At 45.7% G+C, this 144,179-nt stretch overlaps 1 long non-coding RNA gene and 2 other non-coding genes across 3 annotated transcripts; 2 read left to right on the top strand and 1 right to left on the bottom strand.

The window, feature by feature from the left end:
• Positions 1-2,401: 2,401 nt before the first annotated feature.
• Positions 2,402-2,505, top strand: LOC112132933 (small nucleolar RNA U13). Its single transcript, XR_002914633.1, has one exon. It is a non-coding gene; the product is annotated as a small nucleolar RNA U13 (small nucleolar RNA).
• A 3,640-nt stretch (positions 2,506-6,145) lies between these two features.
• LOC112132957 (U1 spliceosomal RNA) lies at positions 6,146-6,307 on the top strand. Its single transcript, XR_002914654.2, has one exon. It is a non-coding gene; the product is annotated as a U1 spliceosomal RNA (small nuclear RNA).
• Positions 6,308-24,174: 17,867 nt separating this feature from the next.
• LOC134761002 (uncharacterized) lies at positions 24,175-122,638 on the bottom strand. The gene is made up of 7 exons (XR_010139182.1): positions 122,332-122,638; positions 121,483-121,655; positions 115,120-115,232; positions 114,160-114,235; positions 67,908-68,046; positions 31,043-31,225; positions 24,175-24,542 (listed from the first exon to the last, which is right to left on the bottom strand). It is a non-coding gene; the product is annotated as an uncharacterized LOC134761002 (long non-coding RNA).
• Positions 122,639-144,179: the final 21,541 nt, after the last annotated feature.

The raw sequence follows: 144,179 nt of genomic DNA, 5'->3' as shown, positions 1-144,179 counted from the left end.
CAGCCTGGGCGATATAGTGAGACCCCCATCTCCTCACAAAATAAAATTTTAAAAAATTAGCCAGGTGTGATGGCACATGCTTGTGGTCCCAGTTACTTGGAAGGCCAATATGGGAGGATTGCTTGAGCCTGGGAAGTTGAGGCTGCAGTGAGCCATAATTGTGCCACTGCATTCCAGCCTGGATAACAGAGCAAGATGCTGTCTCAAAAAAAAAAAAAAAAAAAAAAAAAGAATATCCCTGTGTCTACCACCCAGGCCAAAAAATAAGAGTCAATACCCAAAAGTGCCTAACAGCGTGTGCGTCTCTCCTGCTTCCTGGGTGTCTGGGGTGGAAGGAGAGGGTCCACTGGAAACACCCCAGCTGGCCCCTTACTGGCTCTGTGCCCTTGGGCACATTAGTTAACTCTGGGAGCTGATACAGGAGTATTTTCTCTTTGAAATGGAAGATTGACCCACAGATTAAATGCGATGCTTCTTTTGGTAAACCCTGAGCCCAGAGCTTGGCACCAAGGAAGTGCCCAAAGCACAGCAGCTAATTGTTTTTACTATGGAGGGGAGTTTCTGGACAGGGAATTCAAGAACATGGTTGTTGCCTGGCACTGCCAGCCCCTTAGCTCTGTGAGCCTAGGCAGGGCAAGCCCTGGGCCTCAGTTTTCTCAGGTGGGAAATAAAGGGGCTGGACTCACTAGGAAAGCTCTAACTTCCTTTCCAGCTGTGACCTGTTGAACTTCTACTAATCATTAAGCCAAGGAAAATGGGTTACGATGAAGCAAGAACTTAATAGAGGGTCACTGTTTACAGTGCCTTTAGCTGGCTCCTAGAAACAGACAGTGTGACTGGCCCAAGAGCACATGGTCAGAAGGTAATAATCGGGTTAATAATGATAATACTTCCAACACTTTTTCTGGGGGATGCTGTACTAAGAGGTGCATATATGTCCTTTTATTTAACTCTGCAGTTAAACAAACCTATCTGATAGATTGCATTTTTATGCCTATTTTATGGAAGTGGAAACTGGGGCTCAGAGAGGCTCTACAGCTTCTCCAAGGTCATGGAGCCCTGGCCTTTTCCATCTGTAAGCCTGTGCTTAAACCAGCACTGCTCAGACCTTAACGAGCGCCTGCGTCACACGGGGATCTTGTGGAAATGCAGATTCCGATGCCACAAGTCTGGGGTGGGGCCCAAGATCCTACATTTCTAACAAATTCCTGTATGGTGCTGATGCTGGTGGTCTTCTCATCACCCTTTGAGTACTAAGACTTGGCCACTATTGCACTCTCCGGGAGCCAAGCTGAGCAGGGACTCAGGGTCTCAGACTCTTTGGTTTCAGTCAACATCAATTTCCTGGCTATTTTTATCACATCCCAGGAAGAGAAACTGTGGGCATCACATACCAAACAAGACTGCTTCTGGGTCAGACATACCAGAAAGGAAACGTTTCCTGTTGACAATAAGGTTCTAGTTTCTGCCTCTGGCAATGTTTATTTTTCCAGGCATTTGTTGAAACCTCTGCTTCATATCTTGTCCTATTGAGGATGGTGATTCAAGACACAAACTCACAGTTGATTTCAGCCACACACCTTCACGCTAGCATTAGGCATTCAACCTATCCCAGGTGCCCCGTCAGATCCCAAACACGGCATAACATTTATTTTGGCTACCACTAAGGGTCTGTGCTTTATCCTGTTAGTCGTGCCCATCAAGTCTGGAAGGGAATTTATATATAAGCTACTCCCAGAAAGGAAGCCTTTTACTTGCAGAGTCCAGAGGGAGACACAAAACATTTCTTTTTCCCCACAAGTCATCATTTAGTCCATAAAAATGGGCATTTGGGAACCCCTCCTGGCTCTGGTGTCCCTGGATCCCCTTCTCCCATCTCTCCTCTGTCCCCAGTTCTGCTGAGGTCCCGGCATCATTTTTCCGTCTCTCTGCTCTCCCCCTCCCAGGGTCGTGGCTCCATGCTGAAATAGCCTGTCCTCCAGGGTCTTCAGAGGGGAACATCCAGACAGGACAAACAGGTGTTTCTCTTCCAGAACTGTGATGCGTTATTCTGCTGACAGTGCCTCAGTTTCCTCTTTGGGGAACTGCATCCGTGTTAAAAAGGACCAAGGCGAGGGGATGGGCAATCTCAACTTCTGATTCTGCTGATACCGCTTCTGCAATGTTCCATGCGGTGTGAGGCTGAAGGGGGCCATCATGGGATGGGAACGGGGTGCAGCTTGCCCTGAGTAACAGGGAAGGGGAGTGGCCTCACGTCAAACCAGCCCAAACAGAAGAGGGCGGTTACAGCATGCGCAAGAACGCCTGCTGATGCCAGTAGAAATGCCTCCCAGACCTGACATTGTGCTGGAAGGTGACAGTGAATATGTGATAACTGCAGATGCATTTGTAAGAACTGCAGATCCTTTCGTAGTTCTTGAGTGTGAGGATCGGGTACTCACACTCAGGTGTGAGATGTGCCACCCTCGAACCTCATTTTGAAGTCAGCACGTTACCTGTCTGACATGAAAACAAACCAAAAAACTGTAGACACTGTTCTCTTGAGGAAATAATGAGTTATAATTGTTGCTGACCAGTTTGGCATGGGGCTAAGTCTTTCCACCTTAATTTCTTCCCGTGTGCCGCAAGACCTTCAAGCCTTTGGTCAATATTCGCTACTTCAAAGTCCAGAAAGGCCTTCTGTGAATCCAGGCTGCACGCAAATACCCACAGAGCCAGCGTCACAGACTTGTGACCTGTGAAGTCACATGCGGCCCCACTCTCAGAAGGGCCCTGTGCTTGTCACAGTGCTCTGCCCACACCCTCTGGAAATTCACAATACATTTTGAACAAAGGACCTACATTTTCATTTTGTACTGAGCCTGGCAAATTATGTAGCCAGTCCTGAATTCCAAGGATAGCCACTGGGTTCTCAGACCTGACTTCCTTTTCCTTCCAATTAAAACAAAATTTCAAGTCTGTTGCTGGTCATGGCAGAACCATCCGAAATCAGGAATTGGACTCAGAGCTGCAAGCTTGGTCTACCTGTAGGAGGATTTCCTCTCCCTAGGCCAGGACTCTCTGGAAAAAGACTCTGGAGAAGAGGGTGGGGAGCTGTGGTGGGGCCCAGCTCTGCACCTTCAGATATTTTAACTAGGAGTCAGGGAACCCTGCCATGCCCCATAGTCTGGTGGCAATATTTGTCCTTCTGCCAGAAGCACAACTTAAATGTCTCTATCTTCCGGTCCTAGAGAAACTATTTCATTCTGATCAATTTGGCCTGCATATAATGGATAGTCCTGTGTTCAGAAAGGTGTTGTATGAGCCCCAGTGACAGAAGGGGCTAGCGGTAGAGTGTGAAGACACAGTGTCCCACAGCTCTCAGGGACTTTATTGGGACAACTGGGGCAATTTGAGTTTAGACTGTATATTTGACACTATTATTGCATCAATGTCAGTTTTCTTGGGTGTGATGATAGTCTTTCTGATTATGTAGGAGGATGCTCCTTGTTTTGGTAGACACATTCTAAAGAATTTACAGGTGAAATTCCATGAAGTCTGCAACTTACTTTCAAATGTTCTGGGAGAAAATGATATGTGTAATATATATATTTACATGAGAGTTTTCCTCTGAAATCTCTAGATTCTAAAGTCTAAAGATTCTCTAATAATGGATTTATTGTGAATTGTGCAACATTGGAGCTTTGAGGTTGGAGTAATCTCTATTTCATCCTGGCTTTAGCCCATGTTGGCTGTGGAAGTTTGCAGTCATTTCTTTATTAATGAAAACTGACAGGTGGACACTATTACCACCTTGTATTGATCAGACTTTACCAGAGGAAATCCAGGATTCTTCGCATGGACAACTGTGTCAATAAAAACAAATTCCCTCTGAGAAAATAAAAATAAGTAATAAAGACTCAGGCTGGGCATGGTGGTTCACACTTGTAATCCAGCAGTTTGGGACACTGAAAAAGGAGAATCACTTGAGCCCAGAAGTTCAAGACTAGCCTAGGCTACCAAGCAAGACTCCATCTCTATAAAAAATAAAAATAAAGACTCTCTCTCTCTTTCTCACACAGCTTTATCTATGTATCTTATCTATCTATCATCTATCTACCTATCATCTGTCTATCTATAAACAGAGAGAAGAGGGAGACAGATAAATAAAGCAAATATGGAGAAATGTTATTGGTTGGTGAGACTGGTTGAAAGTGTATATATTTTTTCAATTTTTCTTTGGCTTGAAGTCCTTCTAAATAAAATGTTGAGAGGGGAAATACACTATTTCTCCTGATGAGGTTGTCATCACTGGGAGATAAGATGTCTATTATCTTACTTTGGGTTACCCCAGAAGCAAATCCTGAGATAAAGGTTCAAGTGCAACTTGTTTATTCCGTAAGTGATCCAGAAAACAGCAGTGGAGAAGTGAGGTGGGAGAAGGCAACCAATAAGGAGAATATCATCAAGTCTCTGCCATCTCTGAAAGTCAAGGGGACTTCACACCTGGGAAACTCTGGAGTCACATAGAATGTCTCGGGTGAGAGCCGGGGTATTTATACCCAGTGCAGTCACAGGTTGGGGGCTGCCCCCATGAGTGTGGCAGCCAGAGAAGGCCCCGAGCAGTAGGTATTCGGGCCGAGCACTAGTAAGGCCTGGCATCTGCTCCGCAATCTTCCATCCATTCATTCGACCAACTTCCACCTAGTGGACTCAGGGCCAGGCCCTCGCTAGGTGCTGGGGAAATAGTCCTCATGAAACAGATACAACCTCTGCTCCCACAGGAGAATGAGAACAAGTGGGGAAAACAAACAAAAAACAGGTAAACAAAAATTGACAACAAAGGGGAAATTACAATTCACCTGGTCATCTAATCATTGAACTTTTAGTAAGCACCTATTGTGTGTTGGTCATAATTGCAGACATAGGGAATATATAGATGAAACAAGAATTGTAGGTCCTTAAGCAATTCATGAACTTTTTTTTCTTGAAGGAAAACAATCTAGTCAAAGTCCTCACAGCTCCAGAGGGGTGAGACACTGAAATCCAGCTGCAAGGATATTTAAAGAACAGGCCCATTGCGTACATTTAGCTAGAAAAGCCCCTCTCTCCACCCCAACCACCACCCTCCCAGGGTGCTAACTCTAGCCTGAGAACTGACCCTGAGGACTGTCCTTCAATTAACTGAATTTGCTCCCAAAACAATGGCAGCAGAAGGGTACACTCTGGGCTAAGCGCGGTGGCTCATGCCTGTAATCCCAGCACTTTGGGAGGCCGAGGCAGGCAGATCACTTGAGGCCAAGAGTTTGAGACTAGCCTGGCCAAAATGATGAAACCCCATCTCTACTAAAACTACAAAAATTAGCTGAGCTTGGTGGTACACGCCTGTAGTCCCAGCTACTTGGGAGGCTGAGGCAGGAGAATCACTTGAACCTGGGAGGAGGAGGTTTCAGTGAGCTGAGATTGTGCCACTGCTCTCCAGCCTGGGAGACACAGAGAGACTCTGTGTGTTAAAAAAAAAAAAAAAAAAGAAAAAGAAAGGGCACACTCTGGCTCTGTTCTCAAGCCCCAGGCTCTTCTGGATTTTGTGGTGACTGTAAGTACCTTGAGATATTCCCCAGAGGAAAGAGGGGACATGGGGTCCACCTGTGAAAATCACACTACCTCCCTTTCTGCCTGGCTACCTTGGAAACTCTCAAACGTTGCTCCCTTGTCATCTAAAATTAGAGACATCCACAAAATCTGGTTCAACTCCCTCCTGAACACCAAATGAATAATTTGTACTAGATTCATCATTTAATTGATGATGGCAATATGTTGTGTGATTTCAGCATCAAACACATTGCATTTCCATCATCGTATCCATCGGGCAACAAAGACAGAGATGAGGTTACCTCTCATCTCATGCCTGTCAGAGATGAGGCATGTGTTACAAACATCAAACGCTGAGCTTCCAGTAGTTGCTGCTCTTTTTTATTTGTTTTTCTGTTTGTTTTGTTTTTAATGTCAGGCACAGTGGTTCAAGCCTATAGTCCCTGGAGGCTGGAGGCTGAGGCAGGAGGATCTTTGAAATCATTGAGCCCAGGAATTCGAGGCTGCAGTGAGCTATGATCATACGACTGCACTCAAGCCTGAGCAATATAGCGAGACTCTGTCTCTAAAAAATTTAACTACCTGACAGGGGAGATACTATGATCATGAAAGTGGTTTTCCCAGGGCAAGCCTTATCCATTGCACTCCAGATGTGCTGACTCATGCAATTTCCCCAAATATGGGAAACTCGACTACATAATTTGTGGTAGTAGGGGACTGTGTTCACGCTCTCCGATACTAAAAAATAAAACTTAAAACATAAATAAATAAAAATTCCACTAAACCAAAAACAAAAAAATCCAAAAGGCAAGAATTAGAGCTTTGAGAATTGCAGACCTATTGTTCCGAGCTTGTTTCTCCAACATGGTGTGGAGTGAATCCTTTTCTTTCAGTCAAGTCTCTATTGCTTTCCTATAACTTCGATGAAGGAGAACTCACACTTTTTAAAAGGAAGGCCTAGGAAAGCTATCCATCTGGGCTGTGTGTTGGTTCCTGAATGGTGCCAGGCTGGCAGTAGAGGAAGCTCTGGCCTGAAGGTTGGCTCAACCCCATTCTTCACTGGGCCAGCTTTGGGCAACCCACACCAACACCCACATGCTACATTGCTCTGTGTTCAAGAGCTTTCTTGAAGCCTCTCTTCTCTCTCTCCCTCTTTTTTTTTTTTTTTTTTTGAGACAGTCTCTCTCTGTCATCCAGGCTGGAGTGAAGTCACACAATCTCGGCTCACTGCAGCCTCTGCCTTCCAGGTTCAAGCAATTCTCATGTCTCAGCCTCCAGAGTAGCTGACTACAGGCACCTGCCACCACACCTGGCTAATTTTTCTATTTTTTGTAAAGATGGGCTTTTGCCATGTTGGCCAGGCTGGTCTTGAACTCCTGTCCTCAAGTGATCCACCTGCCTCGATCTCCCAAAGTGCTGAGATTACAGGCATGAGCCACTGTGCCCAGTCTCTTTTCTTTCTCTTTTGCAAATAATCTATCTCAGGGCCCCATGGGCTCTGCATCTGTCTAGGCTGTGCTCCTCATAGCTGGCCTCCAGCCTCTCCACACAGCAGTCACAGGAAGCCTTCTAAATGCACATGTACTGATGGGGGCTTCTCTGCCAAGGCCATCAGCTGCTCCCTGTGCTCCCCGGGAGGAAGCCCTTACTCCTTGACACAATATCAAAGCTCCCAGCAGGGCCCCAGCTCTCCAGCCCCTGCCCCGTCTCTCCTTTTCTCCAATTCTGCATCCCGGCAAAAAGAATTACCTGCTGCGCCTCTAACAGTCCAAGACATCTGCAAATACAGTTGCCTCTACCTGGAAGGGACTTCTTCCTTTTGCCCCCTCACCTTTCCAAACCCCTATTTTCACGTAACCCATTTTCCCTCCTTTCTCTAGACTTTGCTTAGATGCCACCTCCTCTAGCTGGCCTTGCCTGACCCCTGACACTTGGGTGAGATGCTACCCGTGGGCTCCCCAATCACAGCAGCCAGGGATGGGTTTGCAGTTTTACCTGTGTCTCACAGAGCTCCCAGTGTGGAACACAGGCTCGATAAATGTGTGAATGGTATGTGGATGAGTATGCGGATGGACGTTTGCTAGGCACTCGGTTGGTCACTGAAATGGGGTTGTTCTAGATAGGTGCTGTGTAAGTGGGGGCCACCAACTGGTACTGCTTATCCACTGGCTATTACCGATTTGCAACAGATTAAATACAGACATTGAGTGTGTTTCAAAACTTGCAAAGCACTTTAACTGAGTGATTTTATGTCTGCTGAATCTAATAATAAAAAACACTGAGCTCGTATTTTGTATGCCTTGGTTTTATTTTTTTCCATTAAATTATGTCAATTGTATTTTACTGTATCGGTCTGCAATGGATTAGAAATCTCAAACACTGGCTGGGTGCAGTAGCTCATGCCTGTAATCCCATCACTTTGGGAGGCAGAGGTGGGCGGATCACTTAAGGTCAGGAGTTCGAGACCAGCCTGGCCAACATGGCAAAAGCCCCTCTCTACTAAAAATACAAAAATTAGCTGGGAGTGGTGGCGGGTGCCTGTAACCCCAGCTACTCAAGAGGCTGAGGCATGAGAATCGCTTGAATCCAGGAGCTGGAGGTTGCAGTGAGCCAAGACTGTGCCACGGCACTCCAGCCTGAGCAACAGAGCAAGACTCTGTCTCAAACAACAAAAAAAGAAATCTCAAAAACTGACCTTTTATCCCCAGATAATTTGAGAAGCACTGTTCTACACTCTTCCTAGGGCAACAAGACATGTGTGTGGGGTCTCAGTGTGTGTGTATGTGTGTGTGTGGTGTTTGTGGAGTGGGTGACAACAGGAAAGGGAAGAATTTAGAAGGTAAACTTGGTTGAATCTGCATTTGCAGGGAAGCTTTTCCATATGAAAACGTCAAAAGACTTTCTCAGAATCAAATACGCCAGAATAAACAGCTTATAGAATGGTCTTCTGAACCCGATGTCCCCAAAGAGAGAATAAATTGCAGCTATTAAGATCATCCTGTTCATCTAACTGACCGAGACAGCCCCATGCACGTGGCGGTCCATGCCATAAAAATGTGTCCCTCTCAAAAAACAAACAAACAAAACACCAATATTTTAATAAATGGTTATTTATCTTGAATGCAAAGTAAATAAATAAAGCATCTTTCTCACTCACTTTGGAGACATGATTTTTAAATTTGTTTCCTAACTTTCCCCAATCTGGCTTCCATTAGAGAACTATTTCCCAAATTAACCTCTGTGCCCTCTCAAGTAAAGAATGCAAGAGATTTCTACCAGCTATTTTCTCCCATTTTGAACATGCCACGTGTGTTTAACAGCAGGCAGAGATTTCCAGGCTAGAAGCGGTAGTAAAGGGATCTTTTAGCAACTGTTCTTTGAAAATCGGCACAGTTTTTTTTTTTAATGACAGGCACCCCTTTCGCCCCAAAAGGTCTCTCACATTGCTATCCTGAGCCAAATGTTTAATTGATGCTAAGGAATTTTACATTCAGTCACCTTCCAAGTGCTGAGCAAATGGAGTGCCAATAGGCTATGTGATGGGGGGACCAGGGTAAAGATTGAACTTTATCTGTGCTCGTGAGGAGAGATCAGATAAGTCACCAGTGGCTTCAGCAACAATCAGTTATCATTCTCCACACTTGTGAAGGAAAAGGTCAGAGCACACGGTGGTGAACATGCATTTGAGGCCCCAGAAACGGTTTTCTTAGCCATGGCCTCCGGAATCACACACACTGGGTTATTTCTTTGAAGGCAGAGCTAAACACATGTAGCGGAAAAGTTCAGGGTTCAAAGTGTAATTTCAAAAACAAAGAACCAAGTTTCCCACTTAAACATCTAGGTAAATGGACACAGGCCACGAGCTTAGAAGCAAAGGCACGCCTTTTCTGCACAGACTGCCAAAATGCCGCTGAATCTTCCTCCCAAGAGCCATACCCTAGGTCCACACCCTTCTATACTCACTCTGGGCTTACTGTGAGGTTTGATTCCATTGATGGGAAAGCAGCAAATGTGGCCCAGGTAGAGATTTTTTTTTTTTTTTTTTGAGACAGGGTCTCACTGTGTTGCCCAGGCTGGAGTACAGAGGCACATTCTCAGCTCACTAAAGTCTCAACCTCCCAGGCTCAAGTGATCCTCCCACCTCAGCCTCCCAATTAGCTGGGACTACAGGCATGGGCCACCATGACCAGCTAATTTTTCCATTTTTTGTAGAGATGGAGTTTCACCATGTTGCCCAGCCTGGTCTCCAACTCCTGGGCTCAAGCGATCTGCCCACATCAGCCTCCCAAAGTGCTGGGATTACAGGCATGAATAACTGTGCCCAGTCCCGCAAGCAGAGCTTTGAATAGTACTGTACCTTGGCACTTGCCCTTGTTTGCTGCTCGTTGGAACCCTGAGTCCACCATATGCAGAAGCCTGAGTTAGCCACCTGGAGGATGAGAGGCTACCTGGAGCAGAGATGAGCCCTCCCAACTGAAGCCCTTCAGGACCAATTAGCCTGCTTAATGCCAGATAGGTGAGTGAGGCCATGCTAGATCATACAGCCCCAGCTGAGCCACCAGCTGCCCACAGAGATCAGTCACATACCCCACACAAGAGGAACCACCCAATTGACCCATAGGATCATAAAAAATAATAACTGTTTGTCATTTTAAGCCTATGATAAGGTAGTTTGCTACACAGGAAAAGCCAACTGATATGCATTCATTCATTTATTCATTCATCCACTTATTTATTTAACAAATATGTATTGAGAGCCTTCTGTTGGCTCATTGTGCTAGGCAGAAAGGCAACTGAAAGAGGCCATGAGCTGCTTGAAGCCAAGGATATAGCTTATTTGTCTCTGTTTTCCAGGCCTGGCACACTCCAGCATATATGTAGGAGGTGCTCAAAAACTTTATCTAATAAACACATGAATTGGAATTAATCCCAAGGGGACAATTATAGATCTCAAGCTTTAAAAGTACAGATTGCTTGACTCAGCAATTCCACTTCTGAGAATTCAATGTAAGGAAATATTTTCAGGATGTGTGCAAAAAATTTAATTACAAGAATGTCCTATCATAGCCTCGTTTACAGTGGCTTCATTGGATTTGGTTGAAAACACAATGGTGGCAACAGCAGTGTAGTCTCTGTGACAATTTGGTTGAAAAGAATATTGCAATCATGGCTGCAGGTAATTTCTATCCCCTGTGGAGTAGCTTTATGACCTTTTCATTCCTTTAGACAAAAAAAAAAAAAAAAAAAAAAAGTAAGTATCTTTCAGAATTTGGGGGATTTCATTCTCCTCTACTTTTAAAATTTCTAATTCCCTTTCAGACAATTAAATATGCTCTGGGCTGCTAATAATAAGAAGAAAAAAATTGTTTTATGTCTATCAATAGGGAGTTGGTTAAAGGACAGCGCAAGCATACGATGGGTGTGCCTAATTTTAAGGGATATGGTAGAGACAGGATAGAGATGTATGCCTCTGTTTACATCAAAAGGTGGTCATTATGTCCATCAGGGTTCTTCAGGGAAACGGAATTCAGAAAGAGAGAGAGAGATTTTAAGGAATTGGCTTACATGATTGGTGGAGACTGCCAAGTCTGAAATTTGTAGGGTAGGCTGGCAGGCTAGAAACTCAGACAAGAGTTGATGTTATATCCCAGTCTGAAATCTGCAGGCTGTCAGGCAGGAAACTGAGGAAGATTTCCATGATCCTTCCTCTCCAGGAAACCTCAGTTTTGGCTCTAAGACCTTCACATGATTGGATGAAGCCCACCCACATTATCAAAGGTAATCTCCTTTATTTAAAGTCAGCTGATTGTAGATGCACATTACTTCTGTGAAATACCTTCATAGCAGCATCTAGATTGGTGTTTGACCAAACAACTGTGCACCATAACCTAGCCAAGGTAATGCATAAAATTTAACCATCGCTGTCATAAGTTGGAAAAAAAAACCAACTACAAAATAGAATAATTTGGTTCTATTTTTAAAGAGGAAAATTATAACATATATCTATAGAAAAGAAATTAGGAAAGGTCTGCACCAATATGTTAACAATGATTGTCTCTGGGAGGGTCTGATTGCTGGTCTCTCTCCTCTCTGCTGGTCTGGTTTTCCTGTTTTGCCTGAAAAGATAAAGCCTTGCTATTGAAAGAAAACAAATAAAAGGAACAAAGAATTAAAGAACCTCGTCAATGCCCTTCAGCCAAAGACCACCCAGGAACACACTGTTGTTGAACAAGTTGGTTTTGTTACTGGTAGAAACTAGAGAGCATGAATACCATGGGGAACTGTGGAAGTCTCCGTAGAGGGTGTTAGAAAGAATCTAGTACAGGATTTGGGCTTTGGTTGAGTGATCTGGCAGAAGGCTTAAGGAAACAGGCTCACTCTAGATTCAGTGCTGTCAGAAAGCAGCCACAATTCTAGAATTCAGTATCACAATAAGTCTTATGTATATGGAAGGTAAACTAAATCAAGGATAAAGCTATAATTGACAAAGAAGCAACAGTCACTCGTGTTTGGTGAGAAAAAGAGATGTTTGGTATCTTACAGGTTACACAATGACCTTCTTTTCAGTTTACTTTATCCTGGTTGCAAAGTGACCTTGTCTCTGTTCTGTGAGATTGTGTCTGTCCAACAGCAGAACACCATGGCCCTGCTGTTGTGAGTATCACACTGGTTCCCAGGTGCCAGAGGTTACCTTTTTTTTTTTTCCTCTACCTGGATAGGGATAATACTAGGAAATTTACTTGCACTGGAAAAAAAAAAAAAAAAAAGTCTGGAGAGGCTTTATTTTCTGTAACTGATTCTTCCTCTGTTTTCTTAGCCATGTTTTCCTGAAAGTATTAATTTAGCAAATTGAACCAGGATTAGTTTTTCAATCACTAGTGCACATATCATAAATTTTGAGCATTCTATCCAAGACATGAAATGGTGAACACTAGGGTCGTTTCCATCTTTTAGGCGACAGTTGCTTCGGTTGCTTCCTTGCTAGTCTGATCCCAAACCAGAGCGTTTCTTTTTGTTTTTTTAGACAGAGTCTCACTCTGTTGCCCAGGCTAGAATGCAGTGGCACAATGTTGGCTTACACAACCTCTGCTTCCCAGGTTCAAGTGATTCTCCTGCCTCAGCCTCCAAAGTAGTTGGGATTACAGGCGCTGACACCATGCCTGGCTAATTTTTGTATTTTTAGTAGAGATGAGGTTTTGCCATGTTGGCCAGGCTGAGTTTGCTGTTGCCCTCATCCAAGCTTAAGTCTTCACACTTTTAGTAAGACTTTACCTACACAACAATACATAATGACCCACCAAACATACACCTACCACATAGTTAAACCCAGCCCTTGGCCATTAACAGGAGCTCTCTCAGCCCTCCTAATAACATCCGGCCTAGCTATATGATTTCACTTTAAATCCACTACCCTACTAACGCTGGGCCTACTAGCCAGCACACTGACTATAGACCAGGCTGGTCTCGAACTCCTAGCCTCAAGTGATCCGACCACCTCAGCTTCCCAAAGTGCTGGGATTACAGGCATGAGCCAGTGCACCCAGCCACCAGGGCATAATTGATTGGAAATAGGGAGGTGTTGAAAAGAAGAAAACAAAACTTTAGATTTTTTTAAAAATTATTATTTTGCTGAAAGATGCTTAAAGAGTTGGAAAATCATTCCAGGCAAAATTTCCCCTTGGCAAACAAAAAATTTCCTCTTTGTATAAACATAGTGACTGAGAATTTTCATTATCAACAAATTCAGCATTCCAACCATACTGACAGCTTAATCAATTTGCTTCCAGCCAAATTGCTCTTGACCAAATTGTCTGCTATGATATATAACAGTAAAACATTGGAAATAACCTAAACATCCAACAAGAAGGTTACTGAAGAAAGCCAAATAAATCATGGTTCATCAATACAATAAATGTCATGCATTCACTTAAAGCAACATACATATACATTTCTTTTGAAAGGAGTAAATGAATGCTTCTAAACATTTAGGGAAAGAGTCACATTTACAAATAAGCCCAATTTAGGTTTGGTTGTTGTTTTGTTTTTTGTTTTTTTGAGACGGGATCTTATTCTGTGACCCAGGCTGGAGTGATCACAGATCACTGCAGCCTTGAACTCCCAGGCTTAAGCGATCCTCCCACCTCAGCCTCCCGAGTAGCTGGGACCACAGGTGCACACCACCAAGCTCAGCTAATTTTTAAATTTTTTGTAAAGACAAGGTCACACCAGGTTTCCCATACTGCTCTCAAACTCCTGGGCTCAAGCAGTCCGCCTCCCTTGGCCTCCCAAAGCGTGGGATTACAGATGTGAGCCGCCACACTGGCCCCAATTTAATTGTGACCATACGGCAAATTCTAGGAATTTGACCAATAGAGACAGATCCTCTTTTCTCTTAAATATGACCCACCTTTCACTGTTTGTTCAGTTCACCAAACCTAATATTTCCTAACTATTCTTTGCTTGGTTTTTTGGAATACAGGAATCAGTGGAAAGGAAATCTACTCAGTTCTCAACTGGCAGGGGTGGCTGGGTGTGGTGGCTCATGCCTGTAATCCCAGCATTTTGGGAGACCAAAGTGGGAGGATTGCTTGAGCCCGAGAGTTTGAGATCAGTCTGGGCAACACAGTGAGATCCCGTCTTCATTTTTAAAATAAAAAAATAAAATCGCAGAGGTGATTCCAACAATATAGCACCTGGTCCAATGTCCAGGAAGTAGAGGCTGAAATGTCAGCTCACGTCAACCCAGGAACAGAGCACTTTCTCTGTGAGAAAGATTTTACTCTTTAACTAAGCCATGGTGCCTTCCTTCTCCTGGACTTTGCTTAAAAAAATTTTTTTTGAATACCTCTATTGAGGTATAATTAACATATAGTAAACTGCACATATTTAAGGCATGCAATTTATTCATACATCGGTGTGATTATAACCACAATCAAGGTAATGAACATAGCCATTCCCCCCAAAAGTTTCCTTGTGCGTCTTCTAATCCTTCTGACATGGTTTGGCTGTGCCGCCACCCAAATCTCATCTTGAACTGTAGCTTCCACAATTCCCACGTGTTGTGGGAGGGACGGCGTGGGAGATAACTGAATCATGGGGGCGGCTTCCCCCATATTGTTGTCGTGGTAGTGAATGAGTCTCATGAGATCTGATGGTTTTATAAGGGGAAACCCCTTTTGCTTTGTTTTCATTATTTCTTTTGCCTGCTGCCATGTAACATGTGCCTTTCACCTTCCACCATGATTGTCAGGCCTCCCCAGCCATGTGGAACTGTGAGTCCATTAAATCTCTTTTTTCTTATAAATTACCCAGTCTTGAATATGTCTCTATCAGCAGTGTGAGAACAGACTAATATACCTTCCTTTCCACCTCTTCCCAATCTCCCCTTTGAGCAACCATTGCTTTCTGTCACTATAGATTAGGTTCCATTTTCTATAGTTTTGTACTGTTGTCAGCATCGGTAACTTATTCCTTTTGACTGCTGAGTAGCAGGACACTGTATGGATGCACAACGTTTTGTTTATGCATTCAGTGATTGAAGGGCACTCAGATTGTTTTCAGTTTGGGGCAATCACACATAAAGCTGCTACAGACATTCGAACATTCTTTTGCAGGTCTTTGCATGGACGTCAACTTTCCTTCCTCTTGGGTGAATATCTAAGAGTAGAATGGCTGGATCAAATGGTAAGTTTAGCTTTTTAAGAAACTGCCAAATTGCCTTCCAAAGTGCTTGCACCATTTAATGTTCCCATCAGCAGTGAGTGAGCATCTGGACTTTGTTTTCAACCCAGAGAGAAGCCTGGGTTCTGAGGACCCCAGAACCTGGGTTCTTCTGAGGAGGGCCACACTTTACATAGGCATCTTTAGGAGAGGACCCTGGAAGAGGTGGGGGACACAGCACTTGGGTGGGAATCAGCCACAGTCCACCAGGAAATTGGGGAGGCCAGTTTCGTCTGAGAGCTGGTGGGCTCTGAATCTACGCTTTCTTTGTCCCAGCCTGGGGAGTGGGGGTGGAAGTAGAGGAGGAAAAGAATTTCAATGAGCTGCTTTTGACTTGATGTAATTTTGTTGGTTTCAATAACTATTTGTTGAAATAATCTGTGCCAAAGGAGGCCAAAAGGGAAGAGGCATAGGACTGGGGTTCAAAGAGGAGACCCTAAAGAGTCCTTGGAGGAGGAGGGAGAGTGGGAGAGGCTTAGCAGGGTGGACAGTGATTCTCATTTTACAAAATGCCCAGTATCAAGATTGCTGCAGTGTTTTCAGTGCTGGGGAAATGACATCCCTAAGGCTTCCATTCTAGATCCTGCAAAAACAAATTGCCCTTTTAAAGTCTCACAGTTAAAGAGATATTTGGTGTCTCTTGAACATGTGGTTGGAGGGTTTTCTGATGGGAATCCTTGGTTGTTTTTAACAAAATAAGCCAGATCCAGAGGCTACGTGACAGGACCCGGGCACCTCTCAGGCTGTCTTCTCACAGCTCGTCTTCTTTCCTAGCCTAATTTCTAGACTCTCTGCACCTGCGGTCTTTGTTTCACTCCAGCATCACCTTTTCAGCCTCTGCCATTAATTGGACTCATTGAATGCACTGGGCTCATGCCGGCTTCCTAGTTGCTGAATCCAGTGGCCTTTTCTCAGATCTTGTTCTCCTGCTCTCATGGCACCATTTTGATATGGAAGATGGGCAGGGAGGTGCTGGGAAGGGAAGGGCGTGGTGACTGGCTAGGGCTCCACCCCCGAGCCTGTGCCTACGGACCTAGGTGAAGACAGGCACTCCCGCCTTCATGTACAAATGTTGCATTTCCCAAGACCACCCTGGTTGGCCACACCCTGATCCTGTGCTGTAAATAAACCCCGAGACCTTAGTGGGTATGCACACAAGAAGCAGCTGAGCATTGAGAAGAACACACCAGCCAAAGAACACACAAGCAGCTGGACGTCAGGAGCACACTGACAGGCACTGGCAGGCTGGCAGGCCATCGACCAGCACAACAACACGGAGTTTGGCTGGGGCAGTTGGAGAGAAGCCCCGCTGCTGAGCAGCCTGACTCTAGGGGAAAACCACCTTTCCATTCCATCTCCCTTCAGCTCCCCCATCTGCTGAGAGCTACTTCCACTCAATAAAACCTTGCACTCATTCTCCAAGCCCACATGCGATCCGATTCTTCCAGTACACCAAAGCAAGAAACCCTGGAATACAGAAAGCCCTCTGTCCTTGTGATAAGGCAGGGGGTCTAATAGAGCTGACTAACACAAGCCACCTACAAATGGCAAAACTAAAAGAGCACCCCGTAACACACGCCCACTGGGGCTTCAGGAGCTATAAGCATTCACCCCTAGATGCTGCCTTGGGATGGGAGCCCCACATCTGCCTGCTCTCCCTAGAGGTTTGAGCAGTGGGGTACTGAAGAAGCGAGGCACACACGCCCTGTGAGGGAGACAAGGGAACTTTTCCCATTTCAATATGGTCTTCCCACTCACCTCCTCCTTCTAGACAGCTCTCCTGCCTAGGTCTCCATGGCGCTGTTCTACCTAGCTCTCCTGCCGTGGTTGACTTCCCTGGGAAGCTGTCTCTGAGATGGAGATGATCAAAGAGTGCTCTCAGCATCACTCCGTGGAGGGAGCAGAGGGAAGCAGGACTGGGAGGGAGAAGCTGAGATGTGAAACAGTCTCAGCAAAGGCCGCAGCCAGCTCCACAGGGACAGGCATTCGGGTTACTGAGTTGCAGCAAAAGAATCAGGTCTTTACACACCCGGTTGATCAGTCGCTGGGGGTGGGCTCCCTGGAAGTAGGCAAGGCTTTGGGCAAGGTGGTGTTATTTAGCCACAGGCCATTCATTCCAACAGCATTGCCAGCAGCTGGGGGAATCAGTCCCTCCCCAAAAGGGGATCTGGGTAGCACGCTATAGTATCCACCACATCTTCCTTCTCTCCAGCCGCTCCTTCCCTGGCGTAGGTGACCACTTTCCTCTGGCCTCAGGCTATGGCCTTCTGCTCTTCTCTATTTACAATCTCTTTTGTAAAACACTAATAAAGTATTTTATTTACACTTCGTACAAGAACAGTAACTAGCATTTATTGGGTGCGTCCTGTGAGTAGATGCCAGGTACTGTGCTAGGCACTGCCGATATATTATCTCATTTAAATTCCCAGAAACCCACTGGCATTAGGGGATATGAAAACTCTTTATCACACCCAAGGAAAGTGCCAGAAGAGTCTTCTTAAAAAAACAAAGCAAAATCCTGTTTCTGCCGTGTCACCTCCCTCCTAGCTCAAGGACCTTTGATGGCTCCCAATTACTGTTGGAATAAAAGCCCAGACTCCTAACTCAGCACCCAAGGCCCTCCGCAACTTGCCTTGAGCCTCCCTTTTTACAATTCTTCCTTTTTCCACTCTGGCCAAACCGAGCCCTTCACTAGGACCTTCACCTGGCCTGCTCCAACCTTCTCCGAGACTAGCTCGGCTTAGCTCCTAACTATGCCAGTCCCTTCCTTCGACAGTCATTCGTTCACGTATCCATTTGCTCATTTATTGTAGACCTAACATATACTAGGCTGTGTGTTGGGCGTTGGGGATACAATGCTGAACAGACACAGCCTGCCCTCCGCTTCAGAATCTTAAAATTCTGCAAGAAAGATGAATGTTATTCAAACTTGCCAAATTTTCAGAGTTATTTATTTATTAATTATTATCATTATTTTTTGAGATGGAGTCTCGCTCTGTCACTCAGGCTGGAGTGCAGTGGAGCAATCTCAGCTCACTGCAACCTCTGCCTCCCGCGTTCAAGTGATCCCCTGCCTCAGCCTCCCAAGTAGCTGAGATTACAGGTGCCCACCACCATGCCCAGCTAATTTTTGTATTTTTAGTAGATATGGGGTTTCACCATGTTGGCCAGGCTGGTGTCTAACTCCTGACCTCAGGTGATCCACCTGTCTCGGCCTCCCAAAGAGCTGGGATTACAGGTGTGAGCCACCATGTCCAGCCTCAAATAGTTATTGAATTCCAGCTTTGACTCAGTGCTAAGAGGGGAGCATCAAGGGGTGTTGAAAGCTTAAAAGGGAGTGCTGAGGACCCTTGGCGAGCCAGGTGCTCTTCCAGTGCCCGTGGATGCAGCTGTGTAACTCAGTCGCTTCCCTGCTTTCTTCATGGGGCCTAACGTGTTTCTCCTTTTCAGCTCTCCCCTTCCTCCTCTTAATGTCTACATTGCCTGTTGCCTACGCTGCTCAATCCTGTGCAGCTTTGCTTTCTTAATGTGAAGCGCTGTCGTCTCTCAGGTACATTTTGCGTCTTATGAATGATAGTTATCACTGATTTGAGGACGTATCCTGTGCCAAGGAGTCTCTATGCTCTCGCACTATTCAGCGATTGCAATATCCCCACAACCATCCTCCTTCTTCTCGTGATCCCATCGTCTTAGTCACAGAGGAAGCAACCCTGAGACAGGGACTCAGAGCACCTGGTTCACTTGGCAGTTTAAAGAAACATGGGCAGGTCAATGGGGAGGTCAGGGAAGGGAAGGTGTATTATCAGTCAAGTTCACCCTGGGGGAAAATCAGAGCCAAATCCCGCTGGGGAAATTCTGGGAAGTGGCATAGAACGCGTCTCAGAATCACCGTACCCAGGGGGTGAAGGAGTTGGGGTACTTACTCACCAATTCCCACCAGACGCTGGTTGAGGGCTGTGTGTAGGTGGGAATGGCACTAATTCCTGGGCACTGCTGGCACCTGCAAGGGCAGGCAATGTGGGCATCGGCAGCCTGAGAAAGCCCCCAGGGGAAGAAATGGAGGTGCCAGAGTACATTGAAGTGGTGAGGACAGAGGGCCTACTACGCCCATATTACAGATAAGTAAACTGAGGCTTCGAGGAGTCAGTCCAAGGTCACATGGCTAGGAACTATCAGAGCCAGGATGAACTGAAGTCTTTCTGGCTCTAAAACAACACAAAATGCCCCTTGAGAGGCATTATCTTATCTTATCCTTCAGTAACCCTTACAGCTCTTTGCACAGGGCTAAGAACCCAGTAAAGAATCCAAAACTGCTTGCTGATTGATGAGCCTGAAAGATGAGGAGCTTCTTAGACCCACAGAATAACAAGGCCTTTTTTCTTTGTTTGTGTTTTTGAGACTGAGTCTCACTCTATTGCCCAGGCTGGAGTGCAGTGGCGTGATCTCGGCTCACTGCAACTTCGGCCTCCTGGGTACAAGCGATTCTCTTGCCTCAGCCTCCTGAGTAGCTGGGACTACAGGCGCACACCACCACGCCTGGCTAATTTTTGTATTTTTAGTAGAGACGGGGTTTCACCATGTTGGCCAGACTTGTCTCAAACTCCTGACCTCAGATGATCCGCCCGCCTCGGCTTCCCAAAGTGCTGGGATTACAGGCATGAGCCACCATGCCAAGCCAAAAAGAAGCTTTTAAATGTGCCTCCCTTCTTCATGATAGCAGGTGCGATCACCTAGTTTCTGAATACATTCATGAGTGTCTCAATCCCTTTTTACCTTATCACCTCTTGGACTTGTTTGAAAAGGGGAAAACTGAGGCCCACAATCAATGACAGCTTCCTGTCATGAAGCTGAGGCCAGAACTGGAGTTGCTACTCTTGGTCTTCAGCAAAAATTCAAATGCCCATGCAATCCTTTTTTTTTCCCCTCCGTGAAATTCCCCTAACTCGATTAAAGAAAAAAAGTCAATCAATTTACATGGTAACAGAAAAGGACAGGGCCCGGTATAAAATATTCCCCCATCTGCACCGGAGGGCACGGCCTACATGCTTCAAGAGCACAGCGGAGGCCCCCGGGATTTGTTTTTCTTTCCCTGACCCGGGGACTCTGATCTCTCACTTAACCTCTGACCTCTTCAATTCAGATAACAGGGAACTGGCAGCTGGGCTGGGGGCAGCTCTGAATGCCACCCGACTCTGCCTGGGTTCATTCTGGCCATGGAGACAGAACAAAGGGAGGTGGCCCTTCCCCGTGAAGCACCCCAGGGCGGCAGCCAGTCCTGTGGGGGCCCCTGCTCAGGCGCCCACCCCGGGGAGCATAGAGGGTTACCTCATTACAGCTAATGCCATTTAGAGCCTACTTTGTGCAGACAGGAAAAAAAAAATTAAAGCAACATCAATACCTTGCTTTGACTCCATTTAAAAACTTCAGACTGAAATAGGCCTCAGCAAAGATCCATGCCCCTCCCTGCAGAGAGGCCTTTTCCCCCCTACCTTAGGCCTCATTTAAAACAGGGCTACAGTCTGCATTTTAACAGCAGCTATTTAGAGGTGGGTATGAGCCACTTGTTTGAAATTGAATCAGCCATTTTTATTAAGCCATATATTTTCATTCTTGCCAGTGACGCTGGGAGACGATTTTCCAGCCTCTCTGTTTTACTTTCCAGTGTATTTTCATTGGGAGGAGAGCTGCAAATCCAGGCCCTGAAACCTCCAATTACCCTGCTCCAACCCCACACTGCTGGGTTGGACCCAACTCTTCACAGCAACCTCAAAAACAATGAATTTTAACCCCCCCACCCGCAACACCAAAACAAATTCCTTCCTAAATAAGGAGCTCCTTGGCTCCTTCCTACCTGAATTCCCAGCCCCCATCTCCCAACTCCAGTTTCCAGTTTTGTGGCTGCTTGCTGGTGACTTGGCAGCTCAACAGTGACCACCCACGGTCGTGCCCCAGGGCTGGATGACTACTTAATCTCTGCTAGGAGTTTGGCAAGAGGCTATTCACTGCCTTTAGACAATTAGACATCTCGAGGGACAGACATTTTTTTGGAGCCTCTAGTTCCCAGCTGCATGTGGGTGGGCCTTTTATTCATTCATTCATTCATTCACTCACACATTCATTCACTCACTTATTCTTTCATTTATTCATTGATTGCTTTGGAACAGCACCTGACACAGAAGGATGACAGCATGTCAGTAGCTGTCATTCATATCCACAGCCAACATTTATCAGGGACCTCCTACTATGTACCAGGAACTGAAGATGAAATAAATAAAACCCAGCCTCTGCCTTCGTGAGATCATACTATCAGAATGTGGTTTTGCACATTGGGATCGCTCGGGGAGCTTTTAAGAAAAGCCTATACTAGGCCCCACCCGCAGAGATTCTGATGTGATTAGTCCACGGTGGGGCCAAGGTATCTGCATTTTGTAAAGGCTTCCAGATGTTTCTAACGTGCAACCAGGGCTGAAAGCCACAGCTCTAGAAGGAAGGGCAGATAAGGAGACAGCTCTGCCCCAGGATGAGGGGGGCAAGAGTAAAGTTCTGTGGATGCAAGGAAAGATGGACTCTAACCCTGCCTGAGGTCAGGAAGGCTTTCTAGAGGAAGGAGACCTGAAGACAGAAGTCAGCATGGGATGGGCCAAGGTACTGGGAAAGGAAAAAGGGGGAGAAGATTCTAGGAGATGGGAACAGCACAGCAATGGCCTGGGTTGAAGGCAAGCATTGCATGCAGGACAATTTCCGATGATTGCATGTGGCTGGAGTTGTGAGTGAGAGAAGGGGGCGGGGGATGGAGGAGACAGCTGGCCGAGCAACCCTGCAAAGGGACCAGCAGGGTGTTTTGTCATCCATATAAGGGGTTCAAACACTGCCTAAAAGCAATAGGGAGCAGAGGAGAGAAATGATTAATTTTGCATTTTATTTTATTATTTTTAAATTAATTTACTTGTGTATTTTTGAGACGGAGCCTCGCTCTGTCGCCCAGGCTGGAGTGCAGTGGTATGATCTCGGCTCACTGCAACTTCCGCCTCCCAGGTTCAAGCGATTCTCGTGCCTCAGCCTCCCGAGTAGTTGGGACTACAGGTGCATGCCACCACACCCAGCTAATTTTTTTTATATTTTTAGTAGAGACGGGGTCTCCCTATGTTGCCCAGGTTGGTCTCAAACTCCTGGCTCAAGTGATGCACCCGCCTCGGCGTCCCAAAGTGCTGGAATTACAGGCATGAGCCACCGCGCCCAGCCAATTTTGCATTTTAGAAAACTCCTGGCCAGGCGCAATGGCTCACGCCTGTAATCCCAGCACTCTGGGAGGCCGAGGCAGGCGGATCACGAGGTCAGGAGATCAAGACCATCCTGGCTAACGTGGTGAAACCCCGTCTCTACTAAAAAAAATACAAAGAAATTAGCCAGGCGTGGTGGTGGGCGCCTGTAGTCCCAGCTACTCAGGAGGCTGAGGCAGGAGAATGGCATGAACCTGGGAGGCGGAGCTTGCAGTGAGCCGAGATGGTGCCATTGCACTCCAGCCTGGGCAACAAAGCGAGACTCTGTCTCAAAAAAAAAAAAAAAAAAAAAAAAGAAAAGAAAAGAAAAAAGAAAACTCCTTCAGCTATAGAATGGACTAGAGGGCAGCCGGACAGGAAGCCAGGTGAGAAATGACAATGACTGGACACAGGGATGTATCAGTTTAACTTAGGCTGGGCTCCCCGACCCCTTGAGATAATCTAGAACAGGAGTCAGAATTGTCCCACCTAAAGAATGAAGAAACTGGTGTATTTGCCCACAGACCCCTGTCTGGTGTTGGTCCACGGCCTCTCCTGGGGGCGTCAATGCCCCAGCATTCTGGCCTGCCTACCCCACTCCCCCAAGCATGCTCCTGGCCAAAGCGAGCTCCCTGGCAGAGAATGACAGGCACCTACAAGGACACCATCCCTGGCTGTGGGAACAGTGGTGCCCAGGGCACATGTGCAAGGCTGCAGCAGAGGCTGTGACTAGGTCTTTACCCAGTGATGGAGAGCATGAGAGACTGAAGAGGCTGGTGAGCGTGGTGAGACTGACAGGTGCAGATGGAAATGAGGAGGCGAGGGGTGCCATGAAAAGAAGGATGGCAACCCTCCAGCAAGCTGACTGAGGGCACGAGCAAATGAAACCTTTAATCCCCAGGGTCAGATCAGCACAAATACAGCCATGTGCCAGTCAACAACCTTCTGAGCATCCATGTAGGGCAGGATCATGGGATTCTGGTTGTTTGAGCTGCATGGACTTTTGGTTTCCAGGAGAGAAGAATTTGCAGTATTTGTAGCAGGCTTGGCTTTAGGCACATAAAAAGGCCTTAACAGACTTTAATTCTGGGTCACCCCCACCCACAACCTTGTGTTCCTCCCTCTCCTCTCCCCATGATATAATCTCTGATGTAATCCTTGGTATATTTCTGTTCCCTGTCTCTCCTATCCAATCAGCTGCTGTGTTGGTTGTGAATTATTTGAAGGCAAGAAATCCACTCAAACTAATTCAAGTCCAGGAGGCCAGTTTTGGGGAAGATATGAGAGCTGGGGGAAGAACCGAGGGCAGGAAATGTAGCCAGGCTCCCTGCAGGTTCAGAAGCAGAGACCGCTAAGACCCCAGGGGTAGAGAAAAGGCTTTTCCTATTTTTTCTGAAGCCACATGGTCTCTCATCTCCCCCTCTATCTTTTCATCTGTTCCATCTCCGTCTCACTTTTGTTCCTCTCTGCGACCTCTCTCTGTGTCTCTGTTATTTGTGCTCAGGTGAGCACATGGCCACTCCAACCTGGCATTCTGTAGCCTCTTAGTTTAAGCCAATATAAATAGGCTTCAGTCTTTATGTCTCAATTCCTAATTCACAAGGGAGAGTACTGGATTGGTAAGTATTAGAAGACCCAACTCAAACTGGTTCCAGGAAAAAAAGCAAATTTATTGCCTCAAGTAACTTAAAAGTCGAGGGTAGGCATCAGGCATTGCTGGATCCAGGGGCTTAAGTTCTTTTGTCGGGAATTCTGATGCTCAGCCCTTTTTCGGTCTGTGTTGGTTTCATTTTCAGGCAAGTTCCCTCCAGCTTTAGATCCTCCAGTTTAGCAGTCTCAGTAGAAAGGTGGCTTCTTTCTGCCAGAAGTTCCAATCACATTCCTAGGGTTGACTCTCACTGAGCCAACCCAGATCACAGCCCCCTTGCTGAACCAGTTGCTCTGTCCAGCGGATGGAAATGCTGATGGGTCAGACCTGAGTGACACTGCACCCTGGAATCAGATGGACTAAAAACAGGAGAATGGCCAAGCACGGTGGCTCATGCCTGCTATCCCAGCACTTTGGGAGGCCAAGGTGGGGGGATAGATTGAGTGGCCAGGAGTTCGAGACCAGCCTGGGCAACATAGCAAAACCTTGTCTCTACAAAAAACAGAAAAATTAGCTGGGCCCGGTGGTGCATGCCTATAGCCCCAGCTACTCAGGAGGCTGAAGTGGAAGGATCACCTGAGCCTGGGAAGGTCGAGGCTGCAGTGAAGAGCAAAAAAAAAAAAAAAAAAAAAAGCAGGAGGAGAATTTTTCTCCAAAGAGGACTGAGGTGCTGGTACCAAAAAAACGAAAAGGAGGGGCATGGATTTGAGCAGGCAGAAGTAAACAACCAACATGGTCAAGGGGTGACATCACCCCCTTCCACCCACCCTAGAGAGCTCTGAACAAAGCAGGTTTCTTATAACAATATGGGAACCAAAGCAGTCACCACACTCTCCTGTCAATGTTATCTGAACAATCTCACAGACATCTGCTTCTTCCTTTCCATGACCGGGGCACCAGCCAGGGCTGACCATCAGCGTGTGTGCACTGATATGGCCACCGTCATTGTTAAAGTACTTCACTATTTCCGTTACCTGTTGGTAAATATCCACCGGCCTGGGTCCCTGGCTTCCCCCACCTAGGCCACTCAGGCCCTCTTTTGAATCCCACAGATTGCAACAGGCTAGCCACTGAAGGGTTAATGCTGAGTGCAGCAGGGGCCTCCAAGACCCTGACCCAGCCCCTTCTGATTGGTTGATGTTCATGACCTACCAGTTGTCTCATTGATCTGGTGCCAGTAGTTAAATATTTTGAGTACCACCCTGGCTGGCAACAGTTTCCTATCTACTCTCCTTCATTCCCCTCCGTCCCTCGACCCCCACAGTCCTCCTTCACACAGCCTTCTTAAACTCTGATCTGCACCACTCACTGGCCTCCTCATCATTCTCCCCTGCACCAGGTCCTGATTCCTTCGTAGGTCTCCAGCTTCCCCTGTGAGCTGGTCCCAAATGCCTTTTCAGCCTCACCTTCCCACCCACCTCCCACCCAAATGGCTTGCTTTTCCAAATACGCACGCATGCTTCTTCATGCTTCTCTGCCTTTGCCCAAGCTGTTCCCTTTTTCTGATATTCTTTACCCACATATTTATGGAGGGCCTACTATGTATGTGTCAGGTGCTGGCTTGGAGGAATAGACTGAGCAGGGAAGGTGGAGACAAAAAAGACAGATAGATGTTGTGAAATGTCTCCAATGGAGAAGCTCAGCCTAGAAGCAGAAAGGGGCACTTAACCCCAGGTCCCAGGAGCTCCCTGAAGGATTCCTGGAGGATGAGTAGGACGCCAGGAGGTCTGGGGCACAGCAATGAAGTCAAGGAAGCCAGCCTGCCATGCTGTGATTCCAGGGCTCCAGCAATCAGCTTCAATGCGCCCGATGTCTGAGCACACCTCCCGTTTGCTGAGCGCTTTCCGTGTGCCAGGCACTTGCTGACCTTTCCATGCTTGATCTCACTCAGTTCTCACCACCACCCTGTGAGGTGAGGCTGTGCAGAAAATACAGCTCAGAGAGAAGACTCACACAGCTTGTGAGCAGCAGACCTGCCATCTAAGCCCAGGCTCCCTAGCCACTCTGTTCACCCCCCACCCCATTCCCATGCCCCCTGTTTTAGGGCAGAGCACCTGCTCCACCACCCATCATTAGCAAGCTGGGCCTAAGAAGAATAATCTGGCTTCCCCACAGTGCTCGGTCCACAAAGACAATCCTAGATGTGGAAAACCAGGGAGTGGGTGGCAAGCCCTGCTCTTGGCCACTAACAAGCTGATATTTGATGTGGTTCAGCAGGTGACCTGCCTCCTTGGCTCAGTTGCGCAAAAAAATGGGGATAAAAATATCTTGGGGCACTAAACAGGATAATACATAGAAAGCCATTAAATGTGAGCCACTATGTCACCTACTCTTTCAGGACCAGATAAGAAAATGGGATAAGAAGGAAAACAAGGACTCATGCTTAGGTACCCTGGGCACAATTCCTTCCTTCCCAGACAGGGAGGGAGTCTGACCACATACCTCCTCTCTCTCTCTGCAATCAAACACATCTGGGTTGGCCTATCTGCTGTGTGATTTTGGGTAAGTCACTTAACTTCTCTGAACTTTCCTACCTTCACAATAGAGATTATTATGGGGCTCTGCCTTCATTTACTCGGCAAGCCACATGCAGCAACTACTATTTGCCAGACATGGTAGTAGGAGCTGATGATGTAAATAAGACAAGCCCCTGTACTCATGGAGTTTATATTCTAAGGGGAAATATAGACCAACACACACGTACCCACACACAGTCAGGCTTTCAAATAGTGATAAGCATTCAGAAGAAAATAAAACAGGACAATGGTGCAGGAAGGAGGAGGCTGCCCGTGACAGTGCTCAGCGGGGGCTGTCTGTGGAGGTAACCTGGGATCTGATACCCCGTTGGAGGGGAGAAGCCTGGCAGACAAAGATCTGGGGAAGAGCTGTTCAGCCAACAGGAGCAGCAAGTACAGAAGCCCTGGGGCATGAAGGAACTTGGTCTATTTTAGGTACAGAGAAAGCCCAGTGGGGCTGGAGTGTGCCGATCAGAGTGAGGGAAAGTGGCAGGAATGTGGAGACAATTCACGATGAGGCCCTGAAAGGATTTACATGGACCTCTGACCCGTGCCAAGGGCTCCATCAGTGTCAGCTGCTTTGCCTGTGCTGTCCTCCCACGGGGCAGCAGGTTGGCTCACGCCAGGGAGTCACTGGCCACCAGAAGGCTGCTGCTTATACACAGGCAAATACGGTAATTCTTTTCCTCCACCTCCCAGCAGTAGCAGCAGCAGCAGGGATATGAATTGATTGTCAGAAGCTGTTTAAGGGCCTGTGATTGAGGAGATGATCTGAGGTAAGCTGCTCCAGTGAAATAAAGGCCAACAGCTGCCTGGTTCCACATCAGCGCTGCGCTTTTCTAAAAGGCAGCTTTGCCTTCCAGCACCCACCCCCACTCCACCCCCAGGAGGCAGGGAGCTCTCCCTTCATACTCTGGGGGAGGGAGATCCTATTTGGTGACAGATGAGATGTTGGGGACTAAACCCGAGGGCGTTGAGAAGTGTAATGGCTGTGGCTGAATATGTCAGTTTCCTGTTCTTTGTGGGTGGGGTCTCAATTATGAATAAGAATTTCATGGAAATTTTGGGATTGAAAGGAGGGAGGGATTCGGGGAGAATCAGTCCCATCTCAAATTAAAATCTGTGCATTCCTGGGCCTTCAAGTGGAGCACTTTACACAGAATCAATTTTTTCATCTGAAATACGCATTTATCCATCTATTCATTTATCCGTTTACTTATTCACTCCTTTAACAAATATAAAATGCATCAGAGCTTGGGCTTTAATCATTGGATTTTTAAATATTTTAAAATTATTTTTCTAGAGACAGAGTCTTGCTATGTTGCCCAGACAGGACTCAAACTCCTGAGTTCAAGGGATCCTCCCGCCTCAGCCTCCCAAGTAGCTGGGACTACAGGTGTGTGCCACCGTGCTCGGCTTGACAGATGGATTTAATGGGTTTGGCTACTTACTAGCTATGTGGCCTCAGGCAATTCACCTCACCTCTCTGAGCCCTGGGATACTCATACCTACCTCACAAGACTATTTGAGGATTATCCAGATAATGCTCACTAGGGACTGAGCCCAGTGCCTGGCACCGGCAAGTGACCATTTGCTACAATGTACCAGAGAAAAAAAGAGGTGCCACAAGGTTACAAAATGAAATCAGACAAAGCCCGTTTAGGAGCTCACAGTCCAGGACATAAATAACCATGCCATGAGGAGCATATTTTAAATGTTCTAAGAGGCACAGAAAAAGTGACATGGCAAAAGATTTCTTCCTGTTAAAAAAAAAAATGAGGAAGACTCGAGGGAATTGGAAGTGACATTCGAGCTGAGCCTTAAAGGGTGGGTAAGGAGAACAGGGGGCGATGCAAACAAAGGCACATTCCTAGAACCTTGCAAAGTGTGGTTCATGGATGAGCAGCACCTGCTTCACCTGGGAGCTTGCTCAAAATACAGATTCTCAGGCCCACCCAGCTCCACTGGATCAGAATCTGCATTCAAACAACTGGGAAGTTTGGGTGCAGATCAAAGTCCGAGGAGCTCAGGACAGATGATTTCTGATGTCTCTGAGAAATGCCTTTGTGGCAGAGGAAGGAAGGAAGAAGAGATAACCTCCCCACGTGTTTGGGCCAATGACAAGGTCATATAGATGTGCCCACCCTGGGACCTTGCCCAGGGTGCCCCAGAACCAGAGGCCTCCAGGTGTGCAGGGAGCAGATACCCAGAGACTAATCTGCAGGGAGGGTCAGGCACCTGGGTGGCAGATGTTGCAGGGCATAATGTTCTCTGAAGCCTCAGTTGAGCCTGTTGGCTCAGGGAACGGGACTGCAGTCCTGGCCACTTACCCATTCAATTCACTCATTCTACAAATACATACCGGGCACCTTTTTGAGCCAGGTACCAGCCAAGTTCTGTGTCTAGCAATGTCATGAGCCCTCAGGCAAGCCCCTCTTCCTCAGTTCTCAGTTTCTCCATTTGTCAAGTCTGGGTTGGTGTGCTTTCTATAATGCCTGAAGTCACCTCCACCCCATTTTCTGATTCCCCCTGTCCCTTTCTTTCCCAGTGTTTCCTTCTTTTCTCTATTCTCCTCTCCGCACTATTCCTCACACTGGTTTCCATCTACACAATATGGAAAATCCCAGCACCTCTCTTTCTTAGACTGAGTTCCCAGAAGCAGAGTGGGAAATGAGGGTTCGTGTGAAAGTGACTTATTAGGAAGTGGGGTGATAGAACTGGGGAACAAGGAGACAAATAGAGGGTACCTTTGTCTCCATCCTGCAGGGGAGTGCTGGGGACAGTGTGGCTTGAGCCTCAGAGCTGTCCCCACTGGGAAGATCAGGGTGAGGGAGCTGGGTAGACCACAAATTCTCAGCCACATCCACTCTCCACTGGCTGCAGCAGCCTGAGGACAGACCCCTCGACAGAGACTCAGGTGCAGGCTAGCAGCAGTGAGAGCTGGCCTTTCTGAAAACGGCAAAGGGACCCAAGGGTGGAGCGTGGGTGATATGCTGACAGCATCCACTACATTGTCTAAATAATTATAGGCCAGGCAGAATTGAGGTTCCAAAGACATAATAATAATAATAATAATAATAATGTTAGACCCAAACCTATCTTTTATCGAGCACTTACTTTGAGCCAACCACTGCCCTACACATGGACCCTGCAGTATCTCATTTAATCTGTGGGACAAATTTCTGAGGCTTTTTCAAATCTTCTAACTCCCACTCCACCCCCAGCCCATGCAACACCACTCTTTCTTTGATCTTTCCAATTCCAAACAAAACAATTATTCACATGTATGACGATTATAGAAGCTATGAAACCGGCATGGAGAAAAGCCTTCAGGCAAGAAGAACACCTGAGGAGTCCTCACTCCACCACCAGCCACTGCCAGGGGATGGTAATTATCTGGAAGACTGAATGATTTGACTTCCCAGACACTTGCACAGAGACTTCTCATTGGGTCCTTTAGTGGGCCTGGAAATTTCTCTAAGAGCTGTAGATAACATAAAATCTCACAGACCAAATTTAAGGGTGATTTAAAGCATTTTTCAAGGGTACTTTGGACTTCCAGCTGACTTTACAACAGAACCCCATGTGAAAACGTTAAGTCTGCAGCACCGTCAGTGTTTCAACTCACAGAGAAGAGGACAGAGGCACAGAGAGGGAACAGAACCTGCTCAGGGTCACACAGCTAATAGGAGAAGGTGGTAGGGTTGTTGCTGAGGCATTTAGGTATCAAATCTGTGTTCCTGATTGCAAGGCCACACTGTGCCTGAGGGAGAAGGAGGAACACTCAGTGTTTTCTGGAAACAATGAGGGGCCTGGTCACTCCAAGGACTGTGCGGTAGCAGCCCTCGGCTCTGTCCTTCTTGGCTCCACAGAGAGGAGATAATCCCTCATCCATCTTTCACCCAGCCTCGCATGGTCCCTGTTGGCAGCAGCTGCCTGACACTGCCTCTGAAAGATGCCTAAGACTCTGCCAACCCAGTGTTTAATGCATGCAAAGCCTTTTCCAAAGAAGTCACTTAAACAGATTACACAGGACAGAATCACCCCTCCTGCCTCCAGCTTAGGGAGTCTTTGCAGCTGGCCTGGAGCTAAGCTAAGGAAGCAGAGTCTTTAGCAGCCTGAAAATAAAGTGAGCCTTCATTTGAGAAATCACTCAGAACACCAGCTGCAAGAGCTCTGCTCACTGATTCATTCAGCAACTCTTTGCTCTATATCTGAGTGCAGGCACCACACCAGGCTTTAGGGATGGACTGGGGACATGGTCCCTGCCCTCCTGGAGCTTACATTCTAGGAGAAAGGCCCCACTCCCAAAGGAATGCCCATCTTACCACGTGATTCTCCCCAAAATAGGGGATCCTTTTCCTTGCTCGTCTCTGAAGGACAGCTCAGATGCTTCTTCACTCTCTCTGCAAGGCTCGGGATGGAGGTCCTGGGGAGAAGGCCATTCTGGTTTCAGTTACTTTTCTGTTTAGCTTCCTCTCTCTCCTCTTTCTGAATACCCTCCTTGCTATCTGGATGGAAGAAGGGGCAAAAGGAGGAAGGAATAAAATGTTCATGAATGAAGAGAAGAAGAAAGGAAGAAAAAAGTTGAGGATGACAGGAAGAGAAGAGAACAAAGTAAGGCTGGGGATGACGACACCTGTGGCCAAACCAGTGATGGAGGGTGGGATGAATGTGAAGCCACCGAGGACCTGGATGTCCTCTCCCTTTTATCAAAGCCCTTCAGGCACTGAGGGGACTGGGAAAAGGGGAGAGGACTGACAGATATGAAGAGACTGAGAAGAAACATCACCCAACCTTGTAGCAGCATCCCCCAAGTTCAGCAGCCTGCTCAGATTTTTTTTTTTTTTTTTCAGTATGAAACACTTAACAATCCTTCTTACACTTGCCAGTAGCTTATGGCAGAGGTCAGCAAACTACAGCCTGTGGGATAATCCCACCTGCTGCCTGATTTTGTAAATAAAGTTTTATTGGAACACAGCCACTCTCAGTTCTGTATTGTCAAGGGCTGCTTTCACACTACAACACAGAGCTGATTAGTTGCAACAGAGACTGTGTGGTCTGCAAAGCCTAAAATATTTACTAGCTGGCTGCTTATAGAAAAAGTTTGCCAACCCTTGGGTGTTATTTCTAGGCTCTTGAGCCTTCAGAGTTCTAAAATTGCTTATCAATTCTTCAGCACTTCCTTTAAATCCACTCATCAAATATTTATAGAAGCCTACTGTATTAGAATATTCTCTTTTTGTTGCAAGTGATGAAAAACTCAGCTCACGTGGGCTCCAGCTAAAAAAAAGGGGAAGAGGGTTCTTGTTTCCTGTAACTGAAAAGTCCAGGGATTGAGGGACTTCAAGCATGGCTGAGCCCAGGAGCTCAAACAAGAGCAGCATGATATGGCGGTTAGAAACAACTTGCTTCTAACCAACAGAACACAGCAAAGGTGATGAGTTGTCACTTTCATGATTAGGTTACAAGAGATTATAACCTCCGTCTTGCTAGCAGACTCTCTCTCTTGCCTTCTCGGCTTGTGCACTCAGGTGAAGATAGCTGCCATGTTGGAAGGGCCCGCATGGCCAGAAATGGAGGCAGCTTCCAGTCAACAACCAGTGAGGACTGAGACTCTCAATCAAACAGCCCTCCCAGGAACCAAATTCCACCAACAACCATGTGAGCTTGGGTGCAGATCCTTTCTCAATCAAACCTCCCGCTGAGACGCCAGCTATGGCTGACATCTTGCTTGCAAACTGATGAAAGACCCAGAAGCAGGGGACCTTGCTGAACTGCACCCAGATTCCTGACCCATGGAAACTGTGAGATAATGAGAGAGAGAGAGAGTGTGTGTGTGTGTGTGTGTGTGTGTCTGTGTGTGTGTGTTTAAATATATATATTTTTTGTAGAGACGGAGTCTTGCTTTGTTGCCCAGGTTGATCTTAAACTTCTGGCCTCAAACGATCCTCCCTAAGTGCTGGGATTACAGGCGTGAGCCACCATGTCTGGCCATGTATGTTTTTTGGTTTTTGTGTTTTTTTTTTTTGAAACAGGGTTTTGCTCTGTCTTCCAGACTGGAGTACAGCAGTGCAATCTCAGGTCACTGCAACCTCCGCCACCCTGGTTCAAGCAATTCTCCTGCCTCAGCCTCCGGAGTAGCTGGGATTACAGGCATGCACCACCACACCTGCCTAATTTTGTATTTTTAGTAGAGATAGGGTTTTGCTATGTTGGCCAGGCTGGTCTCGAACTCCTGACCTCAAGTGATCTGCCTGCTTTGGCCTCCCAAAGTGCTGGGATTACAGGTGTGAGCCACTGCTCCCAGTCCCACGTACGTTGTTTTAAGCAGCCAGGTTTGTGGCAATTTTCTATGCAGCAATGAATAATGAATACATACCCTCATCTCTGAGAGAGGCTGGGAAGGTAATTTTTAGCTTGGTACATTGCCATCACCAACAAAATTGGGGTTCTGTACGAAAAAGGAGGAGAATGGATATTGCTGGGAAAGGCACAGGTATCTCACAGAAGCCACTGAGACATACCCGGGAGGAGAAGCCAGTGTCTTGGATCAGGGCAGTGGCAGCAGGAATGGAGGGTAGTGATTGGATTCCTGGTTCCTGAAGTAGCAGCAATCTTGTTTCTTTTAGAACAGCCTTCCTTTCACTTATTACCAGTTGGCAAGGTCCCCTTAGCTCCTCTCATACATGACCTGGTTCCTACACAGAGTTCCAGAAATGCAGCTCAAATCAGAAATCCAAAGCATTGCAGGAAAAACAGACTGGGCACAAAAGCCACTGGCTAGTTCCAAGTCACACCTTTCCTCTCATTCCCCGCTATTCAGTGGGTTTCTGGTAGTATGATTCAGTAGGATCTGGTAGTATGGCAAAAACCTCTTTCCTGGAGAGTTGAGAAAGTCTGTGATTCCAGATGCAGAAATAAAACTTATCCTTTAAAGTGTCTGCAGAAATGAAAAGAAACCCAGGTCCCTTTACAAATGTTTTAAAAATATACAGTACAGATTTGGGGGTCCAGACATGAATTTTATGGTTTAAAATCCAGCTAACCTAACCCTTCTGAGTCTCCACTTGGGGAGTTTGGAAAATGCATAATTTTAAGGGAGGCTGAATTTATGAGCGTTGTAGTTATAGCAACAGACACTTTAGATTCTGGGAGGCAGGTCCATGAGACTGTTACATAACAGTCAACTTTGTGGTAAAAAAAAAAAAAAAAAAATGCAGGGAACACCAAGGCTGCTAAAAAATATATATAATAGAACCAAAAAAAGAGGGAGATGGCGGGCAAGCGGGAGAAAAATGAAGGCTGCAAAGGCTTTTTCAAAGAACATGATGAATCTTCTTGTGAAGGGGCAGGAGCTTCATCTCGCAGGCTCGCTGCTGCCAGCTCAGGCATGTAGGGAGAAACTCATCAGACAAAAGAGCAGACAAAAATATGGATGCAGCACTCAGGGGCCTGCCAAGCTGAGGATTAGGAAACAACAAAAATCACATGGGTTGTGGAGGGGAGAGCTGCCTTCAGAGGGAACCTTGATCTAGGGAAGCCCAAAAGGAAGGCATGGGTCAGGGCTGGGGTGCTGTTTTCTCCTCTCATTTTCCTAATTCCGAGGCAGTCCCTACTATCCCGGGGAACTGTTCTTGGGAAGGTAGAGAAGTCAAAGATGCATCTCCCCAAGACTTCAGAAATCATGCTCTCTACCATGAAGCACTGGTACAAGATTGGAATCTCATGGTGCCCATGGTGTTGTGATCGTAGAACAAGATTGGAGTCTCGTGGTGTTGTGATCGTGGACAGAACAGCCTTTTGAACCAGGCAACAAGGGTCTTGCCTTGGCCTCCCACTTCAAAGGGTCCCCTCTGGCCTTGTGCCTCCTCAAAGGGGCAGATGTTTAAGGAGTCCATGGGACCAAAGAGATGTGCCCATCTGAGCCCCATGCCCTCCCGCTTCTAGGCCCTAGTCTGGGTTCCTGGAATCCTTACTTCTCTGCCCAAGGAGCTCTAATCCTGTTTCCAGAATGTGCATCGGCCTCTTCCCTTTTTCTTTGTTGGAAGTCCAAACCTGCCCACCAGCATGTGCACCCAAGTCTGAGAGTTGACTTAGGGGCAGCTGTTTGAAGGACAGTGGGGATGGACATGGAGTTTGAAGGACATGGATATGCAGGCTGGAGTGTCCACAAACGAGAGAGAGAGAGAGAGAGACAGAGAGGGAGAGAGAGAGAGCGAGCATGCATGAATGAGGGACATTCTTCACAGTGCAAAATGGAACCGGGGTGGAACAGAAGGGGAGTGGGTGGAGTCAGGGCTGCTCTCCCTGCAAGATCACTTTTGGGTGTGGAAGACCAAGGAGCCCAAGAAATCTAAAGTCCATCCTGGTGTTGCAGGGCATTAGGAAGATACATTTGTCCAAGTTGGAGGATAGAACTTATTTTACATAGCATTTTGTAGTGGGATGGATAATGTTTGAATACTTAGATATCGCTTTCACAAGCCCCCACTTGCACTCTTGCCACAGGGGCCAGCCTGAACACAGAGCTTGTGGTTCTGCTCTGCTTAGCTCCCATCATCCTGGCAGAAGGAGGAAAGGCAGCTGGAGGTGTCAAACCCTTTCCTACTGTGAAGTCAGACACTAAAAGATAATTCGGCGAACTATAAAAAAAACAAAAAGCCCACTGGAACCTTGGCTGGAGTGCAACAGGGCCATCACGGTCATCCTCCATTGCACATGACACATGATGGCTGCAGAGTCATTATTCTGCTCCTGACATGCGCCCTCTCTTCCAGTGACTTCAGCCAGGGGCCCAGGCTCCTGCAAAGGAGCCCCTCACCCCTCACCTGCCCCCTAACCCCCTGCCTTCCCCTGAGCTGAAGCAAAAAGCCATCTCCTATCTCAGCTTCAGACCCTAGCAAGAAAAATCAATAGCAATTTGGCCCCTGGCCAGTCCTGTGTCACTCTGGAGAAGCCAGTCTTATTTGCCATCCCCTAGATGAAGCCAGGGCACTGGAGCCTTCAGACAGAAAGAAGCCCAAATCCTCTTCCTAGGATGATCTTGGCATGCCCTGATTTACAACCTCAGGGATCTGCTCCGGCCTCAGGTGCCCCAGCCAGGCAGTCTCCAGCCTGAGGGATAACTGAGCTTCCTGTTCCGCTGTTCCTAGGCATAGCAGTGACCTCAGCTAGAGCCCCAGGCCCATCCAGGTGTGCCTGGTAAATGGATGGGATGGGCCTCTGAAATGTCTTTGCACATGGGCTCAGAGTGCCTCTGAGAGAGGACTCGCCCTATGGGGAAACAGAGCCGGGAGCCTTAAGCTTGGCCTAGTAACAAAGCCTTGATTGTTAAGGAGGGCACATATACCATGAGGTCTGCTCTTAGGTTTTCTATTCCAGCCTGGCTTCCTGTAGACTGGGGTAGGAGGGAGGAGGGCCATAAAGACTGCGGGGAGAAAAAAGCTACAAGTTTTTTATTAAAACTCCATCAGGCCTGTCTGAGGGGGAATCATGTTTAAGCCTCCTTTCCCATACCCACTTCCCTCAGGAAGACACAAATTAATAACGACAACATTGAGTTAGTGCTTATGTTTGCCAGGCACCGAGCTAAGAACTTAGATCCATTTTCTCATTTAACTTTTACTACTATAGCCTGATGAAATAGTACGTTTTTCATCAAGTACATTTTATGGATAAAAAAGCCAAGACACAAGGAGTGTCACCCAGATAGTAAAAAGGTCAAACCAGGGTTTTTTTGTTGTCTTTTGTTTTGTTTTTTGAGACGGAGTTTCGCTCTTGTTGCCCAGGCTGGAGTGCAATGGTATGATCTTGGCTCATGGCAACCTCTGCCTCCTGGGTTCCAGAGATTCTCCTGCCTCAGCCTCCCAACTAGCTGGGATTACAGGCACCTGCCACCATACCTGGCTAGTTTTTGTATTTTTAGTAGAGATGGGGTTTCACCATGTTGGCCAGGCTGGTCTTGAACTCCTGACCTCAGGTGATCCGCTTGCCTCGGCTTCCCAAAGTGCTGGGATTACAGGTGTGAGCCACTGTGCCTGGCCTAAACCAGGGTTTGAATCTTGGCCGTTCCACTACAGCCTCTTCTCTTTACCACTGAACCATACCAATCTGGTCAATTCTGGTAACTGAGTGGATCAGGTTTGAAGGAGAGTGGAGTTATATAATGCATTAAAAGATCAGGCCATGATTGCAATTCATAGCTTCCATTTCTTCCATGTAGCCAGCATGCAAGAAAACATTAGACTTGTATCAGCAAGTGGTGGGAGGAATTAAAGGGATCAGAGCTCACCAGAGTCTCTGGTTTGAAACTGAATCAACTGTAGTAGTTTGAATAGCATCCCCCCAGAATTTGTGTTCACCAGGAACCTCAGAATGTGACCTTATTTGAAAATAGCCTCTTCACAGAAGTAATTAGTTAACAAAAGGTTATACTGGTTTAAGGTGAGACCTAAATACAATGACTGGCGTCCTTGTAAGAAGAGGAGATGAACACACAGAAGATAAGGCCATGTGAAGACAGAGGCAGGGATCAAAGCAAGGCAGCTACAAGCCAGGGAGCCCCAAGGACTTCCGACAACCCCAAATGCTAGGAGTCAAGGAAGTATCCTTCCTCCAGCCTTCAGTGGGAGCACGCTCCTGTCAATACCTGGCTTCATGCTTCTGCCTCTAGAACTGTGAGAGAACACACTGCTGTTGTTTTAAGCCACGCACTTCATGGTAATTGGTTACAGCAGTCCTAGAAAATTAATACAAAAGTTTAGAAAAGCAAGGATGTTCCATGTGGTCCAATTGAGCTACCAGAGTCGTCTGTGTTGCAGCTTGGGGTCCAAGCCCCAGCTACCAAAAAAACGTGACTTGGCATCGTATTGGTCATTACTCCTTGTATGCGTATCTCTCTTAGATTGGTAGACAGTCATCTTTTTTCTTTGGCTGCCCAGTACTCATTTTACATTCTTATTTTTCCAGAAATCTTCATCTTTCATTCTAGATTACTTTTGGGGGAATTATCTCATTTTTGGTTAATGAGATTTGCAGGGAAAGTACTGCATCATGGTATGGGATCATCTCCCACTACAGAACTCAAAGGCACAGTCCCTGCCTCTCTCTAGCTTAATATGTTGGAGAACAGGCCCACCATGTAAGCTCAGGCAACTGGATTTTCTTTCCTGGGCTACTGTATAATGAAAGATCAAGAGTGAGGCCATTCCATGCAGGGTGACATGCTCGCAGAAAGGTTCCTGCTTGGAGACTGCTGCTGTGATTCATGCCATAGCCTCCAACATTGCCAAGGTTCCTGCTTGGAGATTGCTGCTGTGATTCATGCCATAGCCTCCAACATTGCCTTGGTTTCTGTTCCTATCCAAGTCTTATCCATTAGTCCAGAATCCATTTCCCATTCTAACAACATCCAGATTTCCTTTCGGAAAATTACCTTCTGTCATTGTATGAGCATCTCCTATATGTTAGCTAGAGTTGATTTCTGTTGCTTGCAACCACAAACTCTAATTGATACACTGAAGAGACTGATGGAGAGGGGGCAGTTTGGCCTGAGCAGGACTTAAGTTTTGAAGGGCTTCTGGACAGAGAAAAAAATGAACCATAATACTATAACAACTTTATCCAAATACCTGTATCACTGATGGGAGTGTAAATTGGTCTAATCACTTTGAAAGTCTGTTTGGCAGAGCAGACACATGAAAAACTGCTCATCATCACTGACCATCAGAGAAATGCAAATTAAAACTGCAATGAGATACCATCTCACACCAGTTAGAATGGCAATCATTAAAAAGTCAGGAAACAACAGGTGCTGGAGAGGGTGTGGAGAAATAGGAACACTTTGACACTATTGTGGGACTGTAAACTAGTTCAACCATTGTGGAAGACAGTGTGGCGATTCCTCAGGGATCTAAAACTAGAAATACCATTTGACCCAGCAATCCCATTACTGGGTATATATACCCAAAGGATTATAAATCATGCTGCTATAAAGACACATGCACATGTATGTGTATTGCGGCACTATTCACAATAGCAAAGACTTGGAACCAACCCAAATGTCCATCAATGATAGACTGGATTAAGAAAATGTGGCACATATATACCATGGAATACTATGCAGCCATAAAAAAGGATAAGTTCATGTCCTTTGTAGGGACATGGATGAAGCTGGAAACCATCATTCTCAGCAAACTATCGCAAGGACAGAAAACCAAACACCACATGTTCTCATTCATAGGTGGGAATTGAACAATGAGAACACTTGGACACAGGGTGGGGAACATCACACACTGGAGCCTGTCGTGGGGTCGGGGGAGGGGGGAGGGATAGCATTAGGAGATATACCTAATGTAAATGACGAGTTAATGGGTGCAGCACACCAACATGGCACATGTATACATATGTAACAAACCTGCACATTGTGCACATGTACCCTAGAACTTAAAGTATAATAATAATAAAAAAAACAAATAAAATTAAAAAAAGAAAGTCTGTTTGGCAGTATTGACTAAAGCTAAATATATGCATAGCCTATGACCTAGCAACAATTTATACATACACACATGCACACACACATACGCACACACACATGCATACACACACACGTACATGCACACACATATGTATATATCCCCAACAGAAATGCTTGCATATGTTCACCAAAAGACATGAACAAAGATGTTCACAACAGCACTATTCGTAAGAGTCCCAAACTGGAAACTACCCAAATGCCCATCTACACTACAATGGATAACTAAACATTGTATGTGCTATATCCATGCAATGGCATACTACACAGAAATGAAACTTATAAGCTACAGCTGTATTCACTAATGTAACTATATCTTACGAACATAACATTGAGCAAAATAAACTAGATTTTAAAAAGTCTATATGATTCCTATTTATATGAAGTTTTAAAAGAGGCAACCAGAATTTATAGTGTTAGAAGTTAGGATAGCAGGGCCAGGAGTGGTGGCTCACGCCTGTAATCCCAGCACTTTGGGAGGCCAAGGCTGGCAGATCATCTGAGGTCAGGAGTTCGAGACCAGCCCTGGCCAACATGGCGAAACCCCATCTGTATACAGAAAAAGACATAAATTGTAAGTTACACAAAAAAAAGTACAAAATACAAAAAAGTCCAAAAATACAAAAAAATTAGCCAGGTGTGGTGGTGCACACCTGTAGTCCCAGCTACTTGGGAGGCTGAGGCAGAAGAATCACTTGAACCTGGGAGGCGGACGTTGCAGTGATTGGAGATCTCACCACTGCAGTCCAGCCTGGGCAACAGAGTAAGACTCCATTTCAAAAAAACAGAATTAGGATAGCGGTTACCCTGGGGAAGCGGGGGATACCCTTGCTAATGGAAGGGGGCACAAAGGAGATTCTCTAGTGCTGGGAATCTGCTGTTTCTTGATCTTAGTGCTGGTTACATGCGTGGGTTCATTTTATGAAAAATCCATGGAGCTGAATACTTATGATTTATGTCTCTTTCTATATACATACTACACTTTAATAAAGCTTACCCAAAATCTCTTATTCAGATTCCTCATGCTCTCCGACAGATTATTATACTATAGTGGGGGATGACACTTGAGGACTCCTGCCCATTGAGGACTCCTGAAAACACGGCAGCTTCAGGTCCTCGGGGGAACCAGCAAAGCAGAAATGAGAAGTCACGGTGCCCTGCATCAGGCACAATTGTACCCAATTGTACAGGGAAAGCAGCAGTGGTACCTCATATACCAAGGGTGCCCAGAATAAGGAGGCCAGAGCAGGAGAAAGGAAATAGAGTGATTTACGCCAGGACGTACTGACTGTTCATATTTATGAGCACATATGTGGCACCCTAATGACTTCTATAAATACTTACTAGGGGAAGATTCCGTAAAAAGCCTGGATCCTGCCTTATAAGTGGGAGCAAGAGCCGACAAAAGCCTGGTACATGTCACTGGGTCTGGTCTGGCAACTCAAGGGAAATAGAAGCATCAGGGATCTTTGGCAATGCCACTCCACAAAAGTTAAAGGCAGCAATAAACAAAGAGTTTGGTCAAAACAAAACCTACCCCTTCCAATGGCTCATTCACTGCAGGTTGCGAAGTGTCTGATATCTTTACATATTTTAGTGTGTTTGATTCACCCAGTATCCCAATGAGATAGGTATGCTAGGGGGAGAAAAGCTTGTGTCATTAAGTGGTAGGATATAGCACATTAATTTTAAGAACACACATACTGAAATTAGACCTGATTTCAAATTCTGACTCTGATAGGCTGGATGCAGTGGCTCATGCCTGTAATCCCACCACTTTAAGAGGCCATGGTTGGTGGATCACTCGAGCCCAGGAGTTCCACACCAGCCTGGGCAACACTGTGAAACCTCGTCTCTACAAAACATGCAAAAATTAGCCAGGCATGGTAGTGTGTGCCTGTAGTCCCAGCTACTCGGGTGGCTGTGGTGGGAGGATCACTTGAGTACAGGAGGTGGAGTTTGCAGTGAGCTGAGATTGTGCCACTGCACCACTATACTCCAGCCTGGGCGACAGAGTGAGACCCTATCTAAAAGGAAAAGAGAAAAGAAAAAAAAACTAGCCAGGCATGGTGGTGCGTGCTTATAGTCCCAGCTACTGGAGAGGCTGAGGTGAGAGGTTTGCTCGAGCCCAAGAGTTTGAGGCTGCAGTAAGCTATGACTGCACCACTGCACTCCAACCTGGGTGGCAGAGTGAGACCCCATCTGTAGAAAAAAAAAAAATTATCATTCCTTTTTTTTTTTTTTTTGAGATGGAGTCTCACTGTGTTGCCCAGGCTGGAGTGCAATGGCATGATCCCGGCTCCCTGCAACCTCCGCCCCCTGGGTTCAAGCAATTCTCCTGCCTCAGCCTCCTGAGTAGCTAGGACTACAGTCATGCACCACTATGCCCAACTAATGTTTGTATTTTTAGTAGAAACAAGGTTTCATCATGTTGGCCAGGCTGGTCTCAAACTCCTGACCTCAAGTGATCCGCCCGCCTCAGTCTCCCAAAGTGCTGGGATTACAGGTGTGAGCCACCATGCCTGGCCCTGATTCTTTTATTTATTAGTTATATAGTCTTGAATTTGTTCCTTAATTTCACTGAGCCTCAATTTTCTTTTTTTTTGTTTTGAGATGGAGTCTGTCTCTGTCCCCCAGGCTGGAGTGCAGTGGTGCCATCTCGGTTCACTGCAACCTCCACTTCCCAGGTTCAAGCGATTCTCCTGCCTCAGCCTCGCAAGTAGCTGGGATTACAGGAGCCTACCACCACTCCCGGCTAATTTTTTGTGTTTTTACTAGAGACAGGGTTTCACCATGTTGGTTAGGCTGGTCTCGAACTCCTGGCCTCAAGTGATCTTCCTGCCTCGGCCTCCCAAAGTGCTAGGATTATAGGCGTGATCCACTGTGCCCAGCCGAGCCTCAGTTTTCTCATCTGTAAAATGTGAACAATAATATTACCTACCCCATTATATGGCTATAAAGATTAAACAAGATAATGCATATGAAGTACTTAGCAGAGTGCCTGACCTACAGAAAGAACTCAATGTTACTGTTTTTCTTATCATTTTTTATAATCTTTTCATTTATTTTAAAGAGAAACTATAGAATATTAAGCAAGAACAGCATTTATGATTTATCTTTTGTAAACTTTAAAATGGAGTCTGTTAGCTACAATACTCTGTGATAAATATTTTTGAACATGCTTTTATTGTCATGTAACTCCTCAGAATCAATAAAGATATTATCAATTCACACATGCCCAGGACATAATATCTTAAATGCTGGCGGTCACCTAGCCCCACTGGCTCACAACTGCTGAACCCAAATTGTTTCTTTTTGTTAGGATCTTATCTGGACATTAATCCCCACAGCAGGTGGGAGGGAAGGGCATGGCCTTTTTTTTTTTTCCCAGAGGTGCTGTCAATGATAAGAGGAGAATGAAGACTCCTAATCGATTCCTATTGAGGAGGCTACAGGGGTACTTGAGGAGAGGCAATGGAAAGGTCATTAAGGACACTTTGGGGTAATTTATGGGGTCTCATTATCTTTTCTCCTAAAAATACATAAAATCTGGCAAACTCTTCATCTGTTTTGGAATAAAAATATCTAAGAGAATAGAATATATCAAGAAGGGCCAAGTGGATGTTTCCATCAACCACGTGGCCCCATCTCCCCTGGAGATTTTGGCCAGCTGTGGTGGTTCACGTCTGTAATCCCAGCACTTTGAGAGGCTGAGGCAGGAGGATCACTTGAGGCCAGGAGTTCGAGACCAGGGTGGACAACAAAGTGAGACCACCCCCTACCCCGCCAAAAATAAAAAAAAAAATTGGCTAGGCGTGATGGTGCATGCCTGTAGTACCACCTACTCAGGAAACTGAGATGGGAGGATTGCTTGAGCCTAGGAGGTTGAGGCTGCAGTGAGCCAAGATCACACCACTGTACTCCAGGCTGGGTGACAAAGCAAGACTCAGTCTCAAATAAATAAATAAATAAATAAATAAATAAATAAATAAATAGGAGATTTTCTCTTTGCTAACATTCCTAACTCGAATGGCCTATTTGTAAAGAATAAGCAGAAGGTGTAATTACAGAGATATTATGCACGTCTTGGATTTCTAAGGTCCAGCATCTCTCAATATGTGCTCTGCACAAGTAACTCAGCAAATAGGGTTCTAGGAGGAAACAAGTGTGGGGACATTTAACACCATTATCAAGGACATTTTGTTGCTGTCTCCCCAGCATAGTTCCCCCACCTTCCATTTTTCTTTGGGGACTCACCCTCCCCTACACTCTGACTCTAGAATCTGGCTAGAGTGTCATCCCTCCCTCTAGGAGTGGAGCATGTGGTCTGGGCCTCAGCCAATCAACAGGTCATATTTCCCTAGTCACAGTGATTGGTTCAGAAGTGAGTATGTGACTCATTCAGAACCAATGAGACAAAATGAGGTTTTCACAATGGGTGCTGGGAAAAAGGCAAATTTTTTTCCCATTGGTTTACCCAGTGAGATGGGATACTGGATCTGTGGCAGCCATCTCGTGGTCACTAGGTGAGAGCCTACCTGAGCCAGCACACAAACAAAATGAAAAAACAAAACAAAACAAAACAACAACAACAAAATGGATGGAAAGCATGTGGCAGCTACAAAAATGCCCCTCTCAAATCTCCTGTCATGGGGAGGGTAGTTGACTAATGGCACCAGCTGCTGCTCTCCAAATCCGAATCCATCACCACACTGTGACCAAGACCATTTTTCCCATGGCTGCTCCCAGACAGTGAAAGAGCCCAGCAGGGACTCCAGGGCAGATCCGTTTCCACAGGAGACAGGCCCATAGCCACACCAAACTGCAAGGGAGGCTGGAGAATATAGCCTTTATCTTAGGCAGTCATGCGCCCAGCTAAAAACTATGAGCTTTTATAAGAAGGTGCAAAAGGATATTGTGGACAACCAGAAATCTCTGCCACTAAGATTTTAATTTTCTGGACATAATTACAGATGGTTCCTCCCTCTGGTTCCCTTTCTGCCTTCTAATTACTCCCGTGCAGTCTTTCTTTACAATGCAATGTGCTTACCTCCCATCCCCCACACCACCATCAAAGTTCACACTTGGTTATCTTTCTCCTACTGTTGTAAAAATAACCTCTTGCTTCTTCCCTCTCTGTGGCAAATTCATCCTGGCTAAGCCAACCACATGAGGCTTCTTAAATGCTGCTTTGTACACACTTCCTCTTGCTCCTTACCATTGAAGCCGCTTGTCTATGGAGGGAAAGAACAACCTCTTTGGTCTTTTTCTCTGGACTCTCCCTAATCTGGCCTCTTCCTGACTACTTGAAGCTCATTCTCACCATGACCTGGCAAACTGGGGCTGCTTCTCTTCACCAATATACAGCTCCTCACCAGTTTTTTGTTTTTGTTTTTGTTTTTCATGTTTATTGCCTGTTGTTTACCCCAGGTCCTCTCTCTTTCTTGACCTTCTCCTGGACCATTGGTCTTTTGCAGATAACAGATTTTCAGACTACCTCAAGCCATTACTCCAGTGAATTGCAAGGACACATATAACATATTGATAACAGGGATCTCAAGAGAAACCAAGAAAGGTGAACTGCTGAGCTTCCTGGAGTCTGGAATAGACTTTAGAATTTGACAAAGCAAGTTGGTTTGTTGGTTAAATTGTGGACTTTGGAGTCCAACAGGCTGGGTTTTTGAGGCTCGGTTCTTCCAGTTACTAGCTATGCGATCTTGAGCAAATGAATTAAGCTTCCTTTCCACATTTGATAAGTAGGATAAAGATAAAACCACCTCTATAGGGTTGTTGGGAGGTTAAATGAGATGATATATATAAGCCACTTAGCCCAGGGCCTAGAAAATAGAAGGCACTTGGTAAATGCAGGTGGGTCTTGTGTTTGGAGTCCACACAGGAACTAGATCAGCTAGCCCAAGCTGCAGAGAGAGTTGAGGGATCCTCACTCCATTCCACACTTCTCACAACCCAATTACTCTGTCTCCATTTCTCTGTGTCTTCTGTAGCTTCTTTACTGTTTACTGATTCTTTCTTCATATTTCAGCTTCATTCCTTCTGGATTGGCACTGCTGATTGTGGCACCTCTTGGGCACAGCATTTCCTGCACGGCTCTGTGCCCCTGAGCAGCTCCTATTGGCTGTCCTGGTCAGGGTTGCATGCTGGTCCAATCATCCCTGGTGCAAAGGAGAGGAAGTCCTTGTGGGGAGGCCGTGGACGTGAAAGGAATGAGCCACTGGGTGCATGTGGTGTCACATATGGCCTGCTCTGCACTTCTACTTCCTAAAGCACAGATGGGAAGAAATGGATCTTGTCTACGATCTACCCTGTACCCGACTGGGCATTTACACAGAAGCCTCACTCATTCAGGACTGCATTAGAATTCTCATGGCTAGGTTGGCCGTCACTTCATTAAAAAAAATTAAAATTATATTTTATGACTGCATTGGCATAAAGAATATCATCTAGGCTGGATTCATTGTTACATATTGATTTTTTTATACTTATTTTTTCTCCTGTTTGTAAAGGAAAATAACAACACTATCATGTATCCCTAACAATATCTGGGCCTCAGGCACTGTGTCTACTAGGCCTAATGGAGAAGTAGATCCTGCATTCACCCATTCAATAAATACGTATTGAACATCTACTATGGGCCAGGCACTGCGCTAAGTATAGACAGTACAGAGGTGAGGAAAATAGAGATCCTGTCCTCATTGGTTTAATTTTCTAGTGTAAGCTCCAGATCATTCCTCAAAACCTCAAAACACGGTATGGAGTTTTCTGAGGCTATTTCTCACTAGTAATTATGGGGAACTGGGATTAAAAGAGCCCTTCTTCTGTTGCTTTAACACTTGGACTTAGTAGGAAAAGATAAAATCACCAGCATGCTAATTGAACAGGCTATGCCTAAACAAAGACAATGTACAGTTCATCTAAGTTCTGAGAACAATGGGAGCTGGTGTGCTCTTTCATCCTGTGCTCCTCCTTTCTAGGGAAGACTCCTTTGGGAGGCAGTGCAGGGCAGTGGTTAAGCAGCAGGCTCTGGAGTGTTCCAACTCCAGCCCCAGCTCTTCCTGGCTTCATAGCTTTGAGTAGGTTATCCTTGTTCCACCTTAGTTTTCTCAAATCTAAAATCTTTCTGCAGGACTTTTATGAGGATTACAGGAGAAAACTCATTTGTAGCATGGTGAGATCTCAAGAAATGTGTGCTATTAATTAATATTAGTGGCTGCCCGAGACCATGAGGCTGTCTGCATGCTGGGACAAAAAGTGGTCTAATCCATTAGCCATATTGGCCAAGGACAGCGCCTTTGTTCTGTATCTGCTACCTCAAGAGAAAACTCGGGGTATAAGACCAGAGCACAATAGCCTCCATTTGCTGAGTGCGCCCTGTACATGGGGTTTTTGCTGCTTACTTGAATCACAGTATTTCATTTAATACTCTCCAGTCAAGGGTAAGATAGGCATTTCTGTCCCCGTTTTATAGTAGAGAACACAGAGGCCCAGGAAGGTAAGTAGATGGCATGGCAGAGGGGAAACTGCAGCCATGGGGACTGTCCTCCCTTGGGCTCTTCTCTTTTAGCCAGGGTTGCAGGTGGAAGTAGCCCCCAGTGAGACTGCAGGGAGGACCTGGCTTGGTGCTAGCATCAGTTAAATCACATATTTCCCAGTGCTGGTGGGAAGGTACTCTGTGGATAAATCATCAATCCAGGGAAGGGGGTTTCTGGCTGCTGCTAAAATGGAATCTAGGACTTCTCAGGCATGCGACATTTCCCAGACTCGGGGAAAGCAGTGGAAGAACTCTGAACAGTGTTTAGCCCTTTCCCCTCTTTCTTTGAGCCAATGAGGCCATTCAGCATTTGTGTTCACCAAGCCTCCCGAGTGGTTTTTGTCGCAGCTGCTGAAGTCAATAATAGCAGCAGCCATAGGGAGATTTATAGGGGAAGTTCACATCTTCACCTCTCAAAATTGTAAGTAAATACAAAGCTCCCACAAACCACATGGTACGTTGTTTAAATCCCTGTGCAGAATCCGTAGGTCTGGCCCCTGCCCACTTCTCCCAGTGCTCTCCCCACTTCTCTCTGCCTGACCTTTGCTCTCTATTAATATTTAACTGCTCCTAATTCCTCAAGAGCCTATTCTGATTCTCCTTTCTATGTGGTTTTCCAAGATGCACTTCTCCATGGGGTGCTGCTCCCCATCCAGAAATCTACTGTTTTACTCCCTCCCTCATCATCCTTTCTACCAGAAACCCTTCTCCTTCCATCAGTCATTGTGTAACAAACCACCCAGATTTAGCAGCTTAACTCAACTATTCTTATTGCTCATGGTTATTTGAGGTGCTGTGAGTTGACTGAGCTCCACTGAAAGTTTCTCACGTGGGGTCTCTCAGCCAGTTGCAGTCAGATGGCAGCCAGGGATGGAGTTATCTGAAGGCTCAACTGGACTGGACATCCAACATAGCTCCTTCACACACCGGTCCCTTGCCTGGGTGAGATGGGTGGAAAAGCTGGCTATGGAGATGGTAATTCTGTGTCCTCTTGTGATGCCTTCCCATGGCTAGGTTGGGCTTCCTCACAGCATGGTGGTCTCAGCATAGTCAGACTTTTGACATGACAGCTGATTTCTCCCAGAACATGCGTTCCAAGAGACCAAGGTGGAAGCTGCAAGGCCTTTTATGACCTAGCCTTGGAAGTCACACAGAGCCACTTCTACCACATTCTGTTGGTTATATAGGCCAGCCCAGACTCAACACGGGAAGGGCCTAAAAAAAGGCATGAATGTCAAGCAGTGTGTCTCATTGAGAGCCATCTTGAAGACTGGCTACCACACCTTCTGGTCTTTCCCCGTTCTCTGCACATCATGTACATCTCTACCTAGGCATTTATCTTAGGACTTTACAGTTGCTTCTCTTCTGTCTTCCTACTCCACCATGAGTGCTGTTGTTTAACTATTTTTGAGGCTTTGGTGCCTGATCTTGTGCCTGGCACTCACTAAACACATGTCACTTTATAGAATTGAGCCAAACTGTGACTTAGAGCTCCCCCAGCCTCAAGGCTCCAATCAGATGGCTCCCCCACCTCCAATTGAAAGAGGAGCACCCCCAAACTTGGACCCAGTCCAGGCCTGTTACCCTACAGACAACACAAAACAAAGCACTTCTCTTTTTTCCCTCTAGGACAAGTTAATTCAGTTCTTGAAAAAGATGCCAACTGACAGCCCCACAGATTGAGAAACATATGTCTTCCTCCAGAGGGGCCTTGCATGTGGAGAAGCATGGGTGGTTTCTGAGGAGGGCAGCTGGGCGTGGGCATGTGTGGAGACCCAGCCGTGGACCTCTACTCTCAAGGGCCAAGCCCGCCCCGCTAGAAACAGCCAAGGTGGGGAGGATGTTTCCTTAACAAAGATATCACCTCCAGGCACAATCTGACAATCTGCCTGGCTTCAAGCTTCAGTTCTGCCTGAGTTCTTCCAGCTTTGTTAGATTTTAGGTGGCTTGGGGTGGGAGGAAGAATGAAGAAGAAACACATCTTATCTTGATAGTGAAGACCCGGGGAATGAATTCAAGGGAAGGATGATGGGATGAAGTGGAAGAAAAATAAGTAAGAGAAAATATCTTTCCTAGATAAGATACAAGGGAACTGCTCATTCGTTCCTGCCCTCATTAACTATTCACTCACCTTTCTCCAAATCATGACCCAAACCTTCTTCTTTATTAAAAATAATATAACAAGAGTTATCAGTTAGTGAGTGCTTGCTATAGGGCAGGCACTGTGCTAAACACTTTATGTATATTATCCTGCCTAATCTGCACCATTCTGGGAGATGGTTGTCTTACCTGTCCCTCCCCACTCCACCCCGGCTAAGCCATCCCACCCCTGCCATTTTATGGAAAAATAAACTGAGAGGTCAAGTAGTTTGGCAAAGATTACAGAGCTCAGGCCAGACAAGATGGCTCATGCCTGTAATCCCACCACTTTGGGAGGCTGAGGTGGGCAGATCACCTGAGATCAGGAGTTCAAGACCAGCCTGGCTAACATAGTGAAACTCCATCTCTACTAAAAGTATAAAAATTAGCCAGGCGTGGTGGTGCGGGCCTGTAATCCCAGCTACAAGGGAGGCTGAGGCACAAGGATCGCTTTAACCCGGGAGGCAGAGGTTGCAGTGAGCTGAGATAGTGCCACTGCACTCCAGCCTGGGTGATGGAGTGAGACTCCATCTCAAAAAAAAAAAAAAAAAGAAAAAACAAACAAACAAACAAAAAAACCCAAAGATTACAGAGCTCATACACGGCAGAGCCAAGATTCTTACTCTGGCCTGTCGGCTTCTAGAGCCTTGATACTCAAAGTTGGTCAAGCAGCATCAGTATCACCTAGGAGCTTATTGGAAATACATGTGAGGACCCCCCACCCCAGGACCTATTAGATCAGAATCAGTATTTTTATAACATCACCAGGTGATTATTTTACACACTGAAGTTTGAGAAAAGCTGGCCGCTGTCCTAGAGCTTGTGTGGCCTCGGCCTTTGTCCTCCAGGTGGAAGCAGTCCTGAAGGCACTGGCTTAATGCACAGGCATTGACAGAGCCTTGGCTGATTGGTGATTGTTGCCCAGCACAGATGGGCAAGAGCATATGCAATTGACCATTGTAGAATGGGGTTGAGGACACAACCAACCCCAGATTGCTGCTATCAAGCACAGTCATTGGGATGTCCCATTCTGCAGCCCCTCAAGACAACGTTACCAGTGGAAAGAAATTCTTTGTAAAATGTTTTTCTACTATGTATAATTTACATTCGGCTAAATACTCAAGTTTTACTCATGTAATCACTACCCCAGTGAAGGTATCAACATTCCCTGCACTCCAGATGGCTCTCTCCTACTCTATCCCCCTCAAAATCAACACCCTCCAAAATGACCTCTATTATCATAGATTCAGTTCACCTGTTTCTAAACTTCAACTAAATAGAATCACCCTGAATGTTTTCTTTTGTATTCATGTATCTATGACATTCGGCCATGTTACTGTATATTTCAGTATTTCATTCTCTTTTATTACTCAGTAGTACTCCATATGTAAACACACCACAGTTTCTGTGTTGTTTCTGTTTGGGGGGATATTATTAATAAAGCTGCTATGGATATTTCTGTACGTGTTTTTGGGTGGACATCCACACTCATTTCTCTTAGATTAAGTGCACAAGCATGGAATTGTTTTTATTCAGCATACATTAAGTTGTTTTATTGTTGTTTGTTTGGGTTTTTCTTTTTGAGACAGAGTTTCTGTCTGTCACCCAGGTTGGAGTGCCCAGGCGTGATCTCACCTCACGGAAACCTCTGCCTCCCGGGTTCAAGAGATTCTCGTGCCTCAGCCTCCCAAGTAGCTGGGATTACAGATGCACACCACCTTACCCAGCTAATTTTTTTGTGTGTGTGTATTTTTAGTAGAGATGGGATTTCGCCATGTTAGGCTGATCTCAAACTCCCTATCTCAAGTGATCCACCTACCTCAGCCTCCGAAAATGTTGGGATTACAGGTGTGAGCCACTGCACCTGGCCCAAGATATATTAAGCTATATTAGCTACTGTCAAACAGTTTTTCCAAGTGGTTGTACCAATTTATACTGCTGCTAAAATGTATGAGAGTGGGGACTCCTTTTAAAGCCTAGCCCCATAGTTAGCCAGGATTTCATTACTCTTTACTGAGTTGCTCTCCTTTGGAAAGGGAAAGAGAGATTTTCTCCTAATTTCTTATCTAAGAAATGATGGCATTACACATCATCTGAAATCAATAGATTGTCAATACCTGGTTGTTTGCCTTCAGATATCAGGTACAGAGCCGTTTTATGACACACCAGAAAAGACACTTGGTCCCAATGAGCTGCAACAATTGCAACTATATATTAATAGCTTCTGTTCACATTAGAAAAAAGCTCCCAAAGATGTAATCAACCTTTACAAACATATGGGGCAAATTTCTGGGCCGTGCATGGGGAATTCATGGCACAACTCACATTAATGGTAACCTGAAATAATAGGAGCTCTGTGAAATTACACCCCTGAGGTCTTCTCCACGTCGGAGGCCATATATTAACACTCACATCTCCCTCCTGGGACCCTTTGGTTGACTGGAAAGAGGTGAGACTTGGGTCTCAGAGGTATGGTCAGGGGCACAAAGCCCACACTAATCGCTCACTGACCCTTGACCAGCCATTTAGCCCTTCTACAACTCAATGTCCCTTCCAATAAACGGGCGGCCTGACTTCCAGACTTTCCTCTTTCCCCTCCCTCCTCTTAGCCTGCACGTTCTGTTTCTCCACTCATTTTTTAAGACTTTTTATTTTGAAGTAACTTACAGAATTGAAGAATAGAAGGAACTCCTTTCTACCCTTTGCCCAGCTTCACCAATTAACATTGTGCCATATTTGTTGTATCACTCCCCCTGTCTAAATAAATATCATCTTCCCCTAAAACATTTGAGAGTTCATTGTAGACATCACACCCACTTACCCCTAGTATTTCAGCATGCATTTCCTTAGAAAAGGACATCCTTTTATATAAGAGAAAATAGAACTGTATTTAATATCAATGTTTATTTTTCTACTATGTATAATTTACATTCAGCTAAATATTCAAGTCCTACTTGTGTAATCACCACCCAGATGAAGATATCAATTCCCAGCACCCAAGATGGCTCTCTCCTACTCTCTCCCCCTCAAAATCAACACCCCTCAAAATACACTATACTGACCTGTTATCTAAAACATAGTTCATATGTAAATGTCTCCAACTGTCTCAATAATGTCATTTGTACTACTCCCGCTTCTCCTTACCCAGGGCCAGTCTAGGACCAGGCATTACATTTAGTATATATGCATGTATTATCTCTTTTAATCTAATACCATTTTTTAGCCTTTCTTTCCCTTTCATAATATTGGCATTTTGAAGAGTGCAGACCACTGGTTCTATAGAATGCCCTTGAACTTGTCACTGTATATACTCTTACCACCATCAGATTTGCAAATCCTCAGAAATGAAATGTTTTCTCCCCACCATACTTTTGTTTGCACAAAACCCTCCACCTGGAATCCCCTTTCCTTTCTCTTTCACTGGGCAATTCCTACTCAACTTTCTTTGATACCCTTTTTTATGGCCCCCTAGGACTAAGATGAAAGCCCTTCCTGTAGGCTTTTACCACCCAAGCTTGGCCCATCTGAGCATCTGTCAAACTCTATTGTGCGCAGTGGCTCACACCTGGAATCACAGCAACTTGGGAAGCTGAGGCAGGAGGACTCCTTGAGCCCAGGAGTTTGAGACCAGCCTGGGCAACATAGCAAGACCTTGTCTCTAAAAAATAAAACATAACTGTACTCTGCTGTCGTTGACCACTGTCCCACCCAAGGCTCTCACTTCTGCCCAATTCTGGCTCCCCCTAACAAGTTCAGCTCTGAAAGCCTGACATCATCTGCTACATGTCCAGGGTCCCTCTTTGAGTCATGGGTAACCTGGGGCATTGTAGAATAGAATGCACCTGGTCTGTGAGGGGTGGCATGGCCTGTGTCACCAGCCAGTACTGGGGAAGCCCCCTGTAGATGGGGCCACCCTGCAGATGCCTGCAGACCACATGGAATACATGTGATCATAACAACTACAGCAATAACAGCAATTTTAATAGCGAACGCATAGCACTTACTTGGTGCCATGTCTAAATTATTTACATATATTAAGTCACTATTGCTATGAGGCAGACATTTCAATAGTGTGCACCTGGAATAATCTGAAGGCTCCTTCACACACAAGCCTGGTGATTGATGCTGGCTGTTGCCTGAGGGCCTAGTAATGGCTATCAGCCGGAATGCCCAGATGTACCTCCCCAGGTGGCCTCAGCTTCCTTAAAATGTGGTGACTGGGTTCCAAGAGTGAGTGTCCCCAGGTAGAGACAGAGAGCCAGAAAGACCCTAGATCATTTATGACTTAGCTTTGGAAGTCACATAGAATCCCCTCTGCCACAGTCCTTTGGTCAGAGGAATCACAAGCCCCCACTCATATTCAAGGAGAGGGGACACAGACACCCTCCTCTGGTGGGAGAAGTGGCAGCCACATTGTGAGAAGAGTCCGTGGGATGAGCTGTGGCATATTTGGAAGATGCAGTTGGCTGCCACTTGTTAGTGAGGAAGCAGGGATTTGAACCTGCACGGCCAGGCCCCAGAGTCCATACTCTTAACCAGCCTGCTGCACTTGCTCCAGAGCAGGTGAGGCCAGCAGCTGAGAACACTGAGCCTGGGACTAGTGCCCTTGCAGGGCCCCTTCTCTTGTCCACCCATCACTGTTTGAACCCCTTTCATGGACATCCATCCCAGAGCCTCAGGCCCCACTCCAGCCCCTTCTAGAACCTCTCTTTTATCTTCTTTCCCAATAGGCCTTGGGAGCCATTGAAACCAGCACCCAATCATCAGCCACCAGAAGCATAGTTCTGCTTTCCTTCCTTCTGGCACTCTTGAGTTGAGATGATGTTTGCTGCACTTATCAGGGACAGCTTCCTGGAGGAGTGCTCAGTTTCCCAGCGAAAATGGGCTGAATTTTTTTAATGTAATGAAGAAAGGGAACTTAAAATTATGGTTTCCATCTCAAGACAGCTTGAGTAGCCATATTCTATACTATCTCCCTCCCTAAGCTCTTCAGGGCTTAGTACACCCTGTTGCCGCACGACCTGTCAAGCAGTAGGTGTTTTATATATTTTATGAATGAGTTAACAAAAAGAGCAAATATGTTTTGAAAGATTACTCTTTGCCAGGTACTATCTTATACACTGTATAGATACTAATTTAATCCTCACAAAGACTCTATGAGGTCAATCTTATTAGTAAACTCATTTTACAGGCAGAGAAATGGAAAGATTAAGTAATTTGTCCAAGATCACAGAGCTAGTAACTGGTAGAGTCAACCATACTACCCCTCTTGAAAAGATAGGAAAGATGGAAAGAAGGAAGGGAGGAAGGGAGGAAGGGAGGGGGGTAGAGGGAGAAAGGAAGAGAAGGGAAGGGGGAAAACAGGAAGGAGGGAGGGAGGGAAGGAAGGAAGGAAGGAAGGAAAAAAAGCATTATAATTCTTTATCACTAGCCAAGGCATCCTCTGTCAAAATGTGAATGTTGTTTCTTGAAAGGTCACTATAAACTTTTTCCACCACAGTGCCCCATATTCCCACCTTTAAGTTCATGTCTTTGGACTAAGGTCACCAGATTACAAATGTCCTTCAATGAGGACAGCATCAGGTCCCAGGCCAATGCTCATGTATTCCATCTGTAAGTGGGTGCATGGTTTGTCAGGGGTCCGGAACTTTGGACCCTGAAACTGGCAAGTTTTGGGAGGTGGAGGGAAAGTAAAGTTAAAGAATATATTCAATGCTTTGCAAAGAATATTATTTTTCTTTCTACCAGGAGGAGACATCACCTCAGAGGACAACCTAATAAAAAAAAAAAATTCTTTCCAGGGAGGATTACAAGAAAAAGCAGGGTTTTCAGAGCTGGGTAAAGAGAATCCCCAAATAAACCCTTCACCTAGATCACAGTATGGCCTGGGGCCTCCTGCATTCAGGCTAAGGCTGCTAAAGATTTTTTGATAAGAAAAAAACAGAGAAGAGATAGCAGAATTGTAGGAGAGGATTAACTCAGGGGCAAAGTGACAAGGAGGAAAAGGAGGGTTAGGGTTAGGGTTGGCCATTAGTACTGGCAGTAGGTTACAGGAGGTTGGTCATTACTAATGGCCAAGCACTGGCCATTAGTAACAAGGAGGCCTTGGCAAAAGTCTAGCATAGGATGAGAAACTTGGAGGCCGAAGGTTAAGTTGCCAAACCCAGGTGGTGCACCGAAACGTAGCCTAAGTGAATCAGGAAAGCCTCGACCTTTGAGTAATCCACATTAGGCAAGAGCACTCCTGAAAAGCTGTATGCGAGTCCAATGCTGGTCAAGGGAGACATGGTGTACAGTCATGCATCGCTTCACGAAAAGGCTACGCTCTGAGAAATGCATCATTGGGCAATTTCATCATTGTGCAAGCATCTCAGAGTGCACTTACACAAACCTAGGTGGGAGAGCCTCCTACACACCTAGGCTAGATGGTGTAGCCTGTTGCTCCTAGGCTACCAACCTGTATAGCACGTAACTGTCCTGAACACTGTAGGCAATTGTAACACTGTGGCAAGTATTTGTGCATCTAAACACAGACAAGGTACGGTAAAGACACTGTAAAAGATAATAAACGGTACACCTGTATAGGGGACTTACCATGAACGGAGCTTACAGGACTGGAGGTTGCTCTGGGTGAGCCATTGAGTGAGTGGTGAGTGAATGCGAGGGCCTACGACATTACTGTACCCTACAGTAGACTTTATAGACACTGTACACTTAGGCTATACCAAATTTATTTTAAAATATACTTCTTTCTTCAATAATTAACCTTAGCTTACTGTAACTTTTTAATGTCATAAACGTTTTAATTTTTTTAAAGCTTTTCGACTCTTTTATAACAAGACTTCAAACACAAACACAGGCTGGGCGTGGTGGCTCACGCCTGTAATCCCAGCATTTTGGGAGGCTGAGGTGGGCGATCACTTGAGCCCAGGAGTTCGAGACCAGCCTGGCCAACATGGCGAAACCTCGTCTCTATTAAAAAATACAAAAATTAGCTGGGTGTGTTGGCGCACGCCTGTAGTCCCAGTTACTTGGGAGGCTGAGGCACGAGAATTGCTTGAACCCGGGAGGCGGAGGCGGAGGCAGAGGCTACAGTGAGCAGAGATTGTGCCATTACACTCCAGCCTGGGTGACAGAGTGAGACTCTGTCTCAAAAAACAAAACACAAACACAAACACATTTTTCAACTGTACAAAAATATTTTCTTTCTTTGTATTCTTATTCTATAAGAATAATTTTTCTATTTAAAAATTATTTTTTTTTAACTCTTTAAACAGTTTTTGAGAGGGTGAGGTAGGAGGATCACTTGAGGCCAGGAGTTCAAGATGAACCTGGACAACATAGCGAGACCCCACTCCCTACAAAAGAAAAAAGAGCCAGGCATGGTGGCTCACGCCTGTAATCCCAGCACTTTGAGAAGCCAAGGTGAGAGGATCGCTTGAGGCCAGGAGTTTGAAACCAACCTGTACAATACAGTGAGACCTTGGTCTCTACAAAAAAAAAATAAAAATTAGCTGGGCATGGTGGCTCCAGTATGTCATTCCAGATACTGGGAAGACTGAGGTGGGAGGATCACTTGGGGTCAGAAGTCTGAGGCTGCAGTGGGCCATGATTGCTTGCCTGCCCTCCACCCTGGGTGACAGAGCAAGACCTTGTCTCAAAAAGACAAACAAACAAAAAACCAAAACCAACCAAACAAACAAAAAAACAAAGACACAAACATACATGTTAGCCTAGGCCTGTGCAGGGTCAGGACCATCAAGACGTCACTAGGTAATAGAAATTTTTCAGCTCTATTACAATCTTAGGAGACCACCATCGTATATGCAGTCTATCATTGACTGAAAAGTCGTTGTGTGGCACATGGCTGTATACTCAAAAATAGTAGATAGGTGCATTGGTTTGGGTTTCCTGAGAAGCAGCCCTTGAGACCAGGATCTCAGTGCAGGTGGTTTATTTGGGAGGTGAAACAGAAATGAGTAAGGAAGTGGAGAAATGAGACAGGCAAGAGCAGACAGTTAATAATGAGTGAGTTACCATCCCACTACCACTGCCAGCAACTGGAGCTTCATCTCACGGGGATTTTTGCAGGGGCAGGGAGGCTGTAAACACAGGGCCCTGTATAAACACAGGGAATTCTGTAAACAAATGATAGGATATGCTCTCAACAGAAAATGATGAAGAAACAAAAATAGATAATTTAATAAAAATTATTTATAAGCAATTTTTCACTGTAAACAAAACTTTTACTTATCTGTTCTTCCTCAGATTTCTCCATAGTGAGCACCCACAGATGACTTGTTTAATAAAAATGATAGACATTCCAAGAAACAAAACCAAAAAAGTACAACACTAAAATATTTTAGGAGAATTTGCTAGGTAAAAAAAAAATGCTAAGGCAAATCCTGAAAAACAAAGCCCCCCTCCAATAAGGGCCTCTTGGTTGCCTAGCTTATCTTTGATATGAAAATGCAATTTTAAAAGAGGGGTGGAATATTTCCACATAGACAGCTGGCTGAGAGCCAGATGCACCTCTGCCTGATACCAAAGGAAGCCAGGTGTTTGCTGATGCCTGTGGAATCCAGGCACACACCCCCTGGCCACCTCTTGTCATCCCAAGATGAGGCACTGCTCCTCAGTGCACCCCAGTCTGCGTGCAGCATCTGAAAAGTCAGGCTGGGGCCATTTTGCCCTGCCCTTCCCATCAGGCCCGCGGCCTTAGCAAGCCGGAGCCTGTTTGCCTAGGCCTGGTGGAGTGGAGGCCTCTGCTGAGAGATCTGGAAGATCCTGTTGGGCAGGACCAACTTGATGGATGACCTGCTCATTGCCAAAGGAAGGCGGGGTGAGGGTGCAGATTCTCCTCCCTGAGACACCAAAAGGTGCCCCAGGGGGTCTTAGGAAAATAACTGCTCCTCTCTCATACAGGGGCATAGAGTTTCTTCCTGTCAGATGGCAAATGGCAATCATGGTGGCTTTAAATATTCCCGCACAGCCTGGGGTGCCTGAAAGCATTTCAGAATCATGATGGGCAAAGCTGGAGGATACATTTTCCTTTCTCGTGCACCAGATACAAAGACTCTCAGCTCCAGGCACAGCAGGAAAGCATGCCAAGTGCCTTTTGGCACTTCTCGCGGAAGCATAAGGGGTCCCCTCCTTCATTCAGGCGCACCAACCTCCTTGCTCCCCACCCCCTAACTCTGCCATGGCCAGCCCAAACTTATCTTCTCTCCTGTTCACCCATACATTATCTTCCCTTCCTCTGAAAAACATTCCATCAAAGTTCACATTGCTCATTGCCTAGGGTTCCGCTTAATATTCATGGGAGAAAATGATCTAATCAACCGATTCAAACTAAGTATTAACGAACAAGAACATCTTAATGTACTCAGCCAAAGGAATAAATCTCAAACAGCTGAATTTTACCATTTGGTGGCAGGTCAGTGAGCAGAGGCTTGTTTTGTTGAATGCCTTCCTAAAAAAATCCCAAACCAGAACACCTAGCAACTGGAAATTGGCACTGCCCACCATAATTTCATAGGTAACATAATCTGTTAGAATGTTAAGGGAACTTGAAGACTACATCATAAAAATAGTAAACATGATTTGAGTAATTTTTATGCTGTACAAATTATCTTTTTTTAATCCATGCAATAGATAATCTCACCGCATTTTATAGATGCAGAAGCTGTGGCTTAGAGAGGTTAGGTAACCTTCCTATAGCCACACTGCAACTGAGGAAGCTGAACCCTGAAAGCCTGGCTTTAGTTTGAACTCTTCTATGCATTACTGTCTTCCACTTCTTTTCGCAGCCTAGAACACTGAGATTGTATGAGGATTGGAGATGCAGTGACTGATGAGTGAATGAGCAAGGCCAGAATCTTCCTACTTCTTGGCACTAGTTCTCTTCTATCAGAAAACAGGAAGTGCAATTCTATGAGTCACAGAGGTCAGAAGCAGGTAGGGAGAGCCTGACAATTACTTCTAACTAATTGGTATTCAATGTCTTTTAACCATGGCAACCTTTGTTCAAGTGAGATCTTACTTGGAAGTCCAATATATTCTGCAGATAAAAGTGAGTTCCTCGGGTTAAAGGTGCGAGAGGATAGCCCAAACTTTAATCTTGAACCTACAGTGGCCCCTGTGGCTTTTCCATGGAAGCCCTAGGCCTTGAGAAGCAGATTTGGAAAATCACTCCTTGTTGTTGATTGCAAAAATTGCCAAAATGCTTTGCAGCTTCTCCCATCAAGAGGTAGAGCCATTTTCTCTACTCCCAGAATTGGGGTGGGCCTTGTGACTTGCTTTGACAGAATGCAGCAAAAGTGACGTGGTGCCAGTTCTCAGTTGACGCCTCAAGAGACGTCGTGCTCTTCTGTGCTTGCTCTTGGAACCCTTCCACCACCAAGTGAGCAAGCCCAGGTTGGCCTGCTGGACGGTGACAACCTCAGTCATCTCAGCCCAGCTCTCATCGTGCGAGAGCAGGATGGCCTGCTGGATGGCGACAGCCCTAGTCATCTCAGCTGAGACCATCACAAGCCAACCTGGCAGCTGATCATGCCCATCTGAGACCAGACCAGCCCAGTACAGACCCAAAGGACTGCCTGGCTGAGGCTGGCCAAATTGCTGACCTACAAAATTGTGAGCTAAAGGTGAGTAAATGATGTTTTAAGCTATCAAGTTTTGGAGTCATTTGCTTTGCAGCAATAACTAATGGATATAGTTCCCTAATAGAAGAATCTCAAAATGACGCCAAGGTCTTCCCCTTTGGTCTCCAAATGTGGAGGAATGGCACAGCAAAGAGTCCCTCCCCAGACATCCCCTATCCCCAATCCTAACCCAAGGCCCCCAAATCCACTTCTGCCTTACGATGTAATGGGCAAAGGAGAGACATCCCCAGCTGCCCTTATTCCAAACAGAATGACAATCACAGATGGGGAAATGAAAGACTCCTTTACATGATCCTACAAAAGCCAAACCTCCATCTAAATAATTCAGTTGGAAATCCACTTGTGTGGAGAGGGGGTGCAGCTGTTTCCTTCAAGTGCTTCAAGGCTTGTGGCATCCTCAAAGCCAGGGGTTGGGGGAGAAGCAGCAGAAAGAAGGGGGGAGGGCCTTAAAGGTTAAACCTGGCACATTAAAGCTGCTCAGAAAACACCAAAAAAATGTAAATGAACATTTTTAGCTGCAGCGGGAGAAAGGCAGCCCCGAGCCCCGGGGTTGATCTTTCAGAGTATCGGGCACACTGCAAAGCTGTCTCCATTTATTTACTTCTAATTGAAAGCTGGCGTGCTGAGGGTTACTCCACCCAGGCGTGAAGCGTAGCCATCCGTGAAAGATTTCCCAAGACCTCTCCCTCCGCAGAAGCATCCTTCATGTGCTTGAAAGGGAAAATGTCAAGGGGGCACTAAATTAAAACTCAGTTTTGTCTTTGAAAAATAGATTCAATCCTCAGTAGGACTTGGTTGGAGAGATACTAGCATTAGCATAATTTCTCAATGCATTTTATAGCCCAGTCAGAAAAAAAGGATATTCAGAGAATCTACTAGGAAAAAAAAAAGGTCTCATGGGGGCCACACATGCTATTTTTCACAGAGAGAGACTTCTGGGACTCGTGGTTGACAATGGGTGGTTTTCTCAGTGAAATTTTACCTCTTCAGGGATGGTTTCAACATAATTGGTCAGCTGGTGGTAAATGCCATCCAAGAAAAATAAGTTGGCTGGCTTTCATGACTGTCAGCCATATCCAAGTTCATTAGTTCACTCACTCATTCACTCCCTTCATGGATTCAGCAAACACTTATTGAGTCCCTGTGACGTGCGAGGCCCCGTGCTGGCTACTGGGCATACAACAGTGCCCATGACAGTGCACTCAACGCCTACAGTCTACCGGGAACGAGAGACAAGCCAGAGTTAAGAGAGTCCTCCATCTATGTGACAGTGCCCTCTGGAAAGCCTTCTGTGAGTCAGTTTTGCACATAAGCCAGATGGATTAAAACTCTGGCCCATTCAGTGGGTGCCCGTCAAGCAGCATTGGAAACATGTGAGCTTGCACGTGGCTGCCTACTTCGCTTCCTGCCTTTCTTCTTAGGCAAACTTTATCATTAGTAAATAAAGACTGGAGTCGGGCAGACATCCATCCAAATGCAGCCTCCATCTTACTATTGATGTAGTCTCGGGCAAGACGCCTGACTCTCAGAGCCTCATGTTGCTCATTGGTAAAACGAGGACAACAGCAGTCCTATGGCAGAAACCACCTGCCTCATCTTAATTTCCCTTTTTTTTTAAGGAACAGAACCTTGGCATTACTAAGCACTGCAGTGAGCCTGGCCAAGAGACTACCTTGACCAGCCCACCTCATGGCTAGGTATGGCCATGAGAGCAATCTCTGGCCCATGAGATGTAAGCAGAGTTGTTGGGTGGGGTTTCTGGGAAAGTGTCATAAAGGGGGATTTGTTGAGCTGGCACTTAAAACAATTTTTTTGGCCTTCCTCCCTTCCTTCATAGTCAGAAATGTAGACATAATGGCTGGAGCTACAGCAGCCACATTGGAGCATGAGGTAACCTTGAAGATAGAACACCTGCACTAAAAAACAAAAAGAGCACAAGACTGTGATGACCACAGAGCTACTATTAAGCCCATGGCTACCAAGCTCCTGGCTTTTTGTGTGTGTGAGAAAAATTATCTTTTAAATCATTGTTATTCCTGGTTTCTTTCTAAAAACTAAAGGCAATTCCTAATACAAGTAGTCATACATGCTACTGTGGTCATTGAATGAGGTCATTCATGTAGCGTGCTTAGCCCAGCACCTGGCCCACAGTGAGCTCTTAGGGCAGAAGAGTTCACGTTATTCTTATGCACACGAAATATTTACATCGTCTTAGTCAGCTCGGGCTGCTATAACAAAATACCATAGACTGGGTGGCGTAGGCAATAGATATTTATTTCTCACAGTTCTTAAGGCTGTGAAGTCCAAGACCAGGGCACTGGTCCATTTGGTTCCCTGGTGAGAGGTCTCTTCCTAACCTGCAGATAGCCACCTTCTGACTGTGTGTTCACATGGTGGAGAGAAAGGGAAAGAACTCTGCTCCCTTTTCCTATTCGTAAAAGGACACTCATTGCATCGGGAGACCTCACTCATTGCATCATGACCTCATCTAAATCTAATCATGGTCGGGCACAGTGGCTCATGCCTGTAATCCCAGAACTCTGGGAAGCCAAGGCAGGAAGATTGCTTGAGCCCAGGAGTTTGAGACCAGCCTGGGCAACATGGCAAACCCCATCTCTATGGTGGCACCATGCTTGTGGTCCCAGCTACTCGGGAGGCTGAGATGGGAGGATCACCTGAGCCCAGGGAGGTCAAGGCTGCAGTGAGCTATGATTGCACCACTGCACTCCAGCCACAAAATGAGAGACTGTCTCAAAAATCAAACAAATAAATAAAATAAACCTAAACACCTCCCAAAGGCCCCACATCAAAATATCATCATTTTGGAGGTTAGGACTGCAATGTAGGAACTTAGGGGAAATACAGACTTTCAATCTACAACATCCATGGACCCTACCAAAAGGGTGTATCTGAGTTTGCTTAATTTACATTAGTACAAGTGGGAAACCTCCTGGGTTATAGTTGAGTCCTGAGGGTTACGATAAGGGGAGATGAGAATACTGGAGGACTAAGAGTGTAATGTGATGACTGGGCATTGGAGATTGTGCCCATAACCCATTCTTTCTGGCGGCACTTCAATGGGAGGGTCAGTCATTCATCAAAGCCATTCCTAATTCATGAAAGTAAAACCACAACATCTGATTAAGAAAAGAAGACCTCGAACTATGAAATTGATGGTCAAACCACATATCCATCATGCATGTGATTTTTTGCTTTGTAAATAACAAAATAACTACAGTAGGGACTGCATTGAGTGTGTTCCAGGCACTGTCCTGGGTCTTATCAAGGGAGCGAATCAGTCAGCGGCCAGCAGAAGCAGAGGGGTGCACTCGAATTGGGAGCTTTGAGAACAGCTCAATAGAGAGACCATTTGCAAAGGTGTGGGTGAGATGTAGAGAAAACACAGGTGACAGTGGAGCTGACAACCTCTGAGACTGAAGCAACAAGGAGACAAAGCCTTTACCAGGGCCTTTGGAGAAGGCTCCCCACCAGGAGCTAGGGCCTTTGGTGAAAAGACATGGCCAGTTCACGCTGACCCCAGCAGAGTCACCGCTCTCCTGCTCCAGCCTCATGTTTTTCATAGGCTGAAACCTACCAGAACCAGAGGGCAGTGGAGCCCCGCGACTGCAACCCACCTGAGTCAGATCAGCCTCCCAGACACTGAGCAGGGTCAAAAAAAGTGGAGAGTGACTGGGTAGGGGGAGCATTGGGCTTTATTCACTTAATCCTCAACAACTACCTTATGAATTAGGTACCATTATTACCCCTCTTCTACAAATGGGGAAACTGAGGCCCAGAGAGAACCATGAAACCATTTACATATTTAAAATATATAAATTTGTCAAGAAGTACTGCTTAGATCCTCTAAAATGAGATGATTTCCTGTTACCCAAATTATTGGAAGTAAGCTATTTCTATTGAGTTGTAAATACAAGTCTATATGAGAGTTTAACATACATGACAGCTCATGCCCCCATGAGGTGCATATTCTGATGATTTCAGTTTTACTGTTGAAGAACCAGAGGCTTAATGAGGTTGAACTAGGTGACTTCTAGGATCCTTTGAAATCAGAATAGATTCTAATGCAGTGACTACTTTAACCATTACTTTTGATTTGTAAAAACAGAACTATAAAAAGTCCCCACCACTAACAATAAAAATTTGTGCTGAAATAACAAAACTCTTTCCATTGAAATTTACCACTGCAGTAAATCCTTCCACTGAGTGACACTAAGGTGATCGACATCAGTGAGAATAGCACCAGCGATCGAAAATCAGGGGCAAATATGTTCTGCCCCTCTTAACTATATTCCTCGCCATCATGCCTAAAACTCCCACTTTCATCCCTCCTCTGCATTCTAAGACCGAAGTTTCCAGGAGAAAAAGAAAAGGTTTTCCTGAAGCAATGATATCTCACAGGGTTATGGGCCATGGTATTAGTTGAGATTCTGCCCAGTACAAACTAAAGGAAATCCAACTCAGACTGGCTAAAGCTAAAAAGGCAATCTGTTAGCTCATGTCCTAGGATAAGGCTGGCTTCAGGTATCCATTGATTCAGGGCTCAAAGGGTGTCACCAGGAACCAGCTTCCCTCTCTGTGTCTTGACAGTACTCGCTTGATGTTGGCCTCATTCTAAGCCTCATGTAGTTGCCCAGTGGTTGCCAACAGCTCCTTGGACCACACTCCATCCAGCATCATATCCAGCAGAAAAGCAGGATTGTACTGCTTCAGTAATTCAAATGAAAATCCTAGCATTGAGTCTCTTGGGCCCTGATTGGCATGGTGTGGATCACAGGGCTACTATGGCCAAGGGAATGGAATATCCCAATGGGAGCAGGGTTTGACCCTCCCCTACACCACAAGGACTGAGACTGGAAAAGGGATGATCCTATAGAAGCACGAGGGCTGCTGCCACAGGATGCTGGGGAAAAAACAGCCCATGTCTGCCATAGTCATCAATACCTTATCAACAGTCATCAATAGCAGAAATATGGACCAGGGAACCTCCACAGCCCAGAAACTGGCTACAGGAATCCCAAAGTTCGCCAAGCCACAGAATTTGGGGACATGTCAGTAATCTCCTCCCACTCGCCTCCCGCAGCTGTTCCCATCTATCCTGACCTTTTTAACTTGGAGAAGGGGCTGCAAAGGTAGAAAATGTGCCTCCCAACACAATCCCCTTCAGTTTTCCACTCTGTTCTTAGAGGATTCCTCCCCTTGTCCCTTGCATCTGAGCTTGAATGTGACGCTTTCCCTGAAGCCATCTCTAATAAAATCCATACCTTCCCAACTTCCCCAAGAGTCAAAAGTCCCTCTTTTATGTACTCACAAAATTTGTACACACATCGTATTGAAAGTATTTATTTATACACCTGTCCATATTCTGCACTCACACATGCTCACTCCACTCACACCTAACCAGATTAGAAGCTGTTTGAGGACAGAGGTTTGCTTTCGTTCTTCTCTGAGCCCCTAATGTGCAGCATAACATCAGGGATAGTATTCAGGAATGAATGATTGAGGGAATGAATGAATGAATGAATGAAAACTTTCTACAGCTCTATACCATTAAACAAACATCACAGCATGCATTAGGACATTTAGTCAATCAACAATATTTAGTAAACTCCTATTGTGTAGACAACAGACACAAACAAATAATTGAAAATAAAATCAGTAAAAGGAAAAGCAATGGTATGTGTATTCTGCGCATTTCAAAATAGCAAAGCCCTGAAATAAAAAGAATGTGCTTTTTTTTTTTTTCTTTTTGAGATAGAGTCTCACTCTGTTGCCCAGGCTAGAGTGCAGTGGCACAATCTCAGCTCACTGCAACCTCCACCTCCCAGGTTCAAGCAATTCTCCTGCCTCAGCCTTAGTAGCTGGGATTACAGGTACACGTCACCATGCTCAGCTAATTTTTGTATTGTTATTTTTGTATTTGTATTTTTATTTATTCATTTTTTTTTTTTGGAGAAGAGTCTCGCTCTGTCACCCAGGCTGGAGTGCAGCGCCACGATCTCAGCTCACTGCAACCTCTACTTCACGGGTTCAAGTGATTCTTATGCCTCAGCCTCCTGAGTAGCTGGGATTACAGGTGCGCATCACCATGCCTGGTGAATTTTTTTTTGTATTTTTAGTAGAGAAGGGGTTTCACCATGTTGCCCAGGCTGGTCTCAACCTCCTGAGCTCAAGCAATTTGCCCACCTCGGCCTCCCAAAGTGCTAGGATTACAGGCGTGAGCCACCATGCCCAGACTAATTTTTACATTCTTAGTAGAGATGGGGTTTCACCATGTTGGCTAGGCTGGTCTCGAACTCCCGACCTCAAGTGATCCGCCCAGCTCAGCCTCCCAAAGTGCTGGGATTACAGGCGTGAGCCACTGTGCCCGGCTGTACGTGCATTCTTGTGAGGGAGCTGTACCCCCAGGAAGGGGAAGGAGGGCCTAAAAGATCCCGAGAAGCCACCATGATGTCTGGGGGAGGAAATGTGCTGGGTTTGTCCTCTGGGTGCAATGCTCAGCATGGTCTAGGGGCGTATCGATGAGTTGGGAAAGCACAATTCAGAGACCAGATTTAAAAGACAGAGTCCTGTGCTGGAGTCTTGACTTTGCCCCTTCCTATGGGATCTCAGTCAGGGTATTCAACCTCTCTGGGCCTCCATTTTCTTGTTTGGAAAATGGGGACCATAACCCCACGAGCTGCTCAGGCCTCTACTGACCCGCTATCCTTCATGTCTCTCTTCTTTTTCCCCAACACCTTCAATCTGTCAGCAAGCCCACCTGCTACATCTAGACTCCTACTTCCGAACTTCCATCTGGACCACCACTGTGACAAGAACCCCTTAAAAAATACTCAGTTCCTTAAGTTCTATTACCAAGCAGTGGAGTTGGGTGGGGCAGTGAGCTTCACTTCTAACACTCATCTGAGTCTGCCTGCGTCTGAGCCGTGATGGAGAGGGAGAACCATACCCTGAGGTCAGCAGCAGCTTCCTGGCCAGTTTCCTTCCTTCTTTATCCTGTCGCGGCCCTTTCAACCTCTCCCCTAGCCAGCCCCCAGAGCAATGGTGTAAACACATAGTCAGATCCCAGCCTCTCCTGCCTAAAACTCCAGGGGCTTTCCCCATGGCCGCAATGCCCTCCATGCTTAACCCAGCTTCCTTCTTCACCATGTGGACTCCACTCCCTACCCACCTGCTTCCTCTGTTCCAGCTTGCTGGCCTTTATTCGCCCCCTGCACGTGCTCAGGGTGCTCCTATCTTGGGACTCTGCCCCCTCTTATTCCCTCTGCAGGAGAGCTCGCTCCTCCTGTATCTTTGCAGCTGAATCCTTGGTGTCATTCAGCAATCCGTTCAGCGGGGCCTTCCCTGACCACTCATTCTAAATTGAGCAGATCACAATATCTCTGCCACCTTCCTCTTTTATATTCTTCATAACACTGATTACTACTTCAAGCCGTCTTACTCATTTGCTTAATTGCACGTGAACTAGAATGTAAGCTTCACAAAGGCAGGGATGAAATTTGTCTTGTTCACCACTTTGTCTCCAGACCCTAGAATAGCGCCTGACACATAATAAATGCTCAATAAATATTTGATGAATGAAAGAAGGAAGGAAAGAAATGAGGGAGGCAGGGAGGGAAGGAGCACCTCCCTCAAAGGGTGATTATAAAGACTCCAGCATTTACATAAAGCACATAGATCATAAATCCAGGCACAGGTCGGGAACTGTGACTCAAGCCTGTAATCCCAGCACTTTGGGAGGCTGAGGTGGGCGGATCACTTGAGGTCAGGAGTTCGAGACCAGCCTGGCCAACATGGTGAAACCCTGTCTCTAGTAAAAATACAAAAATTAGCCGGGCATGGTGGCACATGCCTGTAATCCCAGCTACTTGGGAGGCTGAGGTAGGAGAATTGCTTGAACCTGGGAGGCGGAGGTTGCAGTGAGCTAAGATCATGCCACTGTACTCCAGCCTGGGCGACAGAGCAAGACACCATCTCAAAAAATCAATCAATCAATCAGTCAATCAGTCTAGGCACAGAGCCTGGACCCCAGGAAGTACTTAATACATGGTCATTATTATTCAGTTTCTAGGATAGAAGAGTGGGTAGGATGCCCACATCCACATGGATGCACACACGCACACATACACGCGCACACACACACACGCACACACACATGCACACACACGCATGCACACGCACGCACACGCACGCACACGCACGCACACACGCGCACACACACGCACACACACACGAACACACGCGAGAAAGGAAAGCAGAGGAAGTGCCCCCACTTTGCTTAGACTCACCTGGCTTGTGCAGAGAACATTTGAGGCCCCTGACTAAGCAGCATCCCCCTGGGCTCCCCTGGATCTGATGCTTGAACCCAGTTCAGACCCCAAGAGTTTGGAGTTCATTTTCTTTTGGCAAACCATCAGCTTTTCTTTTCTAAGGGAAAAAATAAAATACAAAAAGACACTCACATCACATCTTGGAGATCAAATGGCTGTTGGAAAACTGCATTTTGATGAGTGAGGGAATCAAAACCATATGGATTAAATTCTCCTTAGATCTCCTAGGGGGAAATGGGAGCGGGGAGCGGGGTTAGGGCAGAAGGGATGGTGGTGGAAGTCAGCATTGATTTTTACCAACACAAAGACGGTGCGGGAAGGACCCACTGAGGTGTCTCAGGTCCTTCAAAGCAATTTGTTGACCACGCTCCAACTGGCTCCACAAGGAGGAAAATGTGAACTTAAAAAAACACAAAACACCCTGTTTCTTTTCTCCTGGTTTCCCCTCCCCCATTGGCCCAAGCACTGGGGTCTTGTTAGTGACCAGTAAAAGGGTAGTGGATGGACATTAAGCTTGTATAATTTATTTCAGAAATCAACCTTTAAGTTTCTCCCTGAGACAAGGGTCTGAAATATCTGCTGAAGCCAAATATTTGTAAACTAGTACTCAAGGTGAGTGTTTTTGTTTTGTTTTGTTTTTTGAGACAGGGTATCACTCTGTCACCCAGGCTGGAGTGTGGTGTCATGATCACGGTTCACTGCAGCCTCCACGTCCTGGGCTCAAGCAATCCTCCCACTTCGGTCCCTCAAGAAGCTGGGATTACAGGCCTGTGCCACCGTGCCCGGCTAATTTTTTACAATTTTTTTTGTAGAGATGAAGTCTCACTATGTTGCCCATACTGGAGTGTTTGTTCATTTTTATTTTTATTTATTTATTTATTTATTTATTTATTTATTTATTTATTTATTGTGGAGACGAAGTCTCACACACTCTGTCACCCAGGCTGGAGTGCCGTGGCACAATCTCAACTCACTGCAACCTCTGCCGCCCAGGTTCAAGACATTCTCCCACCTCAGCCTCCCGAGTAGCTGGGATTACTGGCGCATGCCACCATGCCCAGCTAATTTTTGTATTTTTAGTAGAGATGGAGTTTCACCATGTTGGCCAGGCTGGTCTTGAACTCTTGACCTCAAGTGATCCTCTCTCCTCAGCCTCCCAAAGTGCTGGGATTACAGGTGTGAGCCACCACGCCTGGCCTTGGAGTGTTCATTTTTTAATGGTCATGTTCCTATGCACATTCTGCTAATGCTGGCACGTTGCAGAAGGCAGACTGGAAGAGACTGGATAAATAAAGCATGATTCATGCTGTCATTTGCTGCAAGAGGAACAAGTGCTTCCATTTTTTTTACCTAAAGGCAGAGAAAACTCAAAAGCTGTTTCCTCTGTTCTTCTCGTCCTGATCTCCTGGGAGCAGGTGACATGCAGGTCACCAGCCTGTGTGACGTAGTGAATATAGATGGCACTTCCTGAGTGCTTACACTGTATGAGGTTTTGGGCATCATCTCATTTCATCCTGCTAAACCATTTCAAAGGGGCTGCTGTTATTCTCATTGTACAGGCAAGAAAACTAAGGCACAAAGAAATTAAGCAACTTAACCCAAGTAACACAGTTAGTAGTGACAGAGCTCGGATTTAAACCAAGGGTTTTGTCAATGCCAGAACCTATATTCCTAACCATTATTCCCCTCAAAATTTGTCCTGCGCTTTGAGAATTTGTGTCTTTGCTTTTGCTGTTCCATGCATCCAAAAAGCCTTTCCCACAATCCCTATATTTCCTCCAGCCACCTGATGAAATATTCTCCACCTTCCAAGCTGGGTTTTATGTGTCCATGAAGGCTTTTTGGAAACCCCCAAATCAGTTGAGATTTCTGCCACCTCTGAACTCCAAAATGTCTTGTGCCCGTCTGGGGCTGACCAACCATAATAAAGACAGTTTAGTATGATGGTTAGGAGCCCAAGCTTTAAATGAGACAAACTTGTTGTTGTTGGTTTTTTTTGTTTGTTTGTTTTTATTTTGAGACAGGGTCTCGCTCTGTCACCCAGGCTGGAGTGCAGTGGTGCAATCACGAGTCCCTGCAGCCTTGAACCCCTGGGTTCAAGCAATCCTCCCACCTCAGCCTCCCAAGTATCTGGGACTACAGGCTCACACCACCACACCAGGCTAATATTTTTTTCTTATTTTTAGTAGATATGGTTGTGGCAGGGGGCTCTCACTATGTTGCCCTGGCTGGTCTTGAACTGCTGGGCTCAAGCGGTCCTTCCACCTCAGCCTCCCAAATTGCTGGGATTATAGGCATGAGCCACTATGCCTGGCTGCCAAAGTTGCATTTCAACCTCTGCTGGAACACTATAAATTTACAAATCACTCCAAGACTCAGATTCCTCGTCTATAAATGTGGGAAGAATGAAACAACCCGGTGTGAGCAAGCAACACGCCAACTAACGCATGCAAGGCACAGAGCAAGAGTGCAATCCATGTCAGCTGCTGCTTTCTAGTTATTTGGACTCTTGCTTGAGCTCCTTCACCTGACTGTAAATATTCCCAGGAAATGTAATCGTCACTGATTCAGGCAGTGATTGGATTAGGCATTTCACTGACTGAGTTTGGAGAGGAAGAGAGGAGAAAGGGGACTGGCGGGAGCAGTAGATGGAAGTAGGGCTCAGAGGGAATAAATGCAGCCAATGTGGAGTGAGTGCCTGTCATGTGACAGGGTTTCCAAGATGAATTAACCTCACGACCACACTGAGAAGTAAGTGCTGTTATTATCCCCATTTTACAGATGAAAAAACTGAGGCCCAGGGAGGCGGAGTGATTCACCCAAAGCCATGTATCAGATAAGTGCAGAGTCAGGAATCGAACCCAGGCATTCCAAAGTCCAAGATCTTACCTGCTTACAGATCTTACAGATTGCCCCCCCCAAAGAGGGGATTTTTAAAGCTTTTAAGTAGTAATAAAACAAAGAGGCTGGGAGTGGCCAGTCTGGATTGACAGGATTTTGACAGGCACAAATGTTGGGATAAGTTTGCCAGTGCTTTCCTGGGAGTTTATTCAATTCAGGGAAGTGGTAGGGACTCCCCCAAGAAGCCATGGCCACTTTGAGGTTGCACATAGACTTGATAAAAAAAAAAAAAAAAAAAAACCAGGTAAAATGCTGATGGGGTAGGGAGGCTTCGTAGGGTGGAGGAGGGATCTGTGCATGTATTTTACCATGGCCATACATATTTTCCCATTTTTTCTTGAAGGGCTTGATTTAACACACACCTCAAGGTGAGAGTCAGTAAATAACTTCATGACTAGGGAAAACTTCAGAGACCACTATGATGGTGAAACATCTAAATTAGTCCTAAAAAGGTGAGGGATCAAGGAAGGCTTCCAAGAGGAAGGGACAGCCAAACTGAAACCAGAGGCTGAGTCAGAGTCTGCTTACTAGGGAAGACACTTTGGGGAGGTTCACTCAACAGTCATTTCCAAACCTTTTCTCTCCTGTCCTCCCCTGTGGAGCCTTGAAGAGCTAAATAGCTCCCAGGGCCTGGCATAGTGGCTCACGCCTGTAATCCCAGCACTTTGGGAGGCCAAGGCAGGTGGATAACCTGAGGCCAGGAGTTCGAGACCAGCCTGGCCAACATGGTGAAACCCCATCTCTACCAAAAAATACAAAAATTAGCTGGGCGCAGTGGCTCACACCTGTAATCCCAGCTACCCAGGAGCCTGGGAGGCTGAGGAGACAGCATCGTTTGAACCCAGGAGGTGGAGGTTGCAGTGAGCCAAGATCACACCACTGCACTCCAGCATGGGCTACAGAGTGAGACTCTGTCTATTAATAAATAAATATATATGTAAATAAATAGCTTCCCAATCTTCCTTGAAGCTAGAGGTGTCCAAGTTCAGCCAAGGTAACTCCAACAGAAGCCTGCAGAGGTGTGTCTGAAAAAAAATTTCACTTTTCTCATGAAAGAGACAGAAATGGCTGGCTTGGCCCTTTCTTGTTCTTCCTGCCTTGAAGATGGATGTAATGCCTGGAGCTGCAGCAACCATCTTATGACCATGAGGTAATCAAGGTTGGGATGAAAGATAAGAGAATGGCACAGAATCAGCCCTGGCATCATCATACTGCCGAAGCAATGCTAGTTACTGCCCACTTCTACATTTCTAATGTCATGGGAGGGTCTTATCTGCCAAAGGGCTGCAGGGAAAGAACTGCTATTTGAGTCACTTTAAGGCTGTTTCTCCCCCATTCCTTGCGATTGAAAACATTTCTAACTTATACACTAGGCAAAGTGGAAAATATAGATAGGGAGACACACAAGCTAACATGTTCCAGGCAGAGGGTCTAATGTGTGCAGAAATCTAGATGGTAGAAGACTGTGGCATTTTCAAAGAAAACAGAAGCAATGTAACCAAAGTTCATGTTGCTGATGTGACTGGTGGCTAGTGGGTGCTGGCTGTGGCAAGCAATATGACTGGACAGTTATACAGGGGCTATGTCAGGCACGGCCTTGTACAACTTGTGAGTTTAGAACTTGGACATTATAACAATGGGGCACCATGGAAAGCTGTGTGTGTGTGTGTGTGTGTGTGTGTGTGTGTGTGTGTGTGTGTTTGTCTAATCAGGGTAGTGACTGGGACAAAGTTAAGTCCTTAAAAGACTCTTCTGGCTAGAGTTCACTTACTCAGTAAATACTTTATGAGCATGGGAAAGTAAACTGGTCCGACTACTTTGGAAAGCTGTACTGAAGTATCTAATACTATCTAATACTAAACATCCATTACCCTACAAGCCAACACTCTCACTACCAAGTACACACCCAAGAGAAATGAATGCACATGTCCACCAAGAGAGGAGTCCAAGAATGCTCCTAGCAGCTTTATTCACGAGAGCCAAAAACCGGTCACAGCCAGAATGCCCATCAGGTCTAGGAGAGCTAAACTCTGCACATACTCTTGCACTGGAATCCCACATGGCAATAAATGAAAAGGATACATGATTGCTACATGCAACATGAGTGAAAATCAAGGGCCTAGTGAAGGCTTCAGAGAAGAGTTCACATTTGTGTCAATCCAAGAAGCAGATGCCAGGATTAAATGTCCAAGAGCTGTATTAAGAGAAACACCTGAGAGGGAGATGAGGAGGGAGCCAGGAGAAGCAGGGAATCATCAAACTGAGATGCAGGTCTGCCCCTCAGGAAGGAGAGAGGGAAAGAAGGAACATTGGATGGGAACATCTTAGACTATAGTGCAGGGCAGTTCTTTTTTTTTTTTTCCCACTCTGTCACCCAGGCTGGAGTGCAGTGGCACGATCTCGGCTCACTGCAACCTCTGCCTCCCAGGTTCAAGCAATTCTCCTGCCTCAGCCTCCAGAGCAGCTGGGATTACATGCACCCACCACCACACCAGGCTAATTTTTGTATTTTTAGTAGAGATGAGGTTTCACCATGTTGGCCAGGCTAGTCTCGAGCTCCTGATCTCAAGTGATCCTCCCGCCTCGACCTCCCAAAGTGCTGGGATTACAGGCATGAGCTACTGCGCCCGGCCTACAGTGCAGTTCTAAGGAAGGTTGGCAAGGCCAGTTGGGAGTCCTTGAGCCAAAATTTTTTATCCTATTCAGCCATAAAAAAGAATGAAATCCTGCCATGTGCAACAACTTGGATTAACATTAAGTGAAATAAGCCAGGCATAGAAAGACAATACCACACGCTCTCCTTCATATGTGGAGCTCATAGAAGTAGAAAGTAGAATAGAGGTTATCAGAGGCTAGGCAGGGTAGGGGAGATGGAGGGAAGGGATGATATTGGACAATGGGTACAGTGTTATAGGTAGGTAAGAGGAATAAGTTCTGGTGTTCTAATGCACAGTAAGGTGACTATAGTTTAGTCAGAGGAGTTCCCTACCTCCTGGGAATGGGCCTGCACTAGCATCCCTGCTATACCCAGTCCAAGGGAGGAGCAGCCTGTGGGAAGATTTCCCTGCCCAAATGTTCTGATGGATTTTAGAGCGCAGCAAAACCGACTGTGGGTCAATCCCAGCAACCAGAAGTCTGGGAGATGCATTTTTATGGCCACCACAGCAGTGAACAGTTCCATACAGAAAGGTCAAGAACAGGCAAAATCAATGTAATGCAATGTGATAAAACCAGAATGGTGGTTATTTCCAGAATGCATTAGGGTTGGGGGTTTAACTGAGAAAGGACATGAAAAGGCTCCCCGGGGTGGCTAAGAACATTCTATATTTGAGGCAGGTGGTGATTACATGAGTAAAAATTCTTTTGTGATATCACCTAAGGTTTGGACACCTTATTTACCTCCACATGAAAAAATTTTTTTAAAGTATTTACTGAGTATGTGCTGTATGTCAAATGCTGTGCTCAGCCCTGGACGCACTGGGGTGAAAGATGCAATCAGGGACACCATCTCCAAGGGACATGCAGCAAAGAGGATGCTCTAGAACATGAGACTAAGACAAGGAGGCTCATTAGGAAGCTGGCACGGCGTTCCCACTGAGCAGGGCAGCGCCAGTGAGGCGGGACACAAGACTGCAGACATTCAAGTCCAAGACATATTTCTTTAAAAATTCTTAAAAAGAGTAAAACAAAATGACTGACTTGCAAGAAATGGCAACTAGAGTTATGAAAGCAAGTCAGGAACCATCAGAACTGCTTACAAAGGAAAATGTTTCTGGAGAGATCAATTACAGCAGAATTTCGTGCGGCTGTTCACTGCTGGGACCTCAGGGAGCCCTGAGCCCTGGGAATTACATCTTTCTGGAGTCAGGCTCATCTCCCTGGGCCCAGCAATCAGTTTCATTGGGTATAAAGGTATCCACTGGGAAATTATGTCTGATATTTTTCAAAGCCAGAAAGGGATTTCACACCTTCGTGAGGACTGCTGGAAGGCAGGTACAAGAATGTAGCCTCTCAGGGGAAGAAGTGCCAATTAGGGCCAATTAGAACTAAATTGACCTGTCATTTGGCAGAAATGTGGAACAGCACCCTGTCCTGGAAAACTGAGGATTTCTCCTGTGAGTTCATCTGCTCAGAGAAAGTTCTCTTTGGGAAAGTGCTTGAATTGATCATCCCTGAAGAAGGATCACTCATCCCGAACAAGGCTTGTGTTTTTCCAGTGCTTCTCTTATCAGTGCTTCATTTCCAACCATTTTCAACTTGAGACTGTGATGTTGACTGTCAGGCTCTGAAACAAAGCCTGTAAACATATATATATTTCAAACCAGCATGCTCTAAAATGTGAGTTCTCTGTGGCTTTTCAGAAGGAAGAATTATAAATAGAACATTTTACACTTATCTAACTTTTCCTAGTGTTTTTTTTTTCTTTGAACTGTCCTATCTTTTCAGTCTGTGATAAATGCAAAAAAAAAAAAAAAAAAAAAACAGTATTTATCTAATAATTTACTCTGTGGAGATGGCAGCATAATTGAGTCCCCCAAGTCAAGTGCTTTAGGAAAATTTCTATCAGGTGTCATCATGCTCCCCGGCCTAAGCTTTATTTAAACTCACTGGATCAATTTGAATCAATTTGACATGTACACACTTCAGGGCATGGTTAGTTTCAAGTCAATTAAGCTCCTTATGACTTTATGATTAAGAACCCAAGGTTATAAAACATTAATATAAAAATCACAAATTATCAAGTGAAAAGTAAAATCTCCACCTAAGGTTTTGTACAGATCACCAGAATCATTATGTAAGCTTCATTAAACAAACAAGGTAAGAGTAATTAGGTGGTAAATTAAGTACAGTGGTTTCAAAAGACTCTAATTGGGACAAACTAGAGAAGTCCAGCACAGCCTTTAGCAGGATTCAAATCAAAAGGGAACTTCTTAGAAGCCTGCCAGACCCTTGCAGCTCAGGAGCTCCACATTTCTGTAAGAAGCGGAGAGTGGGGCCCAGACCTTGACTGACCCGCCTTCCACCACCAAGAACAAGATAAGGACCCATCTCCTTATCCCATCTCCTGTTCTGTGGCTGCAGCCAGCAGGCAGTCACTTGAAACTATTTTAAAGATAGCAATGAAATGTGATTCTTGCTTTCTGGAATTACATGGAATTTTTCTCTACTGGTTTCTCTCCTGCCTTTGGAGCTCAGGGAAGGGAGGTAAGAAGGAGAGAGTAAGTTAGTGTTTGCATTAAAATAATGTAATTAATTAAAATTACAAAATTACAAGGGGGTATCTGCACTCCCGTGTTTATTGCAGCACTGTTCACAATCAGTGACCTAAGTGCCCATCAACAGATGAACTGATAAAGAAAATGTGGTACATATACACAATGGAATACTATTCAGCCATAAAAAAGAATGAAATCCTGCCATGTGCAACAACTTGGATTAACATTAAGTGAAATAAGCCAGGCATAGAAAGACAATACCACACGCTCTCCTTCATATGTGGAGCTCATAGAAGTAGAAAGTAGAATAGAGGTTATCAGAGGCTGGGGAGGGTAGGGGAGATGGAGGGAAGGGACGATATTGGACAATGGGTACAGTGTTATAGGTAGGTAAGAGGAATAAGTTCTGGTGTTCTAATGCACAGTAAGGTGACTATAGTTAACAATAATGTATTGTATATTTTAAAAAAGCTAGAAGGGAGGAATTTGAATGTTTTCACAACAAAGAACTGATGTTTGTGGTGATAAAAATGCTACATATGATTTGACCACTACAGAACATATCCACGAAACCTCACACTATACCCTATACATATATATGATTATGTGTCAATTAAAAATAAAATCTAAAAATAAATGATAATAAGGGCTTACCAAGTTCCAGATCATTTGATAAGTTAGATATAGATCATTTTCATTGATCTTTACAACTCCCCCATGAGGATGAGGTAGGCACTCTTAATTCTCACTCTGTTTTAGAGATTGAAGCACAGAGAAGTTAGATAACACCCTCAGGGTTACACAGCAAATAATAAGAACCCAGACCTGAGTAATTCCCAGGTTCTTCACTTCCAAAGGGTAGTGAAGGGTATTTCAACACATATTAACTGGGGGCCTCTGCCTGCTCTGTACCAGGTGTTCTAGGGGCTAAAGATAATACAGTGTAAACAAAATAGCCAGGTTCCTGCCATCATGGGGCTTTCATTCCAGTGAAAAGAGACAACTGATAAGCAAATAAACAAACCAACATACAGAGTGGTAATGCTCTGCAGAGAATATTTAAAGGGTAACATGATAGTAACTGGTGACTTTATTCATTGGATGGTCACCTCTTAAGAGATGGCATGTGAACTGAGATGTGAATGACGAGACGATGCCGGCAATGCTGAGATCGAGGAGGAGACAATCCCTGCCAAGGGGCAGCAGGTGCAGGTGTCCCAAGGAAGCAATGAACTGCTCACGAGCAAGGAACAGAAAGAGGGTCAGGACTGCAGATTCAGGATGGCCACATCTTAGTCTATTTGCCACTCCCCCCACCTCTTTGAATCTGGTTATACCATGTGACTTGCTTTGACCAGTAGATTGCAGATGTAGTAACATTTCAGCTCCACGCTAAGGCCTTAAGAAGTCTGGCAATTCCCAATTTCACTCACCTGGATTCCTAAGCCAGCATGTAAAGGGATCCAGAGACAAGGTGGAGAGAAAGAGATGTCCGGGTGTCCTCCATGTGAGAGAGGTTGCTCCAGTTCCTGCATAAGTCCAAGCCAAATGAGGCCACGAGTCACCTCCACCAACATCAGAGTAGAACAGAGATGAACCTCCCAGCTGAGCTCCACCAATTCACAGAATCATGAGGAATAATCCACAGTTGCTGTTTCAAGCCACTAGGTTTCAGGATGGTTTGTTTTGCCACAGTAGATCATTAAAACAGCCAGTGTGGCTGAAGTTCAATGGAGCAAAGGGTGGTGTGACAGACCATGATGCTGGAGTGGTTGGCACGGGCTGATCAGGCTGGGCCTGTAAGCCAGCGTATGCAGTGAGGATGGATTTCTTTTCCTTCCTCCCTCCCTTCCTTCCTTTTTTCCTCACTTTCTTCCTTTTTTTTTTTTTTTTTGAGACAGGGTCTCACTTCGTTACCTAGGCTGGCACACTGTAGCTTTGACCTCTTGGGCTCAAGTGGTCCTCTCACCTTGGCCTCCCAAGTAGCTGGGACTACAGGTGCATGCCTCCACATCTGGCTAATTTTTAAAATTTTTGTAGAGACAGGGTCTCGCTATGTTGCCCAGGCTGGTCTCAAACTCCTGGGCTCAAATGATCCTCCTGCCTTGACCTCCCAAAGTGCCAATGAGCCACTGCACCCAGCCAGCAGTCAGGATTTTATTTGAAGTGTGATTAGGAGCAATCAGGTTTAAGCAGGTGGCCGGGCACCGTGGCTCACGCCTGTAATCCCAGCACTTTGGGAGGCTGAGGTGAGTGGATCACCTGAGGTCAGGAATTTGAGACCAGCTGGCCAACATGGTGAAACCCCATCTCTACTAATAATACAAAAGTGAGCCGGGCGTGGGGGTGGGCACCTGTAATCACAGCTACTCAGGAGGCTGAGGCAGGAGAATTGCTTGAACCTGGGAGGCGAAAGTTGCAGTGAGCCAAGATCGCACCACTGCACTCCAGCCTGGGCGACAGAGTGGAAAAAAAAAAAGAAAGTTTAAGTAGGAGTGTGACATGATCTTATGATTTCTACATTTTCTAAAGCTTATTCTGGCTGCTGCATGGGGAATGATTTGTAGGATGATCAGAGCAAAAATAAAAGCAAGGAAACCTCAGTCAGGTAGCTGTTGTGGTAATGTCAGCAAGAGATGACGGTTAATTGGACCAAGGTGATAGCAGTGAAAATTCGGTGAACTGATTCATGTTGTTTTGGAGATAAAGTCGAAGTCAGATCTTGCTAGATGGAATGTGTTGGGGAAGGGAAATGAAGACTGAAAATAATTGCCTGATCTTTGGCTTGAGGAACTGAGCTGATGGCACGCTATTCTCTAAGATAGAGAAGACTGGGGAGCAGGAGCGGGTTTAGAGAAAAGAAAACAAGAGTGGTTCTAACCATGTCAAGCTTGAGGCATCAGTAAGATATCCAAGCAGAAATATCAAGTGGAAAGTCGACTATAAGGATGAGGGACATAAGGCAGGGTCAGTGCTGGAGAGATGTGGGAGTTATGGGAAAAGCATGACATTTGAAGCCATGGATTTAAAGAGAAATGTTTAGATAGGGAAGAAAATGGGGCTCTGGACTGAACTCCAGGGTGCTCTGATATTTGGAGATAAGGGGAAGGAAGATTTAGCCACAGAGGCAAAGAAAGAATAGCTAGTAAAGTGGGAAGAAAACCTGGGATCTATGCGGTCACAGAAACCAGGAGAATAAAGTCAGTAGAGGAGGAAGGAAGGAATCAAATGGAATCAAATAAGATGAGAACAGACATGTCCATCGGTTCAGACAACACAGAAATCAATACGAGAGTCCCCCACACAAGGAACCATCCAGAAGGATCACACATTTCAGAAGATAGTGGCATAGATCAGAAATTAGTTCCCACCACTCCCTCACCAATGCCAGAAACCCTGTAAATCTTTGATCAGTACAGGAGGGAAAGAGAATAAAAGGATCCTGAATTGACTGAGTTTAAACTTAAAAAAGAGAGCATTTCCCCACAGATGCCAACAGGAAGAATGAGGGCTCAAAGGGTGATATATATAAATGAGTTATAGAAATGGGGAACAGAAATATAAAGAATGTTGGCCAGGCATGCTGGCTCACGCCTGTAATCCCAGCACTCTGGGAGGCCGAGGCAGGCAGACCACTTGAGTTCAGGAGTTCGAGACCAGTCTGGCCAATATGGCGAAATCCCATCTCTACTAAAAATACAAAAATTAGCTAGGCATGATGGCGGGCACCTGTTAATCCCAGCTACTTGGAAGGCCGAGGCATGAGAATCGCTTGATCCCGGGATGTGGAGGCTACTGTGAGCCAAGATCGCGCCACTGCACTCCAGCCTGGGCCACAGAGCAAGACTCCATCTCAAAACCAAAGAGACAAAACAAAACAAAAAAACCTCATATATATATATATATAGAGAGAGAGAGAGAGAGAGTTAAATTTGCTACATGACTTGAATACATGGCTCAAAAACATCAAACCTAGGCTGGCTCATTCCTGTAATCTCAGCACTTTGGGAGGCCGAGATAGGAGGACTGCTTAAGGCCAAGAGTTCAAGACTAGCCTGGGCAAAAAACAAGATCCTATCTCTACAAAAAAATAAAATAAAAATCGTATCTGCTGCATCAGTACCCAGACCCTTCCCAGAGAAGGGGCAGCCTTGGCCTGGGTAGGATCTACAGTGGCAGTGCTCAAAGGATCCCCTCAAAGGAAATTCGGCAATGTCTGGGAACATATAAAGTTGTCGCAATGTAGGGAGGGTGCTACTTGCATCTAATGGGTAGAGGCCAGGGATGCTGCTAAACATCCTACAATGCACAGCACAGCCCCGCCCCAGCCAATCCCCAACATACAATTATCTGGCCCCAAATGTCAATAGTGCCAAGGTCAAGAAACCTTGGCCTATAGGAAGTCCTAGCGGTACAGAGAGAAATTAACTCATCATAAGGCACTAGTAAAGAAAACCAGGAGCCTAACTTTCCTCCTCATCTAGGTAACCACCTCCATCTTGCTTCATCCCATTGACCAGACTGTAGAGTTAGCAAGGCCAGGGTTCTTGTTTCAGCCTCTTATTGATCATTTATTCACTTGCGCTCTTTCTGGGACAACAGCTTATACCCCAAGTTCAAAAGACCTCTCACCCTGCCCAAGAAGAGACTGTGAGCAACGCAGTCAGAGCACTGGTTCGAAAGTTTTCAGATATAAAGAACTCTTTTCCAATGCCAAGAACTGTTATAGACCTTTACACTGTAGTAGTTGTACTTCAGCTTCTGTTGGCTGAGGAAATAACAAGAAGCTACCATATTTTCAGTACCACTTTAAAAGAATTGTGGAAGAATTACTTTTATTGGTAGCACTACACCTAATGTAACTGGAGAGTGTTAATGGCTGAGTGGGATTTTTCCTGTTGTTCTGAAAATTCTGCTAAGGCCCAGCCAGACCTGAGGACAAAGGATACCCATCTTCCAAATTCGGAGCTCTGACCCTTGAGAATCAAAAGGACCAGCTACCTTCCCTCAGGGCTTTATTTGGGGTAACTGTAGGAGAATCATCACCTCCACCATCACTTCTACCACTCTTACCACAATTACCACCTCTACTACCATCACCTCCGCTATCTTCACCACCATCTCCACCATGGACACCACCGTCAATGCCTTCACCACCATCACCATCACCATCATCAACATCTCTACCATCACCACCATCTGTATTATCACATCCACCCCTACTACCATCATCTCCACTACCCTCACCACCATCAATGCCTTCATCACCATCACCATCAGCAGCATCTCCACCATCCCTGCCACCTGTGTCATCACATCCACCATCACCATCATTACCACCTCTACCACCACTACCTCTACTACCCTCATCACCATCTCCACCACAGCCACCACCGTCAATGCCTTCATCACCATCACCATCATCAACATCTCTACCATCACCACCATCTATACCATCACATCCACCACCATCACCATCATTACCACCTCTACCACCACCACCTCTACTACCCTCATCACCATCTCCACCACAGCCACCACCATCGATGCCTTCATCACCATCACCATCAGCAGCATCTCCACCATCCCTGCCACCTGTGTCATCACATCCACCATCACCATCATTACCACCTCTACCACCACTACCTCCACTACCCTCATCACCGTCTCCACCACAGCCACCACCGTCAATGCCTTCATCACCATCACCATCATCACTATTTCAACCATCACCTCCAGCACTGTCTCCATCACTGTCACCACCACCACCATCACCACTGTGGAGAGAGGACCTCATATTTTGGGGTAGTGCAGTATTTGTGAAGAGAGGCCTTTTCCTTCCTCCTTCCCTCTTGATAACAAAGTGTGTTCTGACCTCCAAAGAAAGGAGAGGAGACCCAGAGAGTATCCTGCTAATGACTGGCAGTATCCGCAGGTAAAGGAGATTGGAATTTCATTTCCTAATGGGAGGACCTGCTGACTTTCCTCTGTGTGACCAGAAAGAAGATGATAAAATTGGGGCGGGACGGCATAATGGAGTCCATGAGAAAGAGAGTCCCTAGCTCAATCTAGCTCCCTAGTTTTTCAGAAGTGTACAGTTGGAGTTCATACAAACCCAGAGGTCCCAAAGTTGGCCATGGAAGATAGAAGAGCAAAGACCCTACATCCTCACAGAGAGGATTACGGTGGGGTCAGCTAGGAGGTGTGGGCAGGTCTAGGAAGGAACCAACAACACCCTGGGAGATGCTGGGAAGTGAGCCCCTTGCAAGGCCAACGACATGAAGCCCACAGAACCCTGGAGCAACGAAAGCTCTAAGCCACCAAAGAGAGGCCCACAGCCTCACCAACAGGTCCAGGCAAGAGATGTGGGAGGCATTTCCTCTCCTTCCTGCCAGCCCCCACCCTCGAGGAGCCAACAAAAGGAGGAGAGAGGGCAAAGGGTATGAGAGAATCATCCTCACTTCCCCTCCTCACCCCAGGAATCATAGTTCATGTGTGCCCCAGGGCAAGTGCAGGAAAAGGCTTTCTATCCAATATAAGACTGAAGCATTGTTTTTCTTTTTCTTTTTCTTTTCTTTCTCTTTCTCTTTCTTTTTTTCTTTCTTTCTTTCATGGGTTTTTTTTTTAACTACACCCCCATTTCAGCAATATAGACTGAAGTTTAAAAACGACCAGGACAGAGCCTTTAAAAACTAAAGTGATGGTTTTAGTAAAGGAACTGGTAAGTTACAGAATCCAGCGGAATTACTACTAAGGATGTTTAGCCATGGAAAATGTTACGGAAGCTGGGTTGGGAGCAATGGTTGGAAACAATAAAACCAGTTCTTGTTATACCACCAATGAATTGAGACACACAGGTTACAATGTACTTGTAACTTGCCCAGAGTCCCATAACTCACCTGACTCCAGAGCCTGGGTGCTTAGCTAATCCCTGGATAGATGAGAGAAGACCAGCTTATCATGGGAGCTGTTGGCTGAGATGGTGGATCAGGCAGTCTAGGTGGAAAGGATCCGAGGAGTCCCAGTGTGGAAGGGAGAGCATGAACCGGGTATGGAAGCCTCAAGGAAGCTGCAACCGCCCTCCTTGTGCCAGACACTGAGCTGTGCATTCATCTCATGCTTATACCACCCTGTTTGGTGGGCACAGTTAGTACTCTCATCCCTATTTTGCTGACAAGAAATTAAGGCTCCCACCAAGGCCACATAGCAACTAACTGACAGAGTTAGAGTTCAAACCTAGGTTACTTTGACTTGAAAATCTAATACTCTAACCAGGACCCTGATTCCTTAGGATGCCTTATCACAACAGCAGAAACCATATCACACTGTTATGCATGGAGAATCACAGGCTGCAAACTCAACCATGAGTGAGTGAGTTTTTTGACAACTAAAGTGAATTTCTTTATCAGGTCCCTGATCCTGGAGGCGGGAGAAACAAAATCACTGTCATTTAAGAATTTCCTTCAGTCTCCCTTAGGTTGAGTCCAAGTTCTGGAGGCCCTCAGGAGCACCCAGGCATGGGAGGCGAGGGTGGTTGCAGCTTCCTTGAGGCTTCCATACCCGGTTCATGCTCTCCCTTCCACAATGGGACTCCTCAGGTCCTTTCCGCCTAGACTCCCTGATCCACCATCTCAGCCAACAGCTCCCATGACAAGCTGGTCTTCCCTCATCTATCCGGGGATTAGCTAAGCTCTGGAGTCAGGTGAGTTATGGGACTCTGGGCAAGTTACTTAAGCAGTTTGTGCCTCAATTTCTCCATCTGTAAAACTGATTATCTCACAGGCTTCTTAGAGGATTTAAAAAGACAATATTTGCGGAATGCTTAGAACAGTGCCTGGCCCATCATAAGTGCTTAACTAAAGCTAACTACCATTTTGGGGGAACAGGAGGGAGGGAAAAAAATGATTCTCACTAATTAAGTCTTTCTCTTATGCCTGGACAGTAGCTTTTAAAATTCAAAATGCCAAAACTGGCCAGGCATGCTGACTCATGCCTGTAATCCCAGCAGTTTGGGAGGCTGAGGTGGGAGGATCACTTGAGCCCAGGAGTTCAAGACCACCCTGGGCAGCACAAGAAAACCCTGTCTCTACGAAAAATTTATTAAACAAAAAGCCAAAACTTTAATCTTTCTATTCTCTGAATTCTGTAGCACCCTTTCTTCCCCTATACAATACAGGCAAATTGTCTGGCTTCAGAAATTGGGGTTGGAGTATGGTTAATATCTCAAAATTCTACGCTGCCTAGTCGTAGGTGGACAGTTCTCTTTGAGACCCTAAGAGCTGCCCTGCAATAACTCTGACCCACACCCCCCCACCCCCGACACACACACTCCCACCACCTCCATCATCATTATGCACAGGTTAGAATTTTCCGGCATATTACTCTCCTACATTTCAGAGTTTATCCTGCAGCCACATTCATTCACTCAATCCTTATCATGACCTTTGAAAACAAAAGCAGATTTGCTTTTCAGCCTCCATCTTTTTTCACTAACAAAAATGTTTGCATTTATAGAAAACGTCAAACATATATATATATATATAAGTAGACAGAACAGGACTGTAAACACTCTCGGACCCATGGCAAATTCGGCTTGGCCCATCCCTACCGCATATTTTGAAGCATATCTCAGAGATCATATCATTTCATCTGTAAATATCACTATGTGTTTCTAAAGGCTAAGAATGGTCTTTTAAAACACAGTACCATGAACACAACTTAAAAAAAAATGATTCCCTTATATCATCAAATTGCCTTCAATCCAGTGTTCAAATTTTCAACAGCATCCATTTTGACAAATCAGGGTTGGGGTTCCTAAATTCATTAGGGAAGAAATGCACCTCCAAAATTGTTCTGTGGAACAACCCGAGGCTCTCCGGAAGGGTAATTGGACCCCTCCCATTCCTTCACAGACAGGAATGTAATAGCCAAACCTACCGCGATTTTGCCGGGAGGACGCCAAAAAAGACGATCACGTGTCAAATAACCATGGAGACGGGGTGACAAAAGGAACTTATGCCTTCGCTCCCTTGTTTAGACAGAGCAATCAAGGAGCTGCTGTGCTTGCAGCGGGGAGGCCGGCGCCGCCTGCGGTCGCACACACCTGAATTCCTGCACCGGGGGGCAGCCCCTGGCCCCCCGTGAGCGCCGCCGGGCCTCGTCCATGGCTGTCAGGACCCGGGATTAGCACGTGGGCTCCTGCGGGGACTTGGGCTGACCGCAAACGCTAGAAGAATTGGAATCACTAGACTTCCATTGCTAGTTTCTTCCAGTGGTTCAGCGGACAGTTTTGAACTGAATCCAGCAGAGAACTAATCGGAGGTTTTTTGTTTTTCGTTTTAAGTAGTAGTGATAGTATTTCATCCGATTTCAATGCTAGTCATTTACATGATCAGCCTCTGATACGATTAACCCAAGGGCAATTCCAAGCCTGGACCCTTGAAATGACTGCAGTATTAGATTTGTGGTCTAGAATGTCTTTCTTTTAGACACCTTACATAAATCAAGGTGCCAGTAAATCAAAAATGGAGTGATCCTATTTTTATTTTTTTTAAATATGTGTACAGAAATATTCTCATAGCAGATGCTACTGGCGCTCTGCCGCTACCCTCTTGGCATTGGTGCTCCTGGGGCTCTCTGCCCAGGCCTCTCTAGGACTGCAGGAGGTGGGCAGGCCTGAAGTCAGGGGGAGCCTGCAACCAGGCAGGGACGCCCTACGGGAGAAAAAGCACCTTGGGGAGGGTGTTCTAGAGCGCCCCCCACAGGTCCCAAACAGGACTGAGCTCAGCTGTGCATGGGGCTAACCTGTTAATCACAGGCTTCCCAGCCCTGTCCATCTCACTTCCCCAGTTCTCCATCAGTGCTTCCTGGGATTATCTCCCAACGGAGGGCAAACACCTCATCCTGGGAACCCCCAGCCCCAGGCAAACCAGGACAGTGGTCAGCTTGCCTCCCACATAAAACACTTGCACTGAAATCCTAGTCTCAGGTTGGCTTCTGGGGTACCTCAACCTACGGAATAATCCATATGCTGGGAAGAGTCTGGAATGAGACATAAATCTTAACTGGGTTTTTTTTCTTTTTATAGAGATGGGGTCTCACTATGTCGCCCAGGCTGGTCTCCAACTCCTGGCCTCAAGCGATCCTTCCGAAGTGGATATGAAGGTGCTGGGATTACAAGTGTGAGCCACCACACCTGGCTTAACTGGGTATTCTCTGTGAGCTGAGCCCTCTAAAGGTGGGCAGTGGGGCAGTGCTGGACTCCTTGGGTATTTGGAGGCGGAAGTAAAGGTGGGTTTGTCATCAAATCTGTATCTGACATTTTTATTTTACAAAGAACATATATCATTTTTTAAAACATACAATAAAAACCTGGGCTTTTTAAAACTATCAGCAAACATTTGTTTTATAATTTTTAAAGAGTCATTCCATTTAAGTTTTTTAAAAAGAAGGAAAGAAATGGTTTAAAAACATTTTAATAATAATTTAGGGCAATAGTTTACAAATTTTTTAAGTTTCTGATGGAATCCTACATAGTATTCCAGTTACAACCAGGTATGAGTGGAACTGCTGTGATGAAAACTAGGCTCTAGGGCCTGGAACTCCCCCCACCCAACTCCTTTCCCCACCCCAGGTAAGCAGTAGGTACATCTAAGGAACCCTGAGAGTTTCGTCCATCCCAGTGTGAAAAACCACTGTTAAAGAGGAATATTTAATTGCATTAAAAAATATTAACTTTTTACTTTAAAACATGTTATGAAATGAAAAGAGCAATTCAAAAAATAGCACTTATGGTACGATCTTGATTTTATGAACAACAACAACAACAAAATACATGTACTCACATACAAAGAAAAAAGACTGAAAGGAAGGCCAGGCATGGTGGCTTACACCTGTAATCCCAGCACTTTGGGAGGCCAAGGCAGGCAGATCACTTGAGGTCAGGAATTTGAGACCAGCCTGGCCAACATGGTGAAACCCCGTCTCTACTAAAAAATACAAAAATTAGCTGTGTGTGGTGGCGTACCCCTGTAGTCCCAGCTACTCAGGAGGCTCAGGCAGAATTGCTTGAACTTGGGAGATGGAGGTTGCAGTGAGCCAAGATTGAGCCACTGCACTCCAGCCTCGGTGACAGAGCTAGACCCTGTCTCAAAAAAAAAAAAAAGACTGGAAGGAAGTATACCAAATATATTAACGGTGATTATCTCAGAAGGGCTGGATTACTATTTTTTACTTTCTGTGCCAGTACTATATTACCTCCATTTTCTACTGATATGTATATAGGATATATGATTTTAAGGAGGGGAAGAACAAAAAAAAATGGTTCCTAAGTCACATGCAGACAATAGCAGCCTCCAGACTAGATGTTCATTGTTTTTAGGTGATGATCTGAGGAGCAGAGGCTTTCTCAAGTTTCGAGATTTAGCTACTGAAGACTTCATAATTCAAGTTGTAGCCTGTCAATTAGATGCTCAGTGAAGTCTTTGAAGTTTCTGATAATGATGTATGAGCACTGCCTATAAAATAAGCAAGACAAGGGGTAACTCTCTCTGCCCCACCCCCTGCAGTGGAGTGGTTCAGGGTAGGAAGAGGGCAGCACCTCCCATCACTGTGGGTGCAGTCAGTTCAAACTCACGACCGAAGAGCCTTTGAAGGGAGACTGGAGCATTGCCAAACCAAGGCTTCAGTAGAGAATTACAGTGGTTAAGTCAGTGGTTCCCCAACCTGGCCGCCCATTCGATCACCTGTGGAGCTTATTATAAATGGGTTCCTGGCCCCACCCACTTATCCTCAGATTCAGGAGGTCTTGATACTTAGAATCTGCCTTTTTAACAAACACGCCCGGGGGTCCTCATGTGTCTCCTTAATGAAGTTTGTCATCACTGTGAGTTTGTGAGCTCTAGGAATCTATATGCTTTATTTGCTACTATAACCCAGATACTGTGTGCAGAGCCCTAATGCTCTGCAAATATTCAGGGAGGCAATTATTTATTGAAGGCTCACTTTGTGCCTGACGTTTTGCTAAGTGGTTTCAAGGCCAGTTACTTTAATCACAACTCAAGGGAAGTATTCCAATACCCATTTTGTAGATGACAAAGTGGACTCAGAGAGGTTAAGAAGCTGGCCTGAGGCCACTTAGAAAGAAAGAGAGGCAGCATTCAAACCCTAGTCTGAGGTCCAAACTTCAGCTTATCACATTCAGCCACACCACTTCTAGAAGGTTCCATGGCTTTTCTTTTCTTGAGAGAAAAATAGAATTGTAATTCTCCATTCACCTTCCTCTTCTCCTATCATCTACCTGCTCATCTGTTTGTCTACACACACACACACACACACACACACACACACACACACACATTTCAAGATTGACCATCATCTAAAATGGCACCAGAGGTTTATACTCATACTTTCCGGACTTCTTGTCGTAACATGTCTTTTCTAAGCTAAAGGAAACCAGTTATTCCTTGATACAGTTGTAATGATCTTACTTATTTTAAAGTAGTTGTTGCAAACTAGCCTAAGCAATTTGGCTATTCAAACTACTAGGTGTTTGATGATGATGGCTTCCTGCAATAGTTAAGAAGTCCATGAAGGCTACAAGCTTCCTCCCCTGATCACCTAATCAGATAGTATGTTACAAAGACAGTCTGTCTCAGACCAAATTCCACATTTTGCTAAGTGGTTTCAAGGCCAGCGAGCAGGCACATAAACAGCCACACCACCCATTCTGTTAACCCGGGGACATGTCAGCCCTCTCACTTTAGACACTTCGACAGCCTTTTTCACAAAAAGTGTAGTCAAGGCACATGTGACACTATTGTCAGTGCAGTACCTAGCCTAGACAGGCAGGTGATCAAATCAACCCTTTAATATATAGACATAGGACTGTTTGGACTGCCAAGGCTGGAGCCTTTCTAAAAGAATAAGCAACTGATCTGGCTAGACTTACTTACAATGTCTTCAGGCAAGGCAAATGCACTATGAAACATTTCCAGCCATCTACCATTCTTGAACGCCATTCTTTTCATCAATGAAAAACCATTTTAGAAATCCATTATGCTAATTAACACACCCATGGATGCTGAGCTAGGACAGATAATTGAAGCACTTATGGTACCTTCCTCTGGAGTGTGGGGTTGTGATCTTTCGAATTTTAACAGCCCCTACAATGTAGATGAAACTAACACATACACACACACCCCATGCATACACGTGCACAGAGACATGGTGTATTAAATGTGCTTTATGTTTAGAAGTAAATTACAGTCAATATATCAGTCATAACAACCACCATCTGATGAGAACTTACCGTACGCCCAGTACTGTGCTAAAGGTTTGACCAAACAAGAAAATGTATCTTCTTTGATCCTCACTGAAGTTACTGAGAGCCCAGAAAATCCATCGAGGAAGGACGAGATGGCCTCCCACTCTGGCTGACTTGACAGCCATTCATCTTACTGACTCCAGGAGGCTGGCTGCCTGTGAGTTCTTCTGGGCCTCCTGGGAATTCCCCCATCATCATCAACAACAATTTTTCACTCTTGGCTCAAAACCTTGAACAATAAATAAAATGCTGATCCCCGGAAAGTATTCCACAGCATGACTCCGGAACATAATTGATTCTGAAGGAGGCTTGGGAACTCCTCCTGGGTGACAACTGTGTTATATCTGGAAACATGCCAGGCAGCCGGCTCTGTGAGCCTACCAAGCCCAAGGGTAGCCAGAACTTGAATGTCCGCTGCTCCCCATGAGGCCTCCACATGGGAGCCCCCTTCTTCTGCCACCCTCTGCTTTGTGTCTGTGTTTGAATTTAGCAGCCACCCCAATGAGTTGGGTACAGAAGCTGAAGAGGAGGCCAGCCAACCATCACCCAGGACTGTCCTTGCCTCCTGCCAGGGAGGGGCAAGAACTTGGCCATTTCAGTAATGAACTACTGTGCTGTCAGGGCAGAAAAGAGAAGGAACAGGTCATCAGGGTTGGTGAGTAGTCAGAGTCTGGAGACATTATGAAGGGAGAGTGAAAAGAACTTGCTGATGAATTCAACAAAGGGTTACAAGCAGAGGAGGCAAGACCGACTTGAAGATTTGGGGCCTATGCCAAGAAGAATAAAGCTACCACTGACCACCTGGGGAAGACTCGAGTGGGGAATAGCTGGACATGTAGGGTTTGAAATGCCTGTTAGATATCTGAAGTATAGTCATTTTCTGTGGCTGGATAACAGATTACCCCACACTTTGCAGCTAAAACAATGCCCATGTATTAGCTCCAGTTCTGCAAGTCAGTAGTCCAGGTAGACTCAACTGAGTTCTCTGGGCAGGTTATCAGAAGGCTGAAATCAGGTGGTAGCTGGCCTAGGGTCCTGTGTGAATGCTCTGAGGAAGCATCTCATTGCAAATGTATTCTCTGTGTTGGAAGACTCTGTTCCTTGCATGGGTGGGCCCAAGCTCCCTGTTCCCTTGCTGGCTGTCAGCTATGGGCCACTCTTAGCTTCCAGAAGCTTCTCATAGTCCTTGCTGCAGGGCTCCTTTCAACTTCAAGCCAGAAAGCCTGGGTCAAATTCTTCTCCTGCTTCCAACTTCTCACTTCCTCTTCTGCCACCAGTCAGAGAAAACTCTAGGATTAGATCAGGCCTCCTTGAATAATCTCCCCTTCCTAGGATCAAGTGTGCCATAGAACATCACCTAATCATGGGAGCAAAATCCAGCATATTCACAGGCCTGGGGATTAAGCAGGGTGCCCACACTGGGGTGGGGTGAGAGGGTGGAAAGTCTTGCGTGCTTTCTTAGAATTTTGTCTGTCACCCAAGGGGAGATGTAGAGGAGACATTCTCTTTCAGAAACTTCCAGGGCTGAAGGATGGGGCAGAAGGAGGAGGGGAGGAACCCATCTGGATCTCTTTAGCCTCTGGAACCTGAAGCACTCAGGAAAGAAGGCCTGGCCCTTTGAAGCTGCCCCTGCCAGGCCCCACAATGGGCCAGCCCTGCCAGCCCTCCTGCACAGGCCCTGAGGCATCTTGGCAGCAGCATCCCCGAGTCTGGCAGGTGAGTCAACATTTGGCTTCTCTCCTGGGCTTTCTTGGAAAGGGCTGTGTTCCAGATTGGCAGCTGTGCTAGCTGGAAAGGAGGCCAGAAAAGAGCCAAGTTCCGGGGGCCCTGCTGCCAGGCAGGACACCTGGACCTTCTCTCCCCTAGTCACTGAAAACGGCAGAAGGAAACCCAGGGAAGCCAGAGCAGTAGTAAAGCAGAGTGGCCAAAAAATTTCAGGCTATGGAGTCAGATGGATGACTTAGCCTCTCAATTTCCCCATCTGTAAAATGGGAATCGTCATTAGTAGCTGCAACGCAGGGACCTGTGACAATTGAACAGCATGCTACCTGCAAATCATTTTGCACAATGGCTGGCATATCGAAAGCATGAGTAAAGCCTGCACAATGGATACTATTAACTGAAGGGGAAATGCCTGGCAAACAGAGGTGGTTCAACCAGGTGGGATTAAAAAGGAGAAAGGGATTAGGTGAAGGGGCCAAAGGGATAGCCAACCCCTTTTATAAGAAACTCTCATAATAGTGGAATGTAAGTTGGTTGTTTCTCTAATGACTTATGAATATACAAAGCCCCATTGCTAAACCCCTAGGCATGATGGATTTTGATTGGGCCACAGTGTAAATCTGGATATGATATTCCCAGGACTCCTGGGTAGTGAGATCAGATTTCTACTACCTATAGAAATTCAAGAGGGAAGGGAGGGAAAGCAATAGAAGACTATTGTGTGGATGTGTTGTAGGCCACGTTTGGTTGCAAGGAATAGAACCGCCTAAGATAATGGGGTAGAGTAACATTTGGGGCATTTAATGGTGGATTCACACCATACTTCTGTACTCATCAAATTTCTTTGCTGCATCCTAAAAACCTCTCTCCCCCAACTGCTATCCCCAGCCTACTCAGCAAGAAACAAGTCAGTTACTCCATAGGGAAATAAAGCAAAGACTGCATTTACTCCCGGGAAGCATAGTGGGAGAATGAAAATCACAGGCTCCACTAGGTTTGCTCCAAGGAGCTTGGGATTTCTTGAGTCACAACCAAAGCATCTCTCTTGTCTGGCAAGGACCACCAGACCTCAAAAATCATCCAGTTTGCAGTGGCATGTCCCATGGCTAACACCCACCCCCCATCATCCCCACCCCACCACAATGGGCAGGACAAAAGCCTTCTTGGACAGGTGAACCAACTGAGACCACTGGACCCACTGAGAGTAGTGAGTGGAATAAAAATAAGGTCTTATTCCTGATCAAGGTGGATAAGTGGAAATCAGTTTGAAATCCTTACCGAGTGGGGCTCCAGACATGCTTATTCAAAGTATACAGTAGGCAATCCTGTGGGTACCCAGCAATGGGAGATCAAGATAGCCAGGCCCGCCACTGCATGTCAACTCAGTCCCCTTTTCCCTTTACAGACTAGCATGCCCTCTCTCTGCCTTCCTAAAAGACAGTACACAGCATTAAAGTCACTGCCCCAACCCGGCTGTACATGATCTTTCAGGCCAAATGCCAAGCACTATCTAAGTGTAGTTATGTGTCTCTTAGTTCACACATTTTAAAGACAAGTTGGTTGGCTCACAGACTGGGCCTATGGATTGGTTCCTGGTGAGGAGTTTACCTTTGATACAGTCAGTGGTGGGAGATGGGGGAATGCAGTTACGTGGCATAGACATGACAGCTTAGACACACCTCCTCCTTCCATTAGGTGGTGAGGGACTAGACTCTCAGAGTTTGGACAGGGGCTTGGCAGGCACCCCAAATATATGCACCATAAACAACCCCCAACCCAATTCAGATTTCACAAGTTCCCTCTGAAGCATCATTACAGAGTTCTTGAAATCTAATTTATTCCAGAACATTCCCAGATGGACCAAAAAAGAACTGACACATCTTTGTATCCTCCCTTTCTCCCAGAATCAAAATTTTCAGTATTATTTTGAAACTAGCTATCCAGAAATCCCATTTTTCAGAGCAAAGTCTTTTGTGGTTAATTAAATAATTAACTCCCATTTATCTTTTCAACAAGTCTCAGTTTTCATAGAGCAGGCTTGTTTCATGTGGGGTACACCCATATGGGTGTTTCTGGGGCAACAGCGTGTCACAGAACAAGCCAATTAATTACAGGCAAGTTAATGGCCTTGTCCAGGTTAATAGTGAAGCCAAGTGCCTGTTGCTGAGTCTTCAACTCTTCATTAGCTCAAATCCCAGTTGTAACTTTCCACTAGGGCTGTGAGTTCTGACTTTCCTTAATACACCAGATACAAGCAGAGCAACAGCAGAGGCTGTAAATACTCTGTCAGGGCATGAAGAATAACAACAATAAGGCATTCATATTAGGAGAGGAGATTCATTCATCACGGTTTGTTTACCCTCTCAACAACCCAGAAGAGTTGGTGTCACTGTCTCTGGGGAAGCAGCTGGCATAAGGAAATCAAATTGCGGTGAAAAGAATGTGAGCTTTGCAGTCATATGAGCCTCATTTCAAATCCTGACCAAGGCCTTTACTTCTCTGATAAAACAAATCTGTATGGCAGCTGTGATTGGTCAGCCCCCATACCCTAACCCTAATTAAAGAGTCTGAATATCACCCCTGCTTCTCTGGTACTCAACCTTTCTTCCAAAAAACGGGATGGGGTGGTGATAATACTACCCACCTCACGGCATGATTGTGAAGGTTACATGAGGTCACGTGTGTGAAAGGACCCTGTCTCTAGTAGGTGCTCTTTATGCTCACTCCTTTCCTAATGTAACTGACTTTTTCCAGGTTTGGGCTGATCTTCTAAGGTTTCTCAAATGATTGTCATGACTGATGAATTCAACACAAAGAGAGCTGATGAGGAAAGCCAGCCTTTCTTCATTCTCCTGAGAAAAAAAATTCCCTCTTGGGTAAGACACGCCATCAGGCTGAGACCCCACCCTTCTTTCCAGATCCTTCTTCCACGGTGGCAGAGGCTTCTTGTTGCTAATATTGGTCTTCCCCTAATTCTATAGAAACAGAATTCCTGAGTTTAAACAGAACCTTATGGCTAATGAGAGAGAGAGAGACCACATTCTACATTTCCCACCATCCCTTGCAGCCAGACATGACCATGTGACTAAGTTCCCACCAATGGGATGTGAGCAGACATGAACTGTGCAATGACCAGATCTGACCCTTAAAATGATTAAGCTTCTCTTTCTCCTTTCCTATTGGCTGGAATGTGGACAAGAAGCTGAGGAGCCAGTTTTGACCCCCGTGGAGGAAGACAACACTCTGAGCAACAAGATAGACGAAACCTAGTCCTTGGACAGCCTCATACAGCAGAAATGTCCTGAACCACCCACCAACCTCCAGATTGTTACACGAGAAAGAAACACACTTCTGTCTGGTTACCACCATTGTACTTGGGGGTCCCTTTATTATATCAATGCAGTCTACTCCTGACTAAAACATTCACTTTCCTTTATCAAAATTCATCTTCAGATCTTGCCTGGAGCAAGAACGGTCTGGAGCCAAGATCAGCCTTCAGAGTAGATTGGATTTCATAATCTAGCTGCCTGTAAACCAGATTCAGCCCACAGACATGCTTTGGTTGGCTCCTATAGTGCATTTTTAAAAATTTGAATTCATTGTCAACATTTACAAGTTGAGAAATTTCACATAAAAATCTAAAGGACTAGCTTTTCTTGAGAAATCTGAAGGTCTGACCACCCTAGGTCCACATCTTGCTTGGTGAAATTCAGCAGATGCTACATTGTCCCTTTAGATGGAGTGAGCGTGCTTCAGCTCACCATCATCAGTGCCTGTGGCAAATGCTATTGGGCCCTGGGATCTTGCCATTTGGAGGTCTGATGGCCTGACTTCCAATCCCCAAGGCCTGTAGTCCTTCGCCTGAAGACTTGCATGCTTGGCACACACGCACTGTAGACCAGAGACACTGGAAAAATTAAAGCTTCCTCAGCAACCCCAATGAATGACTGGTGGGAGCTGATGGAGAAATACCCATTTCACAGATGGGCAGCTGAAGGGCACCTTTGACGCTGGCCTCTGGAGTCTGTGTCACAGTTGCCCACAGTGGTTTAACTCACCATAACTCATACCCTTTATTGACTGGCTGCCATTTCCTGGATCACCTTCCAAATCAACTGCTTATATTCAAATCCTGCCCTCCGGGAACCTAAGTCTCAGATCCTGCCCTAGGGAACCCTAAGTCACCAGTCCCTTTGGTTTTCCACCAAATGTTAGCATTTATCATCATGCTGTGCTGTTATTTTTTTTCTTCTGGTAGAGAAATATTTATATTTCTCATTTAAATACAGCATGTTAGCTGTATTTAATATTTATTAAAAATGAATAGAAAATGAGAAGATAGACTCAAAGGACAATGTGCTTCAGGAAAAAAAATAGGTGAGAGTATATCTCTTTGTGCAAGTAAAGAATATTCCTGCATATTTAACATCCAAATACCGGTCTGCTGAGTGCACTGATGTTATCGGCCTAACCCGTGGGCATCTGTGTTTGTGATTCCTGGTGTTCAGCTCTGAAAGCTCTTGTTAAAACTCAGAAGTCATTACCCCCTGATTTTGAATGAGGTTCTGGGATTAGCAAGATGGCCATCTGGCAGCACGCTGAGAGAAAAAGTGGGAAGACACATACATTTCAGTTGGAGGAAGGAAGGACCAAAGGAAATCTTATCACTGGGGCCAGGCCAGGGAGCTCAAGGTGGCATCAGAGGAGGGGGCCTCAAGGGAGGTGAGAGCAGAAACCTGATCTTGTGAAAGTCCCTTCCCCCGTAGTGTCTGCAGGGCTTTGGCAGGTACACACCCTCCATTACAGCATAGCTCTCCTTCAATTGACACACCTTCTAGGTGCGTCTCTCCTGGCCATGCAAGAATACCTGGAGAGCAGAAGCTATACCTTATTCTACTTTTTGTGCCCAATGGCTGGCAGACAGCTCGCCACATAGTAGATGCCCAATAAAGGTTTGTCTTGAATTTCTGCTGGCCAGTGTGACCCTAGAGTGAGCCAATCAGAATTACTATGTAAGCCAGGGGGCGCTGTGGTTCAGTGTTCATTTCTCAACTGGGGCGCTGAAGTTTTTTTTGGCTGTATGCTGCAGTGATTAAGACTGCACTAGCTGGCACCATGTCACTTAGGAGACAGTGGCATGGGATCTTTGAAAAGCTAGCTATCTCTTACCTGGTTTGCAATCAGCCCATATAAGAATAGGGGCTCTGGAGTCAGCCTGCCTAGGTTCAAATCCCAATTTCCTTACTTACTAGCCGTGTGCCCTTGGACAAGTCATTTAACCTCTCTGTGCCTCCATTAAAAAATGAGAATCTAATGAGCTAGTGCATGTAAAGTATTTTGCACCATGCCTGCACAGAGAAAGTGCTTAAAGCATGTTAGCTTTTTTTTTTTTTTTTTTTTTTCTGAGACAGGGTCTCACTCTGTCACCCAGACTGGAGTGCAGTGGCGCAATCTCTGCTCACTGCAACCTCCACCTCCAATCAAGCTATTCTCCTGCCTCAGCCTCCCGAGTAGCTGGGATTACAGGCACACACCACTACCACCCGGCTAATTTTTGTATTTTTAGTAGAGACAGGGTTTCACCATGTTGGCCAGGCTGGTCTTGAACCCCTAATCTCAAATGATCCACCCACCTCCTAGGCCTCCCAAAGTGCTGAGATTACAGATGTGAGCCACCGTGCCCAGCCAGCATGTTAGCTATTTTGGCTTTGGTTGGAAACAACAGGATCCTGATAAAAAGAAAGCCAGAGTAAAAAAGAATCTAGAAAGATATGCACCAAAATATTAATCGATTATATGACAGTGATCATTTTTTATTGTTCCTTTTCTGCTTATTTGTGATTGCTGATTTGGTTTTCTTTACAATAAAGTTATATGACTTCTATAAGCTTACTCTAAGAGTAATAAAGAAGAGGAGAAGGAAAGCTGGACTGCAGTGGGCTTTGTGTGCCATTTCCCACTAGCACTGCAAGGAAATTGTAGAATCTAGGCTACCCTGAAAACGTCACACAAACCAGCTTTGCCTGTGCCTTCTGGAATTCCTACACCAACAAGCTTCCATTCAGTCTCTGATATGGTTTAGCTGTGTCCCCACCCAAATTCATCTTGAATCTTAGCTCCCATAATCCCCACATGTCACGGGAGGGACCCGGTGGGAGGTAACTGAATCACGGGGGTGGCTTTTTCCTGCGCTGTTCTCAAGATAGTGAATAAGTCTCATGAGATGTGATGGTTTTATAAAGGGCAGCTCCCCTGCACACACTCTCTTGCCTGTCGCCATGTAAGATGTGCCTTTGCTCCTCCTTCACTTTCCACCATGATTGTGAGGACCCCCCAGCCATGTGGAACTGTGAGTCCATTAAACCTCTTTTTCTTTATAAATTACCCAGTCTCGGGTATTTCTTCATGGCAGCATGAAAATGGACTAATACAGCCTTCACATCAAAAGAGAACGAGAACTTGAACAGAAGTTTTCTGTGTTCTTGGTGGCCTGTGGGGTCCCAAGGATTCACATTGCAGGCCATTTGGCATCCACACTCCACACAAAGCAAGTTCATCAGTTCCATCCAATACCTTCCTCATGGCCAGCCACGGGGTAGATTCAGGCTGCTTTTGGCCCCAACACCTCTCTCTGGGGGCTCACAGTATAGTAAGGAGCTGGCACAGGCACTTCTGTTAGCACGTAGGAGGTATGCATTCATTCATGCATTTGGTGACTATTTAATGAGCCTTTTATGTGCCAGCCCCTGAATGAGGAATGCGGCTATTGTGAGGTTCTAGTGGGCTAATGCTCAGCCATCAGCTACAGGATCACATGCGGGTGAGCTTCTGCTGCCCTTCAGGTCCATGCTCTGCCCTTCTCCACCCTGCTTTGTGCCCAGAAGTCTGACCTGCGAGCGCTATGTTAATGTGCCCTCTTGCCTCTGGCTTCCTGTTGGTTGGACCAGTTGAATAGCCCTGGCAGGAAAGTGGAGGAGGAAGGTTGAGGCTGGGGTACTTATCCCCCTGGTACATTTCCTGCCTTCTGCTGGACCTGTCCCTTCACCAGAAGTCACTGATCGTCTCATAGCAGCCTTCCCTATGGGACCCACCTCCCATTTCTAGTATCTGCTCCCTCCTGCTGTCCCCTCCTGGCCTAGAAACACGGCTACTGTGGGAGACTGCACCTTCCCTACTCTTCCCCCACACCAGGTTCCTTTGTAAATCAGCCCTCCTGGAAGTATCCTTATGTGAGGGGGCATTGGTCTCAGTTGTGACACTCCCCGATGGTTACTATTTACCCCCATTCTACAGATGAGGAAACTGAGGCTCAAAGAGGTACCTCACCCAAGGACACTCAGGAGGAGAGGAGGCGGCACTGGAACCCAGGAGGGCTCAATTAGTGTGATAAGCAAATTGTTCAAGGCCTGGAGGGGTCTCTTTGGGATCTGGGACTTGATCCCTCTTCAGGTGCCTTTCCTGTCCTGGTGCTCCTCCTCTTGCTTGGAAGGGACTGTAGGAAGGATGAGGGTTTGCCAGGAGAGTATCAGGGAGCAATACTGGCTCTTATCAGGGGCTCACATATTACCTGGGCTTTTCTCACCATCAGAGTAAAACCAAGTTCAAAGACAAGCTTAGGCGCCTGCCCAGGGCCAAAAGTCACAGGGTTCATCTGTCTGCTTTGAGTCCGAGGCCAGCCTAGTCCGGGAACTCTTCCTCGGGGACCTCATGGGGCTGAGAGAGGCCAAATGTCTTCCTCCCATAGATCCCCCTCCCCACTTCTTGGGTTTAACTTTGTCCAGGTCCTCCCCACTATTCAGGAATGCAATCTGAAAAACGAATTCAAACTAGGACTCATGGTATTCACCCATTCCCCCCACACCCACACAAGTGAGTGCACATACACACAATCAATTGCACGATTCTGCATTTTAAGCAAGATCCTATTGCAATGCCTAACCCAAAAAAATAGTGGGATTTCAGGCACTATGTAAGAAAGAGATTCTTCCAATCTCACCACAAACGTGTGAATGACCACTCCACCTACTCCAAACCATGGTGACTTTAAGAATGAAAGGGAGCAATGTGAATAATGAAGTCCAGACAGCTGGAGTAAAAGGGACTATCCCAGGCAAACCATGACATGGAGTCCCTCTGCCTATGGGTAACAGGAAGTTGAAGATGACTTTTCCTTTAGTCCTAGCATTGTGGCCAAAGCCCTAAGCTAGACATTAGGCACAAAGAGCCCACATGTTCCAAAGCACAGTTTCTGATCTTTTCCTGTGCCATGCATCCTGTTGGTATCAGTGAAGCAATCGACCCCTTTTCAGACTAATGGTTTTAAATGCACAAAACAAAATACATAGGATTACAGAGAACTCACGATACAGCTGTCAAAATATTAAACAAATTTATGATACAGTAATACTCTTGTTTCTTCTTCATTAATACATTAAATAACAAGATCTAGCAATGAGTCTAATTACTACTGTAATTTTTACATAGAGATGAGTGTAAAATGTTACTTTTAAACATCTGTGACAACCGTAGTGTGATTTCTGACTGTGAAGGGTAACAAAGTCATAGGCACTACTAATACTATGGGGGGGTTGGTGTCTACATTTTGAGCAGAAAGAAATCTCAGCTTTTACCTAGAGATTAACAAATATAAAAAATAAATCTTCCCATCCAAGCTTACAGACCCCAGGCAAAAACAAAAACCCCATTCCTAAAGGGAGCCACTAAGAGGCCATGAGTTCATCATCTAGGCTTGTGTGTGTTGTGTGCATGTGCAGAGATGGGGTCTCTCCATCTTGACCAGGCTGGTCTCAAACTCCTGGGCTCAAGCCATCCTCCCACCTCAGCCTTGTAAAGCGCAGGGATTACAGGCATGAGCCACTGCACCTGGCCCACCCAGGCATATTAAGAGATGCCCAAATTGGCCCAGCCACGATCACTTACTTCCCCTCCTCCAACTTTTATAAACAGACTTAGGGATGGAACAGGGTTGGAACTGCTGGTGGAGGGGACTGATTCTCTTTCCTCCAGTTAAGAGAGGACAGTAGCTTGTAGAGATTGGGGGTGCTTGCAAGGGAAGCCAGGCATCTCATTCCTGGTTGGACTCCCATGAGAAACAGGATTTTCAAACCCATTCTAGAAACAGCAGGAGAGAATTGGAGTCTGTGAAGGTTTCAGTCAACCTATGAGATCCACCCAGGATGTTAAGGGACAAGATAAGGGAGATAGATCAATTAAAGGAAAATAATCTAATTCATCTCATCATCTTCAGAATCATCAATACATAAAGTGTGCCTTGCATTACAGTTGCATCCAGGACACCACCCAAATGCAGTTATGGGCCAAGGAAGTCATGGGGAGACCCATTCCCTCCTATGATCTGAGAGCACCAGCACCTTCCCTCTCAGCAGCCTGATGACCAGAGACAGAACTTACAGAACTGCCTGGTTAGACCTTGCTTTCTTTCTGGGGACTTGACAGTCCTTCTGGTAGGGGTGCCAACTGACTGGAGTCTCCCCTAAAGACAGCAGAAAGCCTTCATAATTGGATGCTTAAACAGAAGACAAAGAAATGTATGCTCAGGGAGTCTGCACCCCAAGTGACAATCCCAAACTCAGGGAGTCCTATGCGTGTGACCAGCCACAGCAGACATCTGCGTGCACCAGATCACATCCTCATGGCCACCTGATTTCATTGAAGCTCTGATGGAGAGTTTGGCAGATGTTTCCAGAATCCCACCTCAAGCACACTCGCAGAGGTTTTCCCCAAAGCAGGGAAAAGCCACTTAGTTGATGGGCACAGGTAGAAGCGCAAGGATGTTCATTTTCCCAGGGACAACACCTCAACATTAAGGGAGCGAGAGTCAGTGGATAAATGTCCCAGCCTCTTCTCCCTCCAACAGGACAATGCAAAGGTACATTCTACATCTATGGTGCCTTGCAAGTTACCCAGCAGCTAAGCAGTAAAATAAGGCATGTTTAGTAGCTTTTCTCTCTTCCCTCTCTCCTTCTCCCTCACTCTTGCTTTCTGGGTAGCTTTCCAGATAAACAATTGCACCCAACCCTTGTCTCAGGGCCAGCTTTTGGAGGAATCCCAGTTAAGGCTGTGGTTCACCACATAGCTGAATACATCAGGCTTCCTTAAAGGGTCCCCAGAACCCATGGCTTCATTGGCAAGAAGCTGGAAGCCCCTGGGAAAAACGTTGGAGAGTGGAGACGGAGAAGAATCATGAAAGGTGAGGTAAACCATTGTGAAATTATAAAATTCAGTAGGTTGAAAAAGAACAGAAACCTGGCCGAGGAATCACTGGAAGAGCACACATTGAAAAATGTGCCTACGACAGTTGAGAATCTGTCAACTGACAGGAGAGAGCTTTGTGAAGAAAATGAACCAGAGCGCGATGTCAAGCAGACAGATTGGTCCAATTAAGGACGGGGGAGGCTGGGGAGGCAGAGTGAGTTATGAAGCCCTGGCTTTGGTTTGTGGGGGGTCTAGAAAAGCTGTTCCCAGCAGGGACAAGACACTGAGTCCCAGAGGACAAAGAGGAGGGAAAGGACCTTCCAAAGGCTACTGGTACTGCTCCCTGCACCTGCGAGGTGTTTTGCGCCACAGGCAAGCTCAGCGTTCCCTAAATGTGCAGTCTGCAGGACACTGATTCTGTAAGGTTCTCTGGATAAAAAGGGGATGGGGTGAGTATGGGTGGGGGGAAGCCCCCTCTTGGAGAGTCATTCATTCAACAAGTGCTCATGGAGTACCTAATCTATTCTAGGCATGGTGCTGGGCACCAGGATCATAGCAGGGGACCAAACAGACAGTTCTGCCCCAGGAACATTGCAGACTTTGGGGGAAACAAGGATTAAACAAGTAAACATGGTATTAGCTAAAACTCACTGCATGGAGGGCAAGAGTTTACATGTACTCCTGATTGAATCCTCAGAACAAACCTCAAGTTAGGAACTTCACGATCGTTATTTTAGAGATGAGAACAGAGAGGCCGGCACGGTGGCTCACACCTGTAATCCCAACACTTCAGGAGGCCAAGGTGGACAGATCACTGGAGATCAGGAGTCCCAACATGGCGAAACCCCATCTCTACTAAAAATACAAAAAAAAAAAATTAGCTGGGCGTGGTGGTGGGTGCCTGTAATCTCAGATACTCAGGATACTGAAGCAGGACAATCGCTTGAACCCGGGAGGCAGAGGTTGCAGTGAGCCAAGATCTCGCCACTGCACTCTAGCCTGGGTGACAGAGTGAGATTCCGTGGAAAAGAAACGGGAGGGGAGGGGAGGTGACAGGAGGAGAGGGGATGGGAGGAAAGGGGGAAAGAAGGAAAGAGAAAGAGAAAGAAAGAAGGAAGGAAGGAAGGAAGGAAGGAAGGAAGGAAGGAAAAGAAAGGAAAGAAAGAGGGAGGAAACACAGAGGCTCCGAAAAGTCAGGTGACTTAGCCAAGGACAAAACTGCAGTATGTGGTGGAGCCATGACCCATACCCAGGCAGTCCGGCTCCCATGTCTGCATTCTGACCTGCTACACATTTTTATTAAAGGATCTGACAAGTCCTGCAGGCAGGACCTGCTGCATAATTTGCAGCACCCAATGCAAAGTGAAAATGTACAACCCTGGCTGGCAGTGGGGAAGTCGTTTTCCTCTTCTCACGGGCACCTCAAATCACAGCATACAGACAATCCCCAAGGGGTTGCAACTTCCTCAGTACCTGGGTCAGAGGTAGGTGAGAGGTCCCCACTGAGTTGCCTGCTAAATGTGCAGGGGTGCTGTCAGCTCCACACTGGGATAGCTGCCACCTTGCCCTGAACTGAGACACTGTGCATCATGCACTGGATCCCAGCCCTCTCCTTACCTACACACAGGCCCCTGAGGGGGGCAGAGGATGACAACAAATGGGGCCTCCTCTCAGGCCAATGGGCCTTGAGCACTATGGTTTGGGGCCCTGGGTGGTACGGTCTCAGGGCACAGGCAGCCAGTGGAGGCCGGTGAAGGGGAGCAGGCCGCTGAGAACCCACCCTAGGGAGCAGTGGGGCTGGGGGTTACATGTGAGTCGAGACCCCAAGCCACTGACACACACTTCATTGTCCCACCAGACTTCACTTACAAAACACAACTTCAAGGATAAAATTACTAAGAATATCTTGTCTAGGCTGGGCTCTGTGGCTCACACCTGTAATCCCAACACTTTGGGAGGGCAAAGCAGGCAGATCACTTGAGGTCAGGAGTTTGAGACCAGCGTGGCCAACATGTGAAACCCCGTCTCTACTAAAAATACAAAAATTAGCTGGGCGTGGTGCCAGGCACCTGTAGTCCCAGCTACTTGGGTGGCTGGGGTGGAAGAATTGCTTGAGCCCGGGAGGCAGAGGTTGCAGTGAGCCGAGATTGCACCACTCTAGCCTGGGCGACAGAGCAAAGACGCCATCTCTAAATAAATAAATAAGAATATCTTGTCTAACATTGCAACTGCCCGAAAGAAAAAGAAAAAAAAAATTAAAAATTTCAGCTGGGCATGGTGGCTTATGCGTGTAATCCCAGCTGAGGCGGGTGGATGGCTTGAACCCAGGAGTTTGAGGCCAGCCCAAGCAACATGGCGAAACCCTATTTCTACCAAAAATACAAAATATTAGCCGGGCATGGTAGTGCATGTCTGTGGTCCCAGATGCTTGGGAGGCTGAGGCAGGGGGATTGCCTGAGCCCAGGAGATGGAAGCTGCAGTGTGCCAAGATCAAGCCACTGCACTCCAGCCTGGGCAACAGAGCAAGACCCTTCCTCCAAAAATAAATAAGTAAATAAATTAATAAAATATTTTCAAGACAGCAACTGCAAAGCATTAAACTCCAAATGCAGGCCCTTCTGAGCACTGGGCCCTGTGCAGATGCACTGTGCCCTCATCTAAGAAGCTGGACCCACTTGTGGCCAGGGAAGGCAAGTAAAGGTTGGACTTCATTTAACACAATTCTCCACGTTCGCTTCAGCACAGGACCCTTTTTGGGGTTAACAGTCCACGGTGCTATCATCCCATGGACCACTCTTTTAGAAATGCTACATCATCTCATTCGAACCTCATCATAGCCCTGCAAGTCAGGAAAGTCCATGGTTATCATCACTTTTCCCAGAGGGAGAAACTTAGGCACAGAGAAGAATGTGTTTCACTTGAAATACGACAGTGGTTAAGAGACAAAGACATCTCTCAAACCCAGGAATCCAGTGCTCTTTCTCCTCAATATACCAGCCTTTCCAACCCTCCAAGATGCTTTTACACATCCCTTATTGACAAAAAAGGAACCCTCAGGAGAGGGCTGTAATTCTGGCAGGTTTCCAAGCTGCAGCTACTATTTATTAGTAAATCTCCAGATGTGCCAGGAAATTACAGACCAGCAAATTAGTTTCATCATTTCACTAGTTTATTTAAGGAGTTATTTGCAAGCTCTGCTAAAATCTCTTTCAAGCACAAGTTGTAGGAAGGGTGTTTTTTTTTTTTTTTTGGTGCCTCAGTGATGCTATGTTATCCTGAGCATCCAAAGGACTCCTCAGGGAAGAGAAGTCCCACCAGACTAAGAAGAAACTGCTAACTTTAATGATACTTAATGATAACCACTGCCTCTCATAAGTGTGGTGGCCGTCCTCCAAGATGGCCCCCAGTGATTCCTGGGCCTCCTGGGATCATGCCCTTGTGCAACCTCCTCCCACACTGAATGGGGCCCATCTGTGCAATCAGTAGGATATTGCAAAAATAACAGAGTGTGACTCCTCAGATTAGGTCATAAAAAACATGGCAGTTTCTATCTTCCTCTCTCTTAGGTCACTCACTGGGCAGGTAGGGGGGTGAGTGGGAAGCTAGCTAACATATTGTAAGGACACTCAGCAGTCCTATGGAGAAGTTCCCATGTCAAGTACTTGAAGTCTTCTTCCAACAGCCATGAGTGCTCTATTTTGGAAGTGAATCTTCCAGCCCCTATTGAGCCTTCAGATGACCTCAGCCCTGGCCAATGTCACGACTTAAGCCTCATGAGAGACCTTGAGCCCGAACTACTCAACTAAGCTTTTCTGAATTCCTGACCAATAGAAGGTTTGAAATAATAGATCTCTGCTGTTCTAATTCACCAAGTTTTGGGCTAATTTATTATACAGCAATAGATAGCTGTTACATTTTGTTAAAAAAAAAAAAAGTTAGTGGGAAATCCACTGGATTGGGAGGGGACTGGTCTTCTGGAATTAGATCTAAACATAGTCATGTCTTTCAGGTCACTCTCTAGTGGCTAACACTGTCACTTCAAGAGAGTCTCAGGGGACACTGGAGTCACAATTTTTTTTTTTTTTTTTTGAGACAGAGTCTCGCTCTGTCACCCAGGCTGGAATACAGTGGCACTATCTCAGCTCACTGCAACCTCTGCCTCCCCAGTTCAAGCAATTCTCCTGCCTCAGCCTCCCAAATAGCTGAGATTACAGGCTCCCCCAACCACACCCAGATAATTATTGTATTTTTAGTAGAGACAGGGTTTTGCCATGTTGGCCAGGGTAGTCTCGAATTCCTGACCTCAAGTGATCTGCCTGCCATGGCCTCCCAAAGTGTTAGGATTATAGGTGTAAGCCACTGAGCCTGGCCTGGAGTCACAAATTTTGGAGGGAGATAAGGAGGCAGAGAAGGAGAACTCAAGTCATTGTCTAAGGCTTTCAAACAGGAAAGTGTCATGGTGGTGGCTAACAGCCTTTTGTGGGGCAACATGAGGCCACACCCCAGGGATCAGAAGCAGCCCATACTTTAGCAATGCATTCTATAGCTATGAATTATCACCAATACAGTAACAATAGTGACTACTGAGCACTCTGCATGCCTAGATTTCATACTGACTTTCAGTGCTTTACTGCCATTAACCCAATGACTTGATGCATCAGGCAGAGCACATCTGTTGTGGGTGACAAACCCCAACTCAAACTGGCTTATGCCAAAATGGGCATTTATGGGTTCCTTAACTGAGAGATTCAAGGGAGTATTCTTGGCTTCAGGAACTACTAAATCCAGGGTCTCAAACAAAGTTTCTCAAACAGGATTCTCTCTCTCTCTTTCTCTCCTTCACCTCCCCCATCCCCATCAATCTCCCCATTTCTTTCTTTTTTTTTTTTCCAGGAAAATTGGATACCAGTAGCTCAAGTCTGTGCTCTTACAACTCATAATATAAGAGCAAGATATGCTGTCTTCCAACAGCCCCATATCATATCTCATGGAGGGACTCTGATTGGGCCACTCCCTTAAATCAGTTACTGTGGACAGGGACATGGGGCACAATGATTTTCTGGGCCTAGATCACGTGCTCACTCCCTTCACCCAATAGGGATTGGGGGAACAGGGGTTGCCAGTCCCACCAGACACACATGGGATGGTCATATCCTAATTGAAAAAGGGATGACCAGCAGAGAGAAATAACACAGATTCATTAGTGTTAATATCCCCATTTTATAGAAAAGGTAACTGAGATGAGAGAAACTGCAAACCTGCCCAAGATCTCCTAACAAAGTCGAATATGTCTGTCTCCAGTTCAAAGGTCTCATCAGTATTCAGTGATGCTTCTTCCACCTGCTAATCTCATAGGATGCTCTAACCCACGCAGGAAGTTTTTAGGCAGGATTATCTCCCTTTCCAAAAGCCAGAACAATAAACCGGCACCCTCAATCCAGACCCTGGCACCAATGCCACATCTGACCCAGCACACCCAGGTCACCCAAGGAGCCTCCCGTCCCAACCCAGAATGCAGCAAGAGCCAGGCTGGAGCTTAGGAATGCAGCACCGATTATCCCCACTCACCTCCACCGGCAGGTGAAACTCTGCCATGGCATTCCTTTGCTTTTGGAGTGAAGACCCAAACTCTTACCTAGGGAAAAAGTCCTGAACATCCGGCCCCCATTCGCCCCCTGGCCTCTTCTTCTCCATTCTGTGTCCCAGTAACACTGTTCTTACATTCCATGAAGGTGCTTTGCTTCCTCTCACCCCAGGACCTTTGCATATTCTGTTCCTTCTGCTTGGAATGCTCTTTCTTCTGATCTTCACCTAGAAAACTCACCCTTCAAGCCAGGGGCAGTGGCTCACGCCTGTAATCCTAACACATTGGGAGGCTGAGGCAGGCAGATCACTTGAGGTCAAGAGTTCGAGACCAGCCTGGCCAATATGGTCAAACCCCATTTCTTCTAAAAATACACAAATCAGCCAGGCACGGTGGAAGGTGCCTGTAGTCTCGGCTACTTGGGAGACTGAGGTGGGAGAATCGCTTGAACCCAAGAGGCGAAGGTTGCAGTGAGACGAGAACACGCCACTGCACTCCAACCTGGGCGACAGAGCGAGACTTCATCTCCCCTCACCCCTCAAAAAAAGAAAAGCAAACTCATCCTTCAAATCAGCTCCTCGAGGAACCCTCCACACCTCCATAGTCGGGGTCAGTGTCTCTGTAGACCATCGTGGAAACTCAAAGCATTTGTTGAGGTTATGAGAATACATTTACGTGGAATTATCTGGTGAAAACATGTGTCTCCCAATAGATGTAAGATCATCAGAGCAAGGATCATACCCATGTTTCTAGTCACCATTCCTAGCAGTTAGCCCAGGGTCTGCCCCAGAATAAACCCTCAAAAAACATTTATTAAACAAATGAAAGGAAGAGAGAGAGGGAAGGAAGATGGAGGGAGGGAGAGAGGAGTTTTCTGTGCCTCAATTAAAGACTCCATGTAGTAAACCACAAGCATTTCAAAGATGTTGATTGAACTCTTAAACTAGGATGAACATGAAGAAAATAAAACCATTACAAGCATTAGAGGAGTTATTGGCTTAGCCTGGCTGCTTTTCGTATTATTCCCTATGTTTTCCTTTTACTGGAACCACAGGACCAAAGTCCGGGGCATGGGGGCAGACAGGAAGCAACAGAAAAGGAAAAAATAAAGGAAGGAAAGAGAGAAGGAAAGACAGACAGGAAGAATAAAATAGAGAGAGGGAAGAGGGTGGATGGAGGATAGGAAGAAGAGTTCAAGAAGGGTGGGAGGAACCCGCCTAAGCCTGATAATTCTCAATGAGGACGGAAAGTAAATAATGCAGGATCATTCTGTAAGCCCACACTGAAACACACAAACCCCACTATGCCCAGGAGCTGGCATGGTATGGGCCCATGACAGGCCATTAAATGGAAGCTAGACAGAAAATATGATCCATGGAATTAAAGGCCTTAGAAGGAGGCTTGCTCTGAAGCAAAAAGAGGGAAACAAAGATTAGGGCTGACATGGGGAGGGAGTAGAAAGAGTGGGGAATGTGTCACACCCTTCCTCTGCCAGGAGACCTCTGTCTTCCCCTGTGGCTATGATGACAATATGAAGGGATGTTTATTGCTAACACAGCAAAATGTGGTCCAGTGGCCAGGAGTTTCCCTGGCATGATTCATTCATGTTCTGAGCAAATGAACAAGAGTTTGCATTGTTGGAGGGGTTGTGGCACACATAAGGTGGTGGGGCGGAAGTGTGGGGATGTGGCTGCTCGTGTCAGCAGTCGCTGGAGGCAGGTACAGATGCTGCACACTGATGGAGTCCCTGCAAAATCCCCACCTCTCAACTCAGGTTCTGGGAGCCCAGGGGAAATGCAATGTGGACCTTGGTTTTACTGTAAAGAATAGCAAGCATGTGTATTCTCTTGGGAATGGCAGACGGCCTCAAGCCAGCATCTCAGATGCTGCTTTTTAAGCAAGGAGGAGTTTATAAAAAGATAGGAATACAAGCAAAAACAATAGAAAGGATGACTGCAAAAAGGAGGGAGAATTGCTAAGGTAGCAACTTGAGGGGTGAGATGCCTGGTGAAATGTCTGAGGGGAAATCAAGTAAACCTCCTCCACCAACTCCACTCCTATGCCCCCATGCCTAGGCAGTTTGTTCCTGCTGGGACCATTCATTCAGTGCTAGAACTCACACAACCCTTTCTGACAGGCATACATGGATAATTTACTGACTCATGTAATTGAAAAGCCCAAGGATTAAATGGCATCAGGCATGGCTGGATCCAGGAGCTCATGAAGTGCTATCAAGACTGTTTTTCTCCCTTTGTTTCTTGGATCTGTTTCCGTCTGTGCTGGCAGGATGTCTCCAGTCCTGACAGGGGTGGTGGCAGCCATCCCTGCCTAAGGGGTGCTTCTCTTTCCCAATAGTTTCCAAAAAAAATCTCGGGCCTGAGTCTTATTGGCCACAGTTGGGACACGTGCCATCCCCAGAGCCAGGGATAAGGAGTGAGTCCCAACCAGATCGAGGTGTTAATAGCCAAATGATGACAAATGGCTATTGTACAGACAAAAACAACAGATGTAACCACAGAAGCTGTGTGGATAGCCACAAGATAATAGCACCCCTCCCCCACGAATTTAAACACAGATGCTGGTTGCTAGGGAGGGATGCTGAGGTCAACACACACATTGGTTATTTTCTGAAACAGAGAGAGCTTGGTGGAAAAGATTCCTCTCCTGGCTGGTCTTTGGGAGTTTTCTTGGCAAATCCATTCTGATTCTCCAGAATTAGCAGGCCTAGAAGGAGGCATGTGAAGACTTTGCTGGAATGCTGTTCATTCATTCATCACTCTCTCACCTCCTTCTTATTCTTCAACTCTGCCATCTGCCTTCTTCCCATATCTCGCAAGCGGAACTGTCCTTATGAAAATTGCCAATGACTCCTCTCTTGTGGATCCTATTCCTTCCTGGGTCTTATTCCTTCCTGTGCGCCTTTCCTTCCTGGGTCTCTCAGGAGAACCTTCTGGAAACATGCCTTGCCCATGGCTCTGCTCCCATTCTTCCCATCCTCCCACTGTGAGTACATTTACTCCTGTGCCTTCAGTTTCCATCTCTGTATTGGGTCCCAGTCCAAATTTATAGCCAGGACTACTCTGTGAGTTTTGGTCTCCTGAATCCAAATGCCTACTAGAACCTTCACTCTTGGATGTCTCCCTGGCATCTGGAACTAAATGTGTCCAAAGCACTGAACTCCTCCTCAGCCCCGTTTCAAAGCTTGCGTCTCCTCCAGAGTTCCCTGCTGGATGCCTAGGACCACCATCCACCTGCTTACCTGAACCAGAGACTGAGGACAGACAGGCCCAGCCCCCGCCTCAGCCCTACATCCATTTAGTCACTAAATCCTCCTTGGAAATATCCCCCCACTTCCTGCCAGCCCCACGGCCCTCTAATGCAGCTCTGGCATCAGGATCTCTGCCAGCAATGTCCCAACCGGCCTCCCAATTCCCACGATGTCCACCTCCTCACCCCACATCCTACCACCCACCCTGCAGTCAGACCCTTCCAACACAGATGTGATCGTGCCACTTCCTTAGTGGCTTCCCACCACTCTGAGGGATGAGTCAAACTCCTCCAGGTGACATTTAAGTCCTCCTTATAACCCAGGTCCTGCCTGCCCCTCCAGCCTACTGACTTTTTGCTACTCATCTCTCAAATCTCCCAAACTCTGTGCCCACCATGCTGAACGGCTTGACTCTCACCTTTGCACAGGCTATTCCCTCTGTTTGGGCTGTTCTTCCTCCTGCCTCTTCATTTGGCTTCCCCTCCTCGTCCTCCAGGGCTCCTCTTATGTATAACACCCCCCAGGACAATGTCTCTGACTAAGACTAAGCTAAGTATCTCTCCCAATCAATCAGCTCTCTAAGGAAGATGGTAGTGGTGTTCAAGTTTTCTTTTCTTTTCTTTTCTTTTCTTTTTTTTTTTTTTGAGATGGAGCCTCGTTCTGTCACCCAGGCTGGAGTGCAGTGGCATGATCTTGGCTCACTGTAACCTCTGCCTCCTGGGTTCAAGCAATTCTCCTGCCTCAGCCTCCTTAGTAACTGGTACTACAGGCGCCCACCACCACACCTGGGTAATTTTTGTATTTTTAGTAGAGACAGGGTTTCACCATGTTGGCCAGGTGGGTCTCAAACTCCTGACCTCAAATGATCCATCCTCCTCAGCCTCCCAAAGTGCTGGGATTAGATGCATGAGCCACTGCACCCGGCTGTCAAGTTCTTGATGAATAGGAAAGTTTACTGAGAAGAGGAGAGGGAAATCTTTGAGTATATTTTTAGCCAATGAAGACTTTCTTTTTGATACTTACTTTCCAAACAAAAATGTATTAATTTCTTACTCTGAGTCAGCGGCACCTGTGCTGGACACAGGTTTGCCAGCAAACAAGACAGACACACGCCTTGCCTTTTAGGAAATTATAATCCAATAGGAAAGACAGATACTAAATTAACAGTTCAGCCAAACTTAATGGGTACTAGCCCTAACTCTCTTCTGGCAGATTGTATTTTCCAAAGATGGCTTCAATATGCTCTCTTTCAATGTGACTAACACTATTCCATTGAGATACAGGGTCTGCGTTCCCTGTCCTTGAAACCGGTTGGACTGCTATGACCAACAGAATGTTGTGGAAGTGACACTGAGTGACTTTAAGTCAATAAAAGTTTCCACCAATCTTTATTTCTCTCTCTCTCTTTCTCTCTTTTTCTCAGGACTCTCCCGTTTGGAATCCAGTCACATGTTGTGAGGAAGCCCAGACCACATGGAGAGGCCACATATAGTATAGAGGTTCTAGCCAACGACTCCAGCTAAAGCCTCAGTTAACAGACAGCATTCATGTGAATGAACAGGTCTTCAGCTGAACCCAGCCCCAAGCCTTTGTCCCTTTCAGCTCAGTCCGCAGACACCAAGAAGCATGGAGAAGCATTTGCCCTATCGAATTCCCAATCCACCAAATCCACGAGTAATTGTTTTATGCCACTAGGTTTTGGAACAATTTGTTCTGCAGCCATGACAACTATATTACCTCTCTAGGTTTCCTTGCACAAAAGAATACTGGACTGGAAATAAAGTGAGTGGAATACATTCCCATTCCTTTCTCTTAATAGCTGTTGACACTCAGTAGCTGTGTGAACTTGGGCATGTCATTTCTCATCTCCAGGTTCTTTATCCTCCCTCCTGAAATACAGGGATGGAGTTGGATGATTTCTAAGACCCTAGGAAGCTTGAAAATTGTATCAACAGAGACTCTTTATGGAATGACCCAATTAAAACCATGTCAATTGATATGGCAAGAGGTGAACTTTTTAATTGAAATTCTTGATTTTTTGTTTTATCTTTCTGGGAGGTGAACTCAACTAAAGCCATTAGGAAAGCAAAAGGGCTCCTCTAATGCATAATTCATGAAAGGAGAGTGGGTTTGACCCAACAGGTCATTTGGAATAAAAATGCCATAAAAATAAAATATGTTATCCCTCCCCTTCTGCCCCCCCACCATCCCTTACACTAGCTAATGGAGGGGAAGAGTGAATTAAACTGGAGTTCAGGTCAAAGGTTTAGTTGATTTATTCCAGAATGGTCATTCCCTCCAGCTGCTCAAGTAACAATAGACATTGCAGATGTTCAGGCAGTTTTGTCCCCACCCTAGGGCCCTTGTCCTGAGTGATAAGGCCCCTCCTCCTTCCCTGGGGAGATGACCTCATTTTCTAATGGCCTGCCCAATTAGGGAGCATATGAGTCTAGCGAGAAGACACCTTGTCTGCTTCAAAAGCTTTGGGGAAATTCCCCAAAGGGCCAACCTGTTTCACAGAGGCAAAGGGAAGAAAAGTAGACAGCCTGTAATTAGTATAATAACCTGTTCAGATTCCACCTGCCTGTGATTTCCCCAGCTTGTTCATCCATTCATGTATTCATTCACTCAGGCAACAAATATTTACAGAGCAGCTGTGAGGTGTAAGCCCTGGTGATACGACAGGTCCCCCAGAAGAAGCTAACGATTTGTGTGCAAGCGATTGATTAAGGAAGTGCTCCCAGGGGTGTCTGGCAGGGGGTGGGGGTGGGGGGAGCAGGACAGGGAAGGGAAGACTCCATTCAAAGGTTGATTTCAAGCAAAGTCCAGGCCTCAGCCTGATCCTTCAGCAAGCTCTGGAGTGTAAAATACGCCTCAGAGGTTGTCCCAATTCAAAGCAAAGGTGCTAGGCTTTCAGACTTCTGCATCAGACAGTTATGGGTAAAGCCTGCCCTGGTAGAAATGTAAATCCCAGGCATTTCTGACGCTGCACGTGCAGGCAAAGGGGTCCCAGGAGCCTGTGTACAGTATTTTTCTTCTTTTTTTTAAGCCACAGGTACATAAAAGTACAAGTAAAACAACAAAATAGCCAGGGGCAGATCTTTTCCCACTCTGCCAACCTCTATATATTAGCATTATCTTGCTTCATGGTTGCAAGATGGCTGCAGCCGCTCCAGACTTCCATCCTCTTACAACAATATCCAAAGGCAAGAAGGGTTGGGCAGGCAGCTAGCCCCACCCCTACAGATCTGACTTGCCAGAGAGGAACATTTCTCCAGTACACTTTGCATTGTGTCCTCTTTGTCAGAAGTGGGGTAATGCACCCTTTTTTTTTCAGATGGAGTCTCACTCTGTTGCCCAGGCTGGAGTGCAATGGCACAATCTCGGTTCACTGCAACCTTCGCCTTCCGGGTGCAAATGATTCTACTGCTTCAGCTTCCTGAGTAGCTGGGATTACAGGCGTGTGCCACCATGCCTGGCTAGTTTTTGTATTTTTAGTAGAGACAGGGTTTCACCATGTTGGCCAGGCTGGTCTTGAACTCCTGACCTCAAGTGATCAGCCCACCTAGCACTCCCACAGTGCTGGGATTGCAGGCATGAGCCACTGTGTACAGCCTACAATGCACCCTTTTAAACCAATTCCCACCAAAAGGGAATGAGATTACCATGAATAGTTTCCTGGATTGGGAAGAGGTCACCTTCTGTGAGGATCTTGCCCAACTCTTGATACCTAATGGGTATCAAGAGGTGGGCAAAAAAAAAAACAAACAAAAAGTACCTGATGGGTTCTTGTTATCAAGGAAGAAGAGGGGATAGCTTTTGGGTGAACAATGATCCATGTGTGCTACACTGGTCAATCAGGGCACCATGCTGTCTGGGCTACGGTGATTGGTTCAGGATGGACATATTACTCAAGCCAAGCCAATCAGAGTTAGTCTTGGGAATTTTGCTGTACTCACCAGGAAGAGGAGCTTACTCTTTCCTGAAAGCATCTGGGGAAAGAAACAGGACAGCCATAACAGCACCATGGGAACCCTGAGAATAAAGCCAACACAAAGAGAAAAATGAAGTGGATCCAAGAGAGGGAAAGAGATCAAATCTGACTGGCTAATTTAGAACCCCTAAATCCAACCTAGGCTGAAGCTAACTCTACCCTTGGGCAGAAAAAAGTTCCTTTTTGCTAGTTCACTTTGGTTTGGATCTTCTGTTTATTGTACCTAAAAGATTCCTAAGGAGTACAAGTGGCAAACAAGGTAGACAAAGCCTGTGCCCTTATGGAGTTCACAGTCAAAACAGGGAGACGGGTACTGGACAAAGAATTACAAGAACAATCTGGGTTACAAAGGTCAAGTGCAGGGGACACGAAGACCACATAAATAAACGGGACAGCCTAGTGTAGGAATCGAGAAGAGTCCCTGGGGAAATGTGGTTCAAGCTGAGCTTGAAAGGGCAATGGCTGTTTCCCAGCATTAGACTCCAATGTTACCCCTGACTTCACAGACGTGGCAGGGGACAGGCACTCACTGGGGAAGCCTGCTCTGTTTCATTAGGACTGTGCAACTGTTCCACACTCCAACATACCCCTCAGTCTTTCATCCATTCTTCCAACACTCTAATTTGTTCAAAAGCTGCCAAGAATGATCAGATTTTTTTCCCCCTGCACTCCTGTAAAAGCCTTTAGTTCAGGAGAAAGACTGTGATTTCTTTCATGTTTAGGAGTGTTTTCTTTTCTTCTTAATTCCTTCCCTCCCTGTGTAAATTGGAGCAGTCAGATCAGGTCTTGAGGTAGGGAAGGGACCAAAAGAACTCCCAGCCAGGTGCAGGTCATCAGTGAGGCTGAGAGACACTGTAAGTGGGGAAGCCCTGCAGGAAATATGGACCTCACACTCCCCATATAGAAAAGTCTCTTCGAACCTCACCCAGGGATGTTCTCTGGCATCATGCACTGACTCGGAAGGGAGAAAAGCTCTAGGTCCAAATGTCCCAGTGCCTCTGTGATCTCCAACAAGTCTCTGAGCTTCAACCTCCTAATCTGCAAAATGGAAAAAATACACACTGAGTCGTACCTGCCTCAGAGGGCTTGGGTACATCAAAGGTGATGTTGTGAATAGGCCAGGAAGCACACTCCAGCATCCAGTCATGATCCGCAGTCTCACACTTCCATTCGACTAGGGTCCTCAGGCCCCATTCTCCAGCCCCGAGCACAGAGACCAAATCTCCCAGTTCTCTTTCTTTGGGGTCCATGCCACCCATACTCCCATCTCATGTTCACCATGACAGCTTCCAGAGCTAGGCCCAGGACACATGTGCTAATTGGAAGGGTCACTGTTGTGGTTTGCCACCTCAGGTTGGAAGACTTGTGCTCACAGGCTGTCACTTTCATTCTGGAGGCTGACTAATCTGCTCCTTCAAGGGCCCGACTTCACCTTAATTCCAAAATCAAGGAACTTCAGTGGGTTCTTGGACCTTCGTCACTTTAGAAGCCACCATCTATCTACCTGTAATGTATATGAGTAGAAACCCCCTAAAGCCAACTCCATGGCACATGATGGAAACAGGGCCCATGGAATTGTGCCACCCAGGGTGGGGCACCTGCAAGGCAATATTTCAACATAGTAACTCTGCCAAGCTACCCTTTGGGCCAGTGGGTATCTTTTTTTTTTCTTTTTTTTTGGAGAAGGAGTCACACTCTTTCGCCAGACTGGAGTGCAGTGGTGTGATCTCGGCTCACTGCAACCTCCACCTCCCAGGTTCAAGTGATTCTCTTGCCTCAGCCTCCCAAGTAGCTGGGACTACAGGCACGCATCGCCACGCCCAGCTAATTTTTGTATTTTTTAGTAGAGACGGGGTTTCACCATGTTGGCCAGGATGGTCTCGATCTCTTAACCTAGTGATCTGCCCACCTTGGCCTCCCAAAGTGCTGGGATTACAGGCATGAGCCACTGCGCCTGGCCGCCAGTGGGTATCTTTACACAGCAGGTCAACCTTGTAAAGCAACCTGTGTTAGTCTTCAGTTGGAGATGGGCAGCGGGATCTGGTCCTGAGACTGAAACCAGCTAGCTGGGTGACCTTGGGCAGTCATGGCCTCCTCTCGTCAACTGTCCCCAGCTTTCAAACTGTTTCCAAAGCCCTTCAGCCTTTGCAGACAGAAAGGAGACCTTCAGGGGCCTATGGAACCCTGCACGCACATCTACCCCCACCTCCCAATTTCAGATAGAGCAGCATCACTTTTTAACATTTTAGAAGTTGGATTCTGAATAAGTTTGTCTGAAAGAAATTTTCCAAAGAAGGGAAGAAGAGGAGGAATAATTAGGCTAGTGAGTTGCCACAGCCCATTCAACTTTTTTTTTTTTTTTTCTTGAGACAGAGTCTCACTCTGTTGCCAAGGCTGGAGTGCAGTGCTGCAATCACAGCTCACCGAAGCCTTGACCTCCTGGGCTCAAGCAATCCTTACACCTCAGCCTCTGGAGTAGCTGGGATTACAAGTGCATGCCACCATGCCCAGCTATTATTTTTTCTCTGTTGTAGAGATGAGGTTTCACTATGTTGCCTAGGCTGATCTCGAACTCCTGAACTCAAGCAATCCTTTCACCTTGGCCTCCCAAAGTGCTGGGATTACAGGCATGCGCCACTGTGCCTGGTCCCCGTCCACTTTTTACCCATGATGACTTACCCACAGCTAAGAATCTCAGATATATTTTTGTTCTAATGACTTCAAGAAGACAGTTTTTTCATAGCAGATGTTGAGTAAATAGATCCACTACTTTTTTTTTTTTTTTTTGATACGGAGTCTCACTGTGTCACCTAGGCTGGAGTGCAGTGGCACAATCTCTGCTCACTGCAACCTCTGCCTCCCGAGTTCAAGCGATTCTCTTGCCTCAGCCTCCCAAGTAGCTTGGACTACAGGCATGCGACACCACTTCCAGCTAATTTTTGTATTTTTTTGTAGATATGGGGTTTTGCCATGTTTGCCAGACTGGTCTCGAACTCATGGCCTCAAGTGATCTGCCCGCCTCGGCCTCCCAAAGTGCTGGGATTACAAGCGTCAGCCACCACGCCCAGCTACTGCTTCTTACCAAAGCATTGAAAGTGGTTCTGAGAGGAAAAGATTCTTTAAAGTGGTGCTACTTCACTTCAGTGTGCACGTGGACCACCTGAGGAGCTGGTTAGAACTCCAGATTCCTGAGACCCCGCCCTCTCTGGGTAGTGATTTGAATTCAGACTTGCAGCTGAGAACCAGGACTGGAGTCCCCTCTACTACCCACCAGCTCTCTCACTGGGGCATGCTGGTTAAACAGTCTGTGCCTCAGCTTTCTCATCAGTGAAATGGGTATAATTATGTACATACCTTAGGATTCATGAGGATTACATGAGTTAGTAAGTGTCAAGCACTTAGAACAACGGCCAACCCATAAAAAGTGCTCAGTAGGCCAGGTGCGGTGGTTCACACCTGTAATCCCAGCACTTTGGGAGGCCGAGGCGGGTGGATCATGAGGTCAGAGATCGAGACCATCCTGACTAACATGGTGAAACCCCATCTCTACTAAAAATACAAAAAATTAGCCAGGCGTGGTAGTGGGCACCTGTAGTGAACCCAGGAGGCGGAGCTTGCAGTGAGCCGAGATCACACCACTGCACTCCAGCCTGGGCAACAGAAAGAGACTCCATCTAAAAAATAATAATAAATGCTCAGTAATAATAATAAATGCTCAGTAAATGTGAGTTGTTAGTGACATCAGGGTGGAACCCAGGAAGCTACATTTTAACCAGCAGCCCTGGGTGATTCGAATGCAGATCTATGGGCTGCACTAGAGGACCTCGGCTCTACAGAACACGGACCAGCCTTCATCATCTATGTGACTCCTTTACCTTTCATAAGAACAAGGAGCTAGGCTCTTCTGTCCCAGCCATCTGTGTGCCTCAAAAGGCAGCAGCTATTTTCCCCTCAAATGGAAATAGCTGGTTATTCCAATTAGACATGGAATACATGCTAATTACCCCCCTAAATCAGTAAGGTCAGAGAGATGGAAAGAAAAAACTATCTATAAATAATCCCCAAACCCAGAGAAAACTTGTAATGTGTCGTTTCTATGCCTACACACACACACAAACACACACACACAGAATTTTTTTATTGTAATCACCCTTTTCCCTTTAATGTGACAGGAACATCTTTCCATGTCAATAAACACAGCTCTGTGATGTTTATTTTAATGCTGCTCACTATTCCAAAGTGTGGACTTATGTAATTTATTTAGCCGAACCCTAATTGTCAGACATTTTGGTTATTTCCTTTTTTTTTTTTTTTTGAGACAGAGTCTTGCTCTGTCACCCGGGCTGGAATGTAGTGGCACAGTCTCAGCTCACTGCAAGCTCCGCCTCCCCGGTTCACGCCATTGTCCTGCCTCAGCCTCCTGAGTAGCTGGGACTACAAGCTCCCGCCACCATGCCTGGCTAATTTTTTTTATTTTTAGTAGATACCGGTTTTCACCTGTTAGCCAGGCTGGTCTTGATCTCCTGACCTCGTTATCCGCCTCGGCCTCCCAAAGCGCTGGGATTACAGACGTGAGCCACTGCACCTGGCCAGTTATTTCCTTTCTTACAGACTGGTAATTGACAATTTCAGGAACATCCGAGTCGCATGTTCCTGTGGCGCCCTGCATGTTTCCTTCAGTAACAACACATGTAGATTTTGTTCAGTGTTGGTCTCCTTTGGAATGCAGAAAGCTCTGAGGGATCGGGGCTGTGCCTGCCTAAGCCCACCCTTTGCACAGAGCCTATGCAACGAAACAGGTTAGAAATAATCTGAAGTTTATGCTGTTGATTCGGAGGCACCAGGTGCAAACCCAGCTCTGCCTGCAATTAGCTCTGGGCTGTGAGCAGTGAATTAACCTTGGAAGCCTTCAGTTTCTCTGTCTGTAAAATGGAGATGGTGACACGGCATCTCATGGGGTCACCCTGAGCAGCCTGTGAGATAATGCATGTGACATCTTACATGGTGCCCAGCACCTGTTAAGTCTCAGTTACTTACCAAGCACTTACCAAATATTTAATGAACTAAAATATAAATAAATACATTTGCACGTTAGTCAAAATTCCTTAGGATCAATTCCTAAGATAAGAAGGGTTATACTTCTTAAAGACTTTTAATTCACGCTATCAAATTCTCCTCCAGGAATGCTATGACCTCCGCAAAATTCTGGTTTCTCACCGCCCCATAAGCCCAGGGAGGGGGAATCTGTGCTAATTGTTCCCTCTCTTTGATGAGGGAAAACACAGGAGGCTGGGGGATGGAGGGAGTTCAGTACAGCAATTGCTTGAGGTCATTTAGGTAAGGCTGACTTGAATCGCATCTTTTTTTTTTTTTTGAGACAGCTTCTCGCTCTGTCGCCCAGGCTGGAGTGCACTGGTGCGATGTCAGCTCACTGCAACCTCCGCCTCCCAGGTTCAAGCGATTCTCCTGCCTCAGCCTCCTGAGTAGCTGGGATTACAGGCGTGTGCCACCATGCCCGGCTAACTTTTGTATTTTTAGTAGAGACATGGTTTCACCGTGTTGGTCAGGCTGGTCTCCAACTCCTGACCTCAGGTGATCCACCCGCCTTGGCCTCCCAAAGTGTTGGGATTCCAGGTGTGAGCCACTGTGCCCGGTCTGAATCACATCCTTTTAAGGAAGAGTGAGCCGGTGACGTGGCAGAGAGGCAGCCACCATTTCTGTGATACATCACATCAGACTTGCCTGGACATTGAAGTCAAGTCTGCCCAAGTGCATCAGCAGGACACTTAGGCATCTCTATCCTGGACCCGCAGACCCTGTGCCCGTGGGCAGACAGGCCTGTCCCGCAGAGGGCGAGGGAAATGCCTGGGACCAGCCAGCATCAGCCAGCCCTTTACAGGGAGGACTGAGGTCCCTCTCTGCTGATCCTTTGGGCCTCTCCTTGATCTGGAGCCCAGGCTTCCTTCTGAGGCCTTTCTCCTCCCCCAGCTGTGACCAGCTGTGTCTGTTTTTCAACGGCCAATGGCTAATTCCAGGATTACACTTTCTAAGTTGATGTAATGTAATATCCAGAGTGCAAAAGCTTTGCTTCCAGCCGTGAAGCATGGGGAATTTCTCCAGGGGCTGGAAATCGCATTCAGGCTGTGGAAGGGCATGGGTGAACCACTAAACCTTTTCATGACACACAGCTCCGTGAAAAGTGGAGGAAAATCTGGGCTGAGAGGTATAAACTCTATTGCAACATGTTTTCAGCTCCCGAGGAATTGAAAAATCCATCCTCAGTCACGTTCTCTAAATGTGTGGAGAAAGGACGGGGGACATTTCTTCCAAGCGGTGTGACATTCTCTCCCCAAAATTTCTGCCACAGAGCTCATTTAGGAAAAGGGATTTGGGGAGCAGAAAAAATGAGCATTTTCAAAAGAGGGAGCTATTTCCAGCAAAATAATTTCAACCCACAGAGTAGCCTTTTTTAGGGGTGTTGTTTTCTTTCTCACTTGAATAATAATGGCATTTTCCCCAGTTTTTTTAAAAAAACACCTTAGGCATTCAGAGACATGTAAATCTATGAAAAAGATATTATTAGTAATAAAAATCATAATAAGAGTCATTTATTTTTATTTTTGTAAAGACAGAGTCTTACCATGTTGCCCAGGCAGGTCTTGAACTCTTGGCCTCAAGTGATTTGTCTGCCTCGGCCTGCCAAAGTGCTGGGATTACAGGCACGAGCCACCGTTCTTGGCCAATAGTCATTATTTATGAAGCACCTAACCTGTTTTAGGTAGTTCATGACAGTGTTCATATTAATTAAACCTCTATATAACCTTAGCCCTATGACCAAGGCAACATTATCCATATTTTGTAGAAGAGGAAACCAAGCTTAAAGAGGGAAAGCCATTTGGTCAAGGTAGGATAACAGTTTTCTCCCACCCAAGTACTAACCAGGCCAACCATGCTTAGCTTTGGAGATAAGATGAGATTGAGTGCGTTCTGGGTGGTATGGCCACAGACGGATAACATTTTTCCAATGTTTTATTAAGGTGCACCTCAGAAAAATATACACATTGTCAGGAAACAGCTGGATGGATTTCACCAAGTGAACACATCGTGTAACCAGTATCTCAACCAAGAAACAAGACGTCCCTTCCAGCCCCCAACCAAGAAACAGGACGTCCCTTCCAGCCCCTGTCCTGCGCCCTCCCATCCCTTAATTCCCAAGGGTGACTACCGCCCTGACTTACACTGTCCACTCACTTTGCCTGTTTTAAAATCCACATCCATGGAATCATACCGTGTTTACTCTCTTATCCGTAATGTCCTTCCTGCAACATGGTGTTTGTGAGAGTCACCCGTGTTGTTGCGCGTAGCACTTGTCTTATTCATTCTTGTTGCAGCATGAGTTCTGTGGTGTGGATGCCCGTTCTGGAGCTGCCGGGCCTGTGGGGTGTTCCCACTTGGTGGCTCCTACAAAAGACACAGCTATGAACCTTCTCAGGCATTTCTTCTCGTGCATTTGGAAGGGAAACATATGTTCAGCTTTAGGAGATTCTGCTTTCCAAACGTGGTAGTGCAATTTACACTCCCATCAGCAGCATCTGAGAATCCCAATTGCTTATTTGCCTCATTAGAATTTGGGATTGAGGCTGGGCGCGGTGGCTCAGGCCTGTAATCCCAGCACGTTGGGAGGCCAAGATGGGAGGATCACGAGGTCAGGAGTTCAAGACCAGTCTGGCCAACATGGTGAAACCATGTCTCTACTAACAACACAAAAATCGGCCAGGCATGATAGCATGTGCCTGTAATCCCAGCTACTTGGGAGGCTGAGGCAGGAGAATCACTTGAACCTGGGAAGCAGAGGTTGCAGTGAGTCGAGAGCACCCCACTGCACTCCAGCCTCAGCAACAGAGCAAGACCCCTATCTCAAAAAAAAAAAAAGAAAAAAAAAGGAACTTGGGATTGTCTACCTTTTTGTTTTAGCCATTCTGCTGGATGGACATTGGATATAGCTTTTAAGTTGAGGAATCAGGCATCAAACCCAAATTTTCTAGCTTGGTGCCTGGCCTAGTGCCTGGTACTTGGTGGGTGCTCAGGGGTATTTGCACCCACCCTGAATTAATGAATGAATGACCCCAAATCTCACAGTTGTTCTTTACATTATTCTGCTGTTGCCTCCACCTCAGTCCTGGACTCTCCATATCACAGGCTCCAGCCTCTCGTCGACAACAAACAGCTCAGCAGCCTGATGTAACACCTCCAGTCTCTAAGACTTGCAATCAGTATAAAAGGAAGCCAAGGGGAGCCTGGAGTCGTTTCGGGGGCCAAGGGCTGTGGAACACAGACACAGCTGGGAATGGTAAGGTACCAGCCTGCTGACTGAGCAAATTTCCCTCGGGCTCCACCAGCGGCCAGGAGATCAGCAGCCCAAGTGTATCCCTCGGCACAGGCCTGGCTGCCCCACCACTGGGCGAAGAAAAGCCTGTGAAGCAAAAGGAGAAAGGGAAAACAAGAAGGAGGCTGTGCAAACAGCCTGATCCATGTGCACTAACATCTTCCAGGGGCATGACGTGCAATCGGAGAAGAGGCCTCTTAATTCCCTCGCGAGCCCCACGGGTTCACTAGGGCAACTTTTTTCAGAGGAAATCTAATAGATTACCCTTCCAATTTTAAACACCCTCATGAGAACAGGATTAAGTATGATTAAGATAATTCTACTCATTGAGAAAAACAGAGCATTGCCCAGGGCCCACTGCCCCCCAGTGTACATGGTCTGAGTGCTTCCTTCCCTTTGCTCTTTCGTTATCCTGCTGGCAAATTCTAGGAGAGGAATGATAGCAGTCATAGTTAGCATTTTCAAGTGCTCATGTGTATGAGGCCCTGCCTCAAGCACTTTGCTGGAATTTCTTTTTTTTATTTATTATTATTATTTTTTTGAGACAGGGTCTTACTCTGTCACCCAGGCCAGAGTGCAGTGGTGTAATCATAGCTCTCTGCAGCCTCAACCTCCCAGGTTCAAGTGATCCTCCTGCCTCAGCTTCCTGAGTAGCTGGGACTACAGGCATGCACCACCACGTCTGGCTAATTTTTAAATTTTTTGTAGAGATGGGGGTCTCGCTATGTTGCTCAGGCTGGTCTCAAACTCCTAGTCTCAAGTGATCCTCTCACGTTGGCCTCCCCAAAGCTCTGGGGTACAGGCGTGAGCCACCGTGCCTGGCCAAGTTACCTCATTTAAACTTTGCTAAGATCCTAGAGGGTGGGGACTATTCTTGTCCCCATTTAAAGGTGAGGAGAGTGGAGCATCAAGTGGTAATCTTTAAAGATCAAACAACTGGTTAGCTATTGGTAAAGGAATAACTCAAACCCTGGTGTTCCAAGTATCTATTGCTGTGTCACAAATTACCCCAAAACTTCATGGCTTGAAACAACGACCACTTGGGAAGGGATCAGCTCTATGGAGGGTCACCCAGGTCATTTTGTGGTCTTCAGCGGGCAGAGGGGCTCAGTTGAAGGATCCAAGACAGCTCCTCTCTCACAGGGCTGGTGCCATGGCAGGGGGTGGCAGGGTGGGCAGCCCAGCTGGGACTGTTGCCTGCAGTGTCCAGGGGTGATCTCTCACAGCAGTCTCAGGGTAGTTAACCTTTCCACAGGGCAGCTCAGGGCTGCAGAGAGGGGCCCAGGGGAGAGCAAGTGGGGACCGCCTCAGGCCCGCATCCACAGACTAGCAAAGCAACACCTCGAGGCTGTCAGAGCCTGGCCAGATTGAAGGAGACAGGACACTGGCCTCTCAATGGGAGGAGGATCAAAGCATTTGCAGCCATTTTTACCACATTTTGTTTTTGTTGGATTCCAGAGCTGTCAGTGGTAACCACAAACAGATACTGCTTCACTGGTCTTTGCTGAGCATCCCCTCTGTGCCAAGCATCTGACACATTTATATATCCTGTTTTACTCATTCCTAAAAGCTAGAAAGAGAGGGAGATAGAGAAGGAAGGACAGGAAAGGAAGGAAGGGAGAGGGGAGGAAACCTAGGAGGCACAGATTTCTGCCCCTTCATAGATGAAGAAACTGCAGCTGGGAGAAGTGAAGTCCCTTGTCCAAGACTGCATGGCTAAGTGAGGGTCAAAGTCAGGACTCCAAGCCCCTGTTCTTCCCTCCTTCCTGCATCCTTCCTTCTGGGTCCGAAACCCTCCCCCTGGCAAGTCTATGGCTATACTTTTCCCAGTTCCCAAACACAGCCCTGGTGTGTGAAGGGTGTCCCTGGGGCCTTCACCGTTGCTTAAAGAAACCCCAGGCCAGGTGTGGTGGCTCACGCCTGTAATCTCAGCACTTTGGGAGGCGGAGGTGGACAGATTGCTTGAGCTCACAAGTTCGAGACCAGCCTGGGCAACATGGCCAAACCCTGTCTCTACTAAAAATACAAGAATTAGCCAGGTGTGGTGGCACACGCCTGTAGTCCCAGTTACTCAGGAGGCTGAGGCACAAAAATCGCTTGAACCCAGGAGGCAGAGGTTGCAGTGAGCCAAGATCATGCCACTGCACTCCCGCCTGGGTGACAGAGTGGGACTCTGTCTCCAAAAACATGAAACAAACAAACAAAAGAAACCCCAGTTGCCAGAAAGGGCTGCCCCAAAAAGGGTGCTAAACAGTTTTCTTCTCTCAGGGACAGCTCTGGTTTGTTCAAAGGGAAATGAGTGATTACAGGGGTCAGCTTGGATGGCCGGAGAAGGTTCCCCTCCATCTGTCCACCCTGAAGGCCCAATTTCCTTAAAACGCTCTGCTGGGACATTGAAACTACAGATGCCATTCAGAAACAATAAATATATATGACTCCCAGTGGTTCTCCAATGCAGCGGGCAACTTCGAAGACGTGTATGCGGGACAAGGAAAACAGCTGACTAAAGCAAGGGGCTTTCGGCGCACCATCTCTCATCCTTCCCAAGCTGACATACCATGAGGCATGGCCTTTTCAGGCACTGTTTATTGCTGTAATGTGTCAGCCTGGGTAACAGAAAGCAGGTGAAGAAGGCTTCATTATAAAAAGGAATCTTTTCATGACACTTTAATTCTCTCATTTTCTTTCCTGACAAGAACTCACACATGTACACAAAAATGTGAATTTAATTTTGGGCTCTCAAAATTACTGCAAACGTGATTACTTAATCCCCCTTGGTTCAATCTTAGAATGTTGACAATTTCCTGCTAAGATTCTGGAGGCAGCAACAGAAAGTTGACAGTGTGAGTTCTAGAGACAGCCTGTCTGCCTTAGAATGCCCTCAGCCCTCAGCAGCCAGGGGAGGGGGTTAGGAGGAGTGGGTAATTTATGCCCTGTGCCTCGGTTTCCTCATACCTAAAACGGAGAGGGCGGCAGAACCTCCCTCCCAGTGCTGCTGTGAGAGTTAAATGAGGCAAACATGAAGCGAGCTTCACACACTGCCTGGCATTTACATACTAAGTGTTCATGCTTATTAAACATTAGCTAATTGCACATCATGATTAAAGTAGCCAAAAGAGTTCAGATATCTAAAGTCACATACACCATGTGTATAAGGGCATGTATCTGTGTAAAAATGACCAAGTATAAATGCCTGTCAATCTTTTTCTTAATTAAAAAATTAATTTTCAGGCTGATGTTGCTGTAAATTTAAAAATAAAAATAAAAAATAAAAAATGTATGTATTTATTTAGAGACATGGTCTTGCTCTGTTGCCCAGGCTGGAGTGCAGTGGTGCAATCACAGCTTACTGCAGCCTCGAACTCCTGGGCTGAAATGATCTTTCCGCTTCAGCCTTCCGAGTAGCTGGGACTACAGGCACACACCACGATGCCCAGCTTGTCAATTATTCTTAAACTTTCTAATTATTACAAAACTAATTTGCTTATTGTGAAAAAATGTTTTAAACATAGAAAAGTAGGAGGAAAAACTAAACACGACCTATCATACAACTACTTTCAGATAAATATTTTTAACATTTTGGCCTATATACTTCCAATTGTTTTTAGTGTGCATAAATATATTTAATTTTTTTCATTAAGTACTTGCTTTTTTAATAACTTTTTTCTATTCACTAATGATATAAATATAGCCCCCTGTCATTAAGCATTTCTAGGCAGCATCATTTTTAACGGCTGTGTGGGCTTCACCTGAAGCAGGATAGGTAGTCAACGAAGTAACCATGTCCTCAGGACGCAGCAACAGTGGGGACCTATGGTCAACACAATAAGCCCCAGCATCCTCACTGTAGTCAAGCTCATTCAAGCAAAGCCTCTCCAGTTGGGAATTTCCCCTGCAGGGAGCATGCGCATTTTGATTTTACCTGTCCTCAGCCAAAGTCTGACCCTTTGCTCAATATAAGCATAAAAAACACACTTCAGGTGGAGATTTCTTTTTTTGATACAGAGTGTCGCTCTTTTGCCCAGGCTGGAGTGCAGTGGGGCAATCTCGGCTCACTGCAACCTCCATCTCTCAGGGTCAAGCAATTCTCCCTAGGATAAATTCCTAGAAATAAAGGTCAAAAGTTCTCCACATTTTTAAGCTTATATATAGGTCCATGGCATCCTTCCAAAAGGGTACATGGCTCCCACCAGTGGTGAATCAATATTCTTTTCCACCCCTGCACATTCCTTGCTCAATTCTTTCAATGATTTTTTATTGAGCATCTACTATTTCAAGCCACTGCTAGAGATGACTAGAATAAGCCTTTTTCCTCTCTATGTTCCATCTCCAAAGATCTCCTATACTCAACTCTGAGGCTATGGCTTCAATCCGGCTCCTTCATCTCCCTATTTTACTGTCAGAGAAATGAGACTGTCTGATAAGTGGAACAGGGTTGGAGACAGAGCTCCAGTCTCTGAGACTGCAAAGGGCCCACTCCTTCTGCGCTTCAGCCAGGAATGTGGCAGTCCGAATGCCCCCTTCCTTACTGCTCTTGTGTTCTCAGTGCCTTGATCTGCTTTTCTGGTCCAAGTTTTCTTCCTAAATGTTTGGCAAGAGCTTATAACCCAAACAAGAAGAAGGTTTCAACTCAAACACCAACATAGTGGTTTAGTAGTGATAACCTGGATCACTGGATTGAGGAGGATTCTGAGGCTATGTCTGAGGCCAGCTGGAAGACTGCTGTGATTGACTGGTGATGTCTGTCACAGACATAGGCATGGAGACTAATGATAAATATACCTGTCAATTCTGTTATTTACTCCGCTTCCAGCTTCTGCTGTCCTTAGGACAGACCCTCCTAGATTCATGTGCCATTCTCCTGTACTTCTTTCTTTTGCTCCTTCCTTCTTCATATTCACTCCACGCACTTTCTCTTTTGGTTTCTTTACCTCACACACGTTTGTCATCTCAGTAAATCCTGTTTTCTATAGATCGCACCCTCCTTGTATGAAGCTTGCCGGGAGTGCTCACTCGTGCTCTCTGCCTCTCTGCTTCTGCAGTTCATCCATTAAGTTTATCCCCCTCTGTGTTGCCAAAAGCCGTTGGTGGTAAACAACATTCCCTGGGCCAGCAATTCCTTCTTGACTCACCCACCACAGGAGGGGCTGTTTCCCTCAGGAAGCCCCACTGTTTAGGCAAGAGGGACCTGGCTTCCTGAGAGTCACTAGGAAACCACCCCTACAGGAAACAAAGCACATCATGTATGGTGCCTTGTTCACGTTAGAGCATTCCCTATCTGTACTTCACAAGCTCCCAGAGACTAATAAAAAGTCTGTTTTAGAATTAACTCCATGCTGCCCTAGGCCTGTGGATTGCAACTGAAAAACTTAGCCTTATAGAATTAACAGTCTTTGGGCATAGCACTACACTTCCCATAAACAGTCTTCATGTACTAAGCACTAGCTATCATCAGACATTGCGCTAAGGGCTTGAATGCCTTACCTCATTGAATTTTCTCACTAATCTGAAAGGTGGTTCTGTCATTATCCCCATTTTATAGCTAAGAAAACTGAGGTGCAGGGAGTCTAAGTAACTTGCCCAAAATCAGATTCTGCTAGGAAGTGGAGAAGCTTCCAACCACGCAGGCTGCGCAGTTACACATCATATATTAGTCAATACCATGCCTGGCTCCTTATGTAGGGGTCATGATGTCCCACCTACCCAACAAAGAACTTGGAAATAATGGAGATAGAGTTGCCATCTGGGAGATAAACCATAGTCAGTACACAATGGATCAGATCAGTAAATCGCAAAGTGGTTCTAAAGACATATCCTGGCTCCCAGGTCTGTGAGAATAAAGATATTAGTGCATTTACAGAAGAAAATTGTGCCCATCTAATGGAAACTTGATCATCAAAAAGGGAATTCAAAGGATGTCTACCCAAGCACCACCCAGGAGAGAGGAGAGTACACCAGAGTCTTCTCTGCCTAACTGGCATATCCTCGTTACACTGTTCATTTATGAAACTATTATTATTATTGTTTTAGAGACACAGTCTTACTCTGTTGGCCAGCACAGTGGTGCAATCATAGCTCACTGCAGCTTGAACTCCTGGACACAAACAATCCTCCTACCTCAGCCTCCCAAGTAGATGGAACTACAGACACATGTTACCACATCTGGCTAATTTTTAAAGAACTTTTTGTAGAGACAGCATCTTGCTATGTTGCCTAGGCTGGTCTCAAACTCCTGGACTTGAGTGACCCTTCCACCTCGGCCTCCCAAAGTCCAGGGATTACAGGCATGAGCCACTGCACCTATCCTATTAAACTATTATTTATGGAGCAACTACTATGTGTCAGCCCCTGTGCTGGGCACTATCCTGGTATCCATGGAGCCTACATCCTAGGCAGGGAGGTAGAGGCAGATTTATCCTACATCAGGACCTGGACCCCTTCCAAGAGCCCTCACAGTATGTGCATGTGTGGTCACATGGTTTTATAGAATTTGCCCGTATAAGATACTTCAACGGCCATCCATTAAGTCCACTGTCTCCATCTTCATTTCCTCTCTGTATTTAAAATAAATATTCACTTTTGTGCTGCCTTAATTTTGTTCCTCTGGAAGCAGCCCCTGAGGCAAGGATAGGAATATGGTTGGCTTATTTGGGAGGCACAGGAAATACTGGCAGGGAAGTGGGGAAATGAGAACAGGAAGGGCAGACAGCCAACAAAGGCTGCGTTATCCAGGCAGCTCCCACTGTGGGCAACAGGAGCTTATCCCATGAGGGCCTTTGGGAGATGGCGTGTTTTAAAATGTAGGTTTTATTATTATTTAGCTATGGCAAAGCCAACAGATCAGGGGACGACTGTCATTGAAAGTTATCTTGTTATAGCTCCCAAGGGGAGAGGACCTGTCATGCCATGGGGGCCCCATAGGGAAGCACTGGGGTGGGTCAGGAGGCAGAAAGAGCAGGAGGAAAGCATGAGCCATAGCCTTTATTGGGTCTCCATGAGAATGATCGGCCAAGGCAGGGTTGGCTAGTTTGAATAATTCATCAGGCTCTGGGATATAGCGGCTGTCCCTAGTTGTCTGGTCCCTGGCCCTGGGGAGATTGATTGGGCCAGGTAGATAGTGGCTGGGCAGAGCTCAGTAAAGGTGATTGGGAGTATGGGCTCTGGACGGGCTGGTTGGGTTAAATTGTTTACCCTCTCTAGGAATTGGCTGGCCCTGAAAAGGGCAGTCCCTCCAGTGTCAGCAAGACCTCAGATGTCAAAGCATCAGAAATACAGAAAATAAAAGACATGGTTAAGACACAGGAGAGAACACACACCTCAGAATGATCCCAAGGAGTCACTGGCTGAGGGCTTCTGCAGGGCAAGAACAGGGAGTAGGAGTCATTACCAAGTACTTTTTTTTTTTTTTTTTTTTTGAGACGGAGTCTCACTTTGTCACCCAGGCTGGAGTGCAGTGGCATGATCTCAGCTCACTGCAAGCTCTGCCTCCCGGGTTCATGCCATTCTCCTGTCTCAGCCTCCCTAGTAGCTGAGACTACAGGCACCCACCACCAAGGCCAGCTAATTTTTTGTAGTTTTAGTAGAGACGGGGTTTCACCATGTTAGCCAGGCTGGTCTTGATCTCCTGACCTCGTGATCCGCCTGTCTCGGCCTCCCAAAGTTCTGGGATTACAGGCGTGAGCCACCGCACCCGGCCTTCCCAGTACTTTTATGGACAAAAGGCTGGTGATCCTGGCAGCTGAAGTGTTTGGGACACACTGAAGTGCTAGAACCTCTGGAATATGGGTGGGGCACCAACAGCTCTGCTCCCTATACCTAATTTTACATGCATAATTGTACTTTTTTATAATAAAGAATTGTTATAAAGAATTCCTATAAAGAATTCCTCCAAAACTGCTTCTGATCCTACAAAACTGGGTCTACCCCTACGGGAAGACAATCAGTAACTGATTGTTAAGGGTTGAATTATGTACCCCTAAGATTTATATCTTGAAGTCCTTAACGGCCAGTACCTCAGAATGTGACTGTATTTGGAGAAAGGGTCTTTAAAGAAGTACTTAAGGTAAAATGAGGTAATTAGGGTGGGCCCTAATCTAGTCTGACTGGTGTCCTTATAAGGAGATTTGGACACAGACACGGAGGAAAGACCTCCTATGAAAGACCTTCCCGTGAAGACACAGGAAGAAGGCAAGCCAAAGAGAGAGGCGAAGAAACCAATCCTGCTCACACCTTGATCTTAGACTTCTTGCTGGCAGAACTGCAAGGAAGTGCATTTCTGTTGTGTGAGCCACCCAGTCTATGGTACTTTGCTATAGAAGCCCTAGCAAACACACCGATGAAGATCTGAGAGGCTGGTACCCTTACCTATTGGTGTCCAAGGACTCCCCTTGGCTGTAATCCAGCCTCCTTCTGCAGCCTTGGGGTCATCTTACTTCCCACTGAACAGGGCCCCAGGTTGATGGGGGCTTTGTCACTCTAGAGGGCTCATATACCTTTTATTTATTTATTTATTGAGATGGAATCTAACTCTATTGCCCAGGCTAGAGTGCAATGGCGTGATCTTGGCTCACTGCAACCCCCACCTCCCAGGTTCAAGCGATTCTCCTGCCTTAGGTCCCTGAGTAGCTGGGATTACAGGCACACACCACCACATCCGGCTAATTTTTTGTATTTTTAGTAGAGACGGGGTTTTACCATGTTGGCCAGGCTGGTCTCGAACTCCTGACCTCGTGATCCGCCTGCCTTGGCCTCCCAAAGTGCTGGAATTATGGGTGTGAGCCACTGCGCCCGGCTGTGTCTCTTCTAAAGGAGGCTGTCACCCTTAGCTCCAGCTGGTTTTTCCCAGATCTCCTGGCTTCCCAAGACAAGCCAGAAATCTGCATTCTTTATGAACACTCCATATTTTTAAAAGTTGATAATGAATTTAAACATTTTTTTAAACTTTCTTTAGGCCAAACAAAACATTTCTGCAGGTGGGATTGGACTATAAATCTGCAGTTTGTAACCTGCAACTGTATTTCTTCCTTATGAGGAGCTACAACAGTCCTGCCCAAGGGACATTTCTATTTCTTGTGGTCAATGAATCCCTTAGCATTAACTGGGGAGCCAGATCAACCTAGGTTAAAAATCCCACTTCTGCCACCTACTAGCTGTGTGAACTAGAGGAGGTCACTTTGCCTCTAGTGACTCAGTTTCCTCATCTGGGAAGCCATTGTCAGATAAGTTGAGGGGCAGAGGCATGGCCTGCAAAGGCCAGGCATGCAATGGGCGTCCCAGAGCAACAGCTCTTCATGCCACCCTCATCTGTCCTCTGTTCTCTGTTGGCTGGCGTCGGGCTCTCAAGAACACTGTGACAGTTGGGACTGTGCGGGCCTCACCCTATGATAACTAAATCACAAGCAAATATCTCCTGGCCATGACCTTGTTCAGCTGCAGGCCTCTCCTGGGGATGGCCCGACCTTGGCGCACTCCTCTCTGAAGTCTGCAGGCTGAAATAAATCACTGTTGGATGGCTGAAGGGGTTCTACATGCTGCGGGTTAAAATTCCTTCCCTGGGAAGGGGAGGTGCTTGTTTCTATCCATCAGGGTCACCCTTAGAAACATGCCCTGACATTCACTTCCCCAGCATCGGTTCACAACGCCAGTGAGCTCCAAAAGGAGGCCTGCTCTAAAGGCACCCCAGGTTCTGCCATTAGACTCACTGTTCCACACACATTCATTTGTAGTTCCCATCCAGTGCATAAGGATGGGAAGACATTCTGCTAAATATCTGTCCCGGGAAATATGGAGTGTTCATAAAGAATGCAGATTTCTGGCTTGTCCTGGGAAACCAGGAGATCTGGGAAAATCAAGCTAATTCTACCCAAAAAGGATGAGGGGGAGGTTGCATCCTCCTTTTTGGTACCTTTCATTAAGTAAAACTGACTTTTAGCCTGGGGATCAATCTGAGAATGCAGGTAACAGTGTAGCTGTGATGACCACATTTTTGCATATGCATCTGGGGGACATGTGGCCATTAGACTTCCTGCAAGCACTCTGTCTGGTCAAAGAGAGCACAGCCAGGTTTTGGAAGCAAAAGGCTCAGTCCTAGCTTGGTTATTTCCTTACTGTGTGAGGACCTTGATCAACCTCCTTAACTCTCCAAGCCTCGGTTTTCTTATCTGCAAAATGGGCAAACAGTAAAGCCTGCCTCGTTGAGAAGATAAGAGGAATAAAGGAAAGAATGTCAAATTCTTAGCACAGGGCCGCACTTAGTTGCTAAAACCTGCCACCCCCAAGCTAAGCACTTTACATGAATTAACTAAATTACTCCTCCCAACATCCTATGCATCATTCCACAGGTAAGAGGAATAAAGAGCAAGACAGGGCCGGGCGCGGTGGCTCACGCCTGTAATCCCAGCACTTTGGGAGGCCGAGGCAGGCGGATCACAAGGTCAGGAGATCGAGACCACGGTGAAACCCCATCTCTACTAAAAATACAAAAAATTAGCCAGGTGCGGTGGCAGGCGCCTGTAGTCCCAGCCACTCGGGAGGCTGAGGCAGAAGAATGACATGAACGCGGGAGGCGGAGGTTGCAGTGAGCCGAGATTGCTCCACTGCACTCCAGCCTGGGTGACAGAGCAAGACTCCGTCTCAAAAAAAAAAAAAAAAAAAGAGCAAGACAAATCCAACAGCAGTGTTTAGGAGGAACTGACTTTCGAGGAAAGATAGGGGCAAGGATGATACCGCTCGCTCTTTCATCCCTGCTGCCGTTCAAGTCTAAGCGTCCACAGAGGAGCCCAGTGGTATTAAAATCATTACAACAATTCAAAACATTCAAAAACAAAACAAGACAAGACAAAGTATTTACAGCATGATTAGATAACCTAATCCACTACTGGGTGGCCCAGGGAGTTCACAGGTCACTGTGTAAATATTTTTGGGCAAGAAAATAGTTACTGTTTTTGAACATTTCCTAGATGCTGCGCTGAATATTTTTTACTTATTGTCTTGCTTAAATCGCAGTTAAATCTACAGTTGACCCTTGAACAACATGGGTTTGAAGTGCACGAGTCCACTTACACATGGATTTTCTTTTGTCTTACCACCCCTGAGACAGCAAGACCAAGCCCTCCTCTTCCTCCTCCTCCTCAGCCTACTCAACGTGAAGATGATGAGGATGAAGACCTTCATGATGATCCACTTCCACTTAATGAATAATAAATATATTTTCTTTTCTTTTTTTTTTGAGACGGAGTTTCGCTCTAGTTGCCCAGGCTGGAGTGCAATGGCGCAATCTCAGCTCACCACAACCTCCGCCTCCAGGTTCAAGCGATTCTCCTGCCTCAGCCTCCCGAGTAGCTGGGATTACACGCATGCGCCACCACACCTGGCTAATTTTGTATTTTTAGTAGAGACGGGGTTCCTCCATGTTGGTCAGGCTGGTCTTGAACTCCTGACCTTAGGTGAGCCACCACACCTGGCCATGATTTTCTTAATAACATTTTCTTTTCTCTAGCTTACTTTATTGTAAGAATACAGAATATAATACATGTAACATATAAAATATGTGTCAATCGACCATTTATGTTATTGGTAAGGCTTCCTGTAAATAGTAGGCTATTAGGAGTTAAGTTTCTGGGGAGTCTCAAGCTATACGTGGATTTTTTACTATATGGGGGGTCAGTGTCCCAACCTCTGATTTGTTCAAGTGTTAACTGTATTTTCTCACAGTCCTAGAGGCTGAAAGTCCAAGACCAGGGTTCCAGCGTGGTCAGGTTCTGGTGATGGTTTTCCTCCTGACTGCAGACAAGAGGTCTTCTCACTGTGTCCTCACATGGCCTTTCCTTAGTGCATGTACAGAGAGACGGAGAGAGAGATCTTCATCTTCTTCTACAGGCACTAATCCCATCACGAAGGCCTTACCCCATGACCTCATGTAATCCTAATGACCTCCCAAAAGCCCCGTCTCTAAATACCATCACATTGGGAGTTAGGGCTTCAACATTTGAATTTTGTGGGAGGACACAATTTAGTTAATAACAGACAGCATCTACCTTAGTTGATGTGGGAATTAAAAGGGATAATACTACAAAGTTCTAGTAGTATTTGGCCTTTAGTAAGTACCAGTTAATAAACAGTAGCATAAAAACTATGTTTTTGTGGGGCATGGCAGCTCACACCTGTAATCCCAGCAATTTGAGAGGCTCAGGTGGGAGGACTATTTGAGCCCGGGAATTCAAGACCAGCCTGGGCAACACAGTGAGACCGCATCTCTACAAAAAAAATTAAAAATTAGCCCAGTGTGGTGGCGCATGCCTGTAGTGCTAGTGCAAAAACCTATGTTTTTATTTTTTTGACTGATATACAGTAAAATCTATCCATTTTAACTATACAGTTTGATGGATTTTGGTAATTGTATACATTGGTATAATCACCTGTATAGAGAGCAGCTCCATCACCTTAGAAGTTCCCCCAGTCCCCTCTGCAGTTGAGCCCCTCCTCTGGTGCCCCAGCCCCAGGGGCAACCACTAGCCTTTTTGTCAATATCGCTTCGCCTGTTTTAGAATTTCATATAAGTGGAACCACACAGCATCTTTTGTCTTTTGTGTTTGACTTCTTGAAGTTAACATACTGATTCTGAGATTCATTCATGTTGGGGGCTCTTAGTATTTTCTTCGTTGATATTGCCCAGTAGTATCCTATTGTATGAATGTACCACAGTTTGCTTTTCCATTCACAGTTCATGGACATTAGGGCTGCTTCTAATTTTTTGGCTAAGCTGCTCTGAACAATCACGGACAGTTCTTTGTGTGCACGCGTGTTCTAGACTATAAGCATTTTACACAGGTTCTCTCTGGTTTATCTCATGGTGTGCAGCAGACATTTAAAAGTTATTTGTTCTACTAATACATGCTACAATATGGATGATCTTTGAAAACACTGTGCTAAATGAAAGAAGCCATCCATTAAAACACACATATAGTACAATCCCGCTTACAAAAAATGTCCAGAAGAGGCAAATCTATACAGACAGAAAGTAGATCAGTGTTTGCCCAGGCCTGGTGGATTTGGGGGGAAATGAAGAATGACTGCTAATGAATGTGGAGTTTCTTTTCAGGGTGAGACAATGTTCTAAATTTCATTGTGTGATCATGTTTTCATAACTCCGTGAATAAACGAAAAACCATGGAATTGGGTCGGGCACGGTGGCTCACGCCTGTAATCCCAGCACTTTGGGAGGCCGAGGTGGGCGGATCACGAAGTCAAGAGATCAAGACCATCCTGGCCAAAATGGTGAAACCCCGTTTCTACTAAAAATACAAAAACAATTAACTGGGCGTGGTGGTGCATGTCTGTAGTCCAGCTACTTGGGAGGCTGAGGCAGGAGAATCACTTGAACCCGGGAGGCGGAGGTTGCAGTGAGCCGAGATCCCGCCACTGCACTTCAGCCTGGGGACAGAGAGAGACTCGGTCTCAAAAAAAAAAAAAAAAAAACACTAAATTGTACATTTTCAATGGGTGAACTGTATTGCTGTGTGAATTATATTTCAATAAAGCTGTAACAATTATTCATTAAATCAATTAATGATTAAATCATTAGATGATTCCATGTATGAAAGAATATTCTTGTTTCTTGGCTGTTTAATCACTCTGCTACCCTTTGGTGCATATTTTTAATTCAATCTAATCCAACACATTTATTAGACATCTATTAAGTTTCAGATATAGTAATTGGGACTGGAGGTTTTCAAAGACATAGGAGACAAGTGGTCGATCTTCTCAAAGACACACACTTGAGAGAAGGAAACAGATAATAATTGCAGCTACAATAGCTAACACTTATACATCACTTACAATGTGCCAGGCACTAAGAATGATCTCCAGTCTAATTATAAATATGCATGTCTATATATTTGTATATACATTTTGTTCATTTAATCTTCACAGCAACCCTTGAGGGAGGTACTGGCATATTTTCATTCTTTAGGTGGGAACACCGATGCACAGAGTGGGTCAGTAACTTGCCTGTGGTCACACAGCTAGTAAATGGCATGCTGAGACTTGAAGCCCAGGAAGCCTGGCTCTGGGGTCCACAGCTTTGACTGCTATGCTCAACTGCCCATTCAGGGCAACACTGCTCCAATGTCATGGAGTTCTGCAATGGCAGGAGCATAAGAACTGAGGGTACTCTCATGTCTCCCCTTGCACAACTTGAGTTCTGTCATCATACCTTCCCCCTTCCAGCCTCTGTCTATGACCACACCCTGGAGACCCCAGGAAAAGATGCCCCAGCTCTGGCTCCAGAATCAAGTTCTGCCTCGTGACCTCTCTGCTTCTCTTTCTCTCCTGCAGCAAAGTAGAAACACCACAGTTTGTTGTGGATTAAAGTGTGTCCCTCCCCAACTCATCTGTTAAAACCCTAACCCCCAATGTGACTGCATTTGTAGATAGCGCCTTTAAAGAGATAATTAAAGATAAATGAGGTCATGAGAGTGGGACCCTAATCTAATAAGACTGTGCCCTTATGAGAGTAAGGACAGACACCAGGGAAGCACCTGTACTGGGAAAAGGCCACAAGAGGACACAGCAAGAAAGTGGCCATGGGTAAGCCAAAAGGAGAATAGAAAAACAAACCTGCTGACACTTGATCTTGGCCTTCCAGTCTCCAGAACTGTGAGACATAAATTCTGTTGTTTAAGCCACCCAGTGTGTGACATTTTATTATGGCAACCTAGGAAGCTAACACGCTGCTAGACATCTGCTCCTTTTAGGGAGGAAGCTGACCTGGCCCTGGCTGGGAGAGACAGTGACTCAGAGAGGAAAGGTCTGAAATGCGGGCCCTTCTTGAAAATCTTGCCTGGAGGTGGGCACTGGGTTGGGTCTCTGGAAGAATCTCATCAAACCAGGCGTGTGCATCAGCTGGCTCACATGCTCCCAAGAGCTGATTTCAAAATTTCCGGGAATTTTGCAAGCTGCTTATTAAACACAGCCATTATTAAAAATAACAGAAACCTTCACTAAATAAAGTATGTTAAAAATAAAGGTAATATAGACCAGTTTATTGAAGTGAAAAAAGAAAAAAAAATAAAGGTAATAATACTACAAACCATCCCTTCCTAAGTATTTTGCTATATTTTACTATTATGTGTGACTGAGATTATATCTACTGTTATCTGTAGTGGATACACCATATAATGGTGTGCTATTATGCATCTCTTCCCACATCCAGATTCAGTGACACGACACATCAAGGTAGGAGCATTTACACCACAGACAGTGGCAAACACTGTGAATCAGAGGTTGAGCTACCATTGTCAATTGTCTAGACTTGGGAAAGTGATAAAGAAAATGTTAATAATCAAGTGTCTTGTGTATGCAGCTGTTACATTATGAATAGCACAAAGGATTAGAAAATACTCTTCCAGTATTGAAGAACTATTAACCAATTAAGCAAAGAAGTCTCTATGCCATTGATAAATGCATATTTCTTTGATGTTTCACTGTCATTTTACTCTTTTTTTTTTTTTTTTGAGACGAAATTTCGTTCTTATTCCCCAGGCTGGAGTGCAATGGCATGTGATCTCGGCTCACTGCAACCTGCACTTCCCAGGTTCAAGTGAGTCTCCTGCCTCAGCCTCCTGAGTAGCTGGGATTACAGGCTCCCACCACCACACCCAGCTAAATTTTTGTATTTTTAGTAGAGATGGGGTTTCTTTTGTTATTATTATTATTATACTTTAAGTTCTAGGGTACATGTACACAATGTGCAGGTTTGTTACATATGTATACATGTGCCATGTTGGTGTGCTGCACCCATTAACTCGTCATTTACATTAGGTATATCTCCTAATGTTTTCCCTCCCCCCTTCCCCCACCCCACAACAGACCCTGGTGTGTGATGTTCCCCTTCCTGTGTTCAAGTGTTCTCCTTGTTCAATTCCCACCTATGAGTGAGAACATGCAGTGTTTGGTTTTTTGTTCTTGCGATAGTTTGCTCAGAATGATGGTTTCCAGTTTCATCCATGTCCCTACAAAGGACATGAACTCATCCTTTTTTATGGCTGCATAGTATTCCATGGTGTATATGTGCCACATTTTCTTAATCCAGTCTATCATTGATGGACATTTGGGTTGCTTCCAAGTCTTTGCTATTGTGAATAGTGCCGCAATAAACATACATATGCATGTGTCTTTATAGCAGCATGATTTCTAACCCTTTGGTTATATACCCAGTAATGGGATGGCTGGGTCAAATGGTATTTGTAGTTCTAGATCCCTGAGGAATCGCCACACTGTCTTCCACAATGGTTGAACTAGTTTACAGTCCCACCAACAGTGTAAAAGTGTTCCTATTTCTCCACATCCTCTCCAGCACCTGTTGTTTCCTGACTTTTTAATGATTGCCATTCTAACTGGTGTGAGATGCTATCTCATTGTGGTTTTGATTTGCATTTCTCTGATGGCCAGTGATGATGAGCATTTTTTCATGTGTCTGTTGGCTGCATAAATGTTTTCTTTTGAGAAGTGTCTGTTCATATCCTTTACCCACTTGTTGATGGGTTGTTTGTGTTTTTCTTGTAAATTTGTTTGAGTTCTTTGTAGATTCTGGTTATTAGCCCTTTGTCAGATGAGTAGATTGCAAAAATTTTCTCCCATTCTGTAGGTTGCCTGTTCACTCCGATGGTAGTTTCTTTGCTGTGCAGAAGCTCTTTAGTTTAATTAGATTCCATCTGTCAATTTTGGCTTTTGTTGCCATTGCTTTTTGTGTTTTAGACATGAAGTCCTTGCCCATGCCTATGTCCTAAATGGTATTGCCTAGGTTTTCTTCTAGGGTTTTTATGGTTTTAGGTCTAACATTTAAGTCTTTAATCCATCTTGAATTAATTTTTGTATCAGGTGTAAGGAAGGGATCCAGTTTCAGCTTTCTACATATGGCTAGCCAGTTTTCCCAGTACCATTTATTAAATAGGGAATCCTTTCCCCATTTCTTGTTTTTGTCAGGTTTGTCAAAGATCAGATGGTTGTAGACGTGTGGTATTATTTCTGAGGGCTCTGTTCTGTTCTATTGGTCTATATCTCTGTTTTGGTACCAGTACCATGCTGTTTTGGTTACTGTAGCCTTGTAGTATAGTTTGAAGTCAGGTAGCGTGATGCCTCTAGCTCTGTTCTTTTGGCTTAGGATTGTCTTGGAAATGTGGACTCTTTTTTGGTTCCATATGAACTTTAAAGTAGTTTTTTCCAATTCTGTGAAGAAAGTCATTGGTAGCTTGATGGGGATGGCATTGAATCTCTAAATTACCTTGGGCAGTATGGCCATTTTCATGATATCGATTCTTCCTACCCATGAGCATGGAATGTTCTTCCATTTGTTTGTATCCTCTTTTATTTCGTTGAGCAGTGCTTCGTTCAAGGAGGTAAAGGACCTCCTTGAAGAGGTCCTTCACATCCTTAGTAAGTTGGATTCCTAGGTATTTTATTCTCTTTGAAGCAATTGTGAATGGGAGTTCACTCATGATTTGGCTCTCTGTCTGTTATTGGTGTATAAGAATGCTTGTGATTTTTGCTATTGTGAATAGTGCCACCATAAACATAAGTGTGCTTGGAACCAATAATGATAGACTGGATTAAGAAAGTGTGGCACATATACACCATGGAATACTATGCAGCCATAAAAAATGATGAGTTCATGTCCTTTGTAGGGACATGGATGAAATCGGAAATCACCATTCTCAGTAAACTATCGCAAGGACAAAAAACCAAACACCGCACGTTCTCACTCATAGGTGGGAATTGAACAATGAGAACACATGGACACAGGAAGGAGAACATTACACTCTGGGGACTGTTGTGGGGTGGGGGGGAAGGGGGAGGGGGGAGGGATAGCATTAGGAGATATATCTAATGCTAAATGACGAGTTAATGGGTGCAGCACACCAGTATGGTACATGTATACATATGTAACTAACCTGTACATTGTGCACATGTACCCTAAAACTTCAAGTATAATAATAATAAAAAAAAAAAGAATGCTTGTGATTTTTGCACATTGATTTTGTATCCTGAGACTTTGCTAAAGTTGCTTATCAGCTTAAGGAGATTTTGGGCTGAGATGATGGGGTTTTCTAAATATACAATCATGTCATCTGCAAATAGGGACAATTTGACTTCCTCTTTTCCTAACTGAATACCCTTTATTTCTTTCTCCTGCCTGATTGCCCTGGCCAGAACTTCCAACACTATGTTGAGTAGGAGTGGGGAGAGAGGGCATCCCTGTCTTGTGCCAGTTTTCAAAGGGAATGCTCCCAGTTTTTGCCCTTTCTGTATGATATTGGCTGTGGGTTTGTCATAAATAGCTCTTATTATTTTGAGATACTTCCCAACAATACCTAATTTATTGAGAGTTTTTAGCATGAAGGGCTGTTGAATTTTGTCAAAGGTCTTTTCGGCATCTATTGAGATAATCATGCAGTTTTTGTCTTTGGTTCTGTTTATATGCTGGATTACATTTATTGATTTGCGTATATTGAACCAGCCTTGCATCCCAGGGATGAAGCCCACTTCATCATGGTGGATAAGCTTTTTGATGTGCTTCTGGATTTGGTTTGCCAGTATTTTATTGAGGATTTTTGCATCAATGTTCATCAAGGATATTGGTCTAAAATTCTCTTTTTTGGTTGTGTCTCTGCCCGGCTTTGGTATCAGGATGATGCTGGCCTCATAAAATGAGTTAGGGAGGATTCCCTCTTTTTCTATTGATTGGAATAGTTTCAGAAGGAATGGTACCAGTTCCTTCTTGTACCTCTGGTAGAATTCGGCTGTGAATCCATCTGGTTCTGTACTCTTTTTGGTTGGTAAGCTATTGATTATTGCCACAATTTCAGATTCTGTTATTGGTCTATTCAGAGATTCAACTTCTTCCTGGTTTAGTCTTGGGAGGGTATATGTGTCGAGGAATTTATCCATTTCTTCTAGATTCTAGTTTATTTGCATAGAGGTGTTTGTAGTATTCTCTGATGGTAGTTTGTATTTCTGTGGGATCAGTGGTGATATCCCCTTTGTCATTTTTTATTGTGTCTATTTGATTCTTCTCTCTTTTCTTCTTTATTAGTCTTGCTAGTGGTCTATCAATTTTGTTGATCTTTTCAAAAAAGCAGCTCCTGGATTCATTGACTTTCTGAAGGGTTTTTTGTGTCTATCTACTTCAGTTCTTCTCTGATCTTAGTTATTTCTTGCCTTCTGCTAGCTTTTGAATATATTTGCTCTTGCTTCTCTAGTTCTTTTAATTGTGACGTTAGGGTGTCAATTTTAGATCTTTCCTGCTTTCTCTTGTGGGCATTTAGTGCTATAAATTTCCCTCTACACACTGCTTTAAATGTGTCCCAGAGATTCTGGTATGTTGTCTTTGTTCTCATTGGTTTCAAAGAACATCTTTATTTCTGCCTTCATTTCGTTATGTACCCAGTAGTCATTCAGGAGCAAGTTGTTCAGTTTCCATGTAGTTGAGTGGTTTTGAGTGAGTTTCTTAACCTGAGTTCTAGTTTGATTGCACTGTGGTCTGAGAGACAGTTTGTTATAATTTCTGTTCTTTTACATTTGCTGAGGAGAGCTTTACTTCCAACTATGTGGTCAATTTTGGAATAAGTGCGATGTGGTGCTGAGAAGAATGTATATTCTGTTGATTTGGGGTGGAGTGTTCTGTAGATGTCTATTAGGTCTGCTTGGTGCAGAGCTGAGTTCAATTCCTAGATATCCTTGTTAACTTTCTGTCTCGTTGATCTGTCTGATGTTGATAGTGGGGTGTTAAAGTCTCCCATTATTATTGTGTGGGAGTCTAAGTCTCTTTGTAGGTCTCTAACGACTTGCTTTATGAATGTGGGTGGTCCTGTATTGGGTGCATATATATTTAAGATAGTTAGCTCTTCTTGTTGAATTTATCCCTTTACCATTATGTAATGGCCTTCTTTGTCTCTTTTGATCTTTGTTGGTTTAAAGTCTGTTTTATCAGAGACTAGGATTGCAACCCCTGCCTTTTTTTGTTTTCCATTTGCTTGGTAGATCTCCCTCCATCCCTTTATTTTGATCCTATGTGTGTCTCTGCATGTGAGATGGGTCTCCTGAATACAGCACACTGATGGGTCTTGACTCTTTATCCAATTTGCCAGTCTGTGTCTTTTAATTGGAGCATTCAGCCCATTTACATTTAAGGTTAATATGTTATGTGTGAATTTGATCCTCTCATTATGATGTTAGCTGGTTATTTTGCTCGTTAGTTGATGCAGTTTCTTCCTACCATCGATGGTCTTTACAATTTGGCATGTTTTTGCAGTGGCTGGTACCAGTTGTTCCTTTCCATGTTTAGTGCTTCCTTCAGGAGCTCTTGTAGGGCAGGCCTGGTGGTGACAAAATCTCTCAGCATTTGCTTGCCTGTAAAGGATTTTATTTCTCCTTCACTTATGAAGCTTAGTTTGGCTGGATATGAAATTCTAGGTCGAAAATTCTTTTCTTTATGAATACTGAATATTGGCCCAACTCTCTTCTGGCTTGTAGAGTTTCTGGCAAGAGATCCGCTGTTAGTCTGATGGGTTTCTCTTTGTGGGTAACCTGACCTTTCTCTCTGGCTGCCCTTAACATTTTTTCCCTCATTTCAACTTGGGTGAATCTGACAATTATGTGTCTTGGAGTTGCTCTTCTCAAGGAGTATCTTTGGGGCATTCTCTGTATTTCCTTAATTTGAATGTTGGCTTGCCTTGCTAGGTTGGGGAAGTTCTCCTGGATAATATCCTGAAGAGTGTTTTCCACCTTGGTTCCATTCTCCCCCTCACTTTCAGGTACACCAATCAGACGTAGAGTTGTCTTTTCACATAGTCTCATATTTCTTGGAGGCTTTGTTCGTTTCTTTTTACTCTTTTTTCTCTAAACTTCTGTTCTCACTTCATTTCATTCATTTGATCTTCAATCACTGATACCCTTTCTTCCAGTTGATCAAACTGGCACTGAAGCTTGTGCATTCATCACATAGTTCTTGTGCTATGGTTTTCAGCTCAATCAGGTCATTTAAGGACTTCTCCACACTGGTTATTCTAGTTAGCCATTCATCTAATCTTTTTTCAAGGTTTTTAACTTCTTTGCGTTGGGTTTGAGCTTCCTCCTTTAGCTCGGAGAAGTTCAATTGTCTAAAGTCATTCTCCATCCAGCTTTGTTGCGCTGCTCGTGAGGTGCTGTGTTCCTTTGGAGGGGGAGAGGTGCTCTGATTTTTAGAATTTTCAGCTTTTCTGCTCTGTTTTTTCCCCATCTTTGTGATTTTATCTACCTTTGGACTTTGATGATGGTGACCAACAGATGGGGTTTTGGTGTGGATGTCCTGTTTGTTAGTTTTCCTTCTAACAGTCAGGACCTTCAGCTGCAGGTCTGTTGGAGTTTGCTAGAAGTCCACTCCAGACCCTGTTTGCCTGGGTATCAGCAGCGGAGGCTGCAGAACAGCGAATATTGCTGTACAGCAAATGTTGCTGCCTGATCGTTCCTCTGGAAGCTTCATCTCAGAGGGGTAGCCAGCCATGTGAGCTGTCAGTCTGCCCCTACTGGGGGGTGCCTCCCAGTTAGGCTACTTGGAGGCTACT

Source organism: Pongo abelii, chromosome 2, assembly GCF_028885655.2.
Source record: "Pongo abelii isolate AG06213 chromosome 2, NHGRI_mPonAbe1-v2.0_pri, whole genome shotgun sequence".
In the NCBI taxonomy this organism is placed as follows: Eukaryota; Metazoa; Chordata; class Mammalia; order Primates; family Hominidae; genus Pongo; species Pongo abelii.
The sequence above is the reverse complement of the archived record's forward strand: the minus strand, read 5'-3'. Positions and strand labels throughout refer to the sequence as shown.